Genomic DNA, 144,179 nt, shown 5'->3' on the forward strand with positions numbered 1-144,179 from the left:
TCTTTAATATGCTGCTTCAAAAGAAATTATTTTTCAAACAACTTGGGTCTCAATTACTGGTAATTATTTTGGCTGCTATTCATATTTAGTTATGACTTTTTCTCACCACAGTAATTACTAAAAATGGGAGATGCGGCCACTTTGCTGCAACAAACTCCAACAGAGCCTGAAGGAAATTCGATTCATAATATCTTGTTTGGGACCAGTGTGTGCAGCTATGCTAATTTTAAAGCGCTGCTGATACAGTCCGTCATTCTGCAATATGTGTTAACAAATTTACAGCTATTATGGCTTTGTATAATCTGAATATCAAATCTAACATGCGCAGATTGACTATGCTAATGCTATAGGCATTTCATCATAAAAGAATATTATAATATTTTGATCTTATGATGGTGCTAGACAGCAAGATCACAAACATGATTACACGGGGGGGACAATGAATATCTTAACAGTCTACACTTTTGGTCATTTAAAAAACACTAGAGAAACCTTAGATGTAAATTAATTTGCTCTAATTGATTCAGGAATGCCTCATACCCGCTCTTTCTGTGAAGTGGACTCATCCTTTTGAAAACTTGATTCAGGCATTACAGGAGTACAATTCACTTTAATAGGAGGAAAATGTGTTGACCTAAATTAAAGCAAAGGGTTTAGCATTGAGCAGCTACTTCATCAATTTAGTCCTTCCTGGATAAAAGTCATCAGAGTGCCTGCATTAAAGGATCTTAAATCCAACCTTTCTCACAGCGAGCAGGTAACATGCAGCAGCTCCTCAGGCTGGGCTGTAGTTACTACTGTGACACTGACAACCAGGTATACAACAGGTCATATTTTAAATGTCACGAGGCTGTTCTCTAGACTTCACAGCTGACCTTAAAGCACAAGAGGGAAATTAAACTAACAACGCAACCCACAAAGACACCATGAAACTCAGACTGACATGAGCCGAACTTGTAATTGTCTCATATTCAGAAATTCAGAAATTGCTAAGCCTCAAAGTTAGGGTTAGTAATTTGTTTCTGAAACACTTGTCTTGCGTTTAAATCCTCTTCACGTCCTGACAGCCATCAATAAATAAAGCTGGTGTCTCTGGCAAGTTTTGTAAAAAACATGACAAGTGATTTCATATGTACCTGTCTATCACTAGCCGGCCTGTCTCCCAGCCTGCAACCTGCTTGTGCTCTGACTTCAGGCGGAGAGACATGCACCTCTGAAGCAGGATATCCAGGAGTTAGAGAGCCGGTCACAGAAAAATCAGCATCCAGCTGACCGGCTCATAGGTTTTTGGTTTTAGCTTTTCCAGGATTACCAACCCTAGCTTTAACAAGAGTAAACTACTAACACCGTCCAATAAAATATGATAGATGATCATATAAACTGTGTTATTATATCCCATCAATAATAATATAATCATACAATACATCATACATATAATTCAGGTGAGGACCTCTTTTGCAGCCTTGGCAGAAATACAGATTCATCAGACCAGGCTACTTTTTTCAGAATTTAACTGTCTAGTATTAGTGAGTCTGGACAGTTAGCTCTAACCTCTCGTCCTTCTGAGGAAAAATTGAAAAAATCCCAGGAGAGAACAGTTACAGAGACACTCATGCCCAGACCACACTGCCTGCATGAGCAGCAGTGTGTCTGCTGTGTGTCCCGGGGCCACCAAACATGCCCGTATAAAAGAAAAGAAGATTTCCCTGATTCTGAAGTTTAACATGGACATTGACTGTGCCTGTTTAATCAGGTAAATGAATGAGACTGGGACTTGAACACAATCATATTAAGAATTCAATGAGGGAGCTTCCTCAAAGTGACACGATTTAAAGTTAATGAATTATTCTTAGTTTGTCCTCAAACAGCAGCGCCCCCTCTGCATGCAGATGTAATTGGGGAACACAAAGGTAAGTAAGTGAGATAGTGGTAGAAGCTGAGTCTGATTAACTGTCATTATGTCTTAGGGTTAGAATCAAGAGGTAATGTAATTTTCAGCAGATTCAAATAATGTATAAAATCAAACCTGACAAGATAAATTAAATGAATAACGTCACATTATGCTGCGTTACAAGTTTTTCTGTTACTGAGCGTCTCATGAGCAGAACGAGCAGAACTTTATTGCTGCTGACAAAGTCGTCCGCTACGGTGAATGAGCACTAGTTTCTGTTGCCTTTGGCTACAAACGCCTTTTTTATCTCTTTTCTCCCCACAGTGCGGTACTGCATCTGCTACCAACAGACGAATGCTGCTTTGGCCCAGACAGATGCCAGTGAGACAAACTAGATCTGCCCTGGGTTATCCCCACCACCTGCAGCGCTGGAAATCTGTTCCAAGAAGGTCTCTGTGTCTTCTGCTGTCCCATAGGTGGGGGATGAGACAGCCTGCTTCTAGGCGTGCCAAGTCAGTGGCCTGAGGGCTGGACAGCCTGCCAGGGCACGTATGACCCCTGTGTTCACTCATACTTCAAACACATCATAGTCTCGGAAACGAATTGAGCTGGAATGAATTGTTCACGCAGCGTGACTGAAACAGAAGAGAAGTTGGTGAAAATCGTAAAACACATTTTGCCTCTTCAAAAACTCCCAGTCACTCAGAAGATGATCAAACACCATTTTGTAGCAGTGTTTTGGTATTTTGTGGTTTTACTTTTTAGTGTTACATCTTCCACAAGACATCCTCAGCCATTCTGTTTACTTCTGTCTCCCAAACCAAATCACTCCCTGAGATGCTCTGTCCTGTGTGTGTGTGTGTGTGTGTGTTTGTGGTGTGTACTACTCATGTTGTGGGGACATAAATCTGTGTCACAATCACATTATGGGGTCTTGTCTTCTTTATGGGAACAAAAACCAAGTCCCCACAGGGCTCTCCATCAGTATTGCGCCAACCAGAGGGGAAAAGATAATCCGCTTCTTTAATTGTTCCTGACGGTTCAGCACTTTTGTAGTTAAAGGTAATTTGAGGTCATTTACTTTTATGGACAGGAAGCAAGTCTGATAGACTATTTGTGTTGAAAGCAGGTGTAAATAATGCAATGACTGCAGTCAATGCCACAATACTGTGGTACTCATGTGACAGATGGCTGTTTTCATTTTCGTTCACAGTTTAACTCAGATGCTTCCGCTGTAAAAAGTGCAATGTGAATAAGGAGTATTCATCCATTCGTAAATTAATTAAACGCATAACCATCTTCGTGATGTAGATGAAAATGTATCGCTCAGTGGATTTTGAATGCTTACTGCACAATTATCAACTTACTGACACAGTGTTTTATGAAGTCGCCCTCAGTCGTCTCATGAGCACGTGGCCTTCAGTCCTTTAGCTAATATTTAAGAGACATTGAAGACGACTCTCCAATCTCCTCTGGACTGGACAAACTCTCAGCAGAGCAGAGATGTTTCCCTATTATCAAGCTCACGTAGTTTTGGAGCAGAGGCCATTGGTCAAAATATACCTGCAAGGAGAATTGCTACTCGTTAATAAAAACGACTTATTTATAAGCAATACATTTTGTTCAAGCCCCAGCCTCACAGCTCCCCGCCTCATAGCTGCCCCCTGAGCTCCAGCCCCTTTCTCCCTGTGCTCTCTGTGACATTTAGCCAAACAAGCATCTTACCAGTATAACATATCTATTCGAAAATATGAAGACCTGGGGCTTAAAAATCCATCATCTCCTGCCCTGCATTGATGTGCATATATCAAGCAAAGAAATCTCAGGAGCAACTGAGAATCCTGTTATTTATTGAGACAGCTTCTCTCCAATTAACCTTGATCAGCTGGCCCCATATTATCTCATCGTCTAAACTTGTATCTTCGTTCCCATTCCAACGAAGTTCCTTAAAGAAATTCTGCCTTTAATAAATAATACTTTACTCAATTCAATCAATCTATTGTTATTATCAGGATATGTACAACAGACTTTTAAGCTTGCCGTAATTATATCCCTTCTCAAATAAAACATTCTGGACCCAGAGGTTTACAGACGGTAAAAAATCCTTTAGTAAGTTGTAGCCAGTTAGCTGGGAGAGTTTTTCCTTCTCAATGAAGATTTTTAGTCATGGTTAAAGCTCATCACAGCATGGAGACAGCCTAAAAAAAAGTCACAAAGAAACAAAGTTACTTTGCTCCCAGAATTCAGTCTTACTTATCAACCCTTGTGTCTAAAAGTACAACAGAAAGAGAGCTTTCAGCTATCAAACTTGTCTCCTGTGGAATCATCTCCCTGTTTCAATCAGGGAGGCAGACACCATCTCTACGTTTAAAAGTTGGCTTAAAACCTTACTTTTTGATAAAGCTTATGTTATGCTGCTGTAGGTCTGAAAAATTTGGGGCCACATGACACATGGAGCTTCTCTTTCCTCCTCTCCCTCTTTATCCAATTAATGTCTCATCAATACTTGTCACTGACTTGACATCTACCCCGGAATCCTTGTGCTTTATGGTTTGCAGCTCCAGGATCGCTGCTGTAACCACATCATGGACCATGAAAATGGATCGTCAATCAGAGATTGTGATGGTGAATCATGAGCGGTGGGGCAGCTGATCGTGGACAGCAACAAAACGGATATTCTGTAGGTCCAGTTCAGTAAGAATATGTGTTTGTCATCGTTGCTGTTCTCACTAATCACAGTTGTAGTGGGGGCGGTATTGGTATTTAAAGCAAAATGAAAGCTGATCAGGTTCAGTACATCAGTGGGGCTACCAGTGAGTGGAAATCTGACAGGGAAGAATAAATAAAAGCCAACGCCACAGGTATCAGCAGCAGGAATGCTGTTTTCCCCTCGCATCAATACAAACCCAGCATTAAATTTGTTTTCCACCAGCAAATGTAACAGCTGGCTTCTAGAGGTCGTACGGCTGCACTTTTAAATTGGCAAATTGCAACAGTGCACATTTCTCCAGGCTGCATCTCTTCCCAACAGCAGACAGATTTCTTTCAGGGGGTAAAACACTGACCACCTCAGTCATCCTTGATCACATAAGAGACACTCCCCCCACCAACAACAAAAAAAAGACACCATAATTGCTCTTGGCCGTAAGAGTTAAACCAACCAAACCAACCAAATCAAGACACCTGTGTTATTGTCTCTGATTAGAGCAACCTGCTTATTTGTCCAAATGAATTCCCATTACACACTCTCTCTATGGACTTTGTATTTTCCTCCATCTCTTCTACCAGCAAAGTCATGTAGTTCCACACACAAATCAAGGCTTTACCATGTGTTGCCCTCAGGTGTATCACAAACAGAAACACACTGCTGGTTTCCCCTTTGTATGCGCAACAGAAAACAGCTGACTGACTCAGCAGTAAGTGGACAGGCTGCCATAATACGACTCTGCTCTCCACACAGACATTTTGTTCACACCAAGCCCTCACTCCAGTCAAGTGTTGAGCAGACAACTTCTAGAGGCTGTTTTGGAACAAGATCTGTGCATTTTAAACAAAACACTTCCAATTTTCTTGTAATTCCTTTCAGATCAAGTTCTCTAATTTATAGTATATTTCATTAAGTTGGAACAGTTATCCGTTGACATGAAGGATCCCATTGGCCATTTCAACATCGGCCAACGGGAGTAACATAATCAGAGTTTATGGTTTACGTCACATACAACTGTGTGCATCTTGTAAAGAGGAAGAAAAAAACAGCTGCAAAAAATATATCTAAAATGATAAAGCTTATGTGCATGCAGTTTCCTGCTTTTAACACATTCATGTACATTTTAACTGGCACATTCTTATGAAATTTCTAACATTGTGCTTTCCACAAAATGATAAATGGACTGTCTTTAAATAATGCTTTTCCACACTTATTGACAACTTAAAGCACTTTAAAGTAAAATCCATCCATTCACGCATATTTCCATCGCATGCCATTAATTTGCTGGTGCAATTAGGGATTCAGTATCTTGCTATTGATTGAACCTCGGACTTTCTTTTTAAGTGGACCACCCTCTCTGTCTCTTTTATGAATAAAGGAATAATGGAAATGAATGGCTATTTATTGTGTATGCATATTAACTAAAAGCAGCATTATCCGCTGCTGCCACAGTATTATAGAATAAACCATCTTTTCATTCGGCAGAGGAGGTCAAAGTATTTTGTCTCAGCTCTTTGTAGTTCCTCCTTCTTCTTCCTCTCAGGCTGTAGGTACAACCACCACCTAACAGGAGGTCGATCATCAGCCAAGAAAAGAGTTTCAATACACCAAGCGTCAAATGCACCCTTTTTGCAGGGCACACAGTTGGTATTGTGTTGTCATTGTCATGACACCAATGGTGGCTGCTCTACATGCCAGTAGCTGCAAGGGAAATTGATCTGATCTATAATGTGTTTTGTTATATTTTTTTAAGCATGCTACATATTATTTAATGATGCAATGCAAATAGGAAACATGTCGGTGTAACATCACCTCTAAATATCCACCTTCTGCAGTAATCAGCCACCTTGCTATGATGAATTTGGATTTGTGCTTATATAGCGCTTTTCTAGTCTTGATGACCGTTTCACATTCACCCAATCACACACATATTCATACAGTGCATCTATCCCAGCACTTTGTTATTCTATGGGGGCCATTCAGGGTTCAGCATCTTGCCCAAGCACACTTCGGCATGCAGATTGTTCAGACTGGGGATCGAACCCCCAACCTTCAGGTTGGAGGACGACCACTCTACCCCTCAGCCACAGCCGCCCGATGATCATTTAACCATCTCTTCTATATTTCGGGTGACTGTGCAACTTACAGGTGTCACAGCGTTAACAGCTCTCTTTTTGGCTGTCTCTTAATTTCCCTTTTGATGCTGCCAAAAAGTCTGAAGTTTCCTCAACGAGTCTGTGAGACTTCAATCTCCGAACTTTCGATACCATTTTCATGAATGAACTCCCGACAGATGGGGCAGAAATCGTAGCCTTATACAGAATTATTGGAGTGATAATTATTTTAATTTGTTATCCACGTACACGCTGCCTCAAATATGCTCATTAGAAGTGTTTGTTGTATCTGACCGGGCTTACTAGCACATGTCATTTAGGAGAATACAAACATGTTCCAGCATTATGCCCATTATTCTACTAAATTTCCAATTATTAGAATCTCTGATCAAATTATTTTTGCGTTTTCATGGTGAGACGTGTTCAAGGCCAAAAAGAATTGTAGAACATTTTACATTTGCACTTAACTAATTCCTACTGTATTATCCCACCTATAGTGTATTCATACTTTTACATATTTATCTTGCTCTTAGTGTATTCATCATTCTTATATCATACCTTACCTCTTAATACTGTTCATATTCCATTTATATTTCCATTTATATTCCATGTATAAGTCTAACTGTACTTCATATTTATTTACATATTCCATCACTGCACTTTAACTGCCATTTTTTTGCACTTCTGGTTAGATGCTAAACCGAATTTCGTTGTATATGTACTTGTACTGTGCAATGACAATAAAGTTGAATCTAATCTAAAAAAAATAATATTGGTCATTATAAAAGTCAAAATGATGAACTAGGGAGAAAAGTGAAAGTCAAGGTGTCTCTGTGCATCAATACTGAAGCTATAAATACACAGCGTCTCTCAAACAATTATAGTCTCTATGCAAGCTACACAATTAGTCACACCGAGCTGCATTGCAGTCAACAGGTTGATAGAAAGAAAAAACATATATATATATATATATATAAACAGAGCAGAACATGTGCTTGGACGTTTAGATTGATATTCTATTTTGTTCTCCTCCGTGCCTCCCCACTTATCTCCTTCACATACACCTGTGAGCTACTGCAGTGGAGACAGTTTCTCTCCCACTCCACCCTGCTTCAGGTTGCAGCCTGCACGATCTCAACACTTTTCCTTTGTAGTCAAACACAAGCCTCCTCACTGTTCCAGATACCAGACTTAATATTAATTTATGGGGTAAAAATCTATAAATCTTAATCCTGCAGAGCTCAACAAATCTAATCTCACAATTTGGTTAAAAAAAATGTTTTGGAAAGGAATCTGAAGATATTATAAGATTTTCTCCTCTGATTTCTGAACAAGAAGCAGAAACTGTCCATTTCAACATCACTGTCACCTTTATTTATATTGCATGGCCTCACAATCTGAGTTACCCCAACCCTAATTTAATGTCCTTTGAAAACAGCATCACATTTGATGCCAATCAATTTAAGAACAGATGTCAGCTTGGCACCACAATCGTCAATAAACCAAAGGGCGTGTCGACCTGACCAAGATGCTTTGACATTCAGCTGCAGCCTACTAGTAATGCTGATTAATGAGTTTGCACAGAAGTGGATATATTTTCCTTTGCCACTCATAACATCCCAGTTTTATTATGTTATCTACATCCACACAAAATCTCAGCAGCAACAATAAAAATGGGTCGTGATTTGGACGTGACCCTGGAGAAGCAGAACAGGCCCATAGCTGCAGCAGAGGTGAGACATCGGTTACTCTCTGGAGGTTGTCATTTCCTCAGCCTTACAGTTTCCTGCGTTTTAATATCAAGAAGCTAATTTGCACCAGACTGAACATTTTCCCCATAGGTATTGACGAAATGACAAAAACTCAAACTTGCTTTTGTCTCAGAGCTCTTACTGGTTAGTCTTGGCATACAATGGGAGACCGGGAACACTGACCATATGTTATGGCAGAAACCCAGGCACTCTACAGATCCAGCTCTGCTTATGTCATTTCTTTTTCCAAAAGGGTGAAGGCTGGAGCTAATGTCACTCGACATTTACCTCCTCATTTCTCCATCTGCTCCGCCGCCGATGAAGCGGTTTCCAGAAAGCTCCAACTTTTCAATTGAAGGGGGTCGACATGACGGATCACATTGGCTGTTCCAACATCGGCATGAGTCCAGCATGAGTAACAGAGTTCATGGTTTACATCATAAAAACACAGTGCATTTTGTACAGGGGCAGAAAGAAATGGAGCCCAAAATATATATCTAAAATGTGATATCTTTTGTGAATATAGTTTCCCTTTTACATATTTATGTAAATATTCATTTAATATCACTTATATTTCACTTGTATCACATATAATACAGGGACACTTCATAATGCACACTGAAAGAGCTGGGTATTGAGCCACCAACCTTCTGGTGGACAGTCCCCTCTACCAACGTAGCAAAAGCCAACCACAATCACTCTCACTATTGTAATCTTATGGAAGGAATGAATAATAGTAAATAAATGCATTTTAACCAAAAGCAGCGCTAACCATTCTAACACAAAAACTCCATTCAAGTTGTGTTATGTTTCATAGGGGGTCACAGTATTCTGTCAGCTCTGAGCAGTGCCTGCTCCAGTCTGAGAGGCGTCACAGTTGTGTTACAGTTATTCAGCACAAGATATGTGATTGAGGCTCAGAGGAAACCTTTTTTAACCGTCTCTCTCTTCTCTAATTTCTGGAAGTATTTTGAAGAGGTTTTGGTGAGTCACTAAAACTGAAATGAAAAAATTAGCTTTGCTGGGATTCTTGAAAATATGGGTGGATGTCCCAGTGGATATTACTGAAGGACACATTCAGAAAGGCTTCATTCAATGAGAGACTTCAGAGCAAAGTTAATTGCCTATGGCTGAATTTCTACCCTCTCGAGGCCGAGCCGCCTGCTCTTGTTCTTCAAGCCCTAAATCAACAAGATCTACACAGGAAACAAACATCAGCAGCTACGGAACAACACGGCTCATTACAACAGAGCTGAAGAATGAAGAAACATCACAATACACCCAAGAGTGTTTTCACAGAGAGAAATGATGTGTGATTGCTGGTTGTTACAGTGCTCTCCTTGAATAAATCAGCCAAATTAAACTCTGAAGTTAAAGCAGCACTTGAGGCAGATTTGGACTCAAGACACAGAGGACAATAATATATATGTATATATATATATATATATTATCAGTGTTTGTTTCAGGATGTTTTTTACTAATTAAAATAAAATCATTAGTGATGTAGTTGTTAAGATAATTTTGACGCTCTCCACATCAATGCATTAAGGCTTGTGTGCTGCACCTAAGCATCAGAATACAAGAAAAATTAGTTTCTTCTGCAAAAATTTCATAGATTTAAAAAAACCTGTTAGGTCATCATCTGAGGGGTAAGAGTGGTCGTCCTCCAACTAGAAGGTCTGCACTTCAATCATCAGTCTTCCCCATCTGCATGCCAAAGTGTCCATGGGCAAGATACTGAACCCCTCAATTGCCCCTCATAGATGTTGAATACACTTATTGTAAGTCGCTTTGGATAAAGCTTCTGCCAAATTAAATGTAATGTAATAATTCTGGGTCACTTAAACACTGAAGTCCTGGCTGTGCACGTTAAGTCTCATGTTGTGTGTGAGAAATGTCAGGACCTTTTTCGTGTTTTTGAAAAGTGTCTCATAAACATATATGTACTATATTCTTGGATAACTTCTGATTAGTGTTGCTGTTTATTGCTAACGTGTAAAGTAAACGCAGGCCTGCAAGTGAGATGCATTTAATGTGTGTCTGCCGCAATCTTGAAGCAGCGGTTACTGCTTCAAAATGTTTCTGTAGCAGAAACCACTGTGTAAGGATCAGTTGAGAAAAGCTTAAATACCTCCTTTTGATCTATCCCTGTTTGCTATAATGAACAAAATTGCTGCTGTGTGTGGCTGAAAACCTACCCACTTTAAATTCTCTGTTGCTTGTTAATAAAGCTGCCATGCAGGCTTGAATCCTTAAAGACTGTCCAATTTCCCTGAGATGCTTGGTATGATTCAGATGTTATTGAAGCTGGGGTTAATCAGCTTGGTAGGAAATGTATTAGAGTTCTAAGAATTCTCGTGAAGGAAATATTAGAAAATGTCCTTATGAAAAGCCTCACTTCTAGTGGATTTTCTGTCCTGGCACGTAAATAGCCCTTGAAGGGACAAACTGCAATATGCATACTCAAAGGCTTTGTTAAACCAGGGCATTTGAGGCTAGAGCTCCATTGGATTGATGCAAAGCCCTGGATCTTAAAAATATATAAACTATAATTTTACAGAAATAAAACCTGGATCTGTTCATCTGTATTTCTAAGATTGCATTAAAGCTCTCAAGCGTATATTATTGATCAAAACACATTATTATTGGTCTTCTGTGTGTCATTCAAGCAATGTATCTACTCCCCACTACTTGGTATCCTTATATTTTGTGGGAGTTTGGGAGAGAAAGAACTCACTGGTTGGCATCTACTGGTAGCTAGCAGGCTAATCACTGAGGTAAGACTACATCCAAAAAGGTTGTGGATATAAGAAGCTTCTTCAAACGGAAAATGGATGAGGCAGAAGATGAAACAGAATGTAAGAAACTCTTCAGGTTGGTGAAAATGAGGGATCTTTAAAATGTCAACATAGCTTAGTGGTTCTCGAATGTTTTTTCATGGTGTAGAAATTGAAAACAGGTATTTCCCAGGCACACATTTGCATATGAATAAGAGTACTGCATGTAAATCATCATAAATAAAACAGATGTAAGGCAAGCCAATGTTGATTCATACAAGTTTCAATTATTAGTGTGTATTTCCAAGAAAATTAACTAAACACTCATCCCACCTGGACGTCCACCTGCAACAAAGAACGGAACGTGAACAAAACACCTCCGCTACAAAAAGTTCACATACAAACAACACCTCTCCCCCAAACCTCCCCGTTCATATAATTCATCAGTTCATCAAATGAATAGTTTTTGCAACTTAGTCCCAGAACCCCAAAATGTCCCCAAACAAAGTTTAAGGTGTGTGGCGTGGTGAGATTGCCAAAGCCAGAAATATAAAATAATACACGCTGTCCACAACCTCTCACCACCCAGAAAAAGGTTCCTGGTCCCACGGTTATCCACAAAAATTTCACCAAGGTAATAATCCAGTTGTTGGAAATAATCCTGGTCGCTGGTCCCTCATAGGCATTTAAGTGCCAAGGCGCCTTGTGTTGATGAGATTTACCCTGAAATGCTGAAGGCTTTTGACAATGTTAAGCTTATGTGGCTTACACACCTCTTTTATGTGAGGAAGAAACGTTTTTGAATTGGTTGTGATGAAAATCTTCACCTCCAAGTTCAAGGACATCATTGCTAGAAAACAGTGGATTGGTCTCTTCAAGTTGGAGGTGAGGTGCTGCCACATGTCTTTCGACATCTTCTTCAAGAGTGAGGGGAAGATGGAGTCGGAGCTGGACAAAGGGAGCAGTGCAGCATCAGCAGTAATGCGGGAGTTGTATCAGTCTATGGGCTGAGCTGCTATGCAAATCCTTTCAATCTAAGCTCTGGCCTTCACCTACTGTCATGCACTTGGTGTGACAGAGGGAATAAGATCAAAAGCCTCCGAAAATGAGTTTCCTCCTTTGAGAAGCTGGGTTTAACCTTAGGGATAGGTTATTGAGTTTGGTCATCCAGAGTAGGGTCAGGGTAGAGCCACTGCTCTTCCTTGGCGACATTCCTCTCCTCAGCAATGCTTTCCAACCCCATTCTAACATCTACAGAGCAAACACACATCAGCAGTTATGGATCAACACCTCAGCCTCATTACAGGAAAACAAAGAATGACCATGGATTGATCTTAAAGTCAAAGTTCACTACCTGTCAGCATTACAAGACAAAGAGAACTCCTGCATGTAATGCAATTTTATTTAAACTGTGTTTACGCCCCATAAAATGAAATTTAATTGGTCAAGTGACGTGTTCTAAGGCACATTGCACAAGTACCTTTAACACATGTCAAAATGTACTTTTAATGGCTTAACAGAGGATAAAAGGCAGAAGAGGATTGATAATTGCAACTACCCAGTGAACTTGCATGCAGTATGCTCCCATGTGCTCTTGAATGATCGAGAGGGAAGGTTCTTTACACAACTCCTGCTTGTTGAGGATGACAAAAATAGCAACAGTTGGGCAAAGACCACTGCACACATGCATCTCCACATAGAAGCATTGGAGCAAAACACTACGACAGAGATGTATTATGTTATATGAATTGAAAAAACCTGATCATTATGAAAGTGAGGTGACACAAATTAACAATGGTAAACTCTCAAGGTAACTAATGAGAATCTCGCAGAAATGTCTCTCGTGACTAAGCTAGCAGACATTAGCAGTTTTGACGGTCCCTGAATGCACCTCGTTGGGAAGATACCAGCAGACATTAAGGCTTAAATGGATTAAATTACCCTGTTTCGAGTTGAATATGGATGGTGGGGCTTGAGAACACTTGCAAGACACCACAGGAGCAATATGGAGGCATTTTTAATTTTTTGTTTAGTTTTTTTACGTCTGAAGATAAGCCCCTAATATCTTCAGCTGTATTCGATTCGTCTGTTTCTCTGTTTACCCCTGAAGCTCCAGAAGTGCCTTGTGGACTCAAACACCCACCCCTCCATCCACATAGGGGTGAGTAGATAATGAGTGCATTATAATTTTTGGGTGAACTATTCCTTTAACCTATACCAAGCATATGTTTGTCAGAGCCATGCACTGCCTTGTGAGACATCCAGACTTTATCGCTGTCTGTAAGAACAAACATTAAATGTGAAAATAAAATTCTAATAACATAGTGAAACATGTGCCTAGTTTCTGAACTAATACATCTCATAATTCATTTCACATTGTTTTGAAAAAAAATTATGAGATGAGAAAGAGGCTGCTGCCCTGAACGTACTGTCAGGAGCTCAGTTCCAGTGGCTGGTCATTGAGAAACGCTCAGGCACACAATTCTAGACATGAAAGCAGCCTAAAAGTCACGATAAGTATAAAAAAGGCTTTTCCTGCAATTAAATCTTTTTTTTTTTACTTTAATCCGAGTTCAGACCTCTTTTGGAGGAGCTAAAAAGAAACTGCTCTTCACCACTGAATAACACGTTCCCTCTTCTGGTGTGAATGGAAAGTTAATTGACCTGGCATTGCAGTGAAGCGTAAATGTTTTGTTTTGGTTTCAGAGTACCTGGCAGATGCAGTAGGTTACCAAGTCTCAGCAACAAGACTTCTCATTTCCTCAGGGGAGCAAGAAAAAGAAAAATGTGGTCGTCTGAACTTAAATATAGACGCGGGGACGCAGTACATTCATTTTTAAGTGTCTAATTTATAATACCTCTTTTTCTTACTCCCTGCTGCATACTCTATTGATGCAGAAGTTTGTAAGCAGCAGCAAACTACACCTCAGCATCCTCATTTCAGCCACTGTGATACCCTCATCCAGATTTCTGTTTTTGCGGCACATTTAAATTTTTAAACGATGAGCCCTTCATCTGAGGAATAGTCCATTTTGCTGAACGAAAATGACAACTGCCGCCAGCAGACTTTATCGGCTCTGGCAGGCTCTTTAATTACGGTAACATTACTTCCAGCTGGTTGTTCTAATTTTTCTCATTTTAAAAAAACAAATATGCGTTCAATGATCCTGTTTAGTGCCTTTTATATTTTGAAAATGGTGTTTTTTACTTTTACGTTAACAGAGAAAAGGCTTTTAGGGTTAATTTATACTTCCTTATACCAAACAAAGATCTGCTACGATTAGTGTAAACTACGACACATTTATTTTCCTAGTTTGAGCTCTTGCTGGATGGTAAATGGTCTGTATTTACATAGCGCTTTTCCAGTCTTAACAACAACTGAAAGTGCTTTAAAGTTCAAGTCACATTCACCAACTCACACACACATAATATTGGTCTTCTACACACAGATCTTTTTCTATCAAACACCATTCATACATCGCTGGTAAAGCCATCAGTGGCAATTTAGGGCTCAGTGTCTTGCCCCAAGGACTTCTACTCAGTGTACGACCCGCTCTACCTCCTGAGCCACAGCAGCCCCTAGGGAAAATTGTTCAAAATGGAATGTTTGAACTGACACAATATTTTACAGTCTAAACGCAAAGAACTGAGATTTCTAACAATGCTGAAAAAGGACAATCCACTGAACCTACTGCTTGCTACATTCAGACTCTTTAAATGTTGCTTATCTAATGGGAGCCCCCTGAAAACCTCCTCAGCATGTGGTGAACTCCGAAGCGAGTGCCTTGCTCAGGGGTCTATCCACAAGTCAGTGGCACTTGAAGTGATCCTATTCTTGTTTCTCTCAAATTTTAAACTTCTACCTCCCAGACTGAGCGAAAGATTGACAGTCCAAGTCTTCTTTTTCTAGTCATCACTACGAATCGGGGATTAACATTCTGATTACTGGCTAATACTAAATGTCAACTCTATTACTTCTCTGAGGTGAGGGGCAAATTATCTAACACGACAAAAAAGAAATGAAAAGTGAAGAGAAGGTGAAATTCACAACAACATAATTATTCAGCAAAGAAAAAAATAACACATTTTCTTTGCTGTGATTAAGAATTTAAACAGTATATCCGGGAAAGGGCTGCGCCCTGGGAGCTGCGCCGAACATAAAGCAATTGAAAACTGTTACGTAGTGAGGGAAACCCTTCAGTGATTAAAAAGAGACTTGCTGGTCATACAGCGAGCTCAGTTATGTTGTAATGGCAGGATGAGATTCAGGAGAGCATTCTCTGGAAAGCCAGTCGAGGTCAGCGGCTGATGTGGCTGCTGTGGTCAAGGCAGCAGTTCAATGGGAGAATCATCAAAGGGGCGGGGTTGTTGGTGGAGGAGGGGGCAGACACAGGATGTGTTAGGGTGATGGATCCAAAGTGCCTAATGACCCATCTGAATTTCAGCACCGGTGGTATATCGGCAAAGCATTTCATTTCCCAGGGGGGGTCACCAGAGCTATCAGATAAGTGTTGATGACCAAGTGGAAAAGGTCAAGGATCGATCAGACTTTGTCCGTCCCAGGAGAGCATGTTTCAATTGCTGTTTGGCTGAACTTCTGCTTCATCTTGATCAATTCTACGGGCGGACAGCAGAGAGGAGATGCGATCTGTTAAGACATTTAATGTGTAATGCTCTACAGTGGCTAATGGGAAAAATCTAAAAGTATAGTTTCCTGTCTTAACCTCCGCCAACAAGGTTATGTTTGTAAGAAATTAATGCAAAAACTACTGGATGGATTTACATGAAACTTGGGAAGAACTCTTTATATGTTGGTGCTTAAAGAAATGTTTATCAATCTGTCTAATATTGGGAGATAGGGTGTGTTTTTTTTGTGTGACTGTTTCCTGATTGCAATTGATTCCTTATGAATAACTGAGATATATGGTACAGCTTGATTGCATATAAGGGGACTGTTAGGCCAATTTGCAGAGGTATGTTCTACTGATTGGCACTCTGGTTTGTAACTAAATTACGCAAAAACTTTGGTTTACCTCTAAACTTGCTGTTTTGTTGATTTGTCCGATTAATTCATGGATCTTGTATGGCACTGAATGTGTTTGAAATTTGTTGCAGATCAAAATAAAAATCTGGATCCAGTAAATAAAAATATGGTTTTATAAGGGGACTGTTGGACCTTGGCAGAGGTATGTGTGCCACTGAGAACCATTATAGTTATTCAATAGTTTTTTCTTTTGAGTTTTTTTCCCCTAAAATCCAGACCGCTCTCAATATGTTTATTCAAATTTCCTCCGCTCCAGCTTGAAACTTTCAATCATCAGATGCACTGTTGCTGTACAGATTTCCTGTGCTCCATTCCGTCGGTCTCCTCAAGCTCAGATTGCTTCTGTGCGCTCACCAAAGCTATTCTAAGATTTCAGCTCTTGCTCTTGGCTCTTTGTGAAATAAATGAATAGCAAATATAATGCCAGGTGCACAGTGAGCAATGAAATCATCACATCAAGAAAAAATTCTGGTGCTCCTTTCAGGAACATAAATAAATGAAAATGAAAAATAATATTGCTTTGACTTTTGATTATATAAAAATTTCACTAAATCGGTTTCTGTAGCTCATTTATCTCCCACTTTATATCAGGGTAAACATTTTCATTAACAGATGCCATTTATTTGAGTTTTTGCTTTTAATGAAAATACAAATCACTTATGCACATAGAACATAAATAAAAAGGCCACAGTGGAAGGGAACCTCTCAACATGATAACAGTTCAATTTTCAAATAGTACAAACTGTACATATATCCTAAAACGCAGAGACAACGTACCCTTAAGCTTGACTCACACAGCGCATTCACTTTGAATGGGAGGACATCATAAAAAGCTGAACTGCATAGTGGTTCAATTGAGTCCCGTGGATTACACAAACAGCAGAAGTTGAGCAGATGCTAATTTGTACCATAGGTATAAAAAGACGGATGACATAACCACTCCCCAAAAGTGAAGCCTAAGTGTCTCAGTCTCCGCCTAGTGGCTGGTTGCATTAATCATTAATCCTACCTCCTTCATGTTAGTGCACGGGACATAAGCTAGACTGAGTAGTCAAAGTAAGTACACAATTTTTTTTCTAAGAGACAGTTTCAATCATTTCAGGTAGTTCTCATCACACTGATGTAAGTGCTCACTGTTGTAGTAAATTTGGTTTTCGTAACTTATTTGATGTTTTAAAAACATTGGTAAAACATCTTGATTGACAGCCTTGACTTACTCGTCATTGGTCAAGCCTGTGTCTCCGCGGAACCCCAAGACAAGGGATCCATCTTCTGATCTGCACCACACAGACTTTCCAATGATGTCCTTGGCATTCCAATGGCATTATTGGTGTCTGGCATACTTTGGCGTCCCACTTTGGATAGTGGGACGAGGAAAGGGGAAAAAATTGTGAGTCTTTATAAACAGTCTGTGCTCATCCGTCCATGAGCTTGACTCTTTTCATAATCCTCCAGATTGATGCAAAGGCAATAAATCACAAACACACACACACACACACACACACAAACACACACACACACGCAAATACACACAAGCGTGCACACGCAGACATTAATGAAACCTTCTCTCTCTTATTCACCTTCCTAAATTACTTCAGTGGGGCTTAATTGATTTAGACGTGTTTGTCTGTTGGCAGAAGCTGGGTTGATTATTTCCACAGCTTGTAAGCAGACACTGCAGTTTAACCCTTCTGTTGTGTTTGCTTCAAATTTGACAGAGTTTGAATTTGAGATGTAAAACATATTTTTTGCTCACTGAATACAAAGGAACACATTTGTAAATATTTTTTTCTTTAAACGCAAAAAAAACAACTGTATAACTGTGTTGTTCTGGGAATTATAGATGGAGATCAATGTTGCCAAACTATCATAAATAACAAAATATCAACTGAACAAACAATAAATTAATATATATCAATAATATAACTAAGGCATCGAACTATAATAATTTGTTATATTAACATTTCCCTGACCAATAAAAAAGTAATCTGCATCTTTTAATTTATGCGAAGACAGATCAAATTTGACCAATGAATACATAACAGCTCTTGCAGTAGACGCAAACGCAAGTGCATCGATCCAAACGCGCAACAGAAGCAACTTACCCAGTTTAAGACCGACGCAGTTTTGATTTTCACGCAGCTTCCACGTTGTTTACATACTTACTTGTGTCTATCTGAGCACCCTTTGGTGTGCTGGTCTTTTGAACAGCAAAAGAGTGGTCTAATGTGAGTGCCGCAGGATTCCATTGTCATGGCACATGAGCAACTTGGTAAAGGCGAGTGCTCGACGCACAACACACAGAGCATCATGTTGTGTTGTTCACTTTGCGCATGTGGATCCAATTCCACTGCAGAGAAGCAACTTGGCAAAGTATAAGCGCACATGGCTTTTAAAGGGAATGAGGGGTGGAACTTTGATTGGTTTATTGCATGTCAATAAACACATTAATGAAATATTAATATATACTCAAAACAGGTCAATCTGAGGAGGGCTGTTTTTAGACAGGGTAAAAAGGGTGCTGTTTTAAATGATCCTTGTGGTATTTTGACCAAATGTTTTTACATTTCATGTAAAAACATTTCATTAAGACCCCAAGGAACCATTTCAACTTGCGGTAAAATGGGCATAATATGTCCCCTTTAAGAGACTAAAAAGATTGTAACCAGTTTCAACCATGTGCCTGCATTCAGATATGTAAGCCTGCTGCTTCCTCTGCCTTGAGGTTCACCACACACATAGACCAAAGGGATATATAGATGGATCCATTCATAGAAGTGTGAATTATCTTTTCCTGCACCGATGATTGTGATTGGTTGATACTCTTCAATCAGTTCAAGAATGTTCTTGAGCCTATCTTTGTTCTAAAGATACAAATACCCACGTGATTGTATAATATGATTGTATCAGATACTCACTGTAGGTTCAGGCAGGGAGCAGCCATCACATGGCCATTCCCTGAGTGTTGACACCAAAGGAAATGCGCGACATTTACGTTGGCGCAAATGAGCCCCTAGACCCTAAGGAGGGGATCAGAGAGTATAAGATGTATGCACACAGCCAGAGCGCACAGACACGCGCGCAAACGCGCACCCATATGCAGCCGACCCTGCCTGAGGTACACTCTCTCCTCCTCCTCCTCCATCTGGATCAGTATTCTCAACTCTTTGCATGTAGACCTTTTTGATTCTGCTCACTGTCTTTGGAAACTCGGACACACTTTGCTCCACCGGACAACTCCACGTATAAATCCTGATTGTGTGAGCAAGTTCTCCGCGCTACGGCCGCAGCGGACAGAGCCACAGCGAGCGCGCAGCATGGAGCCCTTCACGGTCCCCGGAGCTCAGATCTCCCTGTCCGACCTCTACTCTGTCATCCCCTACAATGTCACCTTCCCGGACGAGGGCTTTTTGGTTGACGACCGGCTGCAGAACTACACGGAGCTGCAGAGCCCGGTGCGGAGCGCCGGGGGGATGATCATAGCCATTTCCATCACGGCGCTCTACTCCGTCATTTGCGTGTTGGGACTCCTGGGCAACATCCTCGTCATGTACGGGGTGGTCAGGTAAACACTGTTCGTATCACAGTCTTTGGGTTTGAGCGTGCCACCTGCGTCAAAGTTGGAATGAGATTTGATAAGAGCTGCACAGCCCAAAATTAAATGTGAAACTGCGCTCCTCAGTTTTTCTCGCTGTTCTTATTATGCTAGCCTTATGATAATCCTAAAATAATGGCGCATGAACGAAATTTGAGTACTGCGAGTATTAAAACTAAATTGTTGCATTTTAATCCAAAACATGAATCGTATGTTTGTTCTTAATCCATTTCTCTCATTTTTTTAAAAGTACTGAAAGCAGCCCAAAAAAATTGCATCTAATTCATCTAAAGGTTTGAAAGATTAAATTAACTCCAACTCTTTCTAGACACAAACATACATATAGAATTATAATGTATAGATTTGTTTAGAAACCTGTAAAAATTAGTAGAACCTCATAATGGATATTTCACTGACCAAAATCTTTCAAAATAAAATCCCTCCCCCCCCCCCCCCGCCCCTTCTCTCTCTCGCTCTCATGTATGGGTTTAGATGAGATGGAGTATTAATTGTCCCTGCATGCATTGCTGGCTGCTGCATTCTATTTGTGTACATGTCCCAAAGAAGAGACCCAGGGTTCCCTGCAGATGAAATGGAATTGTTTTTGAATTATTCCTGCATCAAGTGACAACATGTGCAAGTTTTATGCAGGAGAAGGTTGGTCCAACCTGTTATCTCCCTCTCTCAATTCAGTCTGACTCGACTGTGCCACGGACAAAGAGGGCTGCTGGAAACAAGTTTCACCATTAGCTCACTCTGATGTGTGGACCATCAAATGTGCACTCCTGTGTTCTGGTTTGATGGGATTGTTGGCCCTGTCGCTATAAACTAAAGTCTGCGTCATAGGCTGGTCTCCTTATTGGCTCACAAACAGTAATGAAGCCGGCCATATTCCTGTTTTTAAATTGAATGTGTTATCTTTGGCTTAAATTTTAATGGAAAGTAGTCATGGTGGTTTTAAACTCTTGAAATGTGGTCTGTGTTGACCAATATAGTTTTTCTGGTGTAAATGGATTTTGTTCATTAGTGGATGTTTGCAGCATCATTTCTTATCCAAGGTTACAGTTGCCGTTCCCCATTCAGCTCAAAAAACAATATAAAAAAGCCTTTAACCACTTTCCCACTAGATACAAGCATTCTGTCATTTCCCAAGAAGCCCCTCAGGCCTAACCTGTAAGCTTGTCAGAAATAAAACAGCTTATATATTTAGCAGCAGCTCTGCTTGTCGTCTATCATCCCGGCAATTACCTGCTAATCTCAAACATTCCCTGAACATGTTCGTCCAATATCACCTGAAGCATTAATAACTGCAGCCAGGCCAAAGAATTAAACAATCAGGTAGAATGAACCTTGGTTGTTTTTCAACATTTACAGTGCGAGTGACAAGGGAAAAAAAAGAAAGGCAAAGTATACCACAGGTAAAAATACTCCAGGGAATGCTTTTGAGGCTAAGCTTTAGATAGTGAAACAGGAAAGTCTTCCCATTATTTCCTTTCAAGAAGTCGGAGTGAAATTAGTGGGCAGGCCAAAACACATGAGACAAGGAAGAGAAGAGGGAGTGATGGAGTTAAAAGGGAAAAAAAAAGGGGATTGACAGGAGCTTGGGGAAATGCAGTGATTCAAGCAGAGCACAACGCTTCGCCTAGCATCTGTGTTTCGTGTGAATGAGAGGACTCTTCAGTGATGCCAGACAGAGGCAGAGGGAAACTGAACACATTAACCATCCTGGTCAGAATGTATTATCTGCAGTGGAACAGCTGCTCAGCTTAGACAGCGAGTTCAGACCACAAACCTGTGATACAGATACAGTGATGTGTAAAAAAATTCAAACAACTGACTTGCACATGCAAAAACATTCGTCTTCCTGTAGTTTAATGTGCTTTGGTGCACATTGTTGATTTGTTCACCTGAAAACTGAAGTGAATTCACTGGATTTAGTCTACACTAACTATAAACAATAAGTCATAACGTCAGAGGCATAGTTACAAATATGCAGCTAAAAGTTTCAATCCTCAAAGACTTTGACTGTAGTGACACCTGTTGATACTGATGTAAGGAGCAACGTAGGGATGATACATCAGATATGACTTTAAGTGAGGTCCATTTTCCATCTGGTAATATGGCAGGGGCAGAGTTAATAACCTATACCTCAGCCAGCCACCAGGGGGTGATGGAAATGGATTGTTTTTTGGATTTACTTTTGGGTGTCATGCCATTTTCTTTTTTTATTTCATTAGCTTTTTCAGTTGTTGGTGGTGGTTACTGGTGGTGCACTGGATAATAGAATTCAGGGTTTGGATTGATCACGTTTTTGAGTTTCGCATTAGATTATTTTTCGGATCAGCATTTCCCCCCAAAAAAGACACTGTCTGCATCGTTATTTGCCTCATGCTCCCTTGGTCACACATGCTTGTGCTATCCTCCATAAAGCTTTTACCAATAAAACAGTCAGACTTCATAGTTTCAGCTGCAGCTGGGTTTGTATCCGCCAGTGTTATTTACTGGAGGTCGCTGTCACTTGGGCTCTAATGCACATGAGAGCAGACCGTGTGCACCCCATGTTACTGTCAAAGACTTAATCAATAATGTAGGAAACAGTGGCCTGGTCCTAGTAGTCAGTATATTTAATTGGGAAGCCAAAATGCTCCAGTGATTAAATGCTGGGGGGGTGCTTCTCTTCTTACTGTTTTTACCATTTGGTGGATTGCATTTTCCTCATTTATTAGTTTAAAAAGTGACAGCAACAATAAAACAGTATATAATATGTAAACTTTGCAATTAATCAGAACTCTGGGTGCTGATCACGGATCAACTGTGGTCTGTTACACAAATAACCAAATCTTCCCTGTTGCTGTTTCCTACACATAGTCTAATACGAGCATCAAACGAGGTCCCTACATCTTAGTTAGTACTTCAAGTTAGTCTGAATCATCCAGCCAATCAGAATGGAGCACTCTTGGTTCCAGAACTCAAAATGGTACCTTGGCCAAAACATTCAACTCAAGGTTCATGATAAAGCTTTCTTGTCGGATCTTTCCACCATATCTAATGGGCTGCCTCATAAATGAGCACTGTTATTACTTTTCAGCTGTTATCACGTGACTGGACTATGCAACTTGTCATGAGGTGGCATCCAAGCCATTACAGGAAAATTTAACAAACCTCATCAGCTGAGCAAAACCATGAGATGTGGACGACAGCCACTGAAAAAATTAACAAGTGGGCCTGAAGTTTTATAACAAGGAAGTCTGCTACCGGCATGCAAAATGAGATAAGAAGCTGGAACAAGAGTGTCTTTGGTGATTTGTGTTGATAAAGGGCTTCACAGATTAATCAAAGACCAGAATTGATTATGTTTAAGCCCATTACGACAGCCCATTAGAAAGCATCCTGCTTTGATTTATTTTCCTGCCACATCAGGCAGTATATAAACAGAGCAAAGGTTATACATTTTGGATATTTCCCTCCAGTTAGATTATTGGGTACTTGAGACACTCAGATGCAGACAAACCCCATTCATAGCAGCGTCTGCATGGATGCTCACGCCAATGTGGTTTGGGGAACTGGGGTGACACAGAGGGCCCTCAGTCTGATTGCTGATGGAGAGGCTGATACGGACCCCTCTGGAGATGGTCCACTCAGTCACGCAGGAGAGGTCAGCATCACACGGCTCCACTTATCTCCCAGCAAACCCCTACCTCGCCTCCCATTCCTCGCATCACACCTATTAGATAGGAACTGGCAATTTATTGTCAAGTGGCCCCCATTTGAAATCAATTTGATGCCTGGCTAGTGGAGGGCTGGATTAGTTTGTATGAAAGTGTATATTTAAATGATCTGGTGCTTTAACCAGTCACTTTTGTCTCAATAATGCTCAACGTTAGATATTTATATGGAAATAGACAGAGCCTTTAATTCGGGCTGTACTTTCATGTTGTGAAATAACAAAACTGATATTTGAGATTTACAGTATTTGTGACATTGCGTTGTGAAAACTGTCCAGCCTGCAGAAGAGGAGTCATCTTGGGGTGCTCAGATGTACTGGATAAAGGCTTCTTATTTTAATAATCATTTTATTAGTACAATTACAAGCAACAACAGGCTTAGAAACAACATATAGAAATCTAGGCTTTTGGATAAACTTTAAAAATGTTAATTCTGTATTACTGACAATGTTGCCTTAATGGCAATTTAGGTTATAATAGGTTATTTGCTGTTATGGAGTCTGCTAACATCAAGAAATGAGCAGTTTCCAGCACAACAGAATCCAACAGAAACTCCACACCAGTCAAACTACAGTCTCACATATTCAGACTTATCCCCACACTATTGTTTCAATGCATGTGCCAGCACTGATGAGTTGAATAGCCTCTAGTCTCCGGTACAGATTACAGTAAAACTAATGTATATGTGTAAAAACAGTGTTATTTGAGTTACCTAATCTATCAAAATGATGCAGGTATATCTCGTTTTGGCTGATGCATAGGATGCTTGCTCGTTTACATAGTGTAAGTAACACTGTGTGTAGATACGTCCATCTCATCATCTTATAATCATGGGAAATGTGGTGAAAATAAGTAATATCCAATGTGAATAATTAAAACTAATGAGTTAAAAATATCAAGTTGTAGTTTTAGAGAAAAGGTGTGACTTTTTATATTTTCGGATAAATGTACTCAAATATATTATTTGTTTGTCTACAGCAATATGTTTACCTATTGGATGCTCTTCTTTTCACTGTGTTTTTGAAGTGTCAGGACAGGCCATGGATAACCTCAGTTGCAACTCTTGCTGGTAAGTGGGTAGTTACATAGTGCCGAGCTGGGGGAATTGTATTAATGACCAGCCGATTGGACTCTGATCAATGGCACTCCATCTTGGTGAACAGGCAGAAATCGTTCACATGTTCTTGCCTCCAGAGATCAGAGGTGAGGTTGGTCAATACTTTCCTCTGTCAGTGGAGGCTGTCTGTTTGTTTAGACATGAAGGCCAGAGAGCCCTCTGTCACATGGGAGTTTGCAGCCTTCCTTTTCTTTTAACCTGATGCAAGTAAAGCTTCACGGTCCACGTTAACTCTTGTTACTCAAGGGAGGTTGGAAGTGGAAGCTTGCTTTGGAGCTGGATATGCTTTGTGGCGGGGCCGCCCCATCAGTTTGGATTAGGCGGAGTGGAAAGCGATGTCTTTTGAATCACGTTTCACTCGTGAACATGACTCGGATCATAAACACAATCCTCTCGCAGTGTCAAAAGGCAAGCTTTAGGTGCTCAATCAATGGCTTCAAATAGATGAGATACAAAACTAAACAAGAACAGTCTTTGTTGCGTTTGAGGCTATAAAGGATATTTGATATTGTCTGATGTCATTATATGTCCAAGACTTTCTGAGCAAATCCTATTTGTTTATGTTTTCCAAGGGTTCCAAGCTTCACATTAATATAGTGCCTACTTCATAGACAGACCTTACATAACGATCAAAAGCTCAGTTCTGTCTTTTGCTTTAGGTGTAACCCTTATACAGGCGTCGGATCAGGATGATCAAACATGCAAGGGGATGTTCTGAAGCATCTGTCTGCTGCTGACTTCACCGTTTTACTGTTTATTCTTGTCAAGATTGAAAAATTGGCAAAAACAAAAAATAGAGCTGACTTCATCCTCCACCATTGAGGTGTATTCTAAATCTACATAAAATGGGGCAGTTGACTGGAAGGTCATGGGAAAGGGACATGAGGCAGACTCTGTAGTGAGCCCTAACACATGAACATGAAACATATCGAAATCACTCTGTAGGACTTCCACTTACTCAGTATATCATAACATCAGACGTCCGTATTGAATAAACATCTTTAACTCTGCTTAGAAATTGTAGAGAAATTACTTGCCAGAGCTTTCCTGAGAATCATGACAATTGATGAGCTGTTAATATCCTGTTGGCGTAATTAGTTTTATCATCATTTATTTATCAGCTCTAAAAATAAATATTAACCATTCAGCCCAAGTTTCTGATGGGTTAAATCACATGTTAAAGGTAGGGGTGGTAAGATGTTCCTGATACGCATCTTATCTTACTTGTTGAAATCCTAATAGCCATCAATAAATAAAGAGACCAATTATTCAACAGACACCCTACCCATGTTCCCACTGCAAATGACCTGAGTGCTAAGCCGGAGAGACATACCCTTATAAAGAAAGCAAATGAGCGTGCTCTTTTAAAATGCAGCATACTTTTGATAGCTTTTCCAGGCTCATCAACTCTAGCTTTAAGAGGAAAAACAGGAAGGATGCCACAATAACTGTCAGGAAGTGCTGAGTCAGTTTACCTGAGAGACTACAGTGTGTCACACCATCAGCCGCTTGAAATTAATCAAGTGCTCGCAGCACTTCTATTGTCGTGGGTTAAATTTTGTGTTTTTTCCATGAAAGACTTATGTTGAAATTGTGACACAGTGCAATGAAAACAGGTTCAGCAATGAAAATAATGGCGTAGATAAAGCATGTTGTCCAATTAGCACTGTTACAATCTGCGAGGAGTGACAACAGGACTGTAAATCTTCCTTGGAGGAATAGATGAAGCTAACATAATTATCCTGCTGAAGTCACGTCTGCACTGTGCTATGTTTGACTGATACTGTATTCATGACACCATCTCTTTACACACTCACCAGTGATACCTAATAGTCTGTATAATAAGCATTTTCTTGAGCAGATTTTCCGGAAATCTTGTAAAATCAGTGACAGAGACATGTAAATACACCTGCCAAAGAACCCAAAACTGCCTGTGGTTCCTGCTATGGTGTCTACACCTTCACATATAGCCATGATAAAACACACTATGTGTCTTGTTTCTCTCTGTGCCTGTATTTCAGGGTGTGCATGAGAGTACGCTACATGCATAATCTTTGACTGAGCTCACTGACATATGTAACCCCTCCTTCCCATCCTCTATCTGCCTGGTTCGATTGATCACTGCTTGATGTGGTCGATCGTATGGTAATTTGTTATTATAAGTGTCTGACTTTAACATACGGTGATGATTCAACCCAAACAGAACAGATCTGGTTTCATTTTTATTGTCTGAGAAGATGAGTTAAATGATAACAAGTGACGCCGTGGAGTCTGCATTTGTGTGTTGGGTTATAACCTATTATTAATTTACAAAGTAGAAGGAAATAATAAGTATGTGCCATTCTATAAGGTATAATATACAGTCTGCATGATGCATTGTAAAATGCAGTGTATAATATATGGTATATTGTAGCTTCTGGTCTCGGTGTTCAGGGAATGAGAATTGGATTGGATTTGGATGTCCCAATTTATTTCCCAGAAAATCAGTTGAGATTTATATGCTGGATAGAAAAGCTGACATGGTTTTAATGATGGATTCCAGAGTGGAAATAAGCCTCACACTCAAGAGGAGTACAGTTGTATTTTCTTTTCACAGCTCTCTGGTTCTTTCCCTGCAAATAAGCTGCTTAATCAGAGGCCAACCAAATGTAACCATTATCTCAAATCGCTGTGATGAATTAGCATGTTACTGTGCATTCACAATTCTGCACTGCACATTTATAGCGCAAGGGACATAAACCTTCATCTGAGCCATACTTTCAAATCCCCACATCCCATAACAGAGACTTTCATACCCAGCTGCTCTCATTACCACAGCTCCTTATTGTTAATGTTTTTTCTCTGCTCTGCGATCACAATTAGGTACACCAAGATGAAGACGGCCACAAACATCTACATCTTCAACTTGGCTCTTGCCGATGCCTTGGCCACCAGCACACTGCCTTTCCAAAGTGCCAAATACCTCATGAACACTTGGCCGTTTGGGGAAGTCCTGTGCAAGGTTATAATTGCCATCGATTATTACAACATGTTCACAAGTATCTTCACCCTCACCATGATGAGTGTAGACCGCTACATCGCTGTGTGCCACCCCGTCAGGGCGCTGGAGTTTCGTACTCCAGTCAAGGCCAAGCTGATCAATGTGCTCATCTGGGTGCTGTCGTCAGCGATTGGGGTTCCCATTATCATCATGGCTGTGACCAAAGTGGCAGACAATGGTGAGTCTGTATTTTTTTAGACTGTCTTTTTTTAAATCTTTCATTTGTTTTATTCAGCTGTGAGTGAGAGCTGATTCTACATGGCTCAGCAAGTGCTGGAAAAGGGATGTAATTAACAGTTGATAAGATCCTTAAGACATTTATGAAAGGGTACATGGCACACAAAGGTAAAGCAAAAACAACCATGATATGAGTACACTCCCACTCATGGTCCCAAAATGATCCAGAATGCCAGTGTCCATCTGCCAGAGGCTGATCAACTGAAAAGTTAACTTTTTGAAATACTATTCAACCGACCATAGAGCTGAGTGAGTCAGCTTTGCTCATAGAGTTTTGTTGTGGCTGCAATAGGACCATGGGAGATAGGGAGAGTACTAAATTATCTATTTAGTAAAATCTAAACTTAAATCTTTGATTGTTAGGCCTATTAAATTTAAGCTAGGTACTTCCACCAAAGAGGTTGAAATCCAGTTCTAGTGAATTTAAATGTATCCTGAGGTGACTGGCGGTCCTTCGCTGAGGTATTTAGTACTTAAATGCCCCTCTTGTAATTTTTCAGTTTGCTGGTCTCCAGTGCTTTATTCAACAATGTAGCAACAGCCTGACTCCTCTAGTGTAAATGTGACTCAGTGTTAGAGATAAGTACCAACAGTTCATTGCTTCAGCCTCAAAGAAGTGGATTTAATGTTAGAGGTAGTCACGTGACCTTACTCAGCCATAGATCAGTGTGTAGTATAGTAGTTACAAATAAGGAAGACAGGTGGGATAAGAGCTACACAAATCCGGACCTGAGAGAGCAAGATTGTCCTCCACCTAATTACTCGTGTGGTCACCAATTCGTTGGATAAGATGATTGATTGGTTTGATGGATTTTCAGAAATACTGATACTGACAATGTCTGGCCACATTCTCGCAGACTCTCTTAGCGGTTAACGCTTACCGACAAGTTCAGGTTCCCTTAGACACTGCTTTTCAACTTAGTGCATAATTATCTTAGTTACTTTGCCACACCATGAATACCTCCCATGCATGAAAGTCCATGGTTACCTAAAAACATTATCTTGTCTCCAGATATTGCCAACTTTTTGCTTGAATTTTTTTCAAAGTAGACACTGCAAAGAGTCATTCTTTTCTAGCATTACATAACCATGCCTTTCTCATAGTTTCATGGCATTAATAGTGTAACCCTAAATTAACTAATTTTGCCATCTTTTCCAGGTAAAACCATGTGCATGCTGAAGTTCCCTGACCCGGATTGGTATTGGGACACAGTGACGAAGATCTGCGTCTTCATCTTTGCTTTTGTGGTACCTGTAATGGTCATCACCATATGCTACGGCCTGATGATCCTTCGTCTGAAGAGCGTTCGCCTGCTTTCAGGCTCAAAAGAGAAAGACCGCAGCATGCGCCGCATCACCCGCATGGTGCTGGTGATTGTGGCTGCCTTCATTATCTGCTGGACCCCCATACACATCTTCATCATCGTGAAGACCATGGTGGAGATAGACACGAGGAACCCCCTGGTGATAGCCAGTTGGCACCTCTGCATCGCTTTGGGCTACACCAACAGCAGCCTCAACCCTGTCCTCTATGCATTTTTGGATGAAAATTTTAAGCGATGCTTCAGAGATTTCTGCCTCCCCTGTCGCACCCATGTGGAGCAGAACAGCGTGAACAGAGGCCGCAACACCACCAGGGAGCCTGTGTCAGTCTGTGCTCCAACAGAAGCAGTGAAAAAGCCAGCATGACTAGGCATGGACTGGGTCCCTCATGGCTCTTGCTCAAGGAGGATCCAACAAGATCTGCAATCGGAGGAAACTCAGATTTCCACCACAGAGTTTTGAGATATCTCCACAAGAATAATACAAAGCTGTCAAAATACAGTCAAACTACCATCAAACAACATGTCGTCTCCAGTTTGGCTGACATATTGGAGAGTCAAAGGAACAGCTAAAAACTATTGGAAAATTTGTTTTAAATCTGATCTTGCATTTCTATTAAAGTTCTGATAACAAAGCAAGGTTACAGAAAAATGTAATCTCCACCGCCATGATTTATCTAGCTAGAAAACAACAAGATAACTGGACTTTTTCATGATGAAAAACGAGACAAGGAAACACCTGCAGGTTTCTGCCTTGTCAAGAAACGAATGCATGAGCAGACACAACCCATCAAAGTGCATTGTACTGAATCAGATAGGCTCTGTCAAGATGAATCTTGTGCAACAGTATAAACATTGGCCTTTTCAAGTCAGACGTTGGTAGTCTTTTTAAGAAACACTTGCCTGTATATTCAAAGACGCAAAAGAGATAGTGGTGATGGAGTACTTTGAAGGAAATTACACATCAGAACAAAACATTATATCAACACAAAACAAACAGCCTTATAGAGGTTAGTGTTCCTTTTGTTTTTTCTCTTTAGCCCAGGGATGGGGAACCTTTCTGATCAAGAGCCATTCAGATACTAAATTATTGAACATATATCACACTTACCTCTATAATATGATGGCTGAAACTGAAACTGTTGCGTGCTGCCCTTCTGTTTTTTTTCAATATCATGTATATCAGTAATTCCCCCTTTAGAAAAATGTGACTTTGCCAGGTTGAGCAGTAACAAGAATAGCTATTAGCTAAACTTGCCTGTGTAGCATTGTCTCTATCAAAATGTGGTCTTGTAAAAGCTGTACTTCGAACAAACAATCTTCGCTGAAGACCGTTAACTTCATCCAAGAGCAGTAGTCATCAAAGATGAGCTACACATTTTACCAGCTGTAAAAATGCTTGAGATTTGCCTTTTTCGCAACAGTTTGCATCATCTTATCTCTTCTTGACATCTGCCATGCTGTTTGTCAGTGATGACACACACTAGAACATGTGTGTTTTGTTACTCTGACAGTGAGCTGACAGGCATACAGCCAGAAGGGATCACCCTGAGGGGAAGATATTGCTGTCATGAATGGTTTTTGTATTTCTGAGTTGCCTATTTTGTACTGATGAGATGCCTTGCTGGCCGGATCAAACTGTCTTGCAGACCGTATATAACCTGTTGGCTGAAGGTTCCCCATTCCTGCCTTAGACTGATGTAAATGTCTGCAACAATCAACTGTGTTGAAAGTGAGATTAGTAGCTTTCATGGAGGGTGTCAGTCTCAAAGAGAGCCTCCGAGCAGAATCACTGCAGAATGATAAAACCTGCCACTGAAGAATCCTGTTGGAGCCAACAACACTTGACTCCTTATTGGACTCAGTGTTACATCAAATATAGTCATAGAGCCTCAACTGAGAGTAGCTCCATCAAAGTGCTGATAAAGATGACTGTCCTGATGTCAGCAAACAAACTGCTTCAAGAAAGATTATTACTCTATAATTTAAATGGGTATAAAGGGCTGTCATCTGTCGCACTGAAAATCTTCAGCAGATTGAAGTGATACTGAGTGGCATTCACCAGAGGGGTAAATTATTCTGGGTAATGTACTTACTCCAATGGATCTTCACACTAATCTCTTTATAGGCATAAATATAGGCAATAGGTGCTGTGAAGTTAATGAACATTTCATCTTTGCATAACCGATGAGTCAGCAGTATTAATGCAGAGTTGATTGCTGTTGCTCTCATGTAAAACTATTTTAAAGGCTTAATACAGTTGTGTTGACATGTTAACACATTATGTTAAATATATCTTGAATGTAAAGTTGGCATTCTGAAGCATGCAGAAGGAGCACATTCAAACAGAAAATAAATCCAAATAAAGCCAAGGTAAATACTTTTTTTGTGAATTTGTAGATAATATAAAGCTTATACAATTCAACAATTTGTCTTTAGGCAAAAATAAGTAAAAGATCATCCTATGATATTTTGTGCTTTCGTCACACTAGTCTTCATTAATTCAGTGCAGTGCATTAAGCTTATGGAAAAAACTGAGAACTAAAGGAGGAAGATTCAGATTCAACAGTTGCTTGTGGGTTAACTCCAGAGTTACCAACATATGACAGAAACACAAGATTTTCTCTGTACAGCAGAAGATTGTCATTTTGCAGTGTGATACATTCCTAAATATTTGTCTTACAATGAAAGTGGTTATTTAAAGTGTACTGTACTCTATATACCGACTCTCTGCCTAGCTTTAAAAAAAGGTGCTGCCTCTATAGTTTTCCTAGCAAAAAAAAATCATTTTTTGGGGGGGGAAAGCGCATTTGATTAATCAATGCTTTCAGAGTAGGATTAAAGGGCAGGAGTGAGTTAAATTGATTTTCTTTAAAATTATCACATGGAGAAGAAAAATTGTAGGAGCAGAATTAGCCCCGCTGCTGATAATTTGTCATTCTTAAATGTTCAAATTGTTACTGGATACTGAATTTGCTCTGTATGGTCGATTTGGAAAGGATCATTCAGTAAAATTCCACCATCTTGTTGCACAAAGTGAGAATATCTGAGTAGCGGAGGCATCCACGTTTTACGATCAATGCCGAATGTCTAACTTTGGCTTAATGGCTGCGCAGATTTGCAATCACTCTCTTTCACACCTCAGGCCATTCAGTAATGAAACTCTTCTCCTGCAGCTACCATACCCTTTGACCTTCACTATCATGAAATATGGAGGAGAAAACAGCAGCCAATTAAATGGAATGTCAAAAAAATTCCCAAATTACCCCCTAATACACATAAATTAGAGTCATCAAGAAAGGCGGCAGCAGCACACCATCAGAAGTGATTACTAAAATATTCTGTATAATGAGATTTAATTCAGTTAATCAGTCACCAGAACCTTCACCAGATTTTATTTGTGAGTATTAATGAGAATTTGATAAGCATTGTAAAACATTCAATGGAAAAAAAACCTCACAGGTTAAAAATTAACTGATATCAGAAGAAAAACTGACTTGCATTCCAAGAGATATATTTTAGTTTGTTCTTTAAATTCTCACCTGGTCACTATAGGGTTACGTGTGTGGTTATGGCGCTCAAACACAGGATCTGTCTTAACAAGGCAAACTTTGATATTTTAATATGGATAATGTGCTTACATGTAAAACTTGGAAACAGGGTCTGGTTTTTGTCAATAACCCCATGAATGTTTGTGGACAACACTGTGATTTTTGTGTAGTAACTCATTAAAGCCTTGTTTTATCATGTTCCCTTTATTTAACTTAGCTATTGATGAATGACACTGTGTGGGTAAGGTGTGTGGGAGAGTTGGGAGGAAAGCACGTAGGAGGTGAGGTAGCAGAGCGGAGGCTGTTGCTCAGAAAGGTTAGAGGAGCTACTGAAGTGTTAATGAAGACTTCATATTACTGATTGAATTTTTAATCTGTCTCCTCTGCTCTCACATCCTTCTTTACAGTATTTGTTATTTACCTTGTAATATTGTCATCAAATGTTTTTCCATTTGGTCTATTTGCTATAAAACTGCTTTACATTGTATACTTAATACCGAAAAGCTTGTGTGAATATAAAAACTTGACATTTGTGTAAAAAAAAAACAATAACTACAGTGAAATGTGTAAGGCAATTGTCTGCTGAGGATTCTTGACATTATAGTATGTCATTTGCTGTGTTAGCTTATTCATGTGCATTTGTTGTAGAAATAATTTCTAACGTTTAAAGCCTAACTCAGATTGTTGTCAAAATTCAATAAAATGAAGCAAATAGAAAAATTGGATGAGCTCTCTTTTTAAAAGCTTCTGGTTTGGTTTCCTGGCAACTAATGCGATCAGGAAAAGCATAATATTTTCTTGAAAATGATTGGATCATAATGGAGTAATCTATCTTGCAACACTATATTCAATTGAAAAGTTGAGAGTGCTTCATAGTCCGACATGTCGTTGTTGCGCAGGATTGCTAAGTAAGGCAGATAAACAGAACGATGGCCCCAGACTGCTATGAGTGCCTGGGTGTGCTTTCCATCGCTCTCAGAAAATTAAGCATCCAACTCTGCATCAACTCCGCAAATTCAGACCAGCATCCCGTCGCCATGGAGACAGGCAGCACCACAGAGGGCTCTAGTTGGAAGAGATGAAGAATTTCGATTTATTACGGAAGTTTACTTCACTACCAGCCACTTATCAATTACCCTGATTGCTCTATCAACAACAGCAGAGAAGCCTCCCTGCAGACTAACTGAGGCTGGCTACTTTACCAAGTGAGGGGATGGCTCTTATCCCCAGTGGGATATTCAACAGTCGTTTTAGGCATTCTATTATGCAGGATGTTGGGCTGCTGCTGGAGGTACTTTATATCCTCCAGCCTTGTCTCATTGAAGTCACATGTAATTAATCAGGTCACAAATGGTACATATAGAAAACACATATGCATTAAACTAACAAAGTCTATTTAAGTTGGCAAATAAGGCCTATAATGCACACATAACTAGTATTTTTGCTTTAGTTTCAGACCAATGCAGTTGTTATTTTCCTTGCATCCACACTTGCATCCCATGTAAGGTTCCAGGGCGGTTTGGTCTCAAAATGAAGTGTTGTTTGGTGCACTGCCTGCACATTCCTTCATGATCTGCAGCGGCAGGGGATTGCCTGGTTGACTTAAGTTAACCTGGTCTGAAGTCAGTGGTTCTGTAATTCGCAGTATTTATGGAAATGTTACCAAAACAGTCATATACATCTACAAAGAATACCAGGAATGTTTTAAGGAACTTTTGGATCTTCAACCTAACCTCTTAATTACATAATGTGGTTTAGTTGCAGACTCTTGTATATTAATGGTTTTGGTAAATGGTTTTGTATTTATAGCACTTTTCTAGTCTCAATGACCACTCAAAGCTCTTTACAGTACAGTTTTACATTCACCCATTCATACAGTGCATCTATTTGCAGCGCTTTGTTGTTCTGTGGGGGGCAATTCATGGTTCAGCATCTCATGCAGAGGGAGAAGAATGGGGACGAACTGCCGACCTTCAGGTTGGAGGACGACCGCTCTACCCCTCAGCCACAGCCTCTATACATGACTCTAAAGATGATTATAGCATTTTAGGGTTGTTCTCACTGATTTGCAGTTTGCAGCACCCTTGTGCGACGACCCTGAAGACATGCACGAGTGCAAAACACTCTAGCTTGCTTCACATATAGTCTATTAATAACAAGGATTTTAAAGGGAATGGAAGGCCAACCGCTGTGAACAATGCACCTAGCACAATTGATCAAGCACCTTTCATGCTGATGAACCAATAAGGGTGGATTTGGACACGTCTTAAATGGACCTAACATATTCTATAGCCATGCAGTGGCTCTGAGAGGGTATTTACGCACATCAGGGATTTGAGCTGAATTCAAAAGAATGTTAGCATGACGACGTACAATGCTAACAGCCTATGTTTAGTGTATAATGTTTACTGTTGAGATACTGTTAGCAGTATGCCTGCATTCGTTTATCTAGACAAACTAAGAATAAGACCCAGTAATGTAGCTAGATGAAAATTCAGAGGATCACTAACATTATTACATGAACATCTGAACCAAATGTTATGGCAATCCATGTGACGAATGTTGAGACATTTCAGTCAAACCGCAAACGTGGTGACTAGTCAGGGGATTGCAAAACTCGGGCAGAGAAATTTGTGATATAAATAAGCCAGCTCAGTATTAAATGCATAAATATGCACAGTCTTGCTTTTCAAATGTAACACTTTCAGGTTAACTGCATTACTCTGCAGGTATACTCCACTTAAATACTACAAATCCATCTCTTCATCTGTTGGTTTGAGTCACCTATTCCCGAACAGCAGTTGTGTTTTTGGTCTGAGCTTGTGCTAGGACAGCACAGATGTTATCATTGAGAGCAGCCATTCAGTTCAAAGTTGTGTAGGGCACGGTAATGGTTAATGGATAACGAGAGAGGGACCTTGAGTCTCATCCCCTTTCAGAGACATTTGTTAGCTACAGGTATGTATGTGGGATCTTCAGAGAAAAATACTGCGGATCACAGCATGTGAACAAGCAATCGATAACATGGTGTCTTGCTCTTTTTACTGTGTCAAGATTAAAAAGAATCGTGGCGGAGAGAAGAAAGAGAAACAGAGCAGTATAAGCAAAAGAAGAGTGGTGTTAGAGGATTAGAGACGGCAAGAGGTGATGAATAATGCATGTTTAATGAATGTGTGAGAAATGAGTACAGTTGAAAACATACAAAGGGATTAGGGCAGCATCTTCTCTTCACTCCGCCTCCTCCCGATGTATTATAAAGCTTCTGCCTTTTCATTTTACTGGATGTAGAAATTAGTAATCGCAACAGCAACATAAAGTAATAAAGATGGCGAGGACCTTTACACTGGGATGAAGGAGTTGAGTGTATGAATACATGTCGAGGTCAGAAAAGGTTGTTATTTATCACAAACATTGTCTGGCCTATTAATCACAACTTCACTACCAAGGTTACTGGCCCACGCACACATTTACTCTATAACTCCTGCTGCATCTCCTGGATATAGGGGGGAAGTAACCATATATATCAAATATTGCCATTGTGCATTTTGGACTATTTATAAAAAAAACCTGTGATTTCACTGTAAGGGCTCTGTGTAACTATTTTAACTGAATTGCTTTGCTACATTAAAAGCTGAAATTGTCAGAGTGAAAAAAGAATGATGAAATTATGATTTATTGGCGAAAAGAGCAATATCAAAAGCTGCAACAGAGAGGAAGCTGCAGCACCATGGTGTGTGTCTGGAGGTCTGAGCTTTGTGTTCAGAGAGCAGAGACACAAATAATACAAACAAATACATGAATTAAAAGTTAACATTCACTGCAGGATTAAGGTGTGTGAGGGGTTCAGGTCTAATAAACAATACGGATTTAAGACTTGATTAGAAAAGATTATAATTGAGCTTAAAGCCACTATACACATTTTATACCTTAAAATTACAGCTTTAAATTTATTATGATGATATGCAAGCTCATTATAGGGATAAAAGCATTTCTGTCATTGCCACCGAACCCCCAGGTTACCTGGAACTGCACTATGCAACTCTGGTGTTCCGTGCTGGAACATTACCAGCTGCTATACAGAATACAGCACAAACCAACTACAAGAGCCGGAGCTAGCAGGTAGCTACAAGAGACAACTACCTTGCCATTCTCAGTCTAGACATCATGGCAGAGCCACCAAAGAAACTGAAGAGGACATTGTCCGGACAAAAGAAGAAGAGGAAAAGAAAAAGTTGCAGAGTATGAAACCAAGCAAGAGTGTCTATCTGAGCTTATTTCCCTTGTTGGCTAAGTGTTTAATGCAGTGAGACCAGGGAGGCTGTGAGAACTGCTTAGGTTTTACAGCTAGATAGAAGGAGCAACATAGTGTTTGTCTGTTTATTGCAGCTGCAGTTAATGTGGTTAATACAACACCCACCTTACATCAGTGAAGGTTGGTTGAACAACAAAGTGTCCTCTGTGTAATGCGATACAGCATCACACTCCACAGCCTCCAAACAGTTCACACAGTTGAATCAATACACGCTGATTATTATACCCTTCATGAAGAAAGATTTATTGCAGGACTGTGATATTGTATTACACTGCTGTAGGTGTACCAAATACATTTAAAACTGGTCGTATATTGTATTTAACAGGCTGCAAAGTGCCTTACAAGAATTTGTTTGCTTTGTAAATGTAACACTGATTCATTTATTCTTATTACGTTTGACCTGACCCACTATGTAACTGTACAAGGCTGAGTCCATTACGCAGTGTAGTGGTCAAATGTTTAGGATGACATTTGAATGCCAATCGGGTTCACCAGTTATATCCAGAATAAACACAATTTATTCAAATCGGACAAATGGTTTACAAAGACTGATCAAACAGCACAGGATCATGTGCAAAGTATGGTGTACTAGCCTGCACTGGATATAAATAACAGATTAAAAAGAGAGAAGTTAAAGGCTCCAGACCCAATTTAACATAGCTAAATTATCATGAATAAAACAAGCACAGCACACTTTAAGAATCCCAACACTGGTGTGATGGCACCAGTGGATTATCACTGCAAGCGATATTATACAAAGAAATAACACAAGGCCTTTAGTTACGAAGCCAATAACTAACCAATATTCAAGCCACTACACCAGGATTGCACAGTACCCGTCAACCATGTTGCACATTGCCCATAGAACAAAGAACAAAATAAAATAAAACAAATAAACCAGAAATCAAATCAATTAATCAGAAAGACACAAATTCTAAACAAGTTCAAATAATCTAAATGAAATCTAAACGTGGGAAAAAACAGCAACATTAAATGCCTGTATGCTGTGTGCTGCTTGATTATTATTTTACCATTCATCAGACACGACATCCTAACATTAATGACGGAAGCAGCACATCTAATATTAAATAATCATTTAAACAAAAGTCCTGTTACAGTACCAGTGGCTTCTTTTAGTTGCTGTAAGTGAAATTAGAAGTTTTCTTTGCCACCCTTGATTCATGTGCATCTGCAAAGTGTGAAAACAGTACATTTCAGCTTATACCACTTAAATTCCTCAGAGAGTTGATGCAACACTTAATAGGAGACTGCTGCTCCAAAGAGCCACTTGAGTTAAACACAACAAGCCCATCTGTACTTTTCAACATCCTGTAATTGCAACAACAACAAAAAATCGATACTTACTTAACTGAAAATGTTTGTGTATGTGAGTGTAGTTTCGAAGGATTCCTTAATTGTAATCCACAGGTAGCATGTGTTCCACTGTTCTTCACTATGATTCATTTTAATCAGAAACTTATTATACTTTGAATATGAAGGCTATTCTGGAGCACTGTGATGAGAAGATTCTTATCAACCTCACAAAGCAAGAGATTTCCATTATAATTATTATTAAGATTCTTGACGCACACACCAGAAATGCTCCTTTAGTTGGCCAATGCATGAATCTGACAACGGATTTGAATATCGAAGGAAGAGGAGATGTGACCTGGCCCGGAGGAAGCCCGGGGCCCCCGTCTGGAGCTGGGCCCAGACAGAGGGCTCGATGGCGAGCGCCTAGTGGCCGGGTTTGCCAAGGAGCCCAGTCGGGCACAGCCCGAACAAACTACGTGGCAGCCCCCCTCTCTTCATCTCATGGGCCCACCACCTGTGGGAAGACCGGTTGGGGTTGGGTGCGCAGCCACATGGGTGGCAGCGAAGGTCAGGGGTCTCGACGGACCAGACCCGGGCGGCAGAAGCTGGCTCTGGGGACGTGGAACGTCACCTCGCTGTGGGGAAAGGAACCGGAGCTTGTGAGGGAGGTGGAGCGCTATCAGTTAGATGTTGGGGCTTACCTCCACCCACAGTCTCGGCTCTGGTACCGTACTCCTGGATAAGGGTTGGACTCTATTCTTCTCCGGAGTTGCCAAGGGCGTGAGGCGCTGGGCGGGTGTGGGGATACTCATAAATCCCCGGCTGAGCGCCGCGGTGTTGGAGTTTACCCCGGTAGACGAGAGGGTCGCCTCCCTGCGCCTAAGGGTTGTAGGGGGGAAAACTCTGACTGTTGTTTGTGCGTATGCACCAAACAGCAGAGGAGTCAGCTGAGGTGGATCGGGCATCTGGTAAGGATGCCCACTGGGCGCCTTCCTTGGGAGGTGTTTCAGGCACGTCCAGTGGGGAGGAGACCTCGGGGAAGACCCATGACTAGGTGGAGAGATTATATCTCAACACTGGCCTGGGAAACGCCTCGGGATCCCCCCGTCAGAGTTGGTCAATGTGGCCCGGGAAAGGGAAGTCTGGGGCCCCCTGCTTGAGCTGCTCCCCCCGCGACCCGACCCCGGATAAGCGGACGAAAATGAGATGAGATGAGGGGGGAGATTTTGATGTGTTGAGCTAGCTGCTAACATAGACTGTAAACAGAGATGGACGCACTAACAGCTCCTCCAAAGCAAAGCCAAGGCATCTTGATTGCTCGGTGTCTGGCTTCAGTATAGGTCATAAACCCTGCTTGCTCCATGTTAGTGAATGGGAAATGGGCCAAAAATGGTGTAAGTAAATGACTAATACATGATTCTGTACTTCCAGGTAGTAATTTGGCTTTAAGTCATTATTTGATACAACAGAAATACAGTGAAAGGTCATAACTTAATGACTCTGAATGGGTTGAGCGCATGTATCGGTTGGGATTATCTAAAACAACTGCTCCAACCTCATTCATGGACGTTTAACCAGTGAACATATAGGGCTATTTTTTCTATTTGGGGGAATTCGGAAACATTAACTATTACTCAAATATAACTACAGTGCTAATCTTAATTTATTATAAGAGCCACATGACATATTGTTGAGGGGGTCTCGGTCCCAATAAGGCTGTCTTTAACCTTCAATGGCCAATGGAATTTTTATTTAAATTTCACTTTCACCATAAAGACTGTGATATATAAAGATTTATTTGGGTTTATGGAAATGTTCACTTTAAACAGAAAAATCCACCTGTTTTGTCAATAAACACAGAATGTACACAGAGCTTCCCTGTGTACACACAGCAGGGAAACTCACAAAGCGAAAACATACAAATACATTTTTTTTTCTAAAACGAGGGGCAAAGGAAATATAAATTGCAAAGCAGATTTGTTTGCAGAGGTCTGTACACTGCAGCTGAAAAAAAGCATTCAATTCAATTTAAGTCAGATTGGATAATCCAACATTTGTGGATTATGCAAAATGTCCCAAATACTGTATGTATGTAAATCTACTCTGGATACTCATAGGCAGTGTAGGTTCAGGTTCAGGTGCTTTCGGAAAATGCTGTCAGGCACTTACACCTTATCTAAACTTTCAAATTGCTGCAAGTCATTATCCATGTTTCTGCCCTTTCATAGGGCTCAATTTAAGTTGTTATGGCTAACCAGCGCTCGCTTCTGCCAGCACAACGTAACTGCTGGACTGAAGATTGCTCTAATCCAAGGGAGCTAACCTCTGCAAGTGTTTGAAATCTAAAGCAGATAGGCCTCATCGTTTACAGTAGACTGCATATGGACATAATGACGGGGCTTACCCCACAGCTTACATTTAGCCGCCCACCTTATCAGAGCCGCACAGTGTTTGTGGCAGTTGGGGCTGCTGATAGCAGCGGCTTTGTTGGACAGAATGAGTGGTCCTGTGGGTGTTGAGACAAAAGAGGAGCTCACCACTGGCCTATCTGTCAGCCATCCAGCCCTCCAGCCCTCCATTGTAAAAGACAAAATGAAACGTTTTTGACTGCAGTAATGTGATCAATATCTGCTTCTGTCCTTTCATAAGACAAAGCCTGGATCCACAAAAGACCCATTAAATCCTATTGTTACATGTATGGAGATGCAACGTTTTAGATAGATTGATAGAAAGATGGATAGATAGATAGGAATTCTGGTTGGTTTCTTGGTGGCTGGAAAAAATATATTAATATTCATAGCATGATATTCTTACAGGTCTGACTTATATCACTGAACTTATGTCCTCTGCAGCAGTCCTCTCTTTTGTATACATATGAAAACTGCTCATGTGATGTCTGGTGTTATCATATACAAAGGTTGTGAAAAAATATAACCTCTCCTCCATGAAAGATAAAATACAAGCAGAGCACCACAGTAGATGTTCTACTATCCAGGATTCCTTTAATTTGTGGACAGTGATCCAAAGTGAATATAGATAAGATAAGATAAGAAACTACTTTATTCATCCCAAAGGAAATGATTGTGCCAGCTTGCTCCAACTGTACAATTTAAAAAAGAATAAAACAATAAAGAATAAAGTCTAAAAATGTAAGCGAAATAAAAGAAATAAAACAAAAAGTTTATACCGTGTAATGCAATTCTTTTCCCGTTACTAATAGTTAATCTCGTAAGTTATGACTATAACCATGGATCTATGAGACCGAACGATGACCTTCACTTTAGCATTTACCTTAAATGACGCCCTAATCTCTCTATTCTCGAGACCAGAGGACTTCACTGCCTTACATCCTCGCCCAGCTGAGAGCAGTACCGCAGAACCCAATTGTGTTTGGGTTGTCACGTTGATCCTTGCACCATGTTGCTGCTGCACAGATTTAAATAATAGGAATCCTCCTCAATGAGGCCCAGGAAGTGGCCACTCTTCTGGTGGAATGAGCTACCAAGGGACTGGAAGGTTCTGTCCAGAATAGGCTTTAGCGATAGTGTAAACAATCCAATAGGACAAACCCTGTTTAGAGACAGGGAGGCCGACTTTTTACCACCAAACCAGACAAGTAACTGATCTGAGCACCTACGAGACTGCGTGTTTGCAATATAAGCCCTCAGTGCCATCACTGGGCACAAACGGCAGCCTGACATCAGACGTATGATTGGCTGGAGACTGTAGAGATTGATTGAACAGGGGTAAAGTCTTCCTGACTAACCTCACCCTTACCCTCAAATATGTTCTCACCTTGAAATTTGACGACTACATGATGGAGACTTTGATGCTTTATAAATCCAAAATATGACCATGGAAACAAATTTAGATGCCCATGAAATACATCATAAAAAAGCATGAGATAATTTGCAGCCCCATAGCTGCACGTCAGTGACAGCAGTAATGAAGCACTCACTAACATGTACAGTTGCTGTGTTGATTTACAGATGCACTGAGTTCTATACACTGCCATGTTTTGCTGCTGCAGTATTTGTGGGTTATTCCATTTACTGGACGCTCACTGCCGGAGCACAACATGTACTGTTACTAGTGAATAGTAGGTAGAATGTATAACACCAGTTAGTAGATCATTGATTTAAAAGCACTCTACATTCAGATCTGATTGGTGCATACTTAGTGGTACTCTTTACAGACCAGTGGAATATGGCATACAGTATATGTTACTGCTCCTGCTGTGTGCAGGAGGGCGTTATGTTTTGCTCCAGTGTAACACCAGTATCATTTTCACAGTAACCCACCTTCTCACTGATTGGAAGCGTGTGTGTTTGTGTGTGTGTATGTGTGTGTGTGTGTGTGTGTGTGTGTGTGTGTGTATGTGTTTGTACTCAATTTGGTTACCTCTTTAGGAGACGACAACACAAACATTGACTTGTCAGGACCAGCAAACCAATTTTTTGAGGTCCTGGTGAAGGCATGGTTGCCTGATGTTGTCAGACTCAAAATTCTAGTCAGAATGTGAGTCTGAGACCGCTCCATTGGGCTATGATTATGGTGCGTGTTTCAACTGACCAGGAAATAAAATTCCTCTTTGCTCAATTTGATAGACCTACAACCAATCAGAGCAACGTAGTATGTGACGTATGCTAAGCAACGCATTGTGAGTTATTTACTAACGCCGGGTTCACACCGGACGCTTCAGCGCAGCGCCAAGCCTTAAATTACAGCTGGCTCCCATCCACTCCCATGTCAAAACTTTGTGCCGGTCACACCGGAGGCTGAAGCACCGCGAGGCAGCCTTGGCGCAGCGCGGTGCTTCAGTCTCTGTAGTGACCGGCACAAAGCCGTGCAGCGATAGTTTCGGCGTCGTGTCTATTTTTGGCGCTTGACCGAGCGTATCGCACCAGGAAACACACTGAAAAACGATTTTAAACTATATTGATGACATATTTTATATGATATAAATGATCAAATATGCATCCCATACTTTGAAGTACAGTTTTAATTTGACCAATGACATTATTAAATGTCCCCCTCTGCCCATCCACTACAGCCACACATCAGTGATACAGATAAAGAGAGAGAGAGAGAGAGGGGGCTACGTTCTCCACATAGGCTTGAGTGGAGAATACGTAATTTACCCCCGACACCCAACATTTAACGGAGCAAACAGCGAAGTTCTTCAACATGGATGACATTAAATTAATAATTGAAGTGGAGAAGTACAGTGAGTTGTATGATCCTCGGAACATATTGTATAAAGACAACACCAAGGAGGACACATGTTGGGACGCTGTTGCTTAATGTTGGAGCAACAAATAAGTATATGCTTTTAATCTACTGGATCAACGGTTGATATTATTAGTGCTGCCCAGCGGTTCAGCGTCGCTTCAGTGTCCGGTGTGAACAGCCAAGCGCCGGCGCGATAGGGATTAGCGCGGTGCTTTGGCATCGCCTCCACGTTCTCTGTTCCTCTTTCAAAATGAATCCGCTGTCGATGTCTTCTAAAACAGACTCAATGGCAGCATCTACACATCTCAGCTCGCCAGCGGCAGGCATGTTTGTTGAAAACTAATTCAACTCAAGGGCACTTTGATGACGTGGTTGATTACGTTACCGTTGATCATCTGTCCATCATCGTATAAAGCCCGCCCGGACAATCTGATTGGCCCAGTCGGGCATAATTTATCCTCAACGGAGCGATTCCAGACCGAACTTCCCGACCTAAAATGTTGTGTGCGGGGCTAAGTTCGTCTGGCATCCAGGCTAAAGGCATGGTGTAAACGGTGAGTTGAGGTTAGGTTAGGTAAGGGTTAGACAGAGTTTGGCTTCCTTGGCTGAAGTGTGATGTCAGAGAACGGTTATGACCACTGAGATTCAACTGCTTTGCTCCTGACCTTGACCTTGGCCTGTAGTCTTTTGGTCCACTACTAGGCTAAGGCTTCATGTCTATGACATTATCTCCTCTGTTATGAGTTTATAAGGCAATTTAAACAAATAGCCCAACCTATAACTCTAGCAACCGAGTTGAATTGCAAGACAAGAAGAAGTATTTTGGTAGAATAAACCTTTCAAACTAGGATCCTAGAAATCCCAGCTTCTGTTCATCGTATTTTGTTAGGTGGTGCTGCAGCCTCATCACAGCTACATCATATTGCCCCCTACACAGTTACAGTTACTACTAGAACTTTATTTTACAGCATGAAGAGGCATCAACTACCACCTCCCCTGCTGACCAATACCATTGTGGTATAATTTAGATTATCCTAATGGTTGAATCAAATCATGACAGATGAGTAATGGGGGTAGCTTTCATGAAACTTTTGGGCTCTATATTGCTCTCTGCTCTAAGGCAAGCACCTGTGTGGGGTTTTGCCAGTTCTTTTTTTCAGAGTGCTGATGGTATTTTGATTCGAAAATGCACTTGCAATCACAAAGTAATTCTATCGACTGCAGCAGGGGAGGCATGTGGAGATGTGGCAGCTGAGGCATATCAAGGCTGCGTAGGTCCTGCCGGGCAAAACTTTCCCCACTGCTTAGTGAGAGAAAATACTGCATGTGATGTTGATGACTTCATGTGGTCTGATAAAAATTACAAATAAAGATACATCCTTATTTTTTATTTGATTTGGTACGTGCAGAAGGCTCATGTACGTGTATAAAAAACTGACTATCCATGAGACCTTGAATTGATCACTAATCATAATTTCAGTTTACGCATTCCTTGTTGCATGAAGACAGGTCATTTTAAGATTATGAGTTATGTTCAATCTTTTGATTGTTGGCTTTCAAAGACTTTAGTCCAATTCTTCTGTGTCGAAGCTTTGCCTTAGGTACATTCGTAGTTCTGGTCCACTAATTTAGAAATGCTCTGGCGTCTCTGTTTACTTCAGAGCAATGGTGAGTGTAACTAAGCGGATAGGGTCAGAGCTGATAGATTTGGAAAAGTAATTACTTTTTCTTAATTAACTGCAATCAAGAAAATAAATAAGTCATCCATGTTCAAAACTTTAACTCAATTCCAAAATGGTGGCTAGTGTTGAGATATCTATGTTTATCTGTATCTTGTGACTATATTTTACCTATATCCTGAAAGCATGATATTGGGCTCTACCAGTATTTTGGGCACTTTGAGAATTTGTTATTGGTACATTTTGAGAAAATGAGCACTAGTCAGAAATATTCTATGAATGTTCCCAGCAGATAGATGATAATGTGACTTAGTCTGTGCCAGTGCTTACGGCTGTAAGCATTCATTTTACTGTTCTGGAATGTTCTTTCCATAAGCTTTTTTGTCCTCTGCTGGTGTGGATCAGGTCTGTCCTTTTTTATGCTCTCATCTTGATAACTGTCACACCATCTGCACGAGTCCCAGTCACATCCTGCTCAGAATGCAATAGACTGGATATAGTAGAATGAACAAACATTTCCTTTGCTGCGGCTGCCCTCATCAAAAATTGATTTGGATACTTCACCTTTCGCTTTAAAAGCTCCTCAGAAACCTAACATCTGCTCGACAGATGTTAATTGAGGCAACATAAAGAGAGGGAACACTGTCGAGGGAAACTGCAGATGGTTTAAAACGAAGATGATGCATAAAATCTGATCTACCGTGTCTCTAAAACCCACCATCCTTCACATGTAGCAGTCTCTTTTGCAGGTTGCAGAGGTGTTAAATAGCAGTGGTGATGACGTCAATCGATTCAGTTTTTTGTGTAAAGCGTCGCAAGAAAATTATATCAAGACAACTCACATCGTAAAGTCTATGTGTCTATGTGACTTTGGGGTTTCTAAGCTCAATACCTTAGATAAATTCCAAAGTTCCCACAATGAGAAAGCATGTGGCAACTGCTACCTTCACACCAAAGGTAATTTTAATATCGGTCACATTACAACTTCATTGGCAATGTGTGTAATTAAAATGATGTATTAGAAATTGGTAGAGGTTGAAGTCACAGGGGGAGGGGTGGCCTTCGAAGGAATATTGATCCACTTCCACACTTTTTTCAATTTAATTTCAAGGCACTTCACACAGTAAAGTCGAGAACCCAACAGTTCCCTCTACGAGTCAGTGAATGTGGAGAGAAAAAACTCACTTTATACAGAAAGAACCCTCAAAGAGAACAAGACTCAATGTGGGCGGCCATCTGCTTGGACCGGTTGGATTGAGTGCATAGAAATGGGGAGAGGTGGGTGGAAAAGAGGAGAGAGAAGAGACAAACCAGGAATGGATGTGAAACTAATATAAGCTCTGTCTGACTGATTGTTATAATGAACCTGACAAGAGTGATATTTATAGATGTAATGATGTTATTAATGACAACAGGAGCAGGTAATAATAATGATAATAATCATCATCATTATAATCTGGAACGTGAAACGCTGAAGTCAGGCATTAGTGCAGTATAAAAAAGAGAGAGAGAGAGAGAGAGAGAGAGAGATAGAGAGAGAGAGAGAGAGTAAAGCTGTGGAACTGAAAAGCTCCTCCTCTGCTGACATCGGTTCAGCCTCACTGTCGCCTGTACCCGATGCCAACGCGACACAGGGTCCGCCACCAAAGATTACCAAAAGAATAGATCAGAATACAACAAATAAATAAAAGCTAGAAGAACAGTTCTGCTTATCACTTATTATTTAAACAAATTTATCAAATAAGTTTCATGTGTAACTAAAGACTATTACAACTTTGTTTTTATTTAATTTTCTGAAATCTTCTTGTTGCTCCCAATTTAAATCGAATTGGGATTCTTATTGTCTAAAGACAAGCCCAATAAATAATTATTCATGACAAAAACAATCAATGAAGAGAAATCCTAGGTGCGAAGAGAAAACAATATCATTGGGAAAACTACAACTATAACGAGCAACAGTAATTTCAAGGCCGCCAATAGTTTGATCATCTCATTTTAAAAATGAACAACTCCCCCATATTACCTCTAAGATGCTGCACTGGAATATCATTGTAGTGTCTCTTAATAACCACACCTTTAGGTTTATAAAGGAACATATTCATTCATATCATTTTGATGAGATAGGTATTTGCTCCACGGATAAAATCTGAATCCTTTCCAGGGATTTCATACGAACAGTTGTAGAATATAAATGACAAACTGACCAGCCCTCCGGCTCTACAGGGCTCAGGCCATATCAATGCATCTCGATGAGCAGAGCCTAAAACCAAATGACCTAAACACATTGGCAAGTGCTGCTGGTGCTAATGTGTCGACAAAGGTAAATCACAGAGTGCGTGCATCCGTAACTCAGCCTTTGCTGCGGAGAGGTTGTGATTTGGATCACATGCTTTTTTTGTTGGATTACTTATTTGCTTTCTTGACAGTCCATGACATTAAAGTAATATTTTTTGCTGGAAAAAGCGCCTCAGTGAAAAGCGACTCTTTGAGGGTGGGGGGAGGGAGAGCAGGGGCGGGGCCACATAGTGATAGATACCAGTCACGAGATTATAAATGAAGATTGTATGTAGAGTAAAAGTGTAAAAATGTTTAATCCTTACAGACAAAGGAACAAAGACGAGTTTTAGGATGTGTCATAAGCTGCTGGAGTGGGGCCTAAGATAAACAAAATTCCAAATCTTATATAAAGCAGAGAAGTTTAAACAGTTTGGTAACAATTACGTCCATCTTTATGTAGATTGTTGTCTGGACCAACCAACTGCCAGACAATAATTATCATTCCATTAAGAATATTGCAAATCAATGTTTTTTTGTCATCTTCTTTACTTAATTGGAGGGGACAATTGTTATTATAGTGTGGGCTTTATTCCAGAGCTTTTCAACTGCAAGGGATTATGCATAAACTATTTCTTGACAAACAAAGCAAGACTCTGCATGGTTGTTCCTTGAAAATGTATTTGTCAAGCTGAGCCTAAACCTTCTTTACCCACACTTACCCCTCTGCTCTCTGCATATGGATAAAACATACATTATACATCATGCTAATTAGAGAGCTTAAATGATCTTTGGTGCAGACTGGAAGTGGGTTCACTAATGAACTGACCCCTGCTCATTCCAATAAACCACGAACATTGCTTATTCCCACTCTGCCTCATTGTCGTTTGTTTTGGGTTCACGCCTGCCATTCTGCCAGCCCTGACACTGACTGTCTTCATAGGAGGTAACAACTCAATGCAGCAATGGGGATAATTTCCAACATTATATGTTGTTAAGAGAAATGTATAAAAAAATGTGATTCATTATTAAGTTACGGTAACAGGACAAATATGAATATTGTGGGCCTCCACAGTCTAGATCACTGACGGGGAACACTGCTTTGACATAGAGAGATAGAGCTTTATTCTTGCTGGAGGTATGTGTTCTCAGAGAGAAGAGTTCATCTCATAGTCTTGGACATTAATGATCTACTGTACCATCCTCCACTCCATGACCCTCCATCAGGTGGAAACTGGCTATTCACACACAAGAGCACTAGAAAATGTCTGACACTGAAGGTGGTTGATGAAGCCTGACACATCTGAGATCCAGTTAGTCCCAAAGGTGATGGAAGTGATGGAAGTGGCCCTGTGCAGGTGAGACGAGTACTTTCTAACTCAATGGAAAAATAATAACGGGAACTTTGTGGACTAATGGAGTCTGATTCCTTTTAAACATATAAAGGAACTGCTGGTTAGTGAAGCAGCTCACAACTATATCACTTTATGACAACATTAGATCCTAGTGGAAGTATAATGGTGTACGAATATACTAAAGTATTGAAATTGTTTCAACGCAACACCTTTAAGTGCTTAATTACAAGTAAAAGTATGAGTTCTAATCTTTAATTATTCAGTGTGTTCAACCTTTGGGATTAATGCAAAATCTTAATCTCAAAAGTCACAAAGTGACAAAGCTAAAAATATGGTAAAAGGGGTAAAAAGTACATCATGTTTTCCTATGATGTGTATCCTTTGTATAATATTGAGCTACGTGAGTAAGATGTTTTCCATCACTACACTACAGAAGTTTTTTCATAACTTTACCCTTAACTTCTTACCAAGCTAAATTATAACAGTTGGTTGTCAAACTGCAATGGCTACACACCAGACCAACAAGGATGACATAGTTTAAAGATCTGTCACTTTTGAATGTAAAAGCCTTTATTTGTATTTAAGTAGTCATTGATTATCAATTCATAACGATCGATTTAAACAATTAATATTAATATTTAATGAATGTAGTTGAATTAAGAAGGATACATAATAAGAACAGTTTAAGACCAATCAAATGTCTTTACTGTAACTTATTTAAGTCCACACTCACTGAGGGAATGAAATAAAATAGACTAGACATAAAAAGCATTAACAAAGCAGCTTCAGCAGAGTTAAACAAAGAAAATACAGTGAATGTGGATCTCTGAGGGTTTTCATATTTAGGAGCTCAGTAAAATTATATTAATCACTGGATGCCAAGACGTCAGCATTTTTCTGGGGAGCTTTTCTAAAAGGTAATTGATAAATCTGCAAGCCTCTTTAGCTTAATGCCTGAGTGCTCTTAAATTTCAATATTTTTTCTGTCTCTCCATTTTACATTTAACAAAATTCTGCTATCATTATAATTATATTATGCAACCTCATTTAGTGAAATCTGCTTCCTCACCCTCCCCTTCGAATCATGAAATGGAACCCGTGGTAGCCTTCAGTTGTCATTAAAACTCAAAAGGTGTTTGGTTTATTATATATATATATATAATACGACTTATTTTATAATTAAGATACAGCTTTAATTTTGTATAGTTGTGACTTTTTTCTTTTTAAATTACTATAAATTTCGACAACCTTGAAATGGCAATTTTTTGTCATATCGCCTTTAAACTTGCAGAATATAGAGAGTAGATTGTTTTGTAATTTTAGAAAAAACACTGTAGGACAGGCAGTGGGACTAATTTGTTTTAAGTTTCAGGTACATATCAATATTATAATATAGATTAAGATTAAGATGCATTTATTAGTCCCAAACACATGCACAGACATGCAAAGGCACACTCATGCAGGTAGGGAAATTTAACCTCTGCTTTTGACCCATCTGGTGCAGGACACACAGAGCAGTGAGCGACCATGTACGGCACTCAGGGAACAGTTTTGGGGGAGTAAGGTGCCTTGCTCAGGAGCACTAGACAGGGTAGGGAGACTCTTTGATTTTTGGACAGATCAATCCAGGTTCGTCTTTTTGTTGTCTCTTCGTGGAGTCGAACCAGAGACCTTCTCTGCCCATAGTCCAAGTTTCTGCCACTAGACCACCGCCTCTCCCCATATATATATGGGGAGAGGCGGTGGCTTTTCTTTTTTTTTTCACACAAATTGAATGAACAAATAAAAAACATTAGGCTGATATATTCCACCATGTCACAGCACATGGTTGCATCATATTCGTGCGTTGTATTACACTGCTGTGGTAGATTGTGCTTCACTTATATTGATTATGTGACATAATGTTGCAGTATATATTTGCAGATACAGAGCTGAGCCTCTCCTGCTGTGCAGTGCAGTGTAACCTCAGCCTCAAGGTCACCAGAGGAAATCTCTGTCACGCGACATGTGAATCAACAATATTTCTACATCTGTTTTTTGCTAGCTTCACGTGGGGCCCCTGTGGGCTGAGAACTCAGTAAAGCTTCTCTAATTAGTGTAGATTACAAAGCATGCAGTGGCATCTTTCTAATTACCCCACAGTTCGGTCACGCCTGTTGGAGCAGAGCTTAACTACTTGATGCAGACCCCAGGCATTTTAGAGCAGCGACACTCGGGGGGTGCAGAGAGGGGAATTAACAATTCTAAAATGCAGGTGGTTATCACACAGAAGAGTCCATGTGAAAACATTTTTAAACAGAAAGGTAATCAAAAAAGGGAATGGAGCGGGTAAACTGAATCACTTTTTGCATGTCTGTGAAATGAACTCAATTTTCGCTGCAGACCAGCAAAGTGCTCTCTTCCTAATACCAGAGCTGATAGGTTGTCACTGGAGATCCATTTGGTTTGGATGTAAAACAGTCCTAATGGAGAGAGGGTCTATATAAACATATAAGATTTCAGTACCTCAGCACACATTTCATCACTTCATTTCTATATCCCCCGCTATACAGTGTAAATCCCCTCTTGCTGACCCCCATTGCTTTTTCTCTCTCGCTGCAGCTTTCATTCCTCTTGTAAAACAGTCATTTTTCACCAGTGCTCTTGGTGCAAAGGGCTCTGATTCAGCCTGATGCGGAATGGACTTCATTTTCCAGCAGCCACGTGAAAGGTGAGGCTGAGGCTCTCAAGCGGCTGCATAGGACACAATAATTATCGCTTCATGGTTTTATGTCTGAACCTGTCACGTTCAAGTAAATATCATCCCAGTCTCCCCCTCTGAGGTATGATTTGAATAAAGCCAGAAAAGTGGTTTCCATAACATTATGATCTCAATGTGTAGTTTACCTTTGGCCTTTTCACTCAATACGCATGATCCACGATGCTACTTAAATCAACATTTATTCATACTGATCGTATTGTGTCCGAATCGCACAAAATTTGACTCTGCTATTTTTTTTTAAATTAGTAGATAGGCATTTGTTTGACACCTTTAGGATTTTGAGATATGTCCAAAAACTGGTCACCGCGGCTCAATAAAAACATCCAGCACTCACATGTAGCGGTGTGGCCTAGTGGTTAGAGTGGTGGCTCTCCAACAAGAAGGTTTCCGGTTCAAACCCCACTCTCTTCCATCTGCATGCCGAAGTGTCCTTGGCAAGATACTGAACCCCTAAATGGCCCCTCATAAATATTGAGTGTACTAATTGTATGTCGCTTTGGACAAAAGTGTCACCCAAATGACATGTAAGTTAAAGACATGCAACATGTCTGATTCACAGCCTTGGCTCCTCATATGTCTAACTATCCCACCGAGCCCCATATTGTCCTGGATGGTTGATCCATTCATGTGAAAAGGGGTGAGTGGCAGGTAACCTAAAGTCTTATAATACTGTCCATTTGAAGCAAATGATATTTTAGGGATTGGATGAGCAACAATTACTTTGAGTTGAATGTGTGATGCAAGTGTGAGCAGAACTAGAAAATTAGACGTGACTGAGATAGACAAATTACTCGTGCCCAAAGTGACACATTTTTCACCACAGTTTAACTGATCTTAAAGCTTCAGTGTGTACGATTTTGATTTGATATTGGCAGAAATTGATTATAAAATATTCCTATTGATGTTTTCCCTAGTGTATAATTATCTAAATTGTACAAATTACATATTTAAATACTTTATATTGGCATAGGGAGTGGGTCCTTTCTACGGAGGCTACCATGTTTTTTACAGTAGCCCAGACAGGACAAACTAAACACCTTTTGAGTTTTTATGACAACCAAAGGCTACCACAGGTTCTCTTTCATGTTTGGGAGGAGAGGCTAAGGTGAGGGATATTCAGCTGGTACATGCAACTCCACCACTAGATGTCGCGAAATCTTACATACAGAACCTAAACTGGGTTAAGAAACCAGCTTGACGATGACGATGACATGTCAGTCAGTCGGCCTGCTTTGGTCCAAACATCGAACGCTTTAAACTTATGTCAGGTCCAGTCTGACCTCTCCAAAGCTTCTCTGTCTCAGAGCACATTGACTATCATCTGTCATTCAATCAGCATCAATCAGCCAATATTACGGGGCTTCTGATGAAGTCGTTGGATAACCAGGCCAAGACTTCATTTTTCATTCAAGAACACTGTTTACAGTTATGACACCAGTCGAACAGTGATACAGTCATACCTTGGAAGGCATTTTGGGTCTCATTTGGGCTTTGGAACATTAATAATTGAAGTAAAATCAAAGTTGTTAGATCACACAGTTTTAAAGGTGCCAGGAAGGATCCAGTGAAATGTTTGTCATCCCTCGCTTCTCAAAATTATATTCCAGGCAAATCAACACACTATCTTGGAAACACTGAAGCTCTGCCGGAGGAGACTTGTTTTTAAATTGAAGTGTTGACGTGAAGTTTGACTCCCTATTTTTCCAATCCCCTGTTTTTAGTCCATCTACCTTTTTTATATTCACGAAATGTAATTACAGCCTTGCATCATTGACAAACGCCCCCAGTCCCCAAATGTCTTCCACTGAGGAGCCACCGTTAAGAGACTCCCAGGCTTCTCTATTGATTCAGTGCTGCCCCGTCCCCCTCCAACCCCCTCCATCCCATGATGTTTCACGGTGGTGAGATTTTGAAATGTTGCTTATTAGATAGAGGTATGCTATCTAATTGTGGCCGCCTACCACAAAAACTCAATGCATTGATTAATCTCCAGGAAGACAAATTGGGCATAAAATTTGCATCGCTTCAGAGGAGCCATAAACATTAATGCTCATATCCAGGATGAAGTAGGTGCAGCTAATTTTTTTTAACTCTTCACCAGTTAACACAGTAGCTGTCAACGTTAGAGATTCACTGCTAATTATACATTCATGCTGAGCCCATTTCTAAGAACAGAGTTTCACAGATATTTGTCCATGAATCAATGCACCGGACAAATACAATTTTTGCCCCAATTAAGGTGTTTGATGAAAAAATCAATCACCAAGGTCTGTAATGTTTATCATCAGGGACCCATGAATGGCTGTACAAAATACGCCATCATATCCAGGATATGAGATTCGCTATCTTGCGCATCAAGGTCCTGCACTCGACCAATCACAATTTAGTCCCAGCTGTCTATCATGATCTTGATTCACCCCGTTTTTAAAGCATCAAACAACAAAATAACCAAACTTACGAGGGAAATTAACTCTTGGACATACATCAGTGGGATAAGAACTGACAGAAATAGTCCTTGAGAGAAATGTGTTGGAGGAGAACTTAGACTTTTTACTTTGCTACATGTCCCATCCACTATCATTGAGGTGTCAGGTTTTATGACCTGTACTGCAGACCGCCACCTGGTGACTCACAAGACACTTTGGCATTTTATGGGACAATCATGTCACCGTTCTTTATGGATAGTTATAACATGAATAAAAACCATAGAGAGAAATATATAAATATTTATAAGTGTACTGCTGTTCTCCCTCTCCAGCTACATTTAGGCTACTGGCCAAGATGTCAGCCACTCGTATTATAGTCACACAGGTTGCTCTGTGCAACAGCTCGACAATGTGTTAACTAGCTAACCAATTAAGAGAGGAAGTCTTCTGACAATCTGTTGAAAAGGACCTACATGCTCAGAGTTAAATATAGGGTTCATTCAAAGCGGCCTATGAAGGGCCAGAGACACCAAGTCACACCAACATGTTGATCAGCTCAAAATCAGGGGACAAGAGGACAATATCCTAATTGTAGTTCAACAGTCTTCTTAGTTTCTTAGTTACGCAAGATATTCGCTGAATTTGCCTCATTCGTCTTTTCCTTTGTTCTTAGATGTTTTCAATGTCACAGAGACATGATGGTGCTAACGTAATGCGTGTATATTTTTCGATGCTTCTCTATTCATGTTCATAAATTAACTTCATGCAAAGTGCAGTCAAATTACAAACATTCTTTTTTTTTAAATCAGTATTTGCTGTGTCATCCTGTCTCCTCATGTGATCAGACTGGGCTCTGTGTGGTCCACACCATCTACTGTCGGACATTTTAATCTTCTCGTCTCTGAACAGATTTCGTTTGTTTTTTTTGGCAACTCTGGCTGTGTTTGGCCTCGTTATTTTGTTGCTGAATGAACTGAGGAGCGATCAGACGCCTCCCTGATGTTACAAATGATGGAAAAAAACTCCAAACATCATTGATGAAACAAGATAATGTTTCTTCTCAATGTTGGTGTTTCTATAAAGATATTGAAATTTTGGCATCAACACATATCATCAATTACAGATTGATTAAACCCAATATACTATGGTTGAGTAGGATATAAGGATGCTGACAAAATGACAGCATTTAAATCATTTGATATTCAGCATTTACCTGCAGGCTCAGAGGAGGAGAGCTCCATCCCTGTTGACTTTGTCCACGTCAATATGCAGCTAATTAGCAGCATGGGGGAGGTTAAAGGACAAACACCAGAGTGTGCGTTTGTTGAAAGAAATGTCAGGTACACTTAACTGATGCAAATTACTCTCCAATAAGGACAGTAAATCCCACAGGCCTAGAACTCAGACAAGGAGGAAATTATACTAATCATGAGTTTCTCTGTCTTATTACCAAAGGTTTGGATTCAGGCTGCGATGGTGGGGACGGGTGTGTGGATTTATAGAACACTGCCCTCATCTGGTCATTTTAAGAGGCCGTTAAAATTAGCAGTCACTCTAAATCAATGTTAGAAAGAAATATTTAATAATAATAATAATAATCACACCACATTGATATGAAAATCACTGTTTTTTTATTTCTGAGAGGATTTTTAATTTATACAGTGTGGTTGCAAAAAGTTTATAGATCTCTGTATCAAAAAAAGAAGTTTTGTACCATTACTACTTGGAAATAACATTTGAATACTTTACAATTAAAACATGTCAGCATTAGTGTAGGTAGACAATATAAATGTAATCAAATCTACATGTTTGAGCTATACAATTGCAGCCAGCTATTGACTTAAATATATAAAGTACCATAAAACTAGGAAAATCTAAATATGTACATTTTCCTGCTGGAATAATTCAGTGATAAACAAAACAACTGAGGCTCAACACTTTTAAATGCTCAATTAGGGAACTCAAGGTGCCTTAGATAAATTTGTTGATATGTGCTCTATGACATTTTTTAAATGATAAACAGAATACAGTCAAATGTACACTTTAGGTCAGTAGGTTGGAATCACTGTTCTGAGGGTCTACACACAGAGCTCAGCTGTCGGTTCAAAGGATTTACATAAACACACTGTCGGACCAGCTTCTTTCACATTTTGTCTAAATTTTACATTACAAGAGTGCATTGGATCATGTGAGGATTAAGGCTGATGCCATGTGGCACCTGTGGGTGGACATTTGTAGAACAAACATGTATAGATATATACATAAAGTGTTTGAACAGACACCAGATTCATTCAGTGGTAACTACAGTCATCGCTGTATGTGCATAGTCCTCCTGTTCTTCAATCTCATCATGACAGCAGGTTAAGGCATGGTGAGTGGGATCTTCTAAGGGAGCTGTGTGCTAACCCTCTGTGAGTTACCCTCTCACTTCAATCGCACCCTCTCGCTTTAATCGCACCCCCTCCAGCAGTGGGAAGGGGGGGGGGGTTCCTCACTATTTAGTGTTGGCAACGGACGCCAAACAAACTCCTCTTGTCCTGAATTCCACAGTCAAAGAATTTGAGAATCAGCCGTGGTCAAACTGATCGTTGCGTCTTTCGCTTTGGTTCCAGTTTATTAGCTGAAGCAGGTTAGCAGGCAGTCAGTTGAAAAAATGAACCAAGTGGGCCACAACCTCTGTTCATTGTGTGGACAGGGGCTTGTTCCGCCTCTCTACTCCAAGTCTGAGTGTTTGACAATAGACAGCTAAGGCCGATGGAACCTGGGGGGAAAGGAAGGAAAAGGACAAGAGGTTATTTTAGATGCTTAAGAGCTGGAAAAAAAAAGCTAATCTTCAAAAGAGAAAAAAAGCTAATAAAATATGGATGAGACTGCTGAATAAACTTGGAAAACAGTAGAGGTGAATTATTGATGGGGTGCTGTGTATGAGCCTGACCGCGTATAGATCTTGCTTTCTTCGTGAACCTCCATCTCCGAACTCTTGAATTCATTGAGCTCCTTGCGGATGGCAGCCTTAGAGGAGACACGACAAAAACAGCACTTCAGCAGAATCACGCTTTTTTCCATTTATAGAACACAGTTAGATTTTTTTCACTCATACTAAACAGGGCACACTCAAACAGACGTTCTTTTTTCCTTTTCGAAAAAACTCAACATGTAACATAACTGTGATTTATGTTTTACGAGCTTCACTGGACCAGGTAATTAATTTGATAAAATGCAATCCGGTAATTTAGCAGTGTCTGAATTGCATTCCAGTTATTTTTCCTGCTCGAAATGCTGGTGGCTGTCTTCACTGTCCCTTCACAATAAAGCCATAAAAATGCCCCAAAAAAGATGTTGAGTTAATGTGTGTGAGTAAATGAGAATGTGTTGAGTCTCACCTTGTCAGCAGGAGTGAGCTTGGTCCACGGTTTATCTGCTCGCCGGTCGTAGTCATGGGCGTGGGTGCACTCAACATATTCGTGGAAACGAAGGATCTTCCTTTCCTGGAGTTCGGCCACTGTAGGTCTTTGGGACAGCTGGTGAAAGAAAAGACAATTATTGAAGCCAAGTGCTCAAAGCACTACTATGACAACCGAGATATATTGTCAAATGTACGATAACGTCTCTTCCTGACCTTTCTGGTGAGCCGCCTTTTGATCTCGGATCGCTCTAATCGACGATCTGATTCGTTCTTGGCTGTAAGGGGAAAACACATTCCGTGAGAGTGGGGCAAACACTGCAGCCAGTCAGGTACATTTCATCCAAGCTGCCGTCGGCATTCTGCGGTAGCAGGGATCTTTAAATCACGGCCTCTTTCTGCACAAGGTGCTGCATTGTTTTAGTGCAAGTTCAAAGCGTCATCTTGGCCCAGTCATTTGAGGACAGACGAGATACAGTGTGGTGGCATGAATCCTGGTTCAGAACCTGTTGACTGACTCTGAGAAGTATTATGTTTATACTGCACTTTTACTGCTCCTCTGCTCAAAATGTTTAGATGTTCATATGTATATTGTTTCTGTTTGTTACAATATGGTATTTTTGGTATTATTAGGCAAAAATGCATTCACAACAACAAATTTATGCATGTATGATACGGTATCTTTCTGAAATTCTGTATGCAGTACTGAAATAATACCAGAGCAAAAACATAAAGGATAAGTAGAAGAAATGGAATAAATACATCATAGAACATAGAAGAGAGAGTGAGCCTGCTCTAAAAATATATTTTATTTAAATAAGTAGAAAAATCAGGTAATGTGCTCAATAGAGCAAAGACCTCTGTCAAGGGGGTGCATTGAGTACAGTGTACAAGCCAACATCCTGGGTTTGAGCTTTGTTATTTATTATTTCATACTCAATAATATTGTGGTTTATGTGCTGTTAAGTATTTGGATACTATGTCTTTTTATGTGTTGTTGACAATATTTGTATAACATTAACGGTTGGATTATTGTCATTATTTAAATAAATGGTGTTGGAAGCAAATATGGCACTTATCAATCCTATTGACCAATAGATAATTGAATTTGTGCAGATTGTAACAATGGTATATATTATGATACTTTTCTAATATGAAAGTACAACGTGACACTGATTAGACTGCATGTCATAGTTAATGAGAATAGAACTGAGATGTGTTGTTATATATATAGCATCTCATTGATCACAGATACGTATGATCACTGGCATTGATCCTTTATCTCAGTCACTTACATTAATGTCAGAGACTAAGCTTATAGCCCTAATATCAAACGCGACCAACTGCAATAGTTGCATTACTGTTAGTTTATACCTGCCCAGGGACAGTATTTAGACATTGCATCAGCTAAATCTGCTACAATGCAGCTTTTCTCTCTCCATAAGATCAATGTGTCTCACATTCGAATTACCATATCACATTAACTTCCTCTAAAAAGCATGAATGTCTGGTCTGGAGTAAGCACGGAGATCATCTTTATAAATACCATACACATTGTGGGGTCGTTATAGCCCATGGTTTACACATCTGCTCTCTGGAGCTTAACTGTTATTTAAATTAGACATTATCTCAATGCTTTACTACCAACAATTAAAAACTGCTGTGTGTTTACTGAATATGAATATGCCTGAGCCAAGAAGAATTTGAAAAAAAGATAGTTATCCACTGAACAAATGACTCATGCACATGAGTTCAGCAAAGGATGTCGACTTCTGGTGTTGAAGAATCAACTTCAAATAACTAAACCTGGATGAAAAGGTGAGGGATGGATGGAGTGAGACTCTCACCTGGAAGAATGTTCCTCTGCACCAGCTCCTCTGTAGACGGTCTCTGACTCAGGCGCCTGGAGATGGAGAACACTGTTGATTAACCATTTTCCAAGATAGGTGAAAGGGTGGTTGGAGAGCCTCTCAAACATATGAATTACATTAAAAATAATGGACGTAATCCCTCCAGTTTTGTGACAGTTTTTTTTTTTTTTTTTTATCAGAAGGATGACACTGACTTTCCACATCCAATCATACGATACAGATCTACTGTGCGTCATTATCATGTTCATCAGTCAGCTGACACGATGCGAGTCCTTTACCTTGTCAGCGTACTGCTGATCTTGTTCCTCATTGCCATCCACTGCTCCTTGTTTTGCCAAGTCCCGCTGTCATGGCTCTCCTGAGGGTCCCTCTCCTCTCGATCTTGTCTCTCCTGTCTCTCAAGCCTTAGGGCTAATGTGTCCTTCCTCTTCACACGACTCAGCAGCCCACCTGTTACACACATGACACATACTTATACAGACAGGCTTGCTAGAGGGTAATGGAAATGCACATAGACAAAAATATCACAATGTGTTGAAAACAGCACAAAGGACTGTTTTTAACTCTGAGTAGTTTAGTCTGAAAACAAACTTAAATGTGAAGTAAAATCCCCTTATCACTAGGACACAGTTAAACAATGTTATTAATCATTAATTTGTATTAGTGCTTTCAACTACAACAAACTCACAGTTAAAGGTTAGTAAAAATTGATTTTAGGATCATCTTAGCTTTGAGATGCTTTTTAGAGAGTCAAAGCGCAGGCTTCTACTTACAATTGTTATTTTCTGAAAATATACCGAAACAATTCACAGAGCCTAAGCCCCAATCGCTTGTTTTGTCGGATCAACAGTTCAATATTTGAGGGTATTTTCAGGTAATTTTCACATTCTGAATGTTGTATTCTTAGCCACAGCATTCTCATCTCTCCCATAGATCTAACGTAGCAGTACAAGACAGCATAACTTACTTGGAGGGCCCTCCTCCTCATCGTCATCGTCATCATCATCATCATCATCATCATCATAATCGTCATCTCGGTACAGGATGGGGCCATCAGAGTCAGACCCCTCGCTGTCCTCGTGGCCTTTCACTTCAGGGATGATGCTGACTCTGGGGTCTCCAATTAATCCTCTCCGGCTTCGCGGCTCCAGGTCAGGCTGCCGGGCAGGCCTCTGGGGCTGAAGCTTCCGCATCTCCTCCTCCATGTCAAAGTCATCGTCTTCAGGTCTAAACAGAAACAGATAAAAACATCTCAAATCCAAGCTAGAATATCTCTGATGACACTGAAAAATGTACTGGTGACAATTGACACAGCTAGTTAAGACTCCTGGGCCCATTTCATTTTACTAAAGAAACACATGCTCTGAGGCCAGACTGCATGAGTTTAGAGCACAAATGGTAAAATGACTAACTGAAGGCGTTCTACAGCTCCTAAGGCTCAGCAGCTAAAATAGCACTGCATCAGCAATAACTGGTGTCAAAATATGGAGAACCCAGGGACTCTAATCTTGGCCCTTTGCTGTTTGTGTGCCTCTAATCAAAATTAAACAGTCACTTATTTTATTTCCATTTGTTGCAAATGATTATCTGAAGGCAACTATTCTCTAATCATCAAATTGGAGGCTGCGTAAGGTTAGATGAAATTCTTGCTCCGTGCATTGACATTAGTTTTCATTAGGTTTAAACCAAGTAATTTCTTGAGGATGAAGTTTGTGGTGCTCAATAGAAACAGTGAGAGACCCATTACTATTCCAGAGAACACAAAGGGAAATCTTTGAATGTATTAAATATCTGTGTCTGTGCTGCTTACGGATTCCTACAATGTAAGTCCATATAACTACAAGTAACAATCCATGTATTTACTTAAAGTAAGGCTACAATAATTAAACCAAATAATATAAAACACATCACAAACTTCTCGACAAGGGTAAGTACAAACAGGGCAAACTAAAGAGCTGTTGCCTTTTATTCTTAACTTTCAGAGCAATCGTGTTTTGTTATGTATTGTTGTACAGTAAATTGAACACTTACAGCCTGAGAGGTTCGATGGTGATGGGAAGTGAAAGCCTCGAGTTATTCCCCAGCTCGGCAAGGAACTCTGGAGGAGACTCAAACAATAGGGAGTGGGCTCTCTGAGAACCGTCCGGGTTGGGCTGTGCTTGGCCAGGGCTGGCCAGGGCTCTCTGGATGAGGATGTGCAGTGGAATGGCTGGATGATGGCTGGGAGGCTCAGTGGTTGGGCTGGGTGGAACCGCTTGTATGATCGCCACAGGACCAGAGGAGGTTGTGTCGGGCGGCTGGAGCGACTGAACCCTGGGAGGTGAAGGAGGTATGTGGGACGGCGGTGAAGGCAGAGGGTCAGTGGCAATCTGAGGAGCTGCTGCACTTGTTTTCTCCTCACTGTTATATCCTTTGGGGAGAGCATGGTGCGCCGGTCCAGGGGCAGCAGCCGGGTCAGTGGTTGCAGACTCAATGACCTGAGCAGGAGGGGAAGGATCCACAGAGTGGCGCTTGGTGACAGGGGTCATCCTCTTTGGTGGAGTTGGTGGAGAGCGCTTTGCATGAGCTGGAACACTGACGATGCTGCTGCCAGGCTGAGAAAGCTCTGCTGTGAATTAACAAGCCAAGAACAATAATCAGTACTGGTGATATAGATTTATTGTCACAAACATGAACTGCTGTCAGAATGGGAAGATGCACATTCACTCTCTGAAGTGTTAAAAAAATTAAAAGCACAAAAGCAAATATGTCAAAAGTTTTAGTAGGGGAGGAAAAAACTAACAGTCCTGATGCAGCTGAGCTTTATGCTGAGTCAGTGGAGGGTGACACACGCAGATTAACAAACAACTGCATCAACAGCCTTACACGAACATTCAAAGTGAACAGAAAACACATCCAATGCACTCCTGCACATTAAATATCCATCCAGTATCCATGCAATGTTAAGTTAGGTGAGCTGGCAGCTTCAATGGATGCAACACGCATGCGATGAAGTGCTGGTATTAACTTGAGGTGGAGAATTGCATCTGCAGTGAAGCATGTGGACCTGTACCACCGCTTGACAGACTTCACTGAGATGGATTGAGATTGTGCGCCCTTGCTGGGTACCTGAGCAGTTCCCTGCAGCTCTTTGACGCATGTACAAAGGTAGAGAGAGGTAGAGGCCAAGCTCACTCTGACGTCTCCAGCTGGTCCAGTAACAAGGCTGCCTGGCCTTAGAGCCCCTGTTCAATGAGGAAGCTGGCAAAAATGAGTGGAGATGTCAGGGATGGGGCTGTGTTTACATTCCAAGCTGGGAGAGAATATGAAAGGGATAATGTTTATCTGGGTTTTACACTGTCCAGACGCAGAGCGTATAACCATCCTTAGATGATAAACAACCTCTATAGAGTAATAACTCAAGTTTCTAAACACAAGGTAAAAAATGCTTTAGTCAATCCTCCTGTTAAGGCAAAGTGGTACTTCCCACTGAGAAATACTTTCATTATGATGGTTCTCTCAAATTCGAGCTTCTCCATGATGGTAAAACTGCTGAACTTATTTCCTCTGATTCATCCCTATTAGAACTGTTGATGCTTACTGCATATGGATACTAGTGCATAAATGTGATGATAAGTAAAAAGAAACCCTGTGCAGAAATTCGAAACTGGGTTATATTGAACAAAGCCGTCGCCTTTAACAAGTTTTTCCATTGACAAGCTGACTTTGTGAAATGCTCCACTTAGTATGTATCCTGGCTACAACTTAAATAAAAATAATATCTATAATTAAAATAGCCTACGCTCACTTTACACGTTAACAATAAGCATCCACACGTATCACAAGTTACTAGGTCATGAACAGTACTTTAAATCTACTTTGTGTTTGTCTGATTCGCTCAAGAGTTTGAGACATGCTTTTAAACACAATGAAAAAATGTGGCCACACTCAACACGAGATGTAACGTGAAGGGATATCCAGATTAAGGCAACTGGAACTCGGATTCATGATCCGACATCATCGATAAATAACTTAGTAGATGTGATTTTCAATTTGTGTTAAGAGCAACAGAAACGAGCAAACCAGCACACACCCACATACTTCTGCAGACAGGAGAACATTTCTTCCCTGCTCATACAGGCAATGTAGACACTTTCTAGTAAAAAAAATACATAACCATAATAATCAGGTTTTTGACATAATCAAGCACCCTTAATTTCAATAAATGTAAACTGTTTCCAAAGTTGCATACACTGAAACAGACACTGTTATCTCAATGTCAATACAGTACTATGAAAAAGCATTTCTGGAGCAGTTAAAAATGAAATGTTGTCTCTATAGAAACTTGTGTCACTGCCACAGACACTGTTGCAAACAGAAAAACCTGGGATGGAATGTAAACAAGAGCAGCTGTGGCATGCAGGGACAAAGGATATGAAATAGGAAAAGTGCTGGTGTTGCACAAATGGTACAGAGATAAGCCGGTGCATGTCCCCTCCCCAGAGGCTGGTGGTTATGGACACCGAGCATGTACACTAGCAACATGTTGGAAAACACCTACAAAGCAAAGGGCGGCTGACTAACTGACAGACTCATCTCACAATTAGATTCAGGAGATGACATTTACAAGCCTTGGAAATGCATTATGCATTTAATTTTAAATATACTGTATAAAGCTGATAAAAGTGACATTAGCCCGCAGCACATTGCTAACTTAAGTCAAATGGAAAAATTATTCTAGAAGTGCTATTACACATATTTTATGACTATCATGTACAAGATTTATTCTTCATGATGAGTTTTCAAAGACATAACCTGCAATAAGAAATACATTATAATATCTAAAAAGTAGTCAGTCATCAGTGCAGGGAATAAACTTACTGAACTAAATATGATGACAAACATCAAAACAAACAGATTATATCTAGTCGTTAATTATTTTCTTTAACTTATCAGTCACGAATCAATTATTATTTTACACTTTCAAAGAAAATCTTGATCCACCATCAAGACTTCCTCACTTCCCTATTAAACACAGCAAACACACCATTAAGTCTGTCAAAAATAATAATGAAAAAACAATCACCACAGCCACACAACAAACACAAAGTAACATCTTGACACCTTGTTGGGTGTGCAAGGTTACTGCCCTCAGCTTTGAAATAGGTGTGGGCAATAACCTTGCACACCCAACATACCGTGTAAATCCCAAACTCAACTGACACCTCACTTAAGTTGTTTTGTTTGAATGAGCTTCCGATTGGCAAGAATATTTCAGGGCTGATGCCATCGATACACTGCTCCTCCACTGTTAGAACTAACTCAACATATCTTGCATAATGTAATGCAACTCTAAATTTCCCACTGAATTAACAATCTCTTCGTAAACCACATCCTAACCACGTTGACTACAACAAAAACACTGTCTCCAAGAGTGATGGTTCATCAAGCACTACGGTTGTACGGCTCTGCCAACCAGTGCAGTTTCCATCAACATATTTCTACTTCCCAAGATTCATATAAGGTCACTGCGACATTTGACGGGAGAAATCGAATCATTTCATCTTTGAGTCCAGGATGAGTTGACAACTAATCAAAAAAGGAAGAAATTCCCTCAAGGCAGCCTTGAAATATCACATTTTAAGATTCCAAAACATGAGATCTAATCAGTTACTCAGTGAGTCCAAGTGAGCATGTGTGCCAAAATTGAAAGAATTCCCTTGAGAATTTCCTGAGATATTACATTCACAAGAACAAATGTGTCTTAGAGGTCACGGTGACCTTTGACCACAAGATTCTAATCAAGTCATCCATTCAGGTAAATTATGCCACACGTAGTGAAATTCAGTCCTGAAATATCACTTTCACAGAAATGTGAGGGCACTGTGACCTTAACCTTTGACCTCCAGTCACCACAATCTAATCAGTTCATATTTGAGTCCAAGGGAAAGTACCCTTTGTGAGGCCACTGTGACCTTAACCTTTGGCTACCAAAGTGAAATCCAAGCTCAAGTGAATACAATACATGTTTACAGTTCTGAGAAACACTGCAATAGCAATGTTGAGAACTGTCTCCTCCCTTATTAAATTCCTGCAGAACTTCTTTGACTAATAGCAAAAAGAAAAGTACACAAAGACTAAACCGGCAAATTTTATGTGTGCAATAAAACTGCAGAAGCAGATGCTCACAAACTCACCGAGCACTGCAGGGTTGCTGTTTCGGTTGGCGGGTTTGGGTGGCGGGACGGGAGGCTGCTTGGCATGGGGAGGGACAGGGGGCGGCAGGTGAGAGTCAACTGAGGAGGGAGCAGCGAGGGAGGGTCGAGAAGGGTCATCGACTATTAGGGAGACAGTCCTTGGCGGTTTAGCCACAGCTATGGGAGCAGAGGAGGAGGTTGACGAAGAGGAGGAGGAGGAGGATGAAGAGGAGGAGGGGGTCTGACTCCTACTGGACTCAGTGGAGGGAGCAGTGAGGGATTTTGGGGGAAGCAGAGCGTGCCGGGCAGGGGCAGGTTCCTGCTGTGAGTCTTGTACAGAATGAGGAACAGGGCTGGAGCGGACAACAGCAGACTCTACAGAGGGGTACAAACACACAAACATAAACATAAACACAAACACAAACACAAATACACAAACAGAGGTTACAACAAGGGTTCTAAAGTTCCTCGTAGAACGGGTATTCACATACAATAAAACACTGAGATCAGGCTTGAAAACCTTGAAATGAAACAAAAAAGTCTTTCAGAGACTTTACAGTTGAGAGGTTTAGAGCTTTAACAAGAATCAGATATGGAGACGGATCAAAGAAGCACACAGGAGTCCTAACGATTTCTTCTTTCCTCTTTTCAGGCTCACCTAAATCCATCTTGGAAAGCCTGATATGTACTGTTCCAGCTGGATAACCCCTGACTAACAGTTTAATCATTAACTCTATACGCCTTGACAGCACCATCAGGAGACTTTGGTTTACACACCTGCTGTTGGCATTTCAACATAGCAAAACTCTTACTCACTGACTGTCCACTCAGGAATAGGTTTTGCTGAACGTCCGTATGTTAGCAACCTAACATTCACCGACACTTGTGAATAATGAATGCAGGATTTAATCAACTACGTCATATCTCAGCACCAAGGAGACAGACAGCGGCATGTTTTGGGATAATCATATGACCAAATATTGTAGATTTAATAAAGTGGCCCTAGAATGAGCTTCTGACAAAATCAGCTGTACTCCTTGTATCTGGTGTAGTAAATCCTATCGACTTGGTTTTATCACTGCTTATCATCTCAACATTAACACACTTAGCCATCGCTTTTAACATCTGAGTCAGTGCCACAGTGAGACAAACTCAGCATGTAGTTCAGCTCATTAGCAGTGAGGGCACAGCTTTATATTTATGTATTTTATGTTGAAAAGTTATCTTGTTTATTTATTATAACCACTTCAGCTGAGCTTCCATTCATTCACTTTTACAGTGTTTCCCATATTTTGATCATGGCGAGTAGTCTTTTATATTGATTTGCTCGGCATCTACTCTCCTCTTGATTATTGATCGTCTGTCAACAGCCCCTCATCTTTATGTACACACAGAATCAAAACGTGATCATGCATTAGAATAAGGATAAGGCTTTTCCCTGCAGAGAAGACTTGTTAGCGTCAAGTCCTCTGACAACAGATACAAGTAAAACAGAAAGCCCGAAACATAAAACACAAGAAAGAAAGGAGAAACAGTCTGACCAGAGTGATTAGTAGTTCTATTGATTAGTTTGGATTATTTCCAGGCTTTGACCAGTGATTATGTGACAGTGAATGCAGCAACAGAGGGACACAAAGAGAGGGATGAGAGAGAAAGAGCAGGACAGCATCACATTTGCTAATGTGGCAAAGGTATCAGGAGAGACAGAGCAAACAGAGATAGAGCTATATGCTGTTCATCTGAAACATGGAGACTATGTGAGGATTACTCCTTCAATGTAAAAGTACAAATGCATTGTAGCAAAACAAGTACTGAATTAATCCAGTTTGCCTTATCACACAAAGTAGAAGAATGTTTACGATCGGTGTAAAGAAACTCAAAGAGCCTTTATTTATTCGGCTTGTTTTCAAAAATATCATCCATTAACATAATCCAAATAGTTTCTATAATATTTCTGAAAACAACAGCAGATCTTTGATGAAAGAGCTTTAGACGTTTTAAATTTGAGTTTCAGAAGTAACACTATCAGAAATGTCCAGGACAAAATGGTTAAACCGATAAACACAAGAGCCCGAGGAAATTAATTGTTTTCTACCAAATTCTCTCTTCATGATAAGAGCTGGACAAAAGATTCTGCCTTATTTGTGTGCTTTATCCACTTTTCATCCTGTTGTGAAACATCAGAATCAGAAACAATTGCATCACACAGCGTGCCAAGACAACGTGATGGCTGCTGGGTATTTTATGGTTTCCTTCGATAAGGCTCAGGCTCAGACCATCAATCAATCAATCAAATTGTATTTGTATAGCCCATATTCACAAATTACAATTCATCTCATAGGGCTTTAAGAGGGTGTGACATCCTCTGTCCTTAACCCTCAGCAAGAGTAAGGAAAAACTACTAAAAACCCTTTTAGCAGGGTAAAAATACGACCAATCATCTACTTTCTCACTTACTTTCTGAATAATAACTACAGTGCTGGAAGATGAAGTCATAGAGGAGACATTACCTGAGCGCTCTCTGAACTCTGTGGGTGGGCTGTATCTGGGCAGGGTGGTCCTCCGGTCAGACTCTGAGGCAGGACGAGGTTTCTTCTTGTCCTCCGACGAGCTCTTCTGTAGAGAAGGCCGAAGGTTCATCTCAGAGACTGGCCTAACTAAAGATCGCAGGTCATCCAGTTTGTCTCTCCTCTCCCCCTCCCTCTTTTCCCGATCATCTCGTCGCTCTCTCTCATTTCTTTTGGCCCAGTCATCCCGTCTGTCCCTGTCATCTTTTCGGTCTTTGTCTTCCCGCCGGTCTCTGTCATCTTTTCTGTCTCTGTCGTCTCTTTCTCCCCGCACATCTTTCCGACCCTTGTCTTCTCTATCATCTTTTCTTTCGCCTCTGTTCTCTCTCTTTTCCCTCTCAGGCCGCCGATCCCTATCGTCTCTCTTGTCTCTGTGATCCCTCTTTTCTTTCTCATCACGGTCTATCCGTTCTCTCTCGTCCCGATCTCTCCTTTCCCTCTCCTCACGGTCCCTCCGTTCCCACTCATCCCTATCTCTCCGTTCCTTCTCCTCACGGTCCCTCCGTTCCTTCTCGTCCTGGTCTGTTCGTTCCTTTTCATCACGATCCTTCCTTTCCCTTTCATCCCGATCCTTCCTTTCCCTCTCATCTCGGTCCTTCCTTTCTCTCTCATCTCGATCCCTCCTTTCCCTCTCCTCGCGATCTCTCCTTTCGTCTCTCCTCTCACGGTCATCCCTCCATTCTTGCTTATCTCTGTCCTTTCTCTCCATGTCTTCCCTGTCCTTTCTTCCCCTTTCTTCTCTATCATCTTTCCCATCTCTCCTCTCTTCTCTGCGGTATTTATCATCTTGAGGAGCTCCTCTGGCTAAAGATCCTCCTTTCTTATCAACATCTGATGGCAGACGGCTTCGCCTGTCTGCGTCTACAGTCATCCGTGCGTGAGTGTCCACATCCAGAGGTGCCCTGTTACTCCGGGAGGCATCAGACGGGAGTCTGCTACGGCGATCATCTCCCTGGAGCATCCAGAGGGGATTCACTTTCTGATCAGACTCTCCTCGAGACATTCGAGTACCAGCTTCCGACACCCTGTCCACATCCTTTGACACAGGGTGCCCATTTTTCACTGGCGGTGCTTTGGAGTGATTTACATTGTTGCTCACTGTATATAAAGACACAGTCAAGTGAAATAACAGTCATTAAAAGAGGAGCCACTTCACTCAGAGAATGTTTTTTAAGAAAAAAAAACTATTTCACCCTGCATACCATTTTCTGGGATGTCCTTTAGAAGCCCTCTTGAAATCAGCTCTTGGCGACTTTTTCTAACAGAGATTTTTCTTTCCAAAGCTGTTAAAAAAGGAAAAATAATAAATAGGCATAATGTATAGTGTAATGAATACAACTTGTGAAAAAAAGTCCACTCTCTCATACCTATAGATGTTTCAGTGAACTTCTCACTTGGCTTCTTCTTCCTCCATTTCCAGGGCTTGAAGATTCTTCCCATCTTAGAGAACTTTCCTTTGCGTTTGGTTGGAGGTGATCCCCCACCAGAGTCCGCTTCTTCGCCCCCTGTTGTGCTGTGTTGCAGGTCTACCTCATCGTCTGCATGATTATGGCATAGTGACAAACAAGATCACAGATGAACAAGTTTTTTCATTGACACTAATACTGCAGATAATCAAAAACCTTCACGCTGATTTAAACAGGAATAACTACAATGACCTTCATGTTGAATTTCTATCACTGCAAAATATGACTTAAAAGAAAACTAAAATGACTTTGTCTAGTTCTGATCTGTGAGTACCCTGAAGCCCAAAGCAATACCCAGACAGTATTTCGGTACGGTCAGATACACATGCTTAAAAACCTGTGACAGAAGAATATTTAAAAAATGATGCACGTCAGCATTTAATCCACTGCTCATACATTCATACACAAATCTCTACAGCGCAGTGCTGCTGCTTTATTAAACTGTCACACTAAAGGACCAAACCTCAAAACGTTGGCCCAAATTCCGCTTCACTATGTCAGCTGTCACATGACACAGCCTGAAATATGGTCAGTCTTTTCTGGTATTATTAACAACCTGGTGTGAATTAATGTGATTTTTGACATGGTGATGATATATTGGAAATGAAAATGTAAAGATTTAAGTATTCTTTCTTATAAACACAGTTATGCATCCAGAGTTGTAAAAAAAATAAAACAGAAACCATGAGTCAAAATTCCAAAGTTATTCTTATACTACTGAAAATGCAAAATGACAACAATAACAGGGTGTGAAAACACCCCTAAAATTCTTAGGCATTGAGTCGTATGGCAGCGGTTACACAACATTTTGCAACATACTTGTGAATGTAGCGCATAAAAGAGGCATTCAGGTTTAGCAAAAACCATAAGCACTGCAGCTTCTCATTTTTAAGTAATACTGAACATCTCTGTGATTTGTTAAAATAACAAACGTGCTGGAGGTTTGTTGTATTCCCTCTAATTAACTTGATGGCAAGTTTAAATTAGACTTGGTGTAGGTGTTAGGTTCTGCAGGTTTGTCACACAAACATATTACACAGATGGATTTAAAAGGGATCGTTACCCTTTTCTAATCCCCATCAAGCAGATATCCTGTGGATGAGTTTCTCAAGGTCACAGATAAATGTAACCGATATTTAAGAGTAAATTAAAAGCTCAGGCCATCAGGCTCCTCTGGTAAAAAACGACTTATTTTTAAACTAATGCATGACCTATTCATCTATTAATCCCCTACTAGAATTTGATCAATCAGGATTATAGAAGCTGACAACGTAGTACTGCAGATATTGGTTCTGTTCCTGTAAATTTTTTGTGGCTTCCATCCAATCTCCATACATTTGAGATAAATATATGTTTTGTGTGGACAGTGGAAAACGAAAATCAGACCACTTTCTTAAGAGCACGAGTAGTTTTCCAAATGCCAGATTGGATAGACTTTATGTTGATGGCAGTAAGCATGTCCCACTGCACTAATATAGCGATATATATATATATATATATATATCATATATTATTATGATATATATATATATCATAATAATATTTGATAATATTTGTTTTGAGCCTGAATGGAGGCTGTGGTTTTAAACCCTTCTTTATGTGCAGAGAATGACAAACGTTTGATTAACAGTAACATTAATATTAACATCATTAATATCATGGTCACTACGAACACTATTTTGAATTCATCTGGTCATCACTAAACAGCACAACAAACGGAAATAGTGAATCAATGACAAACTATTACAAAGATAATGCGTTGTGTCACAGATTATTTTCTATTCTCATAAACAAATGTTAAAATACCGACTGAATTTTTTTAACTAAAAATGTCACTATTTTCTAAGGTATACAATAAAAGTTATTGGCATATGAATTTATCATTAAAACAAATGTTACTAAGCGCTGATAATTTACCTAAACATGAATGTAAAAGTACAGATTAATTCCCTGTGTTGACGATCACTGCATCACATTCCTTCCATGAAATGTTTACATTACTCTGTCGACACACTGTGTGAAGAGAGGCAGGCTATCGAAGGTGTCAGCTATTCCTGACACATAACCCGGACACCAGCGGGTGTAAAACTGGGCGGGTGGAGTGGCAGTGAACTGGGGTAATACTGATGTGGTTTAGCTGTGACAGAATTGTGATGTGGTGAGTGACATTGTGTTACAGTGGAATACAAAAAAACGAGATGGCAGCTTTTCACAGAACAACTGTACAGTTAAAGACGGTTGAGAGGAAAATACTACTACTAACACAAAGACTACAGATATGCATTTATAGACTGACTAAACAATGTGGACTCCTGTAACTGTTTAGCCATTAAAACTCAAGGGCCTAATAAAATCATGAAAGCTGCACTACCCAGCTGACACTAATGCCATAACCCTGCACTCCTCTGGTCAAGCTGTCCAATACAGTATGACTCATGCCAGTCACATGATATGTTGCCAGCAGCTACAAAGAACCTCACACCAGGGGTTAAAAATACATCTTGCACAGAGAGCAAATATGTAACAAAGAGGATGTACTCATGTTAATCCCCTCATGTGGGAAAGTGTTTGAAAGGATCCCTGACAGTAGAAAAAATAAAGCAATTATTGATCCAACAAATAGCAAATTAAGTGATAGGTTATAATTAACATAATGAAGGCTGCGACCAAATTACAGTCTGTGAAATTAAGCAGGAAAGAGCTGCCAGACAAACGGGTGGCCTGCATTACACAGTTGCTGGATTCCAAAAGCTGCGAGCTGTGTTATTAAACTTGCAAATGCAACTTGGGACAGGATCCTGCTTTTGACAGCAAAAACAGGTTCTGATGTGTTTGAACTGTTACTACTAGGGTTGCTTAACCAGACAGTAAGGGGGTTCATGACTCATTGTATGGAACTAATATATGACTTGAGAAGTAACTGAAGTGAAAAATGTAGATCCACAGGCAGAGGTCTGGTGTTAGTAGGTGTCTTGTGGCCTCAAATCTGTTTTTTTTACAGGGAGATGGGGCCCAGCATGCAGACAGAGAGGAGTTTGTGGTTTGTAGATTTCACAATCACCACATTCCATCTACACACATTCTTCTACACTTGTCTATACCTGCCGCCATCCAGTTTCTCTCTGGTTTACGAAACACCGGTACATAAATATGTATACAATATTCTGCTGTGGGCTTTCCATTCTAACTAAATGCAAACATGCTCACCAGATTGCTTCCACATTCTAAAATCTGTCAAAGTTATGTTTGTGGGTACCATGTAGTGCTGAGCCTTGCCTCGGACTCACCCTTGATGTTCTGGGATGGTTGCTGTGCCACTGTCTCACTGGTAGCACCCTGTCCCATGCTACAGCTTCTGTCCCAACTGGCCTGCCGAGCCCTGCCTCTTCGGAGGCCAGCGGCAGGAGAGGAAAACTTAAAGCCACCTCACTCTTCTCCAACTAAACATGGAGCTCCTCTAACTCAAGACTGACTGCTAACTTGTGTTGTCTTAGCCTCTCTTCCCTCCCCCTCCCTGCCGATTATGTTATTTGGTCTCTCCCTCCCGTCGTCCCTCCTTCTTTCGCTTTAAAACACAAGTACACTCACTTACTCAGTTCTTCGTCCCTCCCTTCTTGGAGCTCTGACTTCATAAATATGGTACGCCAAAACGGTAATCCGGCAATCTCGGATGCCTTTCATTCCTGAGAGTAGATTTTTCAGGGGCAAAGTTCACAGCAGGCGAGCTTTGAGCTTCAGCAGGTCCAGCCGTCAAGCTCCGAGGGATTTGGGATGCAGTGGGGCCCCCCACTAGCAACATTTCCCAGACTGACACAACAGTGCTGCCTGAAGGGCAAGGGGCGGGCTCTGCAGGGTGAGGTAACTTGAGAAGAGGAAGGTGAGCCAGGGCCAAGGTGGAGCTCAGTGCCAGAGCAGAGGAAGTGACACAGTGGGGGTGTCCAGTGACTCTCTTAAGATTGTCCCTTTAAACTACGAAATGCACGTGGACACTGATAAGAATTTATCGAGACCAGAGTCTCCCAAAAGGTTCAATTAGATATTATTCTTTATCTTTTACTATTATTATTTATTAACAACAGCATGATATTGCTATCTGGGTTTAATAGATTTGGCTTTTATGTTATGTTTTAAAAAACGTCAAAACAAGATGAGTGTGTGTTAATAAAAGAGGGACCCGACTATCCCAGTGTTTCCTGACATATAATACATCAGAAGGAGCTCACATCACCGTTGCTCCCTCTACAGTCCAATTAAAGCTACAGCACAGAAGTGCAACTGACACAGGAATGAGTGGAATGCTAGACCACACATTGGCTTTTGGGTACAAGGTCAATAATCAGGAAAACGATCCTTGAAAATCACCGTTTAATTAATAGGGTTGACAACTTCCAACTCCTGACTCATTGTGGCATTGAAACCTCTTTTCATTCTTTCTAAAGATAAGCAGCAGATGGAGACAAACACATGTGTCAGGCTTTGAAACAAACCTGAGAACACGAGGCCCTCACAGAAACCAGAACAACTTGATGACTCAGAAAAGATGCGTTGACTTATGTCATCATGACACTACCCAAAACATACAGCTCACATCGTGTTAGCCAACACGCTGGATGATTTTATCCTTTATGATCAAACTACATGAACATGTGAGGCTTCATGAGAGGAACATCACTTGTAGAAAATCGCTGAGGAGGAAGTCCTGTTTATTTTTACTGCTTGGCTGACCAGGGATGAGTAGATCAAGCTTACTTAATCTGTTCCTGCCGTGGCCTAATTGTCAGGAGTGTACTCGTGGAGCTTTGCCCCATTCTGCCTTGGCATTGAACAAAGTGTAAAGTGTATAAAAATATAACTATAAAAAAATGATAATCATTTGCTTTCACTGCTGTATCACATGTCAACAAAGGACAAGTGAACGACAGTTTAGAACACATTCCAAAGTAAATTAAAACATGTAAAACTTAAATGATAACCTTCAAATTCAAACATCCAACAATGAAAACAAAGCAGGTTTACTCACAGACATATTCAGACTGCACAGCCATTCCAAGCGTTTCCCACAAATGCCAAAATACACAACAACACCTCAGTTCAGGAGCAAAGGTCCTCCAGAGCAATGTGAGTGTGTACGTGATACGCTGAGGTCGTCAAATGATCGAGGTCAGTGGTGAAACCCGCACAAGGCCATGCGTGGCACTGAGAAAAACCAGCAGCACTGCTTACCTACAGGTGTGTCCTCTAGGTGAGGGCCAATCAGATAGCTGCAGCGTCAGCAGCACAAAGCGTCACACAGGGCCAACCCTTTAACGGACATCACTGTGTTTCTGACTCACCACTTTCTGTCATCACGATACTACATTTATAGTTATAAATAGCATTAGTCTCACTACAGTTACTGTACTCCTAGGTACAATATTTAAAATCTGTTAGACTGGGTTTTCTGCAAAAAACAACTTTGGTTTGCCAACAAATTATAAACTGCAGTATTACCAGGATTTTCCATCACGGTGTCCAAAACTCGGCAGTCAGCAGCTCCTGAAACAGATAAAAAAAGGAAAAATTTATTATATGGTAGATATTCAATAATACAGCAGAACACAACACATTACTTCACTATAATTAGTTTGTTAAAAGAGACTCCGGGATAAACAAATATTAATTTTTTTAATAATTAAATAATCTCACTTGTTGTCACTGAAGAAATATAGCATAATTTGCATTTGCAGTGAATTCAAAATATTTCAGTGAAAGGAAGTAGAGGGAAGCACAGGCCTAACACAACAGCTATTTAAGTTAGTCTAACTAAATGTTTTCCAATTACTTAAGACTCTGGTTGTCCATTATTACTCAGTAAATCAATGAATGGCTCTTAGGACACTCAACAGATGGGATGTTCTCTGCAGGTAATGTCTTCGAAGCCAACAAGAGCTCTGATGTGTTAGTGAAGAATAAATAGTGCTTTCATTAGCTCACAAGCCAACTAAAAATCCATTCTGAATCCTGCCAGAGCAACATGGCAGTGAGCTGGGGAATACATTATTTCCCCAAATGCACATTGTTTTTGCTTTGAAAATACACCCTTAATTTACAGATGGGCTGGCGCATGCTGTGTGCAATTTCGGGTTTATTAATCTTTTCAATGAGGTGATGTGTAAAGCTCACAGGTGACACAAAAATGTTAACTGTGTGTTACCTGAGCAAGTTAAAGAAAAAAGACTGTAGTTTAAGATAATTATACATACATTAAAGTAATAATAAAGAAAATAGTAGACATGTCGGTAATGCACTGCTAATCCTATAATATACCTAATAAACTGAGATGATGGTTTGGGTTTTGTTTTAAAAGCACTTTCTAGAACAGCAGATGTCTAGTCCACAACCCCCCCAAAAGTTCTAACTTTGTTATCTAATATCACACTTATTTAGGATCCGAAATGCATAAACTTGCAGCTCCATAGTTTTCTCATATGACCAAGTCAATATGCCAAATTGTATTTAGATACAGTTGCAATCAGAAATATTCAACCCCCCAAAGATTTTAAGGATTTATCAATTAAAGTAGACAGAATCTTGTTCTTTGATCAAGATTCTGCTTCGGATGCCTTCTTTATGAGTTGAGTGATAAATTAAATCAACACGGAAAATGCATGATGTAGTATTTGTGTGTAGCAATATATTTTGTTAAGATAGCCATGTCACAATTATTCAACCCCTATATAATATTGTTGTTTTTAAAGCTGTCTGACAGTTTTTTTTGTCAGACAGCTTTGGGAACTCTATACTGATCAGTGTTTCCCGCAGGATTTTTTTCAGCAGCGGTGGTGTGGTCCCCGAGCCCTCTAGGGGGGTCCGGGGGCATGAACATTTTTTGTACCCTTTACATTGGAATGCATGAATCTGGTGCACTTTGAGAGGAGAATATGCACTTAAATCCTATTCAAACAGTCCTGTGTATTACTGTAGATGGGATTATTGGTGTTGTAACTTTGCCTTTTGTGTCTTCATTTACAGATTTTTATATTTTTGTATAGTAGTATTTAAACAAAAAATGCCACAACGCAAATATAATCAGGTCCAAGAACTGGCTAAACAGCTGCCCTTCCTTATCAGTGTATCTGATAAAGACAGATGACAAAATCAATTCAAACGTGTCACCTTTTACATTTATTTAATTAAATAATTTGTACTTTTATCGAACAAACTTGCCTAACATGCAGATCAGGTTGACGATTTATGGCAACAGAAGAAGACAACAAAAGAGGACAACAGACGGAGAACTGTGTAGTTTTTGCTCATCCACAAAGGCTACATCCAGCCTGGGAGCATTTAATTCTCCTTGGCTTTTTAAAGAAGAGCTCCAGTGCTCTTCTGTAGGGGAATTTGGTGGTGGGTTAGGCAAATTGATTAAGCTTGTTATTGCTTAAAACACAAGTTTTTAAACAAGTTATACATAATAGAAACTATTCATGATCTTGTAAGAAGTCCTTAGGTTTTTTCCCTGCATTTATGCTAATGACCACATGCTTACAGGCGATTAGCATAAATCCCTAACTAAAATACGCGATGAAAACGTATTTTATATGTCAATAAAGAACAACTTGGATCTAACAGTATGGATTCATTTTTCAAAGTTCCCGAAAATACCTAGGCTATAAATTCCTGACTGGATATAAGCTCCTGTAAAGGCTATGAGTGATCCCAAAAAGAGCGACAACACCCACACACACACACGGACGGAGCGGACGGACCCTTTTTGATTTATAGTTCTACGAGCCTTTTTGTTGTGAAAACAATTCACCGCCAGAACAGTAGATGGCGCAACTGAAGTCGAGCTTAGAGAAGCCTACCTCATGAGGTATATAGAAGAAGTCCACGCTGGTTTATTTACGTCCTCCCGGCTTCTCACACACAGTGAACGATGGCAGCTAACAGAAAAAGGATGTCGATGACGCGACAGTTTTTGCTGAATAAAGTGACACCCAGCGGGTCATAATGCTTGTGTTATCGTGTCTTAACGCAGCGGTTCCCCGGTCTTGTTTCCAAACTGCGTTTCTAATTCAACAGCTGCAACAGCTTGAAGCTACACGGAGGCAGCTAGCTTCCCCCCAGCTTCCACACACAGTCAGCAGGGACACCCGATACTAACTACTACCGTTAGTTAGTATCGATCTAAAGTGTTTGCTTCTAACCTGACGGTGTTTGAGAAACAGTGTCATGAGCCGTGGGATTAAAGTCAGCGGGTTTTTGCGCTGTTCCCACCGCAGTTAGCATGGTGGTTAGCCCGCTAGCCACGTTATGAAAGTTCGTTATAACATTATGTGACCGTACACACATGCCGTAAGTGCTCTAACCAGCCACCGTCAGCCGGACAATGCCGCTGGCTTAACACACTTGTCACATTAATCATAGAGTCGTAGTTGTGATTTTGGTTTATTGTGATGTAGGGAATGGAACAGGAAGTTTCCATTCCGAAATGCTGGCGTTAGCGGACCAATCACAGCCAAGGGCTATCCGTGGGCTCTCCGCCATTTCGACGTGTAGTTAGAAAAAGGAGAGCTGCACGAAAAGCTCTCCGAGGAGCCGCGGAGAGGCACGGAGAGGGCGTTCCACGTTGGAGAAGGCGGTCCTCTCTGTCCGTGTCCGTCAAAACGGAGAAGCATACATTGGCCTAAAGCCTGAAACATGCTTCTGCGACTGCGTCTGCGTCTTTTCACGCCGCTGTGGCGCAAGACTCGTTTTCATTCATGCTTCCCCAACCGTTGCGCGTCTTACAAAGCAATTCCGCGCCAGAACACTAGGCGGAGTAATGCTTTTTGTCGAGACAACCTTAGAGACGCCTTCTTTCTTCTTCGTCGATTGTTTATTTACATAGCCACTGCGGCTCCTCGTAGCCTTTTTCTGGCGGACAAATCCGCCAGTCAGTGACAGGTTATACAAGTGATCATACTATCGGATATCTTCTGCCAAGTGCTCTTCTATTTGGTCCATATTCGTTCTTCTAAATCTTCCATGATTTCTGCCGGTATTATGGGGCATGAAACCGGAAATGCAGCTCCAGAAGGGATGTAGAGCAGACCAATCACAGCCTTGCGGGCTGAGTGAGCTTGCGGAGCTTTGCCGTAAATTTTAGAAAAGGGGGTCGACACCCGTCAGCACGTAAGGAGGGATACATAAGCACGTAAGGGACCCGGAAGGGCTCTTGCGCTTACGGGCCCGTGAAAACGCAGAAGCATGTTTCAGGCTTAACTTTGCATCCGTGTAGGGTAGCCTCTTCTTTGATGTTGGTTACGTGACGATGTGCCGCGTGCTGCGCAATTGACGTTACGCGCTGTATATTTTCTAAAAGGAGCTACGTAAAAAAAAAAAAAAAAAATTAGGAGGAGGATTTTTATTGCAGCGGCGGAGAAAATTCAGCAGCGGCGGCGCGTGAACGTGGGGGAAACACTGCTGATCCTTCATTTGCTTCAGCTGTGATGCAATATAAACCCCACCCATGAAGGTATTCAAGGTGAGTTGCAAGCATGGAAAAGACAAAGGAGCTTACACAAAAGCTGAGAGTGGAGATTATTTCATCACACCTGAAAGGCCTTGGGTAGAAGAAGAATTCCCCAAAAAAGTATATTCCAGGAGACACAATTGGGAAGAATATAAGGAAGTTTACAACTGATGGAGCAGCTTCAAACATGCCTGGCCGTGGAAGAAAGCCCAGCATTTCATCAAGGACCCTCAGCAACTTAGTCAGAACAACTCAGATAAATCCCTGTGTGACTGCAAGACACCTACAGGATGACCTGATGAAGCCTGGTACAAGTGCTGCAGTGGCAACTATAAGACATGCACTGAATAATAAAGGACTTAATGGCCGGCATCAAGACACACTCAGCTCTTGACCACAAGCAACATCAAAAGTCGACTAGAATATGCCAGGAGGAATTTGGATAAGCCTACAGAGTTTTGGGTGACCGTTCTATGGACTGATGAAACCAAACTGGAACTGTTTGGACGTATGGACCAGCGGTATGTCTGGCGTGTGAAAGAAGACCAGGGGCCTCATGTACTAAGGTTGCGTACGCAGAAAAACGTGGCGTACGTCCTTTTCCACGCTCACGTTCAGATGTACAAAACGTGAAATGACCGTAAAAATGTGCGGTCCCAACGCCAGCTCCAGAGCTGTCGTACGCACGTTTCTACAGCTATTGTTCCTTTGGCGACACTTAGAGGTGACGCTGGGAAACTGGGAAAAAAGGTGAAAACAATGACTCATCAGAGTGATTTGCAATCAGAGACACACTAATGAACAATTAACACACCTTGCAATTATATGGGTGGCTATAAAAGCATGCGCAATGGATGAAGAAAATTGTTTTAACAATGGCTGTGTTAGCGTTGTTAGAGGACATCGCAAATGGTCACATCCGAAGGGAACGTATATTTAGGGAACGCGAGGACTTACTCGCAAATGATGACGATTGGCTCATGAGCCGATTTCGTTTCCCCAGGCCAGTATTACTGGAGCTGTGCGCAGAGCTGCGGCCGGCCCTAGAGCGCCACACAGCCAGGAGCCAGGGGTTGTCCGTGCCCACACAGGTGCTGATCACGCTGGGGTTCCTGGCAACAGGGACCTTCCAGCGGGAGCTGGCCGATCGGTCAGGAGTGTGCCAGTCCACCCTGAGCCGAGCCATGCCAGCTGTGTGGGACGGAATCATCCGAATGTCATCCAGGTACATCAAATTCCCATACAATGCTGTTGAACAGGCCCATATTAAAGCGCAATTTGCAGCAACAGCCGGTTTCCCTAATGTAATCGGAGCTGTTGACTGCACACATATTGCCATAAAAGCGCCATCACAGGATGAATTTTTTTTACGTTAACAGGAAACACTTTCATTCTATCAATGTCCAAGTGATATGTGATGCGCAAATGCAGCTCCTTAACATCGTGGCAAGGTGGCCTGGTTCAACGCACGATTCATTCATTCTGACCAACAGCATGGTTGGGAACAGGCTGGAGGCTGGCACTGTACGCGATGGGTGGCTTCTGGGTGAGTAAATGCTTTATTCGTGTAATTGTCCCGTATGTATAAACCAGCGTAATGCACATCTGGGGCTTGTGCACATCCAAATATCATGTTTCTCTGACGTGTTCAGTATTCACGTCAGTAAAAGCGGGCGTAAAGTTAGAAATGTCGCCCGCGGTGCACTTCTGCATTCATTCATTGTGTGGTTTTTACGTTGTGTATTGTAAGCAGCCAATTGTATGACCAGTATAATTACAGCATTTATGAATTCAGCATATTTACCTTGGGGATGATCGGTGTCCCCTTCATGGGCTCCCACCACTCCGGTGAGAGCTGTGTCACCGATCAAAGCGGCCACTCTCAAATCGAAGGGGGAGAGTTCCCCCACTCCCGTCCCCCCACCTGTTGCGGTCACGCTTCGGCGATGGGCAGAAACCCTCCGCCTCACCTCCACCTTGAGGTCTGACCACTTTTTTATTTCAGAGTGTGTGCGCTGCTGAGACCCCACTGCATTGACGGCCTCGCAAACACGCTCCCACTCATTTGTCTTTTGTTTAGCATTTATCCCTGTTGACAGGGTACCAAATAACATATGCTTGCGCATTTCTACCTCGTGGAGCAAAATCTCGAGCTCGGACTCCGTGAAGTTGCGTTTTTTAACTCTGTTCATGGTGCCAGGTGATCGGATTAATAGGTGAATCTCAGGTCCAGAGGCCTATTTAAATGAAATTGCATATTTAAATGAGGGCGTGGACAGGGAGGAGTTTGGCACGTCGGCATGTGCGCTCAATTCCACGTTGATTGAGATGTACAAAAGAAACGTGCTTGGATCCATGCGTTCGCACACTTTGATACATCTGAATTTATTTGTGCGTAAGACAGTTTCTGGGTTTTGGCGTACGCCAAGTTTCAGTATGAAATCCACGCAAGTCTTAGTACATGAGGCCCCAGAAGAATACTATCCCCATAGTCCAGCATGGAGGTTGGTCACAGATGATTTTGGGCTGTTTTTCTGCGGCAGGAACTAGCAATCTTTATCGTGTACATGGCATCATGGATTCACAGAAATACCAGGTCATTTTAAAGAGGAATGTGATTCCTTCTGTTGACAAATTAAACCTTGGTGATCATTGGACTTTCCAGCAAGACAATGATCCAAAGCAAAAACTCCAAGTCCACCAAAGCTTGGTTGAGAAAAAGAACCTGGAACGTCCTGGAGTGGCATTCACAGTCACCAGATTCAAATTTGATTGAAAATCTTTGGTGGGATTTAAAGAAGGCAGTTGCAGGATGGAAGCCATCAAACATCACTAATCTAAAGGCTTTTGCACTTGAAAAATGGGCAAAGATTCCAATCGAGAGGTGTAAGAAGCTTGTCCGCACTTACCGAAAACATTTTTTAGAAGTTATAAAAGCTAGAGGATGCGCCACAAAGTACTGAAGCTGGGGGGTTGAATAATACTGCACATGCACATGTGTTAAGAGTTACATTTTTCATTTGAACTTCAAAGTTAAGTCAACTTCTGTTGTCAAAATAACTAAAATACGCTTCAATAAATATCTTTTGTTGTTTGATGAGGTTTTTTTGTCATTTATTGTCATTATCTGTCATCCACATCACTATAATGGCTATTGAGGTGCGGGGGTTGAATATTTCTGATTGCAACTTTATGTGATGGTGCAACCCAAAAGTGGGATGATATGACACAAAATGAGCCATACCTGACATGTGCTGTGTGAGAAGAAAACTGCTAAAATACATTTTACTTCTGAATGACTAAAATCAGACATTTATTATATGCAATTAAACAGGAGGTCCAAGAAAATAATGCCCCCATGTTTAAGTCAGATTTGTGAAACAGTTCTATACTAGTTGAATTTGCTAATTCAAGTCTGCCTTTTCTCTGCCGCTCTGGGTCACCCCATTCAACATTCCTCCAGTACAAGCTCCACAAAGTACCAACAATGGATAAACCACTTTCACTAAATTCTATGTGGTCTGTTATTCAATCCAGACTGACATAAACAAAGCATTTGCATCCACCTAGATTTATTTCAGTTATTTTGCAGCTTACTTTTTCCTGTAAAATGCATTGTATTGCATTGTATTGCAACTTTAAGTATTACTTTTTATAATCTAATGTCAATAAAGCCATCATTACTTAGTTAGGAATTCACAATTTGTGATTGTGCTGTAGGTTTAAGACAGATCAGATGGTGGAAGGGGGTGAGCAGCAGAGAGTCAACTTCAGGATGACAAGGACAGATAAGCACCTCAAATGAATAATCATACAGACAATCAGTGATCATTCTCTCTCCCACTGAACTTCAGAGCAAGCAACTATTCAAATGACGGCGCTGCCTGTAATTGGTTAACAACCGTAGGTGCAGCATCAGAAAGGGGAGATTGCAAACAGCAGTATCAGTCTGCACTTTGGAATGTCAAGAGTCCCTGGACAACAATCTGGCAGAGCCCAACCCATGTGACTAATTACCCTGCAAAATACAAACTGCAGAATAAAAGGGAGACTGTAACATGGGAAGAAAGTACTTGACGTTCTTATCATAGTGCTGCGATGATACGCTTATTTACAGTTGAAATTCACACTGACCATGCTTAAAAATGGCATTCCATACAAACTGTAACAGTACACTAGATCAGTGCAATAAAGAAAATCAAAACAAAAAAATATACTTGATAGATGTCTGATGCTTAGGAGAATCAAATTTGAATCAAAACAAAAACTTTGGTCGCTGCGATGGTAATACTATTTGAATGGTTCCTTTTTTTATCAGTATTATTATTACACATTACCACTAGGCCTTTCACGGTGACAAATTTAGTTGGATTTTATTATTGCAAAAATTATATTATTTTTATTATTGGAAGTAGGAGCTGAGCGGTCTTACAACTGATAAAATTTATTTTTCTGTCTCGGATTATATCATTTATTATATGGGCCCGACTTGCATTCTAAGAAAGTATAACGTTCTTGTCTGATTCTTCCAACCACCCCCTCCCTTAAAGCTTCTAATATTTGTGATTACATTTTCCATGAAGCTTTGAAGCCACAAAGAACTGTATTCAGGAAATCCGCTATATGTTACTCCATGAACACCAATGCAAACAAAAGCGTTAAACCTGCCTTGAACTTAAAGTAATTGCTTTTTTATGGCCAAACCTCGTTCCGGTCATCTTTGGTTCAGGTCAACTGGTTTGACAAGTGTCTGTGTATTATGTAAACACAACACATTCTCAACAGGTGCAGAAAGGATCACATGTATGGACTGTACACCACCTCAAATGATTCACTGAAAATGCCAATTTTCCTCTTGTCTGTATGTTATTGCTCCATATCTTCCTCAGGTTGTCAATGTTCTCGACAATCATCATGTACAGTGCAGATGATTCAGAAGAGCACCTGCAAGATTCAGAGTTTAAGGGTTGTTCAAATAATGTTAAATCGTTACAGTGAGCTAATTCAGGAAAGCTAACCCCTGGCAGAACGAAAAGGCTTTAAATAATAATAATAAATCAAAAGACCATGAACACTCCCATTGGCCCATTACCATTTTAGTAATGGATTAATCTGGAAATAGGATGACTCATCTATTTACCTTTGTAAAATAACGATCTATTTCTAACAGATAAAAACACCTGTCATCAATAGTAACAGGGCATATCTAAAAAACCAACGACCTTTAGTTGCTCATCTCACTGCGATCTCTGTTGTTTCAATGCCCAGACGTTGTCCGGAGTACATACAGGCGCATGGAGGCCTTTCACACTACTGAGCCAAATTATGAGTTGCCGTGATGAAATTAATGCAAGTCGGATCAGCCAGTGATTTAAATTCTGATTTCCGATATGGTCTTGAATCCAGCCCTCAATGGGTTGATGATTTTTTTTTTAAGACTGACCGTTGTTACATCATTTTGTTCTCAACAAATTATAAACTGTACATCAGTAAAGACTTTCAACTTGGATAATTTGTTCATCAAGATCTAATTTGTGATTCAAGTGTTCCTTAATTTTTTTGAGCAGTGTATTTAAAACCCAAAGATGGACTGACATGAAATAAAAACATCTGAAATGCAGGCCAAAATATATATTTTTAAATGTCTGCCGACATTATTATATTTTCAGGGGTGTAGAGAATAATGTTAGGGGTGCTCGATCACCGCTAAAAAGAGGCTTAAGTCGCCAATGACTTGCGCTATAGGTTATAGCGTCTCACATCGGAGAGACATCTCATAGGTGTATGTCTGTGTCCCTTTTTGATGAGCTCCTGCGTCACATGGAACCGTTTCTACAGCATGGAAGGACCCACAGCCTCTCAGTCAGTTAGCAAGAAAGACTGTGTCTTGAGAGTATGCAACCATGACCACGATCATGATGCTGAAAAAATATTTTGTGCCCCCCAATACACAAATTATCTATAAAATCTCAGCTGACTACAGATGGCAGCCCAATTTGATTGATTTTACTTTTAATACATCTTTTCCAACATGCCCATAAACAGAGAGTAGTTGATACACACTTGAACTCACAAATAATTCAGTAGATAAAGTTCAGCACTACTGCAACCCAATTCTGTTCTCAAATATCCTCCTGGTGTAAAGCAGTTAGCTGGTGCAGGCTGGCAGCAAAGCAAACAGAGGTGAGTTAATGTGCACCGTTTTGTGAGCATATAACAGAGGAAACTACAGCAGCTGTGCCATCCCCCATATTGTATTGCTGAAGCCTTCAGGACACCACATGAACTTGTACAAACACACACAGGTTCACACTCAGCCCTGTACCTACCTCACTGAGCATCCAAAAGCTCAAGAGGAAACGTCCTGCTCTTAGTTAGCATGTGTCCGGCTTCAAGCTATTACTTCTATACCGTTCTTTGTGCATCAGGCCCAAAATGACTATGTCAGCAGTATAAAGAGAACCACCCAGAGAACAGTAGGAAAAATGGCAGGCGGATTTTCAGGTTTAGAAACAGGATCCAACAGTGGTATTTCAAGTGCAAGTGTACACCTTGTTTTGTATTTCTTATGGAGGTGAGGCTTCAGTCCTGTTTACACAATAAGGTTGCAAATCCCTGATTAATGTGTACACTCTGCCATCTCGGTCCGGTTAAATTCAGCAAAACTGTCAATACATTGTCATAAGTCGAATAAACATGTTTATGGCAGAACAATAAACTGAGGTGACTAAATCATATTGTAAATGAACAACAGTACGTTTATAAATGTATTAATTAAATGATCATGCAACAACTAATACAATTACAATCAGGGCTCATGGTGTGCCATTTACAATTTATGTATCAGTTTCTTCTTAAAATTGACTGTGGTTTCAATATCTCAGCATCATCTTAAGAAAATCAGTTTCGTTAACAATCATTTAGCCACCATTCCTTCCCCTTATAACCAACCAAGCTTTTCAAAGAGTGTTTATTTTGTCACATGATTGCCTGCACTAATCATATCGCGAGTAAGTGAGTCATGGTAACCAATCACTCTCATAAATCAAAGCCACAGAAAAGATTACAAACCAACACTGTCATCTGCTGTAATGCTAACTGGATAAGTTTAGTTCCTGGCTTTCTGCTTGTCATTCAAATAAAACACAAACTCCTTCTATCTAACAGCCATAGACTAAGAATTGATTATTTAATCCAAACAAATGTGAATTATAGAAAATAATACCATTTCCTTGCTACCAATGCAGCAATCCAAATAAAATAAAACTTAATAATGTACTTTTTCATACAGTTCTAAGGGAACCAACAGATGATTGTGCTGCCTCTGCAAAGCAAAAACATCTCCTGAGATTGCAAGCTCGATGAATGATACACTTTGCGACGTGATTGAGGTACGTTATACTCTTACTGGCATTTTTAACCGTTACGATTCCTCTGGAAAGTTTTTGTTTAAATCCGCAGCGTTTGGTTCGCACTACACAGTGGTAAAATAAAGTGTACACAATTCTGTTTGTTCACAGGAAGCTCCCAGTTAGCTCATTAAGAACTCCCAGTTCATCGGATAAAGGGGCCGACCTCTGCAAAGCGGAGAGGAGTACAATCAGCCATTGTGCCAAGTTTCATTCTGCAGACATAGCAATCAGTAAATAAAGAGCCAAAGTGGTGTTTGTTAGTGAGCGAGCTGCATGGACCTAAAAGAGACACTGTCAATGGGTAGCTGTTAATGGTTCACACATTTGATTATATAAGCCGCACACATATGGACCCACAATTTTCAGATTGTCTAACATATCTCTGTGTTCAATCCACTTCTATTGTAACAACCGTGGAAGCTTGTTTTAAATAAGTCTGCCACTTCAAATCAAAATTTACTTAAAAGACCTGTGCAAAGCTGCAGAATGCAGGTTTAGAAATATGTAGTTATGTGTAAATCTAGATAGTATGGTTATAACTTCCCACCAAATCAAATAAAAAATGTGAAATCACCACAAACATTCCCTCCAGACAAACAGCTGGTTATCTGCCGAAGAAAGCACCATCGTAAACATGACTGCAGCTACATGCCGTGGTGGGTTTCTATTTGGTTCTCAGGGTCAACCTCACTCCCTGCTGCCACCCACCTTCTAGATGAAATTCAACCTTTCTGCTCAATAATCTCTGTGAGATGCAACAACTTACAGTTCTCTGTATTCAAAGTCAACAACATGTAGGGCCTGAGTACAACACACTAAGCTGCAGCTCCTTTTTGGTCTCTCTCTTCTCTCCTATGGGGCGTATCGCTGTTTCCAGTCACTGCTGAGAGCTTGAGGGTTCTTGTTGGAACAAGCAGACGGGCCTGTGAAAGGAATGCAGTGGAATGTCTCAACTAATTCACACCTGAAGCCTCCCTCCCTGTAAAATACAGGTTGTGTTTCATTGTCCCGTGGAGACGAGGTAGTTCAAACAACTGATTATAAGAAAGGTTTGATCAGTTCCTCAGCCTGGTGCAAACAATACGTGGACACAGGTACAGGCAGCGTACACCTGAGGCTAACTCTGCACAGTTAGCCTCAGGTGTCCGTAAACAGTCTAGGAGTCCCGTCATTTCTACTTTTGTATTGTCTTAGTGCGTTTCCCTCTTTACCCTTATTTCCATAACAGAGAGAAGGGCTGTGAGCTACAGATAAACACGCATTACAGAACACCGTAGGCATAATGCTAATCCGTGTCTGCTGCTAGCCGGAGCAGAGCCAGCAACAGGTGGCTACAGCCCCTGCACTGTGGCATTAGCTTCGTTAGCTTGCATAAATTAGCTGTGGCTCTGAAGGACGCGTGTATGGTGGTAAACAGAGGCCGCTCACCTTCTCCAGTGGCCGCCTCGCTCGTGTGGAGATGTGTCCGCCACACAGGAGACGCGTTTCCCCCCGGTATCTCGTTGTCCCCCGGTTACTTTTGACACTTGTCGCCGCAGTCCATCACAGGGTAGAGAGCCAAGGCGGAACTAGCTTCACTTACAAAACCTCTGCACCCGAACCAGGTCATTAAAGTGACTTTGTGAAGCGGGCGGCTGGAGTATAGCGAGCAGACATCAGCTGACTTCAACAACAAACACCGGGAGACCAGTTTAACTCTGTGATCGAAACTTCTTTCTTAATATTCCGCTGTCAGAAGGTCTTGCACACGTAACTCGGTGGGAGGATTAAATGCGGCCGCGCATGCGCACTGACAGCCCGCGACGTCACACAGAAAACAATTCTGAACGAGCCCGAGGAATCATGTGACCCCACGGGCTTTCAATGACGTGGAGACGAATCCTGTCTTCACTCAAGTTGTGCAAAGATTGTTGCCATGATAGAAACAAAATATATATAGGTAAAGTACTGATATGTTAATGGAACCGAAAAACTTGTTATGATAATAATGACTTTAATTATAGAGGACTTTTCACCCCAAAGTACAAAGTGATGCACAACAGAGAGGAAATGGTTAAATACATCATCATCATCATCATCATCATCATCATCATCATCATCATCATCATCATTTTCATCATCATCATCATCATCTTTATCATCATCATCATCATCTTCGTCATAAAAGAGATAAAAGACCAGAAAAGCCCTGCACCTCAAGTAAATTCAGGAATATGCCTTCCAAAAAGAAGGTGTTTTATATACCAAGATTCAAAAGCAGAAACCATCTCAAACAGCCATATTTCCACCTCCAATCATTCCTGAGCCTCAAGGCTCTGATGGTAAACGCTCTCCCCCCCCCCTCCAGCCCTCCTAGTTTTCTGCCTATATGTGACCAAAGATCCTCACCAAGATTGAATGCTGCACAGAGGTAAGTATGTAACCTAGAACATTTTAAAACCAATCCTAAAATAAACTGCAAGTCAATGTAAAAACAGAAAAAAACATGCTGTGGTGTGAACATACTAGTTAATGTCCTTGCTTCTGACTTTTGTTCAGAGGATATGTATACTATCGCCACGGTTGTCATTAACCTGTTAATTTGAAACTAACCATTTATTACAACCTTTTTATGTTATATAATTTCATTCATTTTTAGTTGTTATTCATGTCATGGATAGTTTAGAATATAAAGTAAATAGAATCTAAAAATATGAAAATATAATGTGAAAATATTCAATAATGATGGTGGTATTATCAGCAGCAGCAAACCACTAGAAAAGTGTATCAACTAATGCATTGTAAACAATACATCTTTACTGGCCTCAAAGGAAAACCTTCTCCGTGTTCAGCCTTGTTGAAAATAGTTCTCTGGAGTCTGGTTGTTCTTGTCTGTACACTTCTCTATTTCATATGAAAAGGGAGAACATTGAAATCAAAAAGGCCGACTTGACTATGTGCTGAATGTGCACTGTTCATTGATGGAGAAAGGCTGCAATTCTATGTATTTGAACAAAAACTGCACTGCAGGATTACACATGGATGTTAAGCAAAAGGAAATGTGCTTTGAATGTTTGTAGGTACCTAATATAAGATCGATTTCCACTGTGTTAACTTGCAGACAGTATAAGAATGATTGAGTAATGTGTGGTTGAGTGAGGAACAGATGTGATGGATAATGTGAAAATCCAAATGTAAAGGGTGACTGTGGCTCCGGGGAGAGAATCGTCCACTTTATCGAATGTGCTGGCACTTCGGAGTAGTGTGTGAAAGACAATTTGGAGCATATAATAACGCTGTATGAATATTCAGGTGAATGTGGTTTGTATTGGAAAGCGCTTTAGGTAGTGGATAAAACTGTTAAAGCACTATATAAATACAGATCATTTAAAGCCCAGTTATTTATTTTGAGGCAGAAAATGGTCTTTGTATTGTACAGTGCACCAACATACAGTATATATATCAACATTTATATATTCGTTTTTTTTCTTATTTTTCACATATACATGGTATTGCATATGACACACCATTTCATTAGTGATACTATCTGAATATGGAAAAGATAAAACCGTTTCACATGAGTAGAAATGCAGTAAAAAGATGAAGGGTGTTAAACAGCGTTTGAGTAAAGATAGTTGTCATAGATTAACATATGTTTCTTTATTGTGTTTTATTTGCCAGATTCAAGAATTGTAATACAAATCTAGAAAAATGCTTTTGTGTCCAATTGTACTTGATTTGACTGTAGTGAATCAGGTGCAATGTAGATATATTTATGGGAAATACCTATTTTTTATATAGTTCATAATTGAAGATTTTGACTTAAAGTGAGAAAGTATTGTTATTTAATGTAAACTTTATGCTGAAAATATCCAGTGAAACATGAGCCTTTGCTTCACCTCACATACGTAGCAGTATTTTTGATTCACGTCCCACACTTTCTGTGAGGGGAAAGATCTGCTCTCTTTGGACTCACCATGCATCTTTTTTCTGCAGTTGAGCCCACATTTTAAAAAGTTTGGAGACTGTGATCTCTTCTGGTCATTTGCAGAACTACATGCCGTGAGGGCACTACATATTTGACTGTTCACCATGTATAAGTGGCATTGATAAGTCCGCCCTCTACTGGGCCGGTAACAACTGTGTCACTTAGTGCTTGTGTAAAGGTAATGGATGATTCTGGAAATAAAAATTCCATCCAAAATTATTAGGTAAGTCTTTTCAAATAATCCCAGAAGTAACTGCATCAAGATGTATTGTTTGTTTAATAGAATGTAGACGTACATTTCATGTATTATTCATAATGTGTGATCACCTAATACTAATAATCATTATGGTCACATTACCTCAGTCTGACCCTTTATATCTACATCAGCAGTGAGTCCTCTTCCACGGTGTCAGCCATGTTGGACTGCCATGTTTCTCCAGTAGCCCAGAATGGACAAATCAAACACTGTGTGGACCTATTACAAATTTACATTAACTGCAGGCTCCTGTCGGTTCTCCTTCAAGCTTGAAAGGGGAGGGTGATGTGAGAGTATTTAGTTTGTTGCAGTATGCGATTTCAACACTAGATGCTAGTAAATTCCACCCAGTGAACCTTTAAACTTTAATCTCTTGTACAAATTTAAACAAACAGGAAAGAAATACAGACAAAAACAGTTTTCAGATCTTTTATTCACTCCAGTTATGTTTGCAGTATCCCAGAGCAACACATTGATGCCAGAACTGATAGTGGTGCCGTCCAGTTCGTGCAACTCTGATAAAAAGTATGCGCCCTTTGTTTGCCTGGTATTAGGAAGTAAACACACCATGCCGTGCTGCCTGCTGTGAGAATAGCAGCCAGAGCAATTCCCAGTCTGCAGTTCTGTTTTCTCTGCTCGTGACCTTTAGGTGGACCCAGTCTCGTCTTGCTGTGCCAGACATGGCATCCCACCCTCTTACTGTATTTATTTATAGTGCCCTTTTATGCTTTCGGTCTTGGGCATATTTTCCGGGCCACTGCTCAACCCCTTTGGAGTTTTATGAGATTGGGATGGAGCCCTTTTTGTCAACGTGCTGGAACAGTGAGGAAACAGATGGTGATTTAGTTTTAGATGATGACAGCAACACACTAAATTACAGGCAACGTGCATAAGTCAGTATATCTATATTGGTGAACTTTAACATGAGCCCATAACATGCATCTTCAAGCATAACGGCTAGAATTATATGGCCAAAAAGTGCTTGATCTACATTACCTAGTCTATCTTCCACTATACTTATCAACTTTACATGTCGACATGCTGGTAAAGAAATACTATACCATCAGGACACATCATGACTACAAGCTGAAATGCCTCTGTGCTCTGGTTTATGTTGAAACTAATTAAAGAGCTTTAAAGTTGCATTTTTTGTATATTTTGCACAGGCTTACTACAGTTGCAATCAGAAATATTCAACCCCCCAAAGATTTTAAGGATTTATCAATTAAAGTAGACAGAATCTTGTTCTTTGATCAAGATTCTGCTTCGGATGCCTTCTTTATGAGTTGAGTGATAAAGAAAATCAACACGATGGAAAATGCATGATGTAGTATTTGTGTGTAGCAGTATATTTTGTTAAGATAGCCATGTCACAATTATTCAACCCCTACATAATATTGTTGTTTTTAAAGCTGTCTGACAGTTTTTTTTGTCCTAAAGTTGAGTTGAAACATTATTAAGCCTTTGGGAACCCTATACTGATCCTTCATTTGCTTCAGCTGTGATGCATATATAAACCCCACCCATGAAGGTATTCAAGGTGAGTTGCAATCATGGGAAAGACAAAGGAGCTTACACAAAAGCTGAGAGAGGAGATTATTTCATCACACCTGAAAGGCCTTGGGTAGAAGAAGAATTCCCCAAAAAAATTATATTCCAAGAGACACATTTGGGAACATTATAAGGAAGTTTACAACTGATGGAGCAGCTTCAAACATGCCTGGCCGTGGAAGAAAGCCCAGCATTTCATCAAGGACCCTCAGCAACTTAGTCAGAACAACTCAGATAAATCCCTGTGTGACTGCAAGACACCTACAGGATGACTTGATGAAGGCTGGTACAAGTGCTGCAGTGGGAACTATAAGACGTGCACTGAATAATAAAGGACTTAATGGCCGGCTCCAAGACGCACTCAGCTCTTGACCACAAGCAACATCAAAAGTCGACTAGAATATGCAAGGAGGAATTTGGATAAGCCTACAGAGTTCTGGGTGACAGTTCTATGGACTGATGAAACCAAACTGGAACTGTTTGGACGTATGGACCAGCGGTATGTCTGGCGTGTGAAAGGACAGGCTTATGACCAGAAGAATACCATCCCCATAGTCCAGCATGGAGGTTGGTCAAAGATGATGTTGGGCTGTTTTTCTGCGGCAGGAACTAGCAATCTTTATTGTGTACATGGCATCATGGATTCACAGAAATACTGGGCCATTTTAAAGAGGAATGTGATTCCTTCTGTTGACAAATTGAACCTTGGTGATCATTGGACTTTCCAGTATCGTATATTTGATGCAGCCGAGAGGTCGATGATGTTGTAGACACGTCCCAACATGGTCTACTCTAACGAATATACACGACACCAGCAAGACAATGATCCAAAGCAAAATCTCCAAGTCCACCAAAGCTTGGTTGAGAAAAAGATCCTGGAACGTCCTGGAGTTGCATTCACAGTCACCAGATTCAAATTTGATTGAAAATCTTTGGTGGGATTTAAAGAAGGCAGTTGCAGCATGGAAGCCATCAAACATCACTGATCTAGAGGCTTTTGCACTTGAAAAATGGGCAAGGATTCCAATTGAGAGGTGTAAGAAGCTTGTCCGCACTTACAGAAAGCATTTTTCAGAAGTTATAAAAGCTAGAGGATGCGCCACAAAGTACTGACGCTGGGGGGTTGAATAATACTGCACATGCACATGTGTTGAAAGAGTTACATTTTTCATTTGAACTTCAAAGTTAAGTCAACTTCTGTTGTCAAAATAACTAAAATACGCATCAATAAATATCTTTTGTTGTTTGATGAGGTTTTTTTGTCATTTATTGTCATTATCTGTCATCCACATCACTATAATGTCTATTGAGGTGAGGGGGTTGAATATTTCTGATTGCAACTGTATATGGCTTTGCAGAATAGACACAATTCTAAATGTAAAAATGCTCAAAATGTACAACCAGCTTTCTCCCGTTTACTCTGACAAGGACACAGTTATCCAACCATTGGGCTGTTTTCTGTAATATAGGCTGCTCATCTACCAGTGTGCTTCTTCCTGTTTGTGTCCTTCACAGCTCATCAATCCACAATCCTCTTTCTATTTAAAGTCATTTTATATGATTACCTTTAAAAGATCTTACATAGACCTTTAACCCAACTAATAGTATTGCAGTTTATTTGTGTAACATTGACAATGGCTGAAAAGTCTGACACATCTGATAATGAAATAACCATTGTGTTTTCACTTCATTAAATATCATGAAATATCAATAAATTGAAAAATAAAATCTGGAACAATGAGGCTGAGAAAACACACCTTTCTTGCAAACTATTATAATCAAGATCTCAGGCCCATTCTTCTTACTTCCAACCTAATCTACCCCAAAAATTATGTTCTTGAATATGATCTACATGTCCTTTCTTTCTGGTAATTTTCCACAATTTCCTCTTGTAAAAATAATTTGACAGCATTGTGATCTTCCATGGCATTTGGAAACAGTGAACAAACAGAGGAAACCTGCGTCTCTGAACCCCAAAAAAGGCTAACTATAAATATGCCAGATCCTCTGAACATTTCTTAGTGAATAGAGACAGCACAATACATGGTGCTGTTTTATTAGCTACACCCACATCTTCAATTCTATAAATAGTCAGTAGGATTATGTTTGAGCCTTTGTTGCGTCTCTTTTCTAGACGTTCGTTTCCTGTGACAAATTTGGACGATCTGACCATAAATTCCATGGATGAATGAGAGGGGAAAGGCGCTGATTCATAGCAACTCAACTCAATATATTTTTTTTTGTCGGACTGTCAGAACATTACATATTAATAGATAGCGGATGGCTCACAGAGTCATATATCAGGTTGACTATTTCTGTGAACAGACATTGATGCCAGGAGAAATTATTTTTCCTCATAAAAAAACTCATTTTAATTTGATGATCGGAGTGAAATTTATAACATGAATACAAAGCAGCATGTTGCGTCCCTAAGATGTCTAGGGTATGAGGAACAAACAATTAAAAATAAAGCGGGCAAAAAACAATTAACCAGAAGGATGCGTTCAAGTAAAATCAGGTATCTTTATTAATAACCATAATGTCTACATAAAAAGCCCTTCCCAAAATGGAAGAGGGGATAAGAAAACAACGAACCACTAACTGAAAAAGATCTGCAAAGAAATAAGAAAAGATAAACCATGAAAACAAAAGAACACTAACAGAAGTTATCCACAGAGTTCAACAATACACAAAGAAACACCATCCAACTAATGCACACTAGTACCATAGATACTAGCCATGTCGATAACTAAGAACTAAAATATAGAAAACTGCTATCTATTTCTTATGTGTTATTATTTTGTTTTTTTGCATATGTTTGTGTCAACTCAGTGTTTCCCTGCCTTTAGCGCCTGTGGTTAATGGGATCCTCAAATTTTCTCATTTCCCTGAAAGGTTTGTGGAGCAGGTGTGGGGAAAATAAATGTAGTGTATATGTGGTCTGTAGAGTTGGTCAAGCTTTGATGATGTTGTACTTATAATGGTGTGTAGGAAAACACCGAGCTAAACATTTGGATTTCAAGGGTCACTACACATTTATGACTTTCACAGTTACTAGACTGCAGTATGTTGCTGATACAATAAATGTACATGCCATTTAAAGGAGGGAATACACTATAATAAATCTTGGAGAAGTTTATTACAGCCAAATGTTTTATTGTTGTTGCCACATTGCAGAAAATAACAATAATAAAATTGTGTGGTGTGTAATTTACACTCAACGACAGCTGAACATACTTTGTGTGCAAATGAGTCTACACGCATGACCATAATATACAAGTGGAAAACGTGAAACAGCAAAAACACAAATGTGGGTTATATTTGGGTGCACTGGTCAAACCACTGACCTGATAATATAGCCGCCTACACTTCCCTCGTGTCAGCGTGCAGGAAACAGACAGGAAAACAATTAGATAAGCGAATGCCGAGCCGTCCTGAAAAACAGATTATGGTGGACTCGTGATTGCAACCCTCATTATTGACTTTACTTTATAAATCAGTCAATGACAGAGAGCAGTGACACTGAATACTTTCCCTTTCTGTCAGCATCGCAATCTGCCATAGCAAGCTGCCCCCTGCAACATCAAATATTATGTAAATATAAATAATGCTGTCAGCAAGTCAAGTGTAAACGGTTAAGGCTAGACAGGCTTTAACCGTCCATGCAGTATAACTGGGTTATTAAAAATACATGGATGCATGGGTCAAATGCAAGTAAGTACATTATTTAAAGTCACGATACGACCTACTTTGCATAATATGATTTTCAATGCAAAGATATGTTTAGAACATAATTCCTTTTACAGACCTAGATTAAGTATTCAACTGTATTTACATGAGTTTTAATGAGCAATAAAGAGTTGCTGCCTGACACTCGCACTCAATTCACTCAGGGATTTTCATCTCTTCATTCTTTACAGGCTGTAATGTTTCCCGTGTCACTGGGTATGGAAATAATTGTTCTTGCATAGGCCTTATTAGGCATACGCATAGGCATTTAATCACCACACTGAATTGTTTTAGATGCTTTTGATACTTTAGGTTAATTATGTTAATCATGATCAACCTGAATTAACTCATCTTTTGACATAGTTGTAAAATCTAAGTGCTTTATTGATATTCCTTTGGAGATGTATTTTAGGCCATCCTTTTATTCACTCTAATTTCAGAATCATTGCTTTCGTCCCCGAACTCCTGAGGTCCAAAAACCTACCACCACCAGTTTTAATCTGAGGTGACGGAAGGTTTTGGTGCGTTTGTGACCTTGGACATGATGCACCAGAGAAAAAACTGAAAGAAGAACTGTTAGTGCTAAAATATAAGCAATAAAAAAGACACATGAGGAATGTGTGAGATCCAAGTAGGTTGTTATTTAGTGAAAATAGACTCCTAATCTTTTAGCGTCACAAAAATGTCTGATGACAGAACACAAACAAGGTATTATTGCAGGTTTCACATCATTTGCAGCTACCGCTCACGTTTCCTTGTTGGAGGAGTAAGCCCCTTATCACAGAATGAAGTCCAAAGTGTGGCATCTGAGTCTGAGCACCTGGTGTCTGAAGGAAAAAACACTATGATCATGTTGTATCAAGATAATGAACTTGTTCTAGCATCATCAAACATTTCTTGTTCTATAAATGTCACATTATTATTCCTATACCTCCTCACTATGCTTTCACAATAAACATTATATCCATACATTTAAATATTGCTATTGATAGAAATGATTAGCTATTATTCTCCCTTTAGATTTTCATCCAAGTCACTCAAAAAGAAACAGGCACCTCACAGCTGACCCAGCTGACAATGTATTCCAGTTTGTGAAAGTGGAAAATTAGCTTGGTTTAGATGTGGCCCGCAGAGATGAAAGAAACTGAAATGTGAACTGACAGACTGATTGAAATACATTGATAGTGTGAGCCATTAAGGCTAACATCGCAATCTTTGAGGATCATAGAAATGATACAAATCACACATGATACAAATCTCCCCCCAACTGTGACTTCTCTCACAGGTTTCTTGTCAGTTCTATCTTTGTCCTGATGTGTGCTGTGAAAAGATAGGCACAGATGCGTTCAATTGTTGTTATAAAGTGTCCGATAGTCCGATGGGTGACAGGGTAATGTGGAAACAAAAGAAACGTCTGATGGAGCACTCAGATAGGAGCACAGAGCATCAACATTAGAAGTTAAGCTCCGGAAAATGCAACTGCAAATAGTTGAAAATGCAACACTAATGTTGAAAAAGTCATATTACAGCAACACAACACACATCTAGAGAACAGGTTTTCAGCCTTTTTGTTGCCTGACACATCAGACAGGAGCGTCTACGTAATCAGTCAAAGTCAATAGTATCATTTAGAAATGTTTCCATAACTCTTAAAGGGCTTTAGGAAAAGTACAGGAGGCGTATTTGTGCAAATGTAACACAAATATCAAAGTTATCAGGTTAGGCTTTCTGGAAGGATGTCTGTGAAGGATGTCTGTGAAGGATGACACATCGTCTGTACCTGGACTCTAACAACAGTATGTGACTCCACAGAACAAATAAAGTTTTATGATGGGCAGACTGGGGGACAGAATATTTATGAATTACAGCATCAGTTACTGGAAGCATTACAGTACCACAGTCTCAAATTCTAACATTCACATATAGTGTTTGCTTTATTACGTGTTGGAAAGACTCAAACACCTTTCGTAATCCATCAATCAAAGTCAGACATGTGGTGTATAAGGGGATTTAACATTAAGGTATTCTTTCTCCTTTAAAAGGACCAGAATGTAACTTAAAGCAGATTAATGAACCTGATGACTACTTGGAGTTGTGTCTCCGCCTGATTGATTTAGTCCATTTAGCTTTGATTTGGTCTCCACCTACTCCAGAAACAATAATGTGTCTCTTTATCAACCAAAAGCTTTACCTATTTTGTGCTATAACTGTTTTTCTCTGTGTGTTTATCGCTACAAGCAGCTCCTGTCATTTTCAAATGGTTGTTCAGTTATTCTCAATATAAAAATAGGGATTATAGTGCTCCTAACACCTTCTGCATGTATAACAATCTAATGGACTAGAGTGGAATGGTAAAGTCTCTAGAGCATTTTGATGTTTACTTATAAGATGTTTTGGTTTTGGTTCAAATTTTAAAAGAAACCCTCCGCTTTTAGCTATGGTGATAACCAGAATACCGACCGATCACCTGGTCCAAGAAAAACAGGATTTTGTCATGAGCTGCATTAACCATATTATTACAGCTACTGACTGCAGCTGATATCATCCTCTTTAATACACTGGCTTCCCCCTGCCAACAACCCTGGAAAGGCAAGATAGAATACCTCATTGTGATAATGAAACTTTTAAGACATCCTCTGTAAATAAAATCAAGTCAGATAACAAACTTACGATTTTTTTGATCGAAAACGTGCCTGACATTATCAGCATCATTATCAGCATCCAGTGCTGGAAAATGGTAAACATCAGATTCCAAGGTTTGAGAGTTGGCAGAGGTAACTCTCTAAGGTAGGGGTCAGGTTAAGCATCATAAAAACACAACTGGTTTGGGACAAGGCTGGGTTCAGATTCAAGAAACTAAAGGAGAAACACAGTTTCATCTAAAATCTAATGGACAAAATCCAATAGAGTGTTTCAGCTCATTTCTAACCACAAATTTGTGTCATTAAAGACTATGCCAGACAGAAGCCTAGATAACTGTTTCTATGTCGGTTTAATTATTAATGAACAAAAATTAAATTTGTGTATAGTTTATACAGCGAGTAATCTTTATAACAAAGATAAAACATCAAGTAGCTTCAGCAGCTAATTTGGCCTTAACCATTAGCTTACCAGTTCCAGCATTTTATCAATTGGCCCTTTAGCTTCTTCATCAGGATTTGGAGGAGTTTAAAGTAGCCTCCAGACGCTGCATTTAGAGACTGATTGCATCACAGTGGCATGACTGCAGTGTCCAATTTTTATGGCGCACTCAAATGCAACCAACAATTGTGTGTTTTCATCCCAGAGCATCAGAGGACAAAATGGTTGGAATCCTTCTCAGGATGACCGATCCCAGGATTCAATGCCTTCATTGAATAACACTTTTTCAAAGAGATAATTGAGGCAGCAAGAAATGACTCATGCATTGTTTGCATGTATACATCTTAGTATCAGGCTTCAACTCAAACGAAGAGCTATTGGTACACATAAAAAACAAACCATAGACCAGACCGTCTCATTGGTTGAGGTTCAAACTGTCAACCTAAATTGGGGCACAGCTTATTTCAAGACTCTAGAAACCAATATTATTCCAAAGATGTGCAGATTGATGTGGTGCCATGACCAGGCCTATCCCAGTTGGATCCACCCTTCCTCCTGCCACCCCCTCTCCTGTCATCATGAATAAAGGTCATCCTCCTGGGCTGCCCTGCTCGATAAAGCTAAGAATGGGACCATGTGCAGAAAACGAGGAGCATCATGGAAACTTGATTAAACTGTTGTCTGTCGCAAGAGTTTTTGTTTTAAGAGGAGATTCCTGAGACTATAATTAGTTACCCAAAGATCTGCGGAGTGTCAGATATATTTAGGCTCGGAAATAAAACAAAGCTGTCTGAAGTTATGGAATTTGTGAGAGTGTACATTGATGAGGTTGAGGTGTGGGCTAGTGTCTGTAATGTTTCTAAGGGGATAAACATTCTCAGAGGAGCATTAGCTCAGTTTTCCTCCACATTTATAATGATGACATGTTAGTGTCTAGAAGTAAGATGGAATTTACCCGTTGGAATTCACATTCCTTTGAGAACAAAGTGCCCCAAATGTCTTTACCTCCCACAGTGTTTGACGAACAACTTGTTAAAAGTAGAAGAATCCAAGTCAAACAAGGACGAGCCCATGTCCCATTAAAACAGGATCTGATGGTAATGTTGGAAAAATGTATTCCTCTCATGCCGAGGATGGTCCTCATGTCCTCGCTGAAGGCAGTGTTAATGTTTGGAGATTTGCTGCTTAATTGTGTTTACTGCAGTTTGGGTAGGCGGCACAATTGAAGGGTGTCTTTGCAATGCAAATCGCTCCCATTCTATGATCTTCCATTAACCATAGCATGTTGGCTTGTAGATGAGCAGATTGCCTCAGGCATAGGTCATGTTTTGAAAGAGATGAGTTGAGATGTGGGTCATGGTGTCCTGGTTTGCAGAAAAACAAAGATGGTGATACTGAGGTTCAGAATAACAAAGGTGTGAGAAGAAAGTTTCGGCAAAAAGAGAAATTTGTTACTGTGGGAGGGCCACTTCATTTAAAAAGTATATCTTTTTAATTTAAAACATTTATTTTCTGTTAAAATATAAAATAATATTATTTATATAACGTCATTGTTTATTAACAACTAAAAAAATTCAACATTTTTGTATCTTATGTGTTTACATTCTGTGTCTAGATATTTTTCTTAACCCGTCCGTAAACAAAAACACGACACATATTCTTTTAATTTGTACTTTAATATTTACTGGTAGGCTCACTTCAAGTGGAGAGAGAAATTGACACCTGAGACTGACTCATATGGGGTTTGAGTTAGAGTTAGAACAAATATGTCACCAGTGCAAGAGGGTTGTTTTACAAAAAAAATGCATATTATCCTCAAGGGTGAACTGCTCTTTCTGTTTTTAGATTTATAGATGCCGCTACAAAAAGAGTTACAATCCAGCAGTTTTATTTCATTAACTGAAAGTCGTGCCTTCATGTTTTATCCTCCCTTGCTCGTGTTGTCCTACCAGATAAATGGATAGAGATTATCAGAAGTTCCTAATGATTTTATGTCTGACGTACGCCTGATGTTGTCATAAGGTGATGGTGGTGTTGTGATGTGATTTTACAAGTTGTCTTCCTCATTCAACAGGGACCTGGAACCTGTTTACATTCTTTAGCATAGTTAGTTTAAATGAAGAGCGCTGAAGATATGTTGGTGATAAAATAAAATAACAAAAAGATTCAGATTATATAACAATTGCAACGATCATTAACAAACAGGAAATTGTGCCAAATAGAGTAAACATTTCTATGATGATAGAATTTTCGGTGTATGACTTTAAGAGACTAGTTTCTTAACGATTTGTCAACATGTCATAGCAAAGGTGTTAGTTACAACAGTGAGAGATGACTACATTCCATTCAACTGAGCCAGTTCCACGTCTGAGCTGCTGTGATGCTCACTGGGAAGGTTTACTGAGACACTAAATGGAACACAGCCGTTTTTAATCTTATCAATTATCAACTATGCTTTACCTGCAACAACAAGTGTAAAAGGTACCATGTGTTCCTCAATAACAATAAAAATCCAGTATAATATTTTTGGGAATAAAAAATGGTCACTTTCTTATTTTCTTTGTCAAACTTTTACTTTCTGGTTCTGGTGACAGTGTTTCAAAGAAATTACTGAATTAATTCTCCAATCAACATGTGTTTGTATCCGCTGTGCTGTAGGGGTTTAGTGTTTTTGCCAAAACTATTAAAAACACATCAGTCTGGCCACACACATACAATTCACTTAAAGATTAGCTGTGCATCAATTCTCTTTCTTACGGTCCCCAACAAATACATAGTTCATCCTGTTTGAGAAACATTTACTGAAAAAGTACAGTGCCCAGTTGAGCCTAAACAATGACGTCGGAAGAAGTACGATTTTGATTTGTGTGTTTGTGTGTGTGTGTGTGTGTGTGTGTGTGTGTGTGTGTGTGTGTGTGTGTGTGTGTGCGTGCGGTGTGTGTGTATGTGCTCATGGAAAGCTTTAATTTTTGTCAATGAGTGACTTAGATAGCTGTACAAACGTGTTTGTGTGTGCATGTCAACGTGAATCAGCAATTACTGAATCAGCAATCCACTATTCAGATTATTAACATATTAGTGAGTTTCTCTGTCGTGGTATCTGCATCTGTTAAAAATAACGTCACCCTGACACCCGGGTTCATCACATTTCAATAAGTATTGCTCACTGACATTAGTGATAACATAGAAAATTCCAAACTTACTCAGCTACACCTTGTATGGGGATGATATGAATCAATATGCAAAAGAGTTTCTCTGAGGTTAAAAGAATTCCAGTGTGTAATCGACAGGCCTGTTACACTCATACCTGACCTTCTCAGCAAGTGACGTTCAACTCCGGAGAAGGTCACCAGAATGTGACAAAGATCGTATCTTCAGGGGAATTGTGGGCCGGTTAATCTCCTCGGCTGGGCAAACAAGCACAGCTTTGTTAGATGAGGTGTGAGGCGAGGCGGGCGAGGTCTGCGGGAGTGCGAGTGTCTCCAGAAAATCAAACAAACTGTGCCTGATGCCTGTTTCAGTGTAATTAACGAACAGATGTAGTGATCCTGTGCTCGCTCACTCTCTCTATTTGCCTGAGGCTGGAGGTGGCTGGAGAGTGTCACAGATTAATGGTCCACATAATGATTAGAGGAGAAGAGGAAGCACTTAATAATCAACTGAGTGGACACCCCACGTGGAGAAGAATGGAGGCAGAAATTCTTATTGAATGACTTATATCCACAGGTACGAAGCCAAAACACTTCCTTTTGTGGCGATGTTTTGTGTGGAGGAAGTTAGTAATGACATGAGTGACATGAAATGTCACTCATTTGTGTCACTCACAAATGAAACAACAATACAGTCATGCATGTAAAATCATTCTGACTATGGGACATAAGTGCATGTTGTCCCTTTTGTGGAGTATACACATCAACCACCTTCTTTAGGCATCTACAGTCTCTGTTATGAGTCCGGTGCAAAACAAAGTATAATGGAAGATCTCTGAAAGAATAAAAGTCCCCTCTGAGGTTTTCCTAGGGTGAAATTGTTGTTTGGGAGCCACAAATTCTGCTGAGCTGCAGCTTTCAAAAACTCTATCGAGTCACACACGGAATTAGGAATTGATTTCTGGCTAATATCATTGGAGATATTTCATAGACTCAGTCACAGTGTGCTGTTATGTCCCACGTTTTTCCTAAATCTTTCAGTCGTCCTTCGCCTTCAAAATGATGAACTGAAACAGTTTCTAAGAGGTTTAGGATTCATCCAATGCAACTGTGGTATCCTTTATGTAAATTAACTTATTCCCTCTTACTGTCTCTGGGTTTCACCAAATTTTCTAGGGTCCAACAAAAGTCAGATAAAAGTTTTCTTTAACCAATTCATACATACTTTTAAAAGCTTGTTTTTTTTTAGCTCTGTTGTGTCCATCAACACCACACATATATTATTGTTATTATTATATATGATTAAAATAAGATCAGGACACCATCAACACATCAGAAAGTATTCACCCCCTTCCCCTTGTCCTGTTGATTTGATTTTAAATGCTACTATTGTACATCTCAATAATGTTAAAAATGATCTCACCTTTTTTCTTAAAATTTGTCATTGTGATGGTCATGGCAAATTTTCAGACGTATGTCAGATATGATGATATGATGATATGATAATATGATGATGTTAGGACAAGGTCAAAGGTCTGCTGTGCTGTGACATCATAAAAACACTTTTCTAATCATTATTCAATCACAAAACAGAAGATTTTGACAAATCCAAAAAATAAAGCTGAAACTTGAATTATCCTTAACATGTGGACTGTATATCCACCTGTGGGAAATTTACGTGATTGTGCACAGAGTATGTGCATAGAAGGTCCCACAATTCTATGTCACTAACCAAAAAGTCCTGTGTGGACATCTGCAGGCAAGGTTGTGAGTTAATTTGTATTATTGTGGTTGTTACACATGTCCTTTCTGATGCACCCCAGCAATCTGCTGGCATGCCTGGCAGATATCTGCTGTCACTGCCTCTGTCTGCTGCGGATGAATGAATAAAAAGGAAACTGAAAGCTTGAAGAAAACTACCACCATTACCCTGTCCCTCTCTGAGAAAGACATCCCTCCTGTAAGTGTTAAATATATGTGGACCTGCTGGTCTCAGTTTGAGATAAGGTTTCATTTTAGGGAAACATAACTGTTACACTCTTCATTTGCAGACAGAAAAGTGCTCTCCCCATCTTTGCTATGAGAGAGGAAAGAGTAAAAAGCATAATTTATTGTTTTATATAATTGCATTCATTTAAAATAATTAATTTCAATTGCTAATATATTTTTTCTAATAAATAATTTTAATGTAAATGGTGTTCTTGTAGCTGATATGCCATGTATGTCTACATGTTTATCTTTAAATAAAAACAATGTTTATTATTGTACAGATTTCATTGGGTTTGCCATCATCCAGTGTTTGCCCATCAGGTCTTTGTGGACGTGCATATTAACATTGTCCCTTTGCCCTCGCTCACACTGTCCTGCCCCAGCTCGTCACGTATCCACCTGCCCTGCGTTTACCTGCTGAGATAGCGGTCAGCCATCATCAGGTGTCTAAATGGCAAATTAAGATTTCAATCTTCCGTGTCGCTCCGAGGACGCTGGTCGTTTACAGAATTTCACAGACACTGTTTATACTGTTGCAATTTGAGCGGCAGACGCACAGTGTGCAGCTATCACTGTATCTCGTGTACGTGTGCCCGCACACATGGGATGCACAGACCATCCCTAGACTATCTCTAGACCATATTGTGAAGATTGCCATCCAGTACAGGCATGCCAGCAAGGTAGTGTTGAAACCTTAAGACACAAGTTTTTATCTGGGGGAGGGAATGTGTTGTTGTCCGAGGCCATTACTGGCAGGCAGGTCCTGTCCCATACATCGACCATGTATACTGTTAAATATTCTTATTGTTTGACATTTTTTTGTCTTTGAAAGATTAATCTGCTGCTGCTTAATGAGACTCACCTTCGTACTTGGTGAGGAAGCGTCCAGGAATGTCTGCAATGCAAAACATCACTGTGAGCCAGTTCTCTCAAGTCATGACACTTTGCTCTAAAATGACTGGAAAGTTACCTTGAGTGAAACTTCTCCCTCTGTTCCCTTCCGAGCCTGCTTCCTTCCTGCTTGTCCTTGTGGCTCGGTTGTGGCTAGACTTCATGTTTTGGTAGCAGCAGGCATGTTTGGACCGGCAGTGCTGATAGGCCAGTCTGTCCCCAAGCCGCTCCAGTCCTTGCAAACAAAACCAGGAAGAGAAGGAATGTACCAAACATCGGTTCTTACTGTAATTGTAACCGTTTCAGAGTAGAACTGTGCAAGAGCAACAAAAACAGTGGATGTTGCAAGAATTTTTGTTGTTCAGACACAAAGTCACACATTATTCTTAAGGGTTTCTCTTAATTTTGGGAAGTCAGAAAGTATTTCAGGGATTAATCTTTCCACATTCCACAATGCAGTTTTTACCAAATATTTCTTCCTGCACTTTCTTATGCATCATTAGAAAAATAAAATATAAAAATGTTTATCCCATTTTATAATTATGACAATAATAATTATGAATTATTAGTATCATAATTATAAAATGGGGTGAAATTTGTTATCTTTTATTGGGGTTAAATTTGATGGGGTACATTTTTTTATTTTTTATCTATCATCCATCTATAAATAGACGTATTTTAAGATGCCTTTCGTCTTTTCGTTTCTTCTTTTTCTTTATTCTTTATGTTGCCATGTTTTGGATTTGTTCCCCACTTTGATCCAGATTTCTATAGAGTATCTGAACAATAGCAACGTGTGTTAAGTGCTAGCTAACACATATTAGCATGCCAACACACTAAGCTAAGTTGGTGAACGAGGTAAACATTTGCAAACCAATAGCAAGTTACTGTTGTCAATGTGGTCATGTAAATAGGTTACTTTAGCATTTAGCTTATACAGTCAAAGCTGTGGATAAAATTTGAACCGATCCAGTGCTTATTACAGCCCAGTAAATTTGTTGTTGTTGTTTGTTTTAACCCCAAAATGTATAAAATGTATTTAATTATCGGGTTAAAGATAAAGATAATGAAAAAATGCAAATGGCTCAATCACTAAAAATGACTGTTGAAATGAATTGATGAAATCAAATAACAGTAAAATTATGAAATCATGAAAAACGTGACACAACTGCTCCAATTGGGCCCCAGGGAGACTCTCACAAACAGCCTCAATCGCATAATCATGATTACCAGCTACCAGCATCGAGAGGAGAAAAAACAGTCGGGGCTCCAACGACATATAAAGACTAAAACAAAGCAAAACAATGCGGCTCGTGTTATGACAACGGTGTGATTAAGGTTGCAATCTCATTCCTCCATCCAGCCCATATCAGTTCCCTGAGCAAACAGCAGACATGCTCCTGTTTTTCCTGTGTTTCTTTTCTGTTGTGTTTCTTTTCCTCCGCCGCGTCGCTCCTGCACTAAAGGAATTCAGCAGGAATGCAGAAAAAGCATCCTGTTTTCATTCCCCTCTCTTAGTCAGCTATTCACACTCTGTAGTGCACGCTTGGAGGGGGGGCTGCGAGTTCACACTGACGTCAGGGTAAATAACTAGGAAGTCAGCACGTGAGGCTAATGAAGACGCAGGTGCATGTTGTTCCTGCAGTCAAGCTGACCCCGTTTGTGTGTCATTCCTCCACCTCTACTCCAACACAGGAGCTGATCGTGTTTTTCTTCAGCGAAATACGAGCAATGAGGCATCTTGTACAGATGATTGTGATTAAGTTTTGATTAGTGCTAATACAACACTTATTCTCATTGTCTGTCATTCCTTAAACACTTGACCTATAACCAAGGACATCCTGCAGATACCAGGAGGCCAACAGTCGCCACCATCCTCCTTAATAAACATTTTCTGAGCTTGAGTTCCTCTCGCACAGCAGACTATCTAAAGTAAACATCGGCCTGCGGAGCGACGAGGGGACAGACAGCCCACTACAAAGAGATAAGCACCACACGTTACACTACAGACAAAGACATTGTGTGTGTGTGTGTGTGTGTGTGTAGTATATGCATACATCTCTTTATTTCGCTCTCACTACTCACTGTGGGGCTGTTCAGTAGTTAAATGTTACGCACAACTTCAAAGCAGACATTCCTGCCCTCTGTCTGCACAAGTGAGGGCTTGTGAGGTTTTAATGGACAGCGACATGCAGGAGGTCTTCTGATTCTTGAACATAGTTTATAATGCCCATGGGCTCATACTAGCAAATGTGGTTTGATACTGAGTAGACCCTTTGTTCACAAAGTAATACTTTGGAGTTCAGCTACAACTGCATGTATTTATTCATTTCAGATTTCTCATTACTCAAGCCTTTTTCAGCGGGGGAAAAAGTACTTGCAGTTCTTTTGCTTGATGTCTTTCACATGCTGTGTAAAGTCACATAACATATGCATGTGCCCGGAGGAAATTCAGTATTTTATCCCAAAATATGGTGACTGTCATATCAGTATTGGAAAAGCTAAAATGATTGTTCACACTATTTCATGATATTTGTAAATGAAGATAAGTGACACAGCAATAAAAATGGCATGAATCAAATAATGAAAACACGATTGGACCAAAGAATACTCTCTTTCACTTTTATTTTCCCATACACAATTCAGCGGATCATTCATACAAATATAAATACATGTTGGAATAAGTTAGAGAATAAATAAATTAAATTGTTCAACAGTAAACAGTAAGCTTGTGAAGTATCCATCATGCACGGCACTGAAGATGAGTATTTGAGTTACATGAGTTACAATGTCCATGTGTATCACTTCCTGATCTCTGAGGTCAAACAGATGGTCAATGGATACAGAGCTGATGCAGAGAAGGTAAGTTTGAATTTGTCACAGGGAGAAAAACTGATTTTTTACAGGCATCACATCAGTGAAACTCTTAACTTCAATCAAATATTAAAGAGGAGCTATGCAGTAAACAAATAAACCAACACAATAGTCCTCCTAGACCTAGTATAAAGCTAATTTTGTTAAGTAAATCCCAAAGTTGTGGCCTTCAGTTCACCGTAGCAGTGTGTGCCGGCAAGACGACATCTTCAAGTAAGCTTCATAATTAAAAAGCTGTTGGCTAATTTGCCATAAACAGCAGATTTCTGCTCTGATACAGAGGAAAGTTAAACCAAACCAAAGGTCAGCAATAAAGAGTGAATAAATAGTTTCAAAGACATTTAAGTAAACATGGAAAAGGTAAATTGAGTTTATGCAGGTCTGGAATATGTAATGATCCTATAATCCTCAGTGCAGATGTGTTCTGGATCTAAAAGTATCCTTATAGATGAGTCAACCGAGAGCGTTGTCCAGGGTAACCAAACAACTGGTGAGCATTTGGTCATTGAAGCCTTTTCTTGATGTGGTGGCTCAATTATCCCAAAGTCATTTCCCATGTCATTGGTTTTGACAGATCCTTCCTTGGTGTTTAGATCATTATGACGTTTTGGAAAGGTTCAAGCAGAGTTCAAGAAATGCCTCTTAACGTCTCCACCCTTCATTGTTCCTTTCATAAGACTTGATTTCTATCTTGAGGATCGCACGATTGTGTTGATCAGAGGCTTGATCCACGTGCTTCCCGTGCCTTCAGGTAGAACCCTGGTGCCAGCACTGAAGGCCGCTGGAGGAGTCCCCTTTCCATGATTTTGGAATTAAACCCCTTCTGGTTCGTCTTTCAGTCCTCTATCTCCTCGTTCTGCCCTTGAGCATCTTGACTAAAGCTATGCTCTTGTTTGATGACAGAACGTCTTTTGCAATGGCCATGTTGGACCTGACCACAGATCTGCATTGGAAAAAAACAAAGAACAGCAGGTTAGAGGTTTGTCACATCTTTAAAATGGCCACCAAACATATGGATTTAAAGGTACATCTGTAAATTATTGTTCATTCACCTGAAGGATTGCAGCAATGTGTTGCTGTGTATGTTTCCAGATTTTACTAAGGACCCCAAAACATCAGTGCTTGGGTTTTGAGAGCTGTGGACAGACAAAACAACAGCATTAAAACCAGGACATGACCCTCCAAGTAACTAAGGGAATTAACGTGGGTTCTGTCTTGCATTATCATGTTCCCTGAAGCAAAATTAGTTTAGGGTTGCCTGAACATATTCCTTTGAATTTCTAGCTAATATATTTTTAGATGCCTTATGGGCAGAATTGCAGGGCGTGCCTCACAAACCGCCACCTGGGATAAGATCTAGAGATGGTTACTAATCCATTCTGGCATTTTTGTGTCGGCAGTAACTGTAAGGAAGTAACGAACAGTCTAACTTTCCTAAATAGCAGCTCTGTTAATAAACATTTGTGATTCCTTTCAAGGCTTCCAGGGAAATGCGGGCGATTCCCTCCGCTGCGACTGCTACCCTCATGATGTTGTACCATTATCGCAGACTGGATCATTTGTGCCTCCTCACTGACTCGTCCCTTACAACAACATACTGCTCAGGTTGTGACACTTGACTAAAAGTGGAGAGAGACAGAAAAGCTACTGTGATAATATCTAGCATCCGAAGGAGGCTACGTTAGGGGGACGATTCACTGTGGTGTAGCTCAAGGTGGATGGAAAAAAAAAAGTTAGAAGGGTAGAGCGCTCACCTGTTATGGCAGAAACTGGTGCAAGTGTTATCCGGGAAGTTGCTGCATTTGCAACGGTCGGTTGAACGGCGGCGGCGAGACGGGGGACTTCCCAACCCATAGGGAAGCAGTTTACTGTAAAAAGAAAATGAAATGTATCAGCAACAACTCTGCTGAGAGGGTGTGGAAATCTGGCATTGGATAAGAAATAATCCCTGAATGCTGCTGGGTGTTAGGGTCACGGTTGGGTTAGGGGCTAGATGTAAAGATCTGACCAAAACAGCAGCCTCACCTTGGCGTGTTGACCCAGATAATATCCAGGTGGCAGAAGTAGATGCATTCTTTATCATCCCAGCTGTTACAGGAGCAGCGTTTGGTCCTGACATGCTGTGAGTGTGGAGCCTGAGCTGGCAGCTCTGCCCGCTCTGATAAGGGGTGTCCCCAACCTAGAAAAACACAAAGGATCCACAGATTAAAAAGCGCCAACTAATACTTTGCTTTATGACTGTGCAGTCCGAGATTGTCACACAAACTCAGTCTGCCAGCTAACACCCATCAGTGTGTCTCAAACAAATGTGGCTGTGATTACTATGGAAGCTATTTATCATATAAGTCAAGGAACTTAACCGAAGTCAAACAATCCTGCAAGTTCAAGGTGGTTGTTGTAGTAATCCTGTGGTAAGAATGTGATAATTCATCAATAAAAGGTGGGTAACTTATTATAGTAACTGGAAAGAAGATCTCTCTTATTGCATCTAATCTTCCTGCAGATGGTAAAATTAAATCATTTAGTTTATGATGTCAAGGCATTTTAAAGTTTGAAATCCTTTATTATTGATAATGGAACATTGCTCAGCAGATTCTAACCTTAACACTGAAAACCTTATTTAAACACCCCGTAATTATGAAAGAACTGGTTTATATGATTTATACAACCAAATGTAATATATTTTGAAAGCAAAGTTTAGTTGGATTTAATTTAATTTCACTCACAAAAAATGTTAAGGTAATCACAGCTACTTTAAAAAAAACAATCTAAACCAATAAGACAAGTCTCTCACCATGTTGCAGAGTCATGCAGATGATGGTGAAAGTCATCAGGGCCTTGCACACAAACGACTCCATCCCCATCCTCGATATATGTTGTTGAGAGGTTGAAATGCAGCAGCTGTAAGTTCACAGTCTCCAGGAGGTGCAGACAAGTCCTAAAGGTCTTGTGTGTTGAGGCAGGAGAGCAGCAACAGGTGTTTTGAGTTCATGTCCCTACCAGGACGTCTACTTATACCCCCCTCTCAGTGTGTGATATCACCATGGCCCCTCCCACCTTTGTTTTCTCATTTGTCTATGCAGAAAAATGCTGTTACACAACACACACACACACTCCACCTGCCCTCCTTGCATTCCAGCACTGACCTCAGTGTACAGTTGTGTCAGCTCCTCCTACTGGCCAAGATGAGCAAAAGAAGGTTTCCACTGATGCTGATTTCATTGTTTCATTGAGTCATTGTTTTTGGCGCTTCCTGTTGCATGATGGTTTCAAGCATCTTCAAAGTGGATTATTTATCTCAGTAAAATAGATTTTGCTTCACATTTTTTCATGTCAGAACATAAAATTATCAAGCAGCCCATGTGAGACTTAAACATAGAGGCAAAAGATAAAAAAGCAAACAAACCTCTCTTAGGTTAAAAAAGCTAAAAGAAATCCAAGACATATACAATATTTGACTTTAAAATCAGTGTTGATGTAAGGAGGCATATGAGAGTTTGGATGAGATTGAAAATAATTTGGTTGGTTTGCACATGATGATGTATCACAGTGGGTGTGTGTTTGTTTTCTGCCACAGTTGGTGTGTATCAGAGTGACAGAAGCAAAAGAATGTGACGCAGATTGTGGCATGATAAAAAAGAAGAAGAAGGAAAAAGGATTTAAAAATTTAGAAGAGGACTGTAAGCTAAGACTGTGTAGTCAAACCCCATCACATGCTTACAAGACAAACATTTAGCGGTGATAATAATTGTATTAAATACAGTTTAAAAAGTCTAATATTTGGCTAAAAACTGAAAAGAAACTAGTTAACTTTATTTTAATCTTCCTATTTAGAATTTACAAGGAGTTTGTTATGACTTAATGAAATGTTAGCACCAGATTATGAGTGATTATTTGTCAAATATAAATGACTTTTCCAATGGTCAAACTGGTGTATAATGACTAATAAATACAGTATAACACAGCTCATTTCATAAAATATGAAGAAACTCACACGAACAAAACCTTAATACTGTGTTTGAAAAGCATTATTTACCCATTTTTTCTTCCGATCATTTAAATATATTTATTTTGGTTTGTCATACCAGAGAGAGCAGAGGTATAAACATTAAATGAATAATTAAAAACAAGTGCATTCCATTGAGGTCATCCAGTTCCAGCATCCTGGATTCAACTCACAGTAACAGCTCACTGGAAGACTTGATGTTAATTAATCACTCACGATCCATTTTTTTAAGTCTGACGTCTATTTACAGTATGATTTAAGATGGTTCAAAACAAATGAGGACTGGATAAGGTTCATTCTTACTTGAGTTTTCAACTATAGTTACCTAGTTAATTATGAACTGGTGTAGTGTCCATTCTAAACCTGTCTGTTTGCTTGTCTTGTGTTAAAGGGATAGTTCACCAGAAAAATGGAAATGAACTCATTATCTACTCATCACCACTATACTGATGGAGGGGTGGGTGAAAGTGTTTGAGTCCACAAAGCCCTTTTGGAGTTTCAGGGGTAAACAGTGATGCAGCCAAATTGATCTCTTCTTCAGACGTAATAAAACAGAAAAAAAAACAGACATTCATATTATACTCGAAACAAGTTCACAGTTTACACCAAGTTTTAGGCCAAAAGTCTACGACCAGAAGTAACGATGCTAGCGGCATGTGCAGTGTGTGCGGTTTACCGATGTGTATTTCAGAGGACCCTTAGGCTTTAAAACACGGTGTAAATTATGCCATTTCAAGTTGACTATGGATTCATATCGGCACCTCTCCATCGGCATAGTGGTGAGTAGCGTGTCAGCCCAATATGGTGAAATACAAAAAAAATCGAATTATCAACATGATCTGGGAAAAAAATGTTGATGCATGGTTTGACCCGGTTGTCGACTGCTACTGAACTTTTTTTAAGGACGAAGTAGATGACATCTCAGTCTCCAACTCAGTCTGCAGACTGCCAGTTGTCAAGTATGAAGCCTATAAGATGAACGGTTTGCAGGATACACATTCCACTTATAGACAGACCATTGTGGAATTAGAAGATAGATATACTGTGTTTCAGTGGGAAATGAAACAGTGACGTTCAGGTTAGGTGAGGTCATGGCACGCTTTGTGTTTTTCTTTCCTTTCCTCCTCTTTTTTTCAGTTTTTCCAGAGGCGTTGGGCATGCGGATGAGATGAGGCCAGGAGCAGCAGATGAAGGGACCCCAGAAACAGACGGAGGGTTTGCATTTGCCACACCAATGATACGAGGATGATGAAGTCAAGGAGAGCTGTCAGCAGCCCCCTCCTCCCCCCCACAGACACACACATACATATACATACAGACCCCTGAGGAGGAGGTGAGGTCATGGCACCATGGTCTCATACATTGTCACAAAACAATATCTCTGTGTGTGTTACAAGCTTTGACCTTGGTAAACAGAGATACCGCCTGCCACATCAGCTCTCTTCTGCCCACACACATGCCCCTGAAAGCCTTCTGACAAACATGCACACACGTGCTATCTCTCACCACCGACAACAACAGACATCATTGGTTCGACTACAGCCCGGCTGCCCACACAGTCCAAACTGTTGCAGTAGACGATGTCATGGCCACATGCCGAGGTACTCCTTCCTCTAATCAGCTATAGAATTGATTACATAATGCAAATCCACAGGCACATAGAAATATAAAGGCCCAATGACAGTATGTGCATCTGCTAGCAGGATACCACAAGGAGGACTGGAGTGATTAAGAAGAAACTCGAATGAAACTCATGCAAAGATTTGGTCAAAGGACAAATCTGAAATCCACATATTATTTACAAATTCACAGAATTGAACAGCCTCCGATGTGTTTTGTTTCTTTCATTTTAGAGGATTCTTGTTGGGGCATGAGAGCACAATCCATCAACAACATTCACTAGAGGCCGGTTTAAAATGTATATTTCATATACCAAATACTGCAAATTATATACTATGTTTACAAATCATGCTATAATTATTCATTTATCGCTAGAAGTCCCTGACATGTTATTGATCTACAACATATATTTTTTAATTATCAATAATTATTATTTTTATTTCTTTACAAAACTGTAAAAAATATATATCACTTTTGAGTGTTTTATGCTATTGATTTTATAGAGGACCCCTTTTAAGAACAAACCCTAAATAAGAATAAGAATTACAAAACATGCACTATTTAAGTAGGTTCTGATAAAGACAAACTGCCATCTCTGATCCATTAAGCATTGCCACAATCATCTATATCTAAAATTGGGAAGGCAGATGTTTTCCAGCACTTTTTCTACTACATCAGCCTCAGTAGGAATATATTATACATAGGTAAAATCATTATTGTATTTTCTCTAAAAGTCAATAGTAAAGCTTTGTAAGCAAATGTACCGTTACCATAAATGGTACAAATGCGGTAGAAGCCACACAGAAAGGTCTCAGATAAAAACAGGATGGAGTACTATTGTTTAGGTCATTGAGGAGCTTCAACTCAAGTTTGGAAAATCTTGCGAACGTCGAGGTATTTTTCAGCACAGAAGATAAAAGGAGTGACAGGAAAAAACAGTGCTGAGACATGCGTATCTGTGTGTGGTCATTGTAGAGGTTAGTGGGCAGGACACGAGCCAAAAGGATGCTATTTTACTGGAAGACTGGCATCCGACCAGCAATTTGTTACAGACAGGGAACAAAAAACATCTAGAGCAAATATTTTTTCATGGCTGTAGACTGGTTGAATGAGCTCAATCTCAAAGGTACCCCCCCCCCCCCCCCCATTTCCACTTCTGTCTGTGTCCCTTTCCCCTTGTAGTTTAAAAAAATGTGACCTTATCTATTTCCCACTTCCAGCCTCTGCTGAGGGCGACAGAGGAATGTGAGATGGAGAGATGACAAACAAATAGCTCAGCCATGATGGTATGAATCCTTAGGAATTCCTCTGAAATCTGGTTGAACATATGAGTCATGACACAATCACAAACAAACAAGTCCCGACACTAAGTGACAAAGAGAACTACGTGTAGTTTAATGCCATTTAATGCAAATGTCATGAAATGACAGGAAACTGCAACACAATGACGTTAGCTGGGTAGCATTCATGATTTAGTACTTTTTCATAAACTTCTAAACATTAACATCAAAGTCAGAAATATTTAATAAATCCCCAAGGGAACTTCACACTGACAGATGCAACAAACAACATATTCACTGAATGTCCATGGCAGTATTTGTTCCTCAACCTTGGTCTTTTTCTTCAGGTTTCATGGCAGATCAGGCATCATTTGGTGTATTAACACCACCTACAGCAAACAGTAGCTCAATGAATGGCTCTCTGTTTAATCTGGTTCTATTTTTGTATAATTTTTGAAATTTTAATCAAATATAAACATGTATATTTATTTATTTTAAAATGTACACATTTCAATCTATTGTATAAATTCCAAAGAGGACACCTTTTAAAATATTCACTCCATTTTGGTACAGATCTGTTTAGAATTGTTTTAGAAAATACATGTATAATAATTAAAAATCAATAATTGTATTGGTTTTAATTATTATTATTATTATTATGGTTATTATTATAACAATGACTAAATAAAAAACATTGCTCCAACACAAAACCTTTTGTGACTGGTTGCATCCACAGAACATTCAAATTAGAAATTCTTCATCAGAAGAGGCCAAAGCAAAAAGTTAGTTGAGAAAAGTCATGTGTGTTGTGGGATTGTGTGTTGTCAGCTTTGTCTAACATAAAATCCCACACTACAATCAGGTCAGTTAATTTAAAATTAGCACCTTGTTTTTCTTTTTAATCAAGCACAACAATTACAATTCAAAAAGAGGGAATTACAGAGTCTGATTGTTGCCTTCTGCTAAATAGGTTTTGTCCTTCTTGCAGACATTGTGGTAATACAGAATAATGAGGACGCTGCTTGGCAAAGTGTATCTTTATGTCAAAACACTTTCTCTATGAGGTCAGCAGGACTCACTCATCCCTGCTCTAATATGGACGTCAAACAATGTCAGGAATGTGACCACATGGGAGGACAACGCCGTCACGTCGTTCCTCTTTCCTTTTGGGGACAGGACACAAACTTGGCCACATTCCGTCGGAGGTAAGAGAAGAGCAGTGAACAGTGACTCACACAGAAACACACACTGCCCTGATGTGAGCTGAAGAATATGGGTCCCCTGCATGAGTAGATGGACTTTGGGATTGTAGCGTCAGTGCCTGCATTCCTACACTGAGCGAAACTACAAGCACCCACACTCAGACAGTTTCAGTCGGTCTGTTTGACATGGGTGATGGAGGTGTCTCCCCGGGAATCAGGTACAGACATGTTGGAAAAAGTAAATGCATCACTCTGATCCTCATAGATAAGATGAGTAAGGAAATATGCTATATTGCTCCATCTGTGTTTTTTTAAGAAACCAACTATTAAAGCAACTGATATTAAATCATGAGACTTCTGATGCTACCATTTTCAGATTAAATCAAACTAATATGGTCGTACATGATTGACCTTGATAACTAACATCTGTAATAACATATTCTGAACTCTGCGTTTACAAAGGGTCTCCTGAGGATCTCAACCAAATTTAACTGTCCTCTTCTGCAAATCCCATATCTAAGATGTCAGTGGTTACAATCTAATTCCATATGTGACCACAGTTCATAACATGCCTGAAGTCTGTCCTTATTATAGGTCACGTGACCTGAGCATGTTCCGTGCTCTGAGAAAGGATCTGGAGCATGCACAAGCTCTTGGCTCCAATAAAAACAAGCTAATATTAATAAACACATCATACCAAGAGGCATAAGTTATCGAAAAACACTTAGGATGAAATCTATCAAAATATAAATGATATCATACGTCTACTCCATACAGATCCCAAATAAAAACTAAAAACTGAGAAAGTTTAATGATTTTTAAATAACAAAAATAAATACATACATTTTGCTTAAATGTTTGGTTACAGAGAGGAAGGGAAAGGATTTTTTCACAAAATAATTAATATACATATCAATTCTTTCTTTTTTTACCTATTTACCAACCATGTGATGGTAAATGGCTTTGTATTTATATAGCGCTTTTCTAGTCTTGATGACCACTCAAAGCGCTTTACAGTACAGTTTTACAGTCACCAATTCACACACACATTCATACAGTGCATCTAATCGCAGCACTTTGTCATTCTATGGGGGGCCATTCAGGGCTCAGCATCTTGCCCAAGGACACTTCGGCATGCAGATGGGTTAGACTGGGGATTAAACCGCCAACCTTCAGGTTGGTGGACGACCTCTCTACCCCTCAGCCACAGCCGCCCAATGTGATGGTTAAATTGTTTGGAACAGACAATCATGAGCAATGAGCTCTGGTTTTAAACAAATTGATGAAGCTCTCAGAAAATACTGAAAAACGTTCATCACTGTTTCTTAGAGATCAAGGTGACATTGTATGTCTGGTTTCTATAAAACACAAAGCTGCTCATTTCACAATGAATAAAAACCTGGACTCTCTGATAAACTAAAATCAGCCTGTGAGTGGTTGGTGACTGCCAATCGACCATTGACAAATCCAGTAATCCAGCTCTATTTTTAATTTGTAAGGGTAATAGGGAAAGAATCATTAACTGCTTAACTTAATTATAAGTTAAAATCTTTGTTTTTAGATGTTACATTTTGCTATTCACTAAAGGTTGTACTGGATCCATGAGCCTCAGCTGACTCACAAAAGGTTCAAATGAAACCTACGGACTTAATTTCATCACTGTAAATGTTTTTTTGGTGCTGTTCTATTGTGAAGACACATTGGGAGAAAGTAAGAAAAAAATAAATAGTCAAGGGGTTTCTCATGTTTGTCCCGAACCTTCACTGGCTCCCGGTCCCTCAGAGCAATCCCATTAAAAATCCTCCTCTTCTACAAAGCCCTCCACAATCAGGCTCCTTCCTACCTCTCAGACATGCTCCACTACCACACCCCCTCACGCAGCCTCCCCCCATCTGATGCAAACCTCCTCTCCATACAACACAGGACGGGGCGTCTATCCCCAAGGGACAGAGCTTAATCTATAGTTCACTGTCATGATTATCAATATATCAATAAAGAGGCCAAATACAAGCAAGTCAAAGATACTTTTTGTACATTGTATTGAATCATCTGGTCACTGGTGTGAATTTCATTTTGCAAACAGTAGAACAAAACCCCCTGAAATGTTTCTGATAATGAATTCCTAAAAAAATGTCACATCTCTACCTCTAGATAGCCTCTTGATAGAAATCTTGCCTTGGAAAAGACACAATATCTGGTTCAGGTTCTTCTTCTTCTTCTAATAACAATTGTTATTACAGCAATTACATTTGACTGATATTATAAATGTGTAGATGACACATTATTTCAACAGAATTTGTAACATTCAACATTCCCACCAGCAACCTCAGGTTCAACAGAGACAGTTGTTCACAGTCAGCTGATAAAACAAACAAGTGAACTGAATCACAGTACTGGATATAAAACATATAAAAACTTTATTTTTTCATGCCTTTGTTGTCTTACTTTGATGCCTCTGTTTCTTGGGACTTTAAAAATTAAACTACAATAAAATTCCCAACTCTCTCTGTCGATTGTGGGGAGGGCAAAATGCACCTTGAGGATGTATGCCCCCTGCCAATAAGCCAAAGAAAGAAGAAGAAGAAGAACTGCGTCATTATTCAGCCAGTGTGATGTCATAATTTCACTGCACTGACCGCAAGAACCAGTGCAGACGATTAAGCTGCTTTCTCCTGCCACCTAGTGGTTACCTTGGTCAGCTTCAGCACCGGGGAACTAAGACGAGCCGTCGTGATGGCAGCACAGACGTGAGGAATATCACGTCTGTCAGTTATATCATCAGCACACACAAAATGAGACACAACAATCACCAAAGCAGCTGATAAAAATGATTTGAAATCAAAGATGTTTTCAGGATTGTAAACATGTCAACATGAAGCATGACTTTGGCTTAACCACAGGGTGACGCCACAATCACCAACACGGTGTCAATAGGTTTCAGGAAAACCTGAATTACTGCCCTGAGATGAACTGACATTTAGAGAACAGGAAAAGTGATAGTTTTAAAGAAGAGCAAAAAGAAAGAAGAAATAAAAAATGCAATTGAGTTCATTAACGTAATGGATGTACAACGGAAGGATCAGTAGTGCAGACAAAATAACTAGATCACTTGAAAAATAAGTCATTCAGCATCACATTTCTTTCCAAAATCAGCATAGACAAACTAATAATCCACACATGACACTATACAACGTTTTCATATAGACTACATGTTCAGTAGAAAGTATTTCCAACATGTTGTGTAGATTATTATGATTTTTATGATTATTATCTATATTACTTCCTCTTTTTCAACAAAGGCTTCAGCAATTCAAATTCAGACCTGTGCATGGGAAAGAGGGTTATTGTGACTAAGTCAATAAGAAAGTATTCATTTAGTAACTTTAGTAGCTCTTGAGTTTAATAACTCAAGAGCTAAGCTGCACTTATTGGGCAATTCAGATATTATTTAATCCTCACTAAACAGGATTTTAATGTATTTTTAATTGGCCATTTTAAATAAACTGAACAGGACTACATAAACTTAAGAGGAAGCGGAAACATTTCCACCATTTGTTGTCTCTCAAAATAGCACCTAAAGTTAAAGGGACCGACACATTAAAATCAAAATTACAAAGAGACAATCTTACATTGCATCAAAAGATTTACTTTGATTACACAGCATACTGCTCTTCATATTATATATTAGATCATATTAAACATGAATTACATCATACTATTTCAAAATAAATAAAATGGTACAGTAGTTTAAAAAAATATAGTATTAAGTCCCCAAAAATATAAGTGAAAATAAAAATATAGTGTATTATAAGAGAACATTTAAATATGTGAAAAAGCACTAAATGCATAATCAGTGCCTAGAATTGAAAAATAGAATAATGTGCTTCTCAGTTTTATGGTGACATGTCTTGTATTCCTCTCTGTGAACTGATGTGATCTCAACTTGACGTTCTTGGGCCTTTTGTTTTGAGCATCATGAAATAAACCAGGCTTCACATTTGTCTCCTCACACTAGCCCTGAGTTGCATTTTAAAACACTGTAGTCCTGGTTCAGGCTAATTCAAGACTGAATATTCACAGCAGTATGAGTTACCATAGCAACTGACCTTAGCGTTCACTCGAGGTAACTCGGCGGGGCTGAAAATCCAGGTTCCAGCTGAAAGGTTCCTGCTTTGTAAGACTGGGACATTGATTGTCCCGCTCATCCTCATCGTAGTTTGTTGGAGATTTAAAACTCACCTAACATGCACTTTGAGGATTAAAACCAAGATTTACGTTCTATATCACAATGTTGAAGAAAGTAAATAGAAATTTCCTGGATTCACATGTTTATACACATCAGCTCCAAAATGTATTGGGTTCTTCCTTGAGTCATTCCCAATCCCTCCACAAGATGTCATGGAAATCGGTTTGTTAGTTTTTAACAAACAAACAAACACAGATGAAAACATAACATCTTTGGTGGAGGCATTAAGACAAAAGGGACCCGATCGACCTGATTCCTAAGTGGAGGTATGTGCTGTCCCAAGTGCCATTCTATTTGATCCCAATTAAGCTTTTATTTGACGTTACTGAAAGGATTGGGCCCTGGTTTACAAACACTCTGCTATGTTCCAGATTACTTCAAAACAGCTAGTGTTAAGCCAATTCTAAAAAAGCCTTGGCTGGATCACATGATTTAACATAAGTTATAGACCCATCTCAAAACTACCTTTCATCTCTAAAATAGCGGAAACGATTGTGGCTAAGCACTTCCTTGCCGCTGTGGATGGAATTTACATTTTTTAAACCTTCCATCTTGCTTTCATCAGCACCACAGCACAGGGATTGCTCTTCTCACTGTATTCAAAGTCACAAATTACCTTGAACTATGATGCTGGGATGTGTTCTATCCTGGTAATACTCGATTTAAGTGCAGCTTTTAATCAAATTGACCACTGCATCTTATTAAATATACAAGGGAAATCGGTGGGCGTATCAGGTACTGCTCGGAGCTGGATCAAGTCCCGTTTTACAGATAGAGAATTGTGTGTGTCCAGTAATTGCAATATGTCCTCATTTACCAAGTTCAAGTATGGAGTTCCAAAAGGGTAAATTTAAGGACCATTCTTATTCTCTTTGTGGAAATATTATACAGTTCAGTTTCTGTTCATTTGATCCTTTTACCGTTCTGTTATCTTTCAGTCATATCTGATTGCTATATAAATAATGATTTTAATTATTATATTACCTATTTTTCATCAGGACACACAAAACATAAAAAGCCCAGAACTGATTTGGACTATACTTGTTGGAGGGATGGGGCATTGGCTAGGGAAGATCCCGATTCATTTTAGAGCAAATCTAGTTTTGACATAATGAATTTTCCCACAATTCTGTGACTTTCACAGAAAATAAAGTGTGGATATTGATTTAAAGAGTTTGACATGTTTAGGTATGTGGTGAACGCATGTGCTCTACTGTGTGCCATTCTAGTCCTAAACAGCATAAAGCATAAACTTTATAATGTGGCTTCTTACCTTCAGCCTCTGACTGACATTCCCCTCCTTACATTGAGAAAACGTATCCGTTGTTGTAAGTGACTCAAAAACCACACACTCACCACAATTTTAATATAAACCTGTAAAAATGAGAAGTTTAATGGTAAACGTGAGAATGACAGTGATTGTATCATTTATAAAAGCAACAACACAAAAATACATGTATCTGGTCATGAAAAGAAAAACCAAACTATACCGTAGCTACTATGTTAATGAAACAGGTTTCCTCTGGATATTGTTTTGTCAGTGCACTCCAAACGTCCTGATCCCAAACTTCTTTTAGAAAAAGAAGGTGATCGTAAACCCTGCCTCATTAAACACAAACAAAGACGACAACAAGAACGACAAAGAAACTGACAAATAATAATAATAATAATCACAGCCTTTAAGAATGACATTTTAAAACCACAATCTTGACGTAAAATTGCACTTCAAAATACTGGTCAGGATGAATAAATAGTTGTAGTACCTTTCTATATCCATTTTGATAATACAGTACATTAACACAGCAATAGTATATTAGAGCTGTCAAAGGGGTAAATAGGGTAATTGATTAAAACTGTCTATTTTCATTCCAGCTGCTTTTTGCATATAGTACAGAATTTGCATAATAGCACATAAATAAATTAACACCAATGACATCAAACAAGAGGGTAAAAAAAGATTTACAAAACATACTGCATATCTAACATGGTGTCTATATATATTATTCATATAATTACATAACAGCGTCATTCAAAAGCGGTGCTCAAGTGCTCTTGCCTTTTCTCCTTGGAGTCTAAACCACTCTCTGGTTTTCAGTCTTTTGCACTGTCCCTTCAGACTCTCCCCCCAATCACACCTGTGTCTTGGAGGAAGGAGTTTTTTTTTGGCCTTGGGTGGTCTCCGGGTAAACACACCTCTCTGTAACATGTGCGTTGGTGTTCACCTCCGCAGGCCTCACCTCCGTACTTGGACTTGGCAGTTGTTGGAAGGATCCTCGACTCTTCCTGTGTGACAGGGAGTCCAAATGGCTGCTCCTGGGCATTTCCCCCGACTCCAGAGGGTCTGCCGGGCTGGCTCTGCTGTCGGGAGATGTCTTTTGGAGGGTATCCTGCCGCTGCAGCAGAGAAAAACTCCCCTTCACGGCGCCACTCTGTCTCCAGGAGGACTCTGTACCGGTGGGATTAGCTGTGGTTGCTGTAGGGCTGCACACCAGTCTGTAATGAGGGAGGGGGGACCTGGGCTGAATCATGTGTATCCCCCCAATGGGAATAAGGAGGCTCGGGGCCCGGCTCGGCTGCTGAGAGTGCAGAGGGAGGTGACTCAGGAGGTTGTAGGCTCCTTGAAGCCTTGGGGGATGCGGGGCGATGTGGGTCAGACCAACCTCATCCACCGACTACAACAAAACAAGAGGAGATGAAACTTGAATGGTTCTGCAGGAGGAATTAGGTCATTACACAAGAAACTAAACAAGGATACAGAGGGACAGAACATTAGCAAAGCAGGTATAAATGAAAATGTTCCTGGTGAAAATCAATAGCAGTGTCTCATGAATTACTAAGCCTCTGTGCTGAGAAAACAACTTATGAAAGCCGAGCTCTGGAGAAGTGCTGAGTTACAGAACAGTCGTAAAAGAGATCGTTAAACAGCCTCATATTGACTCACATTACATCAACACTTCAGCATGTTCATGTGTCAAAATGTGGTTAGAGGTTTAGGCAGTTTGTTTATTCCTTCATTCCCTTTAAAAATGAGTCTAGCTCCGTCAAACTCCAGATGGGAGTTTTCTTTTCACATTAGGCAAATTCCCATTTGGCTAATGTGAAATTCCCATGTCAGAGGTGTTCACAGGAGTGTTCAGGTGAGGAGTGGCATCTGGGTGCACCCTGGCATGCTGTGTCCTGCACAACCTATGGCAAATGGCATCCCCTTACCACACAATGCAGAACCAAAACCAGTCTGGCAAAAAGACACACAGCCAAATGTGGGGCTTCCTGGCTGCAGCACTGGCTCACTACATCTTAATGCAGTCTTTAATGATGGTAAGTTAAAATGCCTTATTTAAAAATGTTTAAGGAATAAAGTTGTGGATGAATAGTTTTGTTATTAGTTTATCCCAATTTTTTTTAAGAAAACAACACAAATTTCAGGTGAAACCACCAAAGGTAACTATAACTAAAATAAATCACTTCTATTTTCTGTGATTCTGAGTCAGTTGAAGTTAAGAAGCATCTTGATATGCCTTGAAAAATCATGTCCACAAGCAATAATAGTTACATCAGCTGCTCCCCAATAGTAAAGCCCAAACCTAGTCCCCTGGTGGCTGGCTGCATAGTACGTCATACACCCCACCTCGTCCATGTTGGCAGGGATGATCCATTATCTACACCACTGATCCTGTAGGATCGATTAAGCACTTCAAGTAAATCATAAGGAGTTATTTTCACACTGATTTGTGTATTTATGTGTTTTCGTTTTTGATGAGTTTGGTTTTAATGAGGTATTTGATGACATAAAAACAGGGTGAAACATCATGATGACAGCTGAGACTGAGTCGTGATTGATTGTGTGTGTGCAGGACCTCGATACTGTGGCTGTACCCCATGATCATTACTCACAGACTCTGGCTCCACATGATTTCAACAACGCAGCGCCTTGTCTTAGATATTTTGGCTTCATTTTCTACAGTGGGAGGACGTACAGTCATGCGTCATCCATCTTTATTTACGGTAATTAGGTTAATGTCGTTGATGCACAGGTGTACGCCAGGACCGTGTGACATCACCGCTGGGTGTGGTTACAGGTGCAACAATGTTCACACCAGCCAACCCAGTAAAACAGTGCTTCTTAGACTGCTGCTGAGTTACTCTCTGAAGACATCATTATGAGGCACCCTGCCGGAGAGCGAGTTTAATGAGACCACAGACAGGAACAACAAACAACAACATGTCTCCTGGTGAGGTACCATGCTTGAATCCAAATGCCTGGATGTTCCTGCACTGAGACACTCAGTGAAGTAATGGACACGCTCCCATACAAAGAGAGTCAGTGAGTGCAGACTCTCTCTGGATTTCCAGGATACAAACTTTACCAGATTTTAACAGAAGCAGGTTCAATGTAGGTGGTAGGTCCTTGCATCCAATATCTAGACCTATAAATATGACTGTGTTCCAAAACACCACCAGTTTACAGATGTAGCTTATGTGAACAGAAAGTTCTGTGTACAAATGTGAAAAATGGACCTGTAGTGGATGTGAATTATTATCTCTTCCTGTGAGACCTATATTAGTGTGAAGAGGAAGTGGTGAGGTTACACCATGACATAACCACAAGTTTTGAGTAGACACGTATTATATATTTTTTTATTAGGGTGAACTGAGATATCCACCCATGTGGTTTTGTCGTGGACATGTGGTTTCAATAGTTGGTATTTAACTATAGGCCTGCTTCTCATTTTATCAGCAGCTGCCCAGGGAAAACATGTTGGGTCTACTTTTTTTAAGGTCGGGAGCTGCAGGCTTTGGTTGTGAGTGATATAAAACAAGAGAGATGCCTTTCCTTCCTTTTCCAATAAATGTACGACTTTAAAATAACCTCATATGTACCAGGCTATCTATATTAGTTCTAGGTGTTGACTCATTGGGATTCAACTGAGCCACACAAGATTAGCTTTGTCAGCCAAAAGCTGATATATTTAAAACTGTAGGCTAAACTAACAGAGATGGATCGAGTCACAGGTGAGCGAAGACTGTGGTTTGAAGGAAAGCCATGTTTTGACCAGTGTTAATTATACACAGCAAAATCCAGAAAGTAATACAACAAGAAATTATCAGTATTATTTATAGAATATTAATCCAAATGCTGTCAACAGATGTTATGCCACGATGTTTTTGAGACCAAAGCTGAGGTGACTCACCAGTCTTGCTGTAGACGGTCGGTCCCATGGATGAAGACTGGTTTGATGCTGAATAGAGATGTTGGCGAGGGAGCCCAGGGGCCCACAGTAGTACTTTCTATGGGGCTGGACCATAAAAGGTGAAAGACCTCTAACGGGGGAGACTGGACTCAGCGGGGAGGTGGAGACAAGACAACTGGATGGTGAGAGGGAGGAGGAGGGATAAGGCATGGGCGATGGGCTACGAGGTGGAGATGGCTCCCTTCGAGAAGTAAGGGATGGAGTGCTAGGGGAGCAGGAGCCTCTGGAGGACACAGATACTGAAGAATCAAGGCATCTGCGCGCGAAAAGGCCCCTCCTGGCCCTGGCCGAGCTCCTCTGGGCAGAATCCTTGGGGGGGAGTAGGATTGATGGGCTTGGTTCAGGCTCTATCGATTGGCTTTCAGAAGCCTTGAGCCAGTTGTCTTCAAGTCTACCATCTTTGTCCTTTGCATTGTTATCTTCATCATGTCCACCTTTACCCAGATCAGAGGGATCTTTTTGTTTCTCTGGGTGAAGTGGACGGTTTTCACAGTCTCCTAGGACAGGAAAATAAACAAATTTTACTTTCTCGCCACCTGCTTGCCAAAACAAACCAATGTTAACTATAATTCTACATCAATTGTACTGGACATATGTTTGGATAGATACAGCACTAATGTGATGACTATGTGTATTCATTGGCCTTGTAGTGTATTGTCCGCATGGAATCAACCAACTGGTGGGCACATTGAGCCAACACAAATTTATTTTCCTACAATGTAAAGTCTGTAGGCTGAACAGGGAATGTGGATTGAGCCTCTTATGCACCACGTGAGCAATTAAAATGGTGGGCTCCATCTTTTCTGTGTGATATTCATTTCATATGGAAACATCCCTGTGGTAAACACACTGCACTGGTGAGAGCAGCTCACAAGCCGAGGATAGACATCACGTTTCCTTGCAGTGGTATTAAAGTTTGTTGACGTTGTGTTTTTGTTTGTTCCCTCTCTGGTGTCTAAACTTTCGGTCACTTGGCTACAGTAAATAACCGATCGCTCACACAGAATGCCGTAAATTCTCCCAAGTGGGAACACAGGTCCACATTTATGAGAAAGGCCATATAACCTGGTAGCATGACATCCAGCACAGATATCAGATTAAAAAGACCATACAAGGCTTGTTAAAGTGAGGGTTTGAAATTGTGGAGAAGCTAGCGAGAGCGATCACATGTTGAAAATATGAAACAGATACATCCCACCCCCTATCATCAGCCCTCTTGCTAAAGCTACGCCCTCAAAACACATGAACCTGCACTGCCTGACAACAGCTAGAAGACAACTTTTCCAGGACAGGCTTACTTCTGGCAATCTTCTCTGCTTTGGCTGAAACAATTTACCCACCTTACCTTTAAGTAAACCAGCTTACAACTTCCTCTGCTAGCTTACTGTGTGTTGCAGTGGCTGTTTCAATATTGTGACCATGCTCAAAACCCCTGATGCTTCCCATCATCAGAACGATGATGCAGGTTGTTAGGAATATTTTCATTCTTCACAAACAATGACTTAACCAAAGGGTTTTCAATTAGTTGGTCTAGAGGCATATTTATTAAATATGCAATATACAGTATATTCTATTTCAATACAAGTTTGAAGATTTAGCTTGTTACACAATAAAAATATATTTTGTAAACAAATAGCAACACATCTACATTAGTCACCATGACTATTATTATAACAGAAAGATGGCCAGCTGATCCAAGAATTGTGCAGGATAACTGATCAAATTAGCCCAGTAAGGAAATCCACTTGACACATCCCCTTAATAAAATGCTAGTTCTGGTGAAGCCACAAATATAAAGAGTGAGTTAGTAGAGAAGAAAGTATAAAAATAAAAAAAACATAGCATACCTTTAACTTTGTCATCTGTATAACAACAGGTTTCTTTTCCACAAGGCTTAGATCTCAGGTGTTCGGTGAGGTTCCCTGCAGATACACAAGAAGAAGTGAGAAATCAACGGAAGAGAAGCATCAAAAATCCTGGTGTAGTATTTTTTTTATAATCCTATACCTTTGGCTTTGAAGGCAGTGTGACACTCACTGCAGTTACAGCGATAGGACTTTGTGCACTTCTGCAGAACACTAGCATTCTTAAGGGGGAACCCGCAATCCTCACATTGGCACTTTCCACCGACTCCACCACGCATAGGAGCATACTTCTCATTTGATCTGTAGGTGCAAAGAGAGCAAGAGGTTTCACTTTGCTCCTTAGAGCGTTTCCCTGTCAGTTGTCTATTGATGCGGCTCCGTTCTGAATGACGGTAACAATCAATATGAGGGTAACTGGAGCTGACAGACAGGCAGCAGGTCATTTAGCACCTGTAAGCAGCTTTTTAGTGCCTGTATTTATCCAGTGTGAGTGCGTTATCTGTTTGGCTGCTGCTACAAAGTGAGCTCACACCGTGCTAGCAGGGCCTGGGGTGAAACACTCCATGTACACTGAGGGTCTCTCAGCGAGGCACCCACTTCAGCTTCAACAGAGCCGCTTTCATAAGCCAAAACCAGACACCCCCCGCCCACCTCCCACTGCCTTATAACGCCATCACAGCTCACACCACCACTGAGTCTAAACAAGGGGGAGACTACGATGTGTCCCAAGGTCCGGGCTTTGCTGCAGCCGGCCAATAAAAACATTTTGGAGAGGGAGGGAAACCCTGGCCCCGACCAGCTGCTGCTCCAAATAAGCATGAAAAAACATCGAAAATGAAAACACATTCCTACGACAAACAATCATTCTGATTATAATCGGCACTTTTTCCATCTATTTTCACTTCAGGCTTCACGGCTGGATAAACTCGACAGGTATCACAAACGGTTGCTTTTACAGTCTCAAAAAACGTTTAAGTTCATGAAAGAGAACACTTTTTCAACCATGCCTATGTGCCACTTTCCCTCGCCATAGAGCAGCTGTAGTCATAGGACCTATTCACGCCCCAAATCCTTGCCGTACTGACTGAGTGTCTGTCACTACAAATTCATTTGAGAGGACATCGAAAACACATCTTAATTTCGCATGTTTTTGGTTTAAAGGTCCTGCAAGGAACTTTTCATTTTCGTTAATTTTGGTACCTCTGTGGACCAAAGTGTCACCTGTTGTAAAAACCTCGGTCCAGACAGCATGTGCCTTTGTTTATGAAGGAGTGAAAAATACATGTAGCAAATTCAGGATACACACCAAGAAAACTCTGCGATATTGCAGCTCTCTTTAGATTGATTTTAGAAATGATGATAAGTCTTCCCACTCTGCATGCCGAAGTGTCCTTGGGCAAGATACTGAACCCTCCCTGATTGAAAAAGTTCGGCTGAATGTGTGTGTGAATGGATGAATAGCAATAAAACTGTATTATAAAGCTTTGAGTGGTCATCAAGACAAGACTAGAAAAGACTAGAAAAGCGCTATATAATTTCAGACCATTTACCATATAATGAAAGACGGACTGCATCAGTTTGCATCCTCTTTTCAGACCACTGTCTTTCTTATTCTGTTGCCACTTATCAAAACATAACAAAGTGGGCTATGTTCCAGTCTAAGACCATTTTTGTTCATAATGTTAAATCACTAGGTCTGATGCAGTGCTAAGTAATGTCGCTATGGTAATTTGCATTATAATATACCAATTAATATACTGTATTGCACACTGATGTAGAACACTACTAAATGTTAACATGTTGCATCATCGTTTGAGATAGCTTTTATTGCTGTAATTGATAAGTGACAGCCAATCAGACATAAGTTTCCTATTGTAAATTCCAGGTTCTCAAATGGCAGAATCTTTAAAAGACGATTTTGGAAATAGTCATGTGACATATTCACTGTTTTCTGCTGTTTAATGGAATGAACAACAGTAATAGTTGATCAAGTAGGGAGATTATTAAAATCTACAAATCTTGTGATTTTTGCTGTTTTTCAGCCCTATCCCATTCTACATAGCAGGCTCCATTTCAAGCTATCCTGTATGGCCATGTGTAATGTTCTACTCAATTCGTTGGTTTCAGTGTGAGAGATTGAAAATGGGTTGCTGCTCCATGTGACTGTGGCTGTGATGGTTTGTATAAATCCATCTCTGCAGGAGCAGAGGAAGCTTGGTAGCTCCCTGGCTTCATCCCCTCAACAGACGGGCTCTGTTGGGGCAGACAGCCAACCACTGGTGTTTTCAAAAGACACCACACTATGTGACGCAAGCCTTCAAGTCATGAGGTATGACAATATGTCATCAGTAAACTAATGTCATCAGTTAAGGCCACACTCACCCCTCCTCAGAGATCCAAACTTCAGGAGGTTCTTTATTTCTGGAGCATGACTGGACTTCCTCCACTTTTTTCTTCTGTTCCACATTTACCTCGTCTCTGTTTGACTGGATGTCTCCTGCCGACAGCTGCCCGTTCCGTGTCCCCTCATGGTCTCTGCCGTATGACTGGCTGTTGTAGACCTACACTCGAAAGAGACATGGGGAAATTCACCAATTCTGCTCCAGAATGCCCAGGGAGACAAAAATTGGGAATTCTCATTGAACGTTGTATTTTTTTGTATTTGTTAAAGCACATCTTTTCCCTTTGTGTGTCATGATTGCTTGTTTTTATACTCAGCTCCCCGGTGCTTAGTTCCATCAAACTTAAATCATAGTTAAGTATTATTTGGGATTGAGGCTTCCAAGGGGATTAAACAATAATATAACCTTAGAATACCAAACCACTGTTTGCCGAGATCTTTAACTTCACCATTGGAAAAAAAGCAAAGACACCATTCTAATCTACCAACCTCAATCTCAATTTAACTTTAAGGCTTAACATACTTGCTCCTCCACATTCTTTTACATTATAATATAGATTGCAAGACAATTGTAATCAGAGGTTAGTAATTACCTCAGTGGAGCATGGTCTTTTGTTGTCCTCTTGCTCTTGCTCACTTGTCCTGACTGACATGGTGGATATAGTGTAGATAGAGGGACTGAGCCTCTGCTTACAGTGCAGCAGAGAGAGAGCTGTTTTGCTGGAGAGGCCAGGAGGGTTGGGATTATAGCTGCTAGTGGACCATGATGAGTACACAGAAGGCTTCTGCTCATCAAGGGTAGAAGGGTTTGGTTTGATGTAGTTTAAATAGCACCAGCTATGACAGGTGCTGGACAACAGACTTGGGAAAGACGGTCCAGCTTGTGTGATGGGAGAACAAACACCTGGTGGACATGGTTGATTTTCTTGTTTAAGTTCCCGACCACATGGGTCCACTGATGCCTTGTCAACAAATGCCATTTCCCTCGCTTCCTCTTCTTCTTTTACCCGTTTCTGCTGCTGCTGTGACTCAGGGGGGAGCTCCATACTGTTTGAAGGAGAAAGCATGCGCTTGTTGCCCCCTGAGCCTGATAACCTTAGACCATCCTCAGACCACAACTGATAATCTGGACTTGTGTCCCTGTGGTTTCTGTACTCAGCTGCTGGAATACCTGCATGATGTGAAACTGCATCAACTGTCTTCTGGGGCCTCAGAGCTGTAGACTGAGACAATGTAGTGTATATGGCACATGCTTGGGAGAGGGTGTCTGTTTGGAGACGCACTGCTACTGAAGGAGATGCCACCGGCCTCAGTAATTCCAGGCTGGAAGTGATGTGAGGAGTAGATTGTTGACTGTAGGAGAGACCTACTCTAGTGTCTAAGTAATCGTCATGCTGTGAGGGAATCTCTAGCTTCAGCCCTGTAGACATGGGGAGGTAGCGAGCTCTGGCTGCCCCTGATGGTCCGTGTGTGAGATAGGGCTGTGGTGCTTGAGGAGGGGGCTGTCCTGTATGGATGTGTGAGGTCCCCTCTTTTAAAGTATTTACAGAAGGGCCGGGACTATATAAGAGTTCTGTGCTGCCTGTTAACTGAATATTTTGACCAAGTTTCCACTGAGGAACTGGATAACGCGAGAGTGTGTCACCTGATACAGGAGAAGTAGGCGGCCTACTGCTGCACAAAGAGGTTGGGTTTGCTTGAGCAGATGTGCTACTTGTGACACATTTAGGACTACGGCTTGGTATATTGCACTGGTCCTCTTCCTCCTCATCTGGATCTCTGATAGCAGTGTGTCTCATTAGGAGACACTTTCTTCTTTCCCTCCAGCCAACTGCAGTGCGCTCAGGGGACAGACAGCTATAGTCAAAAGACTTGCTGCGGGTCTCAGCCAATAGGATACTTGGTTGGGGGTCATGAGGTGCCTGCTCAGATGCTGAACGCCTCATCTCTCTCTGCTGATGCACTCCAGGCACTGTGAGCATGTGAGAAGCTCTGGATCTCCTCAGTGGTGATGATGCTGCTGTCTCCATGTCTGGTCTATTTGACTCCTCAAAGGATGTGGAACGACTAGATGCATAGGATGCACTACTCTCCTGACTAGGGCTATGGGGAAGAGATATTGAGTCAAAACTGGATTCTCCTGAGGACTGGGCAACCTCAGCAAGACGTAAGCGCTTTTTCTTTGGAGGAAGTTTTTCTATAGGGAGCTGGGCCAGCGAGGAGCTTCTCTGTGGCCACTGAAATTCATCAGGCTTCTCCTGAGGTTTTGCTGTGGGGGCAGGCTCTACAGAGGTAACTGTGCTCATCTTGGAATCCTCTGTCACCAGTATTTCTGGAACTTGCACACTGTGTTGGCGGACCAGCTTTCGTGTGGACAGTTTTGTTGACTGTTGAGGGGGTTGTTTCTGAGGCGGCAGCTGACATTCTTCATCAGGTGGAGAGTCTTTTGTTACCTCAGGGCCTTGATTCTCATTGCACAAAGATTCTTGTTTTTCAAATGAACTAGTATGTTGAATTACTGAACAGGTTTGCAAAGTAGGTCTTCTGGGGCCCTCATAAGCTACACTGCTGTCGTCTTTAAACTGTCCTGACAAGAGGGCAGGAGAGGGTAATGAAGGAGAGGAAGGGTCATCAAGTTCCAAACTCTCCTCTTTCCTCCTCTTGCGCACAGTTGAAGCTCCTACTCTGACTGCATGGTTAATTAACTGTGAGAACGCCACTTGACTAATTACCACCTCATTTCTGGGATGATGTGCTAAGCACAGGCTTTGCTTGTGTTTCTTATAACCTTCCCAATCTTTGCACCCAGTGCCACAGGCCTCGCACTCATATGGCTGGGGTTGACTTGGCTTGTGGTCAGGGGTAGTGGTTATGCTGTCAGGGTAAAATGAGTGAGAACCCTCATTGTCCTCTTTTGTAAGTTCAGCACCAAGTGGAATTTCAATAGCAGGCTGCCGTCTTAGCATCCCATAACGCCGGGCTGCCCGTATTTCAGAAGGTTGCCTTTCATCAAAGGACTGACTTTGGCAGAATTTACTGTAGCCACCACTGGAGGTATCACATGAACTAGCTGCAGATGGCATTGAGTGACTTCTCACCAGAGGAGCAGTGAATGTTTGGCCAGTTGGTTTGTCCGAGGACTGAAGATGAAATTTTTGACATGGGACTCCCATGGTGATGGAGCCACTGCTTTTATAGCAGGGATCTCCAGCTTTAGGGCTATGAATAAGTTGTTCTTTAATAGATGAAGCCTTTTGGTTCTCTGAACTATTTTTTCTAGAGAGCGAGAATCTCCTTGGTTTAACACTATCAATTTTACTAGTGTCCACCACTGCCTCATTGATGGTGATGAGTTTGGTAATATGGTCAATGACCTGCTTCTTGGGCACTATAAATGGGATGCTTTTTTCCTTCTGATCTGAGGGCTGCTGGTTATGAGGACGAGACATCCTCTGTAGGTGTCCGAGACGTCCATATTTGCCAAGGATGATCTCTGCATAGCTTTTGGCACTTGTGTTGGGGGGACTGTCCTGTGCCTGCTCAGTACTTTCAGAGCGAGAGAAATAACCTGATTCTGTACTGCCTTTACTGCTTAAAATAAGAGATGAATTCTTCTCATCCGAATCTTGAGGAGTGTTTTTTCCTCTACTTAGACGGAGAGCTAATCTCTTTTTTACTGCATTGGAGTCATCACTACCTGCAGTACAATCTTTGGCCTTGTCTGTTTCATGACTCTTCATCAAGGTTACACTGCTTTTTCTTTCAGTAAGGGAAGAAGTGGATGATAGCTGTCTGGTTTCATCTTCTGACTCGGTGACTTGCTCCTCGAGATTTCTTGGCTCCCCAAGTGCCAGACCTGCCTTCACCCTGTGGGTATGCGATTTGCGGTGTTTGTACAGGTTACTCTTGGTTTTAAAAGAGAAGCCACATGGGGCACAGGGATAGGGTCTTTCTCCTGTGTGGGAGCGAATATGTTTCTGTAGGACACTAGGTTTTGCACATGCCCGGCCACAGTAAGTGCAGACATATTTTCCTGGTCTCTGAGGCTTACGCTCTCGTTTCTGTTTTGGGGTGCTTTCTTGGCTTTCTGCGTTAGATTGGGTTGGGTCAACTGCTAGTTTTTCACAAGGAACTGTTGTTCCTTTTCTTTCTGTTGTTGCTTCATTTTTGTGTTCTGGCACTGTATCTGAGTTAGTGCTTTGCCGCTGATGCCTGAGACGCTTGCGTTCAGGATGCTGTCTTCTGGACTGTTTGGGTTGCTGTTGCATGCCATGGGGCTTTGGGGAGCTTGTCTGCTGTTTGGGCTGGGAGGGAGACTTAGGCTGCAGGTCAAGGTGAGGAGACTCAGGTTGACAATGTTCTTGACCTCCGGACTGCTCCCCAGTCGTCAGGCGACTTTGCAAGGTCTCCATAAAATGGGAGGACAGCCTCAGGTAGACAAGTGGAACCACTTAATGTTGGTGATTTCCTTCAAATTATATCCACTTCATCTGACGGTCACGTTTCATAATTTTCGCTTGTGTTACAAAAGTGTAACTGCTTGACAGAAGAATGATACCATCAAATGCAAAAGAGTGGCAAAAGGCAATTTAGCTGTGATATGCCATTTGCTGTGGAGGACGTCCGCTGCCATGCTGACCTAAAGCATCCCATTAAAAAAGCAGTCAGCCAGTCAACCAGTTGAATCAGTGGAAGATAGGATTCTTCTGTCTTCTCAACATTAAGATCTGTCAAGACAAAAAAACAATTATATCGAATAGTTTGTACACTTCAGGTTTGCGTTACAGATAAACCCTTTCTAAATATGGATATTTGCGTTTCATGTCTTACATAATAACTGTATGTGTCATAACATCCAGCTTCCACATGCACCTGGCTGCTGAACACTTTGAAATTGAAACTGTTTATGTAATATATCTGTACATTAACATGAAAGAATGCAGCAAGTAAAAAAAAAATCTCTATTAAAATTTCCTGGGGGAGAAATATAAGTAATTGCAATGACTATGAAACAAACATATGAATAACAACATCATTTGAAACTGTCCTGGTCTTCAGTGTTACTCATCAATCATGCATTATTTATTTCAAAGCCATGGATAGCAATGTGTTCCTGTTGCACAGCACCACATTTCATATCACAACCTCTTCTGTAATATAAGTCAGATCATCCTGCTGCAAGAAAGACCAAATTATAGATTATCCTATTAGGGGAGGGAGTTACATCATTCCCAGCAGTAAATGAAAAAGACATATGTATGTAACATACTCTAATTAGTGTGCATTATTAACACGTTATGCCAGCAAATATCACTGTCTGACACTGTTACATGACAATATTACAGCATTAGAGCACATGTGAATGGCTCTACCTGTCATATATGCCATCATTTCTTGAAGGCATATATGGATCATTTTCACAGATAAACTGATGTTTAGAAGGCCAAGCCAAATTAAGATGAAAGATGAAAGAGTAGAGATACTGAAGAAAACTCCCATGTGTGTGTTTTTTGAGGCAGCATAAAGAAACAGTAAACAAGGCATCCCACACACTGACCAGCTGGTTTCAACACCCACATTCTGGTGGAGGACAGCAAAGTTGCTGAATTATTTCAAAATTACTGATAACAGGTTTATAAACATCTTTGGTTGAACTTGTGGGAACTGTTTACATGGTAACATGAGATGAATACTGAACCAATACTTTTCTTCATATGAAACGCAGATATACGATGTGACTTCCTTAGTTTGCAAGAGAACATTCAAATGTCACAGCACCAGATCTCTTGCAGTGAGAATACTAGGTGCTATGTAGGTCACACAGGTAGTGTAACTAGACTAAAAGCTTCTGCAGGTGAGTCAGAGACCCAGGCGTCTTATTGAAAATAACTCTTTACAGCTCAGGCTGACACGTTCAGAGAATACCCTGCATAAGGGTGTCAATGACTGGAGTGAAATACCTTTCAGAGGCAGCACTTACTCAGAAATGGCACCAAAAAACAAGCAGCATCTTGCAATGCATCCCTAATTTACACTTGCATGTGACCCACTTGTTCCAGAGTGAACTAAAACGTGTTCATTATACCTCTCATAGTGCAATTGAACCTGCAGCACCTTGGGTGAACCGTTGAAATACTCATGAAGGGCACAAGTCTAGGTGTAATGTAATGTGTAATGTTCTCAGTGTTAAAGTTAGACAGCTGTTTGCTTGGGTAAATCACTGCTTGAGAACAGAATGTCAATGTTTTTCTATGGTAACAATTGATCAAACATCTGTGCATATCACCTTAAAGGAAAACTCCAACCCTCAAGGTTACATCAAAGTGTGTTTACAGCAGTTGGGGAGTTCTATTACACACACTTTGTGGCTCTAGATGGAACTGAGTGAAGTCTGATAAATGTCTTCAAGTCACCTCAATTGAGTCAGCATTAGTTATGCCTGAAGACGACAAGTTGAAAAGACAAAAAAGTGAATACATTTAGAGGTTTAGCATTAACATGAAATCAGATTAGAACATCTGGCCTTGTCTGTGCCCGAGGCTAGCAGACCAACTTTTGATGAAAAGGATTATCGGTAAAAAAAAAAATATATATACTTCAAATTATGCTGCATCCATTTTTTTGGTCCATCTGTCGAACTGCAATGCTAAAAACGTAGTTAACTTTTTAAACCCAAATCAGACAAAACAAAATGAACATTAGCCTACACCAGTCTATAGAGAAAATAAAACTGTTGATTGGGTCTCACTGGGCTTCAGGTATTTATCAAGACAGCACCTACCCATAACACTATCTGCAACAATGTCTGATCTGAAACAAGCCTCAACTCTTTGCACGACCAATTTGGTATGTCTAATTTTTACACTGGTTGCCTGGTGATTTGATATAATTATTGTACAAAGCCTACAGTTTGTGCTCCACTGTGGGAACATTATTGTAGCAAAACTTTAAAAAAAATGTGATTCTCAATACGTCTGTGTGTAATCAGAGTGGTGTGAAGGCTGCAGCTCCTGAAATCAGAGACAAATTTCCACACATATTTGCAGATCACGGCACGCATTTGCGGATCTGCCACGGCAGAAGTGTAGCAAAAGTCATGTGTAAAATATCTTTTCACAATTGAGAGGCTTCCTGAGCAGAAACTGATGAATTGTCTGTATTAACAGATCTTGAAGCAAAAGACAGCCATTCATCTCTATGTATGAGTTTGTCTACACATTTGGCACTTTGTAGTTTGGCTTTTTAAAGGCTGAATGCACTTACTTGATTCTTGCTGTTCTGGGTTGTTACCCTCATGGTTGAATGCACTTATTCTAAGTCGCTTTGGATAAAAGCATCAACTAAATGAATGTAATGATTTGTAAAAATGTAGATGATGTGGGAACTGTTGGGTTTCTCTATAGATTTTAAGGTCTCTGCCTTATTATGTAATGATTTGGCTCTTAAAATTGAACTGAAGTGAATAACTTTTATAATAATTAATTCTTCTTTTTGTGAAGCACTTTGTAACCTTGTTTAGATAAGTGCTGTACAAATAAAATTATTCTTAATCAATAAACTTGCAAATCTGAATTTATATTTGAAGATCAGTTTTTGTACATACATCTATTTGCAAATCCAATTACACACACACATTCTAAATACAGATTTGCAGATCCATATACACATTCACAAATCTCATTACACATTTGGAGATTCTTTTACACGTTCACAAATCTCATTAGAGAAAGATGGATTGAGACTCACATTTGTCAATAGTTTTGCTACAATAATGGACACATACACAACACTCTACACAAAAAAAACATTTGTTAGAAATAAAAAATGAATGTAACTGCTTTTGGTTTCATCTTTAATGTAGGCATTGATATTTTAATGATGCTCCTTGTACCATGCATTTACCCCATCATAAGAATCTTTATATTTTCTAAGCTTTACCGTTGTTAAAACTGAAAAAAGAGCAAACAATCCATTGATGAATCCATGATGGAATTGAATTGGCACCTTGTCAATAGGAAATCAACCAATTTCAGAAATCTGTCACAACACCCAATCCTAACAGCAACACAATATATCACATAAAATAGTGTGTGCATACAGTTACAATCTGCAGAATGCACCTCCAGTTATGCTCAAATACAACTGTGTTATACATTTGTGAAATGTTGCATCCATTCACACACCACTGAAGGAGAATATTGTACAAATGGCTTTCTAAAAATCTTGTGAATTTCCTCTTCTCACACAAATGGACACCCAGCGGTGGTTCCTATGGTAACGGCCCTAAACCATGTGGTGGCAGATGGAAGGAGAGCTGGAGGGCTAAATTTATCTTCCAGCATCCTCACCGACTAGAGAGAGAGAGAGAGAGGGAGGGAGGTGGGCAAAGGTGCCTCCCTCCTAGAAGCTACAGCGTTTTGTAGAGGGAACAGTACACATCTCAAAAGAAAATCAATACTTTGGGAGTCTTGAATTTGTACTATGCCCACATACTCCTTCATTCTTCCAGCGGGAAACAGAAAGGAAATGCACACACCAGGATGACAAAGAACACTGGATCAATCTCCATGACAATGCAAGCCACATTGTTATCAACAATCCACCTAAAATCGCCTGTTTAAACCCTTCTTTTTGTTTTACCATTCAACTACAATATTGCAACATGCCAAAAAAACTCAAATACAACAAATCTATGTATAAAATTAGCATTTTACAGTTTTCTAAAGTGAGGTTCTATATTTAAACCACTGGCATTAAGAGAATCGATGTTAAATCAAGAAGTGGGTATTTCATTGACTTGTCTGACCTAAGCAGCACCTTGAATCTGTTGTTGTGGTTCCGCCTCCTCATCAGCTGAGCATTAGCAATGCTGTTAATTCCAAGAAAGCAGCTTCATCAGCTGCCTGATAGCGGCGCTCTCTGGGGACAGAGAAGGAGAGCCCTCTGGGAGTCAGGGCATGCACAGACACCCCTCTGTGTGTCATCGTGTGTGTGTGTGTGTGTGTGTGAGAGAGCCTCGAGAGCGCTCAGGAGTACATGCCAGGCATAAGAGGTTGGATGCACAGCACAGGGAGCTCATTCACTCCTTGTCCACGCAGTGAGCGTTACTACATACACAGCCCACGACCCGCTCACTATATGCACTCTCCCTCTTCTTTCATTCACACTCAAACACACACATACACACACATGCACTAACACATGCAAAAACACACCAGCATAGACACCCTCACTGCAGAAACTGCGCAGTTCGAATATGTTTAAAACGTCAAAAAAATTCTGCTCATTTCAAATGTGTCTGACACTCTGAGTATGATTCCACAAATGACTCGTATTTTCCACCATTCATTGGCTCATTGATGGAGCTGCCTTTTGCAATAACAAAGACCTGAATGGATAAAATCCCCCGGCTCTCACGTCACCAACATCACCTCACACATATCAAAACAAATGCAGATGACAAAAAAGAAGATGATATCAATGTTGTTTTTTTTACCTGGTAGCAGGTGGTGTTGTCCTCCTGTTGTGAATGACTGGAAACAGGGAGAGCAGGGAGAGTCAGAGAGAGGTGAGGGGAAGGAGAGACAAAAAAATGATGAATGAGAGTGACGGTGAAGAGAGAGTCTCGGCTCTACGTGTACTGGGCTGACAAACAGGTAGCTGAGTATATTATGCGTATGAATGAGGAGGAGGGTACACACTCTGCCTGTCTATCTCCACCTCTTTCATACCCCCCCTCCCCCCTTTAGTGTCTCTCTTTCAGGTCAAAGTGAAGTAGCAGCTCCTTATTTGGAAGTTGACGTAAGCTTGTGTTTCTTTTGGCAACAGTCTCGGGCTGCACAGCTGGCAGAGCGGTGAGAGGCAGAGGGGCAGCGTGAGTGGTCGGTGTTTTAATTTGACTGGGAGAGGGAGTAGAGGGGGTTACTTCATATTTTTAAAACACAGTTTACTCATTCAGGTCTCATTTTCCAGCATAGGCGGAGAGCTATTGCTGCTGTATTCAAAGAAAACCCTGGAAAATCTGAAAACTTATAAGGAATAGCGTTAAAAAAAAAGAAGAAGAGAGGCACAGGCATTCGGCTTTTTAAGAGCAGCTCTGGAGAATGTCCACACACCACAGTGCAAGTGTTCATGCTCCTGCCAGGGGTCCGGCTGAAACGAGTCCAGGCAACTCTGACATCACCCTCCGCTCTTTCATGCCATGTGTTTTTTTTTCGCCCCTCCGCCAACAGATTTTTTTCAGAAGGCTCAGAGCTTGTAGATATGTGAAGCATTGAGGGAATACCAGCCGGTGGGATGAAGGCAGGCGGTCAGTTGCTCATCTGGCCGGGCGTGAAAAGTGGAAGCTGAGAGGGGAATGGAAGAGAGCCATCCTGCACCAGGCAACAGAGAGTCCTTGTGACAAGGGACTAGAAATAGAGTGTGAAAGCAGGCTTGAATATTGAAGTTTTAGAATTAAGGCTGATAAATAGACCGTTTTAACCATTTTAAAGAGCATTTAGAAGGATTATCAAACCAACAGTCACCACTAAAACGGTCTCTATAGTTACGATCATTTTGTCTGGAAAAAAAAGTCAATCTACGATACTTACATACATCCTCACCATGTTTTTATGTGTATTTAAAATTATAAATGCTAAAAGATTAGAATAAAGCTGGAATGTCAAGGTTTTAATCCTTGGTTTTAAATCACAATTGGAGAATGGATAGACACAAAATGCAACAAGGTCAAACGTAAACGACAAATAAATCATTATTGAAGCTTCCATTCCACTGAAGAGACATAAAATATCACCGGGGATAACATCAGATCTGTTTGGAATGATGAGGAGAAAGTCACCTTCCTTAAATCAACACAAACAACATCCATCACATTTTCCACAGGGTTTTCATTAATTCAAAGTTTGACTGGTACTATTCTTAATACTTTAGAATATAATTTATTAGAGGATCAACACCAGCAGTTGTTTATCTTGATGAGCCAACTCCAAACATTCACATTAGAGCTTAGAGCAATGGATGAAAATGATTCACATCCAGTGTGACTACCAGACAATGTCAAAATTGCATTCACACCAGCTCTGAATAGCAGCAAAATGTGTGTTTGTGTACTAGGTGGTTGGTGATTACCCCATTGGTACTCATACAAATTAAATATAAATTTAAATTAGCGATGATCAATTTTGATTGTGCTAAAATTGGATTTTACATGGAACTGTACATGATGGTGGATTTGCAGCCACAACTCCTGTAGTTTCTTGGCATTAAAGAAATCACTATCAGGATAAAAGGTTTGTGTAGTGTTAAAAAAACATATTTTAGCTTTAAATTAGCTTTAAATTAGCTTCTAATGTTACACTTACTTTAGCAACTGTAGGTATTTACACTTATACATTAATGAACCTATACGACCCTCTTATCTTGCTTGAAAAATATCAAAAGACATATTAAAGATTTCAGGGCTAGCAGGCACTACAATGTCTGTACAATACTTTTCTCATGCTAGTATCTTATGTCTGATACTTTAAGCATCAAGGAAAAGCATTATTTAATGCAATACAATGTTTTTTAACCTACAAATAAACTTAAAATCCTTTTGTTGGTACACAAACAGATAATAGGGAGTATTTCTGCCATTGTCACAGTGCTCCCAGAAAACATGGAATGTGTGTTGTGTAAGATTCAGGAAAAAAGCGGCAAAATAGGGACTGTCCAGTATAAACTTTATGGACGTTTTAACGGTCTGCATTATACTGAACCATGGTTAGGTTCGGTTTCAGTATGGAAACACTATTTAGGATAGCTCCGACTTTCGGACCACTTGCAGGAAGTTGAGAAAGCAAAAAGCAATAGAAGAAAAAGAAGAGGTAGCCTTACTGAAATCTAGAAATTGAGTTGCCTTGGCTTGCTGCCAGGATTGCTTGCAAGATTGAATGACAGAGACATTCATTTGGCGCATTCAAACTATCGGGTGAAGTAATGCGCCTAATGTTGGTCTCCTTAAAGCTGTAGACAGAAAAAGGTTATCCCTGCAAAACAATAATTTATTGCGAGCTGCAGAGTTCCCCTGTTACTTCTTAGCAAAATTGGGTCCGTCTTACAGATAATATTGAACTGGTGGAGGCAAGACTGGAAATAATTTTTGCTGAAGTTTTTACCCCCCAAACAAAATCATCTCAAACACCCTGCTATTAAAGAAAAATTACTGTTGACTGAGGTGCAAATCTGCTGAAAATAAATGTGGTTATTGCATTCAACATATTGTGGTTTGTTGTCATATTTTTTGAATACGACATGAAGACTAATATTGGCTGAGTAAATCGGTCTTGCTCCACATGTCAGCCTTTCTGTAGATGACAGAGCTGCCAGTGTTGAGCTGGTCCACAGGGGAGGTTTGCCTCTGTGCAGCTGAGTCCTGTCTGACTATTTCTCTTTGTTAGGAATTCAGGGCAGGAAAGTGGATGAAAACAACTAGATAAAAACTGTCCTCTTTTCTCCAAGCCCAACACTGGGAATTAATTTTGTACCCGGAGCTACACATTACATTAACATTTAGCAGTGGCTGAATAGAAATAATGTCGTTTTTTAAATGATGCAGATGTAGAGAGTGAACCTTCCAGATTCCAGATTGGCCACCATTTATATAAGTAGGGCAAATAAAAAGCTTTTACTTCTAAAGCAGACACCACTGCTTTTCTGAAATTGAAAAGGTTTTGTTTGTATTGTCGTTTTTGTGTTGACTGACTATATAATAATAAGAAGGTATACACTTAGCCCAGCTTTTATTTACCACTACACCACTTATGTTATTATGTGGACTTATGTAAAAATGGTGTAAGTGTCCATTTTATCATTAAGCTCATCTGTAACTGATGATGATCATCAGCATCACATATTTGTATGAAACTTAATTTAGCATCAGGTCTAATTAAACAACAACCACAAAGATATACTTGTTTGAGTTAAAAAAAATGCATCAATTTAGATTCCTACCTATTAAGCTATAAATAAATCTATATATCAACACAAATCTAAAACATTAAAACTGTTTTGAACTTAGCAAGGCAAGGGTGATGTAGTAGGGTTTATGTTTACAGGGTTATGTAAAGCTAACCCTAACCCAGGTTTAAGGTATTGGTTGACAGATATTGATCAGCTCTATACCTGAAGCTGCAATTCACTTTTTTTAATTGATTCTAGTCTGTAAATTAAATCACTGTGGCTAGTACATATAAAAACATGTGAAAAAATAAAGTATACTTATAAGACAATGTTTTCACTATAGTCATCACCCAAGCTTACCCCTTAGTGCCACGATGAGATCGTTCCTCTACCTAGAAGTCTGACTGACTCTCTGTGGTCAGAGATGAACCACCGTCAAACTGGAGGTACGACAACAGGGACCAGTCAGTATCTGATTATAACTTAAAGGTCAATAACAGTAAAATTGGCTGGTAAGAGGGGGTTTCTGGGCACGGTACCAATAAAGAAGAGAGAGAAACCCCAGACAGCGTCCTCCTCTGCATCCCAGCAGATCCCATATTCATATATGGCCCTAGAACACCGCAGAGACAGCAGAGTCTGTCACTGTAGCTCTCTGTGTATAGTACAGGATGGTGTTCTTCTTTATGAGCTCCGCAACGGATTATCACTGTTTAACATGTGGGACGAATGCGTGTTTCATTTGAAAGGCACCTCTGCCAGAGCAGACTGTTGGTTCCATGAGAGCAAAGAAGAAGAAGGACCTTCTTCTGTGTGTAGCTGACTGTCAAAATAACAGTGTCTACCTTTTCGCATGTGTGAATGTGTGTAAACCCAGTAAATAAATTCTTACATATAACCACAACCACAGCTCCCCTTCCCCCCCACCAGACGACCAGCCACATACAGACCAGAGCCCCCACACCCCACATCAACATACATCCACCGATCAGAAAGGAACAGATGCCCCTCTCAATTTTAACCTGCAGTGATGGCCACAGAAAAAAAACTGTGTGACCAGCACATAGTATTCCACGATGCCACAATTCGGAGAGGGAAATAGTTAACTAAAAACTGACAACCTGACTTCCCAACAGTAGCCGTTGTTGACTGATGTTGTGCAGGGCTCAGCTGTGGTGGGTGGTGCTGGTTCAAACCCTACTACCAAATGTTCCAATAACATACTAATTCCATGCAATAACAATTATACCTTTCTGGACTAAA

At 40.3% G+C, this 144,179-nt stretch overlaps 4 protein-coding genes across 9 annotated transcripts; 1 reads left to right on the top strand and 3 right to left on the bottom strand.

Moving 5' to 3' along the window:
• The first annotated feature begins 19,518 nt into the window (after positions 1–19,518).
• oprd1a (opioid receptor, delta 1a) lies at positions 19,519–33,573 on the top strand. Its single transcript, XM_062409110.1, has 3 exons — positions 19,519–19,849; positions 27,584–27,939; positions 29,158–33,573. The coding sequence occupies exons 1-3, from the start codon at positions 19,602–19,604 to the stop codon at positions 29,685–29,687; spliced, it is 1,134 nt and encodes a 377-aa protein (XP_062265094.1). The 5' UTR covers positions 19,519–19,601; the 3' UTR covers positions 29,688–33,573.
• A 22,265-nt stretch (positions 33,574–55,838) lies between these two features.
• On the bottom strand, positions 55,839–88,372 carry phactr4a (phosphatase and actin regulator 4a). Of its 6 annotated transcripts, XM_062409247.1 has the most exons (15): positions 88,044–88,372; positions 75,198–75,242; positions 69,609–69,779; positions 69,444–69,524; positions 68,185–69,339; positions 65,675–66,049; positions 62,607–62,738; positions 61,530–62,106; positions 60,466–60,725; positions 59,777–59,948; positions 59,475–59,530; positions 57,844–57,905; positions 57,608–57,745; positions 57,160–57,236; positions 55,839–56,985 (listed from the first exon to the last, which is right to left on the bottom strand). In XM_062409247.1, the coding sequence occupies exons 2-15, from the start codon at positions 75,208–75,210 to the stop codon at positions 56,970–56,972; spliced, it is 3,285 nt and encodes a 1,094-aa protein (XP_062265231.1). In that variant the 5' UTR covers positions 75,211–75,242; positions 88,044–88,372; the 3' UTR covers positions 55,839–56,969. The 6 variants fall into 6 exon arrangements, with proteins under 6 accessions (XP_062265231.1, XP_062265230.1, XP_062265229.1 ...); XM_062409246.1 differs by lacking the exons at positions 75,198–75,242; positions 88,044–88,372 and adding an exon at positions 74,728–74,916; XM_062409245.1 differs by lacking the exons at positions 75,198–75,242; positions 88,044–88,372 and adding an exon at positions 73,300–73,558.
• A 19,464-nt stretch (positions 88,373–107,836) lies between these two features.
• edn2 (endothelin 2) lies at positions 107,837–111,069 on the bottom strand. Its single transcript, XM_062410620.1, has 5 exons — positions 110,897–111,069; positions 110,128–110,281; positions 109,857–109,970; positions 109,155–109,238; positions 107,837–109,045 (listed from the first exon to the last, which is right to left on the bottom strand). Exons 1-5 carry the CDS (start codon positions 110,964–110,966, stop codon positions 108,946–108,948), a joined length of 522 nt encoding a protein of 173 aa, XP_062266604.1. The 5' UTR covers positions 110,967–111,069; the 3' UTR covers positions 107,837–108,945.
• A 10,769-nt stretch (positions 111,070–121,838) lies between these two features.
• hivep3a (HIVEP zinc finger 3a) lies at positions 121,839–134,437 on the bottom strand. The gene is made up of 6 exons (XM_062409109.1): positions 130,568–134,437; positions 129,956–130,134; positions 127,716–127,873; positions 127,556–127,630; positions 125,649–126,205; positions 121,839–123,128 (listed from the first exon to the last, which is right to left on the bottom strand). The coding sequence occupies exons 1-6, from the start codon at positions 134,384–134,386 to the stop codon at positions 122,586–122,588; spliced, it is 5,331 nt and encodes a 1,776-aa protein (XP_062265093.1). The 5' UTR covers positions 134,387–134,437; the 3' UTR covers positions 121,839–122,585.
• Positions 134,438–144,179: the final 9,742 nt, after the last annotated feature.

The sequence above is a fragment of the Platichthys flesus genome, chromosome 17, assembly GCF_949316205.1.
Source record: "Platichthys flesus chromosome 17, fPlaFle2.1, whole genome shotgun sequence".
Classification (NCBI taxonomy): Eukaryota; Metazoa; Chordata; class Actinopteri; order Pleuronectiformes; family Pleuronectidae; genus Platichthys; species Platichthys flesus.

Excerpts from the sequence above, each read along its gene's own strand:
- oprd1a (XM_062409110.1), top strand. The coding sequence starts at position 19,602 with ATGGAGCCCTTCACGGTCCCCGGAGCTCAGATCTCCCTGTCCGACCTC. Across the intron at positions 19,850-27,583 it reads GTCATGTACGGGGTGGTCAG|GTACACCAAGATGAAGACGG; the intron begins GTAAACACTGTT and ends GATCACAATTAG. Across the intron at positions 27,940-29,157 it reads GACCAAAGTGGCAGACAATG|GTAAAACCATGTGCATGCTG; the intron begins GTGAGTCTGTAT and ends CATCTTTTCCAG.
- phactr4a (XM_062409244.1), bottom strand. The coding sequence starts at position 73,052 with ATGGGACAGGGTGCTACCAGTGAGACAGTGGCACAGCAACCATCCCAG. Across the intron at positions 69,340-69,443 it reads AAAGGACATCCCAGAAAATG|TGAGCAACAATGTAAATCAC; the intron begins GTATGCAGGGTG and ends CTTTATATACAG. Across the intron at positions 57,237-57,607 it reads AGCTCACTCCTGCTGACAAG|GCTGCCATCCGCAAGGAGCT; the intron begins GTGAGACTCAAC and ends GTCTCCTCTAAG.
- edn2 (XM_062410620.1), bottom strand. The coding sequence starts at position 110,966 with ATGGGGATGGAGTCGTTTGTGTGCAAGGCCCTGATGACTTTCACCATC. Across the intron at positions 110,282-110,896 it reads CTGCATGACTCTGCAACATG|GTTGGGGACACCCCTTATCA; the intron begins GTGAGAGACTTG and ends GTGTTTTTCTAG. Across the intron at positions 109,046-109,154 it reads ACATTGCTGCAATCCTTCAG|ATCTGTGGTCAGGTCCAACA; the intron begins GTGAATGAACAA and ends TTTCCAATGCAG.
- hivep3a (XM_062409109.1), bottom strand. The coding sequence starts at position 134,386 with ATGGAGACCTTGCAAAGTCGCCTGACGACTGGGGAGCAGTCCGGAGGT. Across the intron at positions 130,135-130,567 it reads AAAGACCATGCTCCACTGAG|GTCTACAACAGCCAGTCATA; the intron begins GTAATTACTAAC and ends TTTCGAGTGTAG. Across the intron at positions 126,206-127,555 it reads TACAGATGACAAAGTTAAAG|GAGACTGTGAAAACCGTCCA; the intron begins GTATGCTATGTT and ends TTCCTGTCCTAG.